At 34.8% G+C, this 137,439-nt stretch overlaps 7 protein-coding genes across 15 annotated transcripts in view; 2 read left to right on the top strand and 5 right to left on the bottom strand.

Moving 5' to 3' along the window:
* The window catches only part of LOC115875851, a 6,788-nt gene extending 590 nt beyond the window's left edge, over window positions 1-6,198 (bottom strand). Inside the window, exons 1-3 of the mRNA XM_030891388.1 lie at window positions 5,878-6,198; window positions 2,974-3,194; window positions 1,184-1,609 (exon numbers count right to left, since the gene is read on the bottom strand). Coding sequence (XP_030747248.1) covers window positions 1,184-1,609; window positions 2,974-3,194; window positions 5,878-6,187 — 957 coding nt within the window. The 5' untranslated portion in view covers window positions 6,188-6,198. The remainder of the gene's footprint in view (window positions 1-1,183; window positions 1,610-2,973; window positions 3,195-5,877) is intronic.
* A 9,681-nt stretch (window positions 6,199-15,879) lies between these two features.
* Window positions 15,880-59,811, bottom strand: LOC115876110 (zinc finger protein 761-like). 2 transcript variants are annotated; one of them, XM_030891806.1, is made up of 8 exons: window positions 59,294-59,811; window positions 43,987-44,091; window positions 34,470-34,670; window positions 33,986-34,195; window positions 27,450-27,539; window positions 16,323-16,434; window positions 16,152-16,255; window positions 15,880-16,093 (listed from the first exon to the last, which is right to left on the bottom strand). In XM_030891806.1, exons 2-6 carry the CDS (start codon window positions 44,052-44,054, stop codon window positions 16,329-16,331), a joined length of 675 nt encoding a protein of 224 aa, XP_030747666.1. In that variant the 5' UTR covers window positions 44,055-44,091; window positions 59,294-59,811; the 3' UTR covers window positions 15,880-16,093; window positions 16,152-16,255; window positions 16,323-16,328. The 2 variants fall into 2 exon arrangements, with proteins under 2 accessions (XP_030747666.1, XP_030747670.1); XM_030891810.1 differs by lacking the exon at window positions 34,470-34,670 and having other exon boundaries at window positions 59,294-59,737.
* LOC115875843 lies at window positions 51,028-52,518 on the bottom strand. Its single transcript, XM_030891375.1, has one exon. The coding sequence runs from the start codon at window positions 52,516-52,518 to the stop codon at window positions 51,028-51,030; it is 1,491 nt and encodes a 496-aa protein (XP_030747235.1).
* LOC115875834 lies at window positions 53,764-55,617 on the bottom strand. Its single transcript, XM_030891363.1, has 2 exons — window positions 55,582-55,617; window positions 53,764-54,693 (listed from the first exon to the last, which is right to left on the bottom strand). Exons 1-2 carry the CDS (start codon window positions 55,615-55,617, stop codon window positions 53,764-53,766), a joined length of 966 nt encoding a protein of 321 aa, XP_030747223.1.
* A 428-nt stretch (window positions 59,812-60,239) lies between the features above and the next one.
* On the top strand, window positions 60,240-95,746 carry LOC115876068 (zinc finger protein ZFAT-like). Of its 7 annotated transcripts, none has more exons than XM_030891754.1 (14): window positions 60,240-60,551; window positions 70,284-70,490; window positions 70,658-70,867; window positions 75,814-75,924; window positions 76,852-77,040; window positions 82,563-82,772; window positions 87,454-87,663; window positions 91,585-91,680; window positions 92,721-92,831; window positions 92,903-92,995; window positions 93,054-93,164; window positions 93,243-93,335; window positions 95,216-95,386; window positions 95,463-95,746. In XM_030891754.1, exons 1-13 carry the CDS (start codon window positions 60,487-60,489, stop codon window positions 95,292-95,294), a joined length of 1,785 nt encoding a protein of 594 aa, XP_030747614.1. In that variant the 5' UTR covers window positions 60,240-60,486; the 3' UTR covers window positions 95,295-95,386; window positions 95,463-95,746. The 7 variants fall into 7 exon arrangements, with proteins under 7 accessions (XP_030747614.1, XP_030747631.1, XP_030747622.1 ...); XM_030891780.1 differs by lacking the exon at window positions 60,240-60,551 and adding an exon at window positions 69,880-70,084; XM_030891796.1 differs by lacking the exon at window positions 60,240-60,551 and adding an exon at window positions 70,491-70,588 and having other exon boundaries at window positions 70,292-70,313.
* LOC115876055 lies at window positions 78,813-82,017 on the top strand. Of its 2 annotated transcripts, XM_030891743.1 has the most exons (3): window positions 78,813-79,221; window positions 79,278-79,451; window positions 79,515-82,017. In XM_030891743.1, the coding sequence occupies exons 2-3, from the start codon at window positions 79,280-79,282 to the stop codon at window positions 81,869-81,871; spliced, it is 2,529 nt and encodes an 842-aa protein (XP_030747603.1). In that variant the 5' UTR covers window positions 78,813-79,221; window positions 79,278-79,279; the 3' UTR covers window positions 81,872-82,017. The 2 variants fall into 2 exon arrangements, with proteins under 2 accessions (XP_030747603.1, XP_030747594.1); XM_030891734.1 differs by having other exon boundaries at window positions 78,813-79,451.
* Window positions 95,747-99,336: 3,590 nt separating the features above from the next.
* The window catches only part of LOC115875825 (histone-lysine N-methyltransferase 2D-like), a 141,200-nt gene continuing 103,097 nt past the window's right edge, over window positions 99,337-137,439 (bottom strand). The window contains exons 32-43 of the mRNA XM_030891351.1: window positions 129,390-129,661; window positions 128,845-129,003; window positions 124,322-124,568; window positions 114,674-120,214; window positions 114,389-114,612; window positions 112,087-112,480; window positions 108,297-108,812; window positions 106,490-106,823; window positions 105,984-106,265; window positions 103,855-103,984; window positions 103,579-103,761; window positions 99,337-100,102 (exon numbers count right to left, since the gene is read on the bottom strand). Of these exons, the coding sequence (XP_030747211.1) occupies window positions 100,010-100,102; window positions 103,579-103,761; window positions 103,855-103,984; window positions 105,984-106,265; window positions 106,490-106,823; window positions 108,297-108,812; window positions 112,087-112,480; window positions 114,389-114,612; window positions 114,674-120,214; window positions 124,322-124,568; window positions 128,845-129,003; window positions 129,390-129,661 (8,375 nt within the window). The 3' untranslated portion in view covers window positions 99,337-100,009. The remainder of the gene's footprint in view (window positions 100,103-103,578; window positions 103,762-103,854; window positions 103,985-105,983; window positions 106,266-106,489; window positions 106,824-108,296; window positions 108,813-112,086; window positions 112,481-114,388; window positions 114,613-114,673; window positions 120,215-124,321; window positions 124,569-128,844; window positions 129,004-129,389; window positions 129,662-137,439) is intronic.

Below are 137,439 nucleotides of genomic sequence, written 5' to 3'. Positions count from 1 at the left end.
TAAAACTCAAATCCGTTTAGCAGAAGCAATACAGAGATGATTATTAATTGACGTGGAATAAAAGAATGTCTCATAATTTGAGACATAAGTATCAAAGTTAGGTATCATATTTAAGACTGGTAAAAAAATAATCTGTAAAAAATATCTCTAGTATACAGGATGTCTCACAAATAAAATAAAGCATTTTCGAGAATGATCCTTCAGATTATTTTGATTGCATGGTGGGTCCGCATTGATATATTAGGAATCCATTTTGAAAATGTTAACTAACCCTGTAGGCCACAAAATTAATGTTTATAATTTTTAACAGGGCGTCAACGGTTTTTGTAGACGTATCTGTTTAAAAAAAACTAAAGTGTTCTTGAATAGGTGCATTTAGATGTTTTAAATAGTTTTTTTCTTTGTTCTTAGTGTTTTTTGCTTCAGACGATAGAATATACTTGCCGAAACGTTGAACATTTTTTTGTCTGTTAGGCAAATTTGTTTATTAGTAAACCACTGCTTGATTGATGTTTCATATTTTAATAACGTTTATATTTTATTAACAATTGGCTAATATTCTTAGTTGAAAAAAGTCATTATAATTTTAAGTACTGCATGGAAATCTACAAAATTGTTTTATGTAAGGAAAATTTATCTCTTTCCGTCGTCGCGTCGGAAGCAAAAATAATATAAAGAATAGAAAAAAAACTATTTAAAATATTTAAATGCAACTATTCCAGAACACTTTAGTTTTTTTAAAACAGATACGTCTACAAAAACCGTTGACGTTCTGTTAAAAATAAAATTAATTTGTATTTTTTTGCTTCCGACGACGGAAAGAGATATACTTTACAAAACATTAAGCATTTTTTTGTCCGTTAGGCAAATTTGTTCATTTTAAGCTACTGCTGACAATTAGTCTCCGTTCGATTAATACAGCAGTGTTTACAAAAAATAACTATTTTAAATCGTAGATTTTATTACAGTGAGGAAATACCCATAGGACTTTTTTGGAGAGATGAATCCGCCAGAGGTATATACATTTTTCATTCAACTTTTTAGTAAAATTATCTGAAAGAAGACTTCCTAAAATATACTTTACTTAAGAAACAACCTGTATATGCCAAACCTGTACCTGTAGTCACGAAATAACAACCTTTTATGATGTCTACATAAAATGAATAAAATGGGTGCAACTTACGTATTTGGACATTTTGGATCCTACCTGCTGCAGCATCTGTTGATGGATCTGTTGCGCTGTAAAGGACAAATGAGATTGTTGAGGAGTCGGTTGTTGGACGCTAGGGGAAGAAGGGGCGGTTGGGGTTTGGCTATAGGTGGCGCCTGTTGAGCCGCAGGCATGTGTGGCACTGGAGTGATGTTGTGGCGCTGGAGGATGTTGTTGTGCTGAGGATGTTGACACTGAGGATGTTGTGGCACTGGAGGATGTTGTGGTACTGAGGATGTTGTGGGCAAATGCTTTCAGGCTGATTCGACGCAGCTGCTCAGCAGGTACCGCCTCTCTTAGGGGTGCGTTAATTGGCATGGATTCCGCAGGCTTTGGTGTTTCAGTGGGAGTTGAAGTAGTGGTGGTGGTTGTTGTAGTTGTTTCAGTGGCTGTTGACGCCTAAAAATAGCATTTCAATTTAAAGTTAGATACCTTGTTTTTTGACATGAGAAATTCCGGACATTTCTGACATCAATATATCTGCGGTGGGCGTGTCACCTACATATTTTAACGGGTGTGAATAGTAATAACTTTTCGTCTGTACCTGTATAAAAGTACTGATAAAACATATCCGCAGTCTTTTACTTAAAAAAGGTCCAGATATTTGAAATCTAATTAATCAATACATGTCATTATTGACACAAATTAAACATGTTGACTTGGCAGTAACTAAAGTGAAATAATAAATTTGGGAATTTTAAGCAAAGGTTCAAGAAAACTGTTTCATCATAATTCTTTTTAAAAAAATGATGATTAATTAAAAAAGTCCCCGATTTACCATTTAAGTCAAATAATTATCTTATAATCTCACACACACACACACACACACACACACATTGGACAACACATGTTTATTTTCTTATCAATAATGACATGTCGTTATAAAATTTTCCAAATTTTTATTACAGTTAACCATCAAAATCATGAAAACGCTGCTAGGTAGAGAGAAATTCAAAGCGACAACATAAAGCAAACATGCAAGGGTGGATAGCATTAATGAGTGGGCTGAAGGGAAGCGACGTTAAATGAAATGGAACATATAAGCCGAATGGATTTGAGGAAGAATAGAAAAGGCCAGCCTGAGACAAAACACCACTGGGAAGAAGTACGGTGCCAAGAAGATGGCGTATCAATATCTATTGAAACCCAGCATGATGTGGGGAAAGAAACTTAAACAGCAAATTGCCTAATATAGAGTAGAAAGAAGAAAAAGAAGACTTTGTTTCTGTTTCTCATAATTGTTCAAATAACTTTCCGCATGATAGTTTATGATCCTAAAAGTCATTTAGTTAATGAAATTTCTTTTACCTTTACCTTTTTACCTCCATTGCTTTTTTTGGGTGTATAAATATAAAATAATAACACAAATTTTATAAATTAAATGAGAATTTCACTCAATCTTCCAATTTTTGCTTTATTTCTGCCACATAAATGACAGTGATTGACAAACAAAACCAGAAAAACCAGCCCTCCCGCACTGGTTAGTATGGTGAGACATTTTTCAGGAACCGTGTTCCGTAATAATAAAACTTTCAGGCAACCGATAAAAACGGACAATAAAACCATAGCCAAGGTAAGCAACGGAATACAGCCTTACTTCAGTATAGCCTATTACAAAAACCGTCATTCTGGCATTTTCAAAAATCCTCTTTAAATATGAAAACATAGCGTTTGGTAACACTAGTATAATTAACGAACTCTTGGTTATACTTTATCAAAATAAACATAACCTGATATCTTTCTCTAGTAGCTAGTAGACACACCTGCTTTCTTAGAGCTGCCTCCTTCTTCCTTTCCTGCCGTAAGTGATCTTCCTCTAAATCTAAATCAAGAATATTTGTCTTTTCACCGGCCAGTGCTTCTAGTTCAGGATCGGCATATTCCAGAATATTGAAATCTGCGCCCATTTCAGCAAGAAGTTCGTCGTCATCATCGCCCAACCCTCCAAGTATTTCACTGACACCTTGAAGCTCCGCCATTGTTCCTAATAAATATAGTTTTATTGAAGTAACTTACTATTAAAAGAATAGTATTAAACAATTATTATATAAATCTATATTATACATTTAATATTCTTGAACCAATTAAACTTTTAGTTACGTAATCGACGGCGCCATTTTTAAATTCATTGTTGCCAATCATGGACATATTCGGTGCCGGGCTGACTAACTGGAATTTAAATTTCCCGACGGAAACTGAGGTGGTAGCTCTGCTCTAAAAAACGTCAAGTTGCCACATTTATTTATTTATTTCCTGACATTGTCATTCGTTTTGACACTTAAGCTTAACATTTTTTACTAGCAGACCTTGCAGAGGAATACTGTTCTTTTTAGAACTTCTTTTAGTGTGAAGTGTACAGGGTGGACCATTTTGGTTGTTTCTATAGGGTATCTAGGAAATCGTGAGAAATATTCAAATTTTGATCGGTCGGTTGACAGTCTCGGGTTCTTTTTTTGAAAAAATTACAATGGCGCAAACGGATCTTGATAGGTTTCGAAGCTACAGGGGGATTCTCAAATTTTGTACTTTTTGAAGATGTTCGATAGTTTGTTTATTTCAGCTCCAACCACGGAAAAATGAATTATACATTATAAAGGCACATTCCTGTGTAGAATGCAGTGGCGTAGTCAGACTTTTTTCGAAAAAAAATATTTTTTTGGATATTAACTATACTTAAGTTTTTTTAAATAGAATCCCTTGTATATTTTTAAATTTTCTATTTCAGCTTGGCGTGGGCTTCTCGAAAATATATAACACTCTATATTTATTTTCACTATTAACCTCAACATTTCAAATTTTTCTTAAAATATCCACTTAGTAGATAGTGGGCCGCGCCGAGTAACAAAGTAATCGGTTGTCATGGTGATCGGGACATACCTTTGATGGATGCGTGACATTTCATTTCAACAGATTGAAGTGTGTGTATTTTAAATAATAAAAAAATGAGTAAATTTGAAAATTTTGAGAAATATAATATGTTAGAATGTTATATTGAGTCTAACAAACATAAGCAAATGGCAGCTGATTTATATTTTGAGCGGTATCCAGAGCGCGAGCAACCAAACCCAGCCATTTTTAAAAGGTTAGAAAATAGTTTAATCAATTTTGGATCTTTTCAAAAACCAGGTCCGAAAAATTATCAGAAAGAAAATGAAGAAAATCAATATATTAATGTCCTCCGAGCCGAATACATGAATTAGCAATTAAATAAAATCGAACAATACGAAGCAATTAAAAAATAAGTGTGACAGAAACAAAAGAACATATTTTAATATAAACTCAAGAGGTTACTTCAATCGGGCTTCTCAGTTAATATAAAAAAAGTAAAAACACAAAGACTACATTAAATGTTCAGACTGCTGCCCATTATTATCTACAGATAGAGTTGGTACCGTCTCCGCACGCCGCCGCTAACAGTATTTCAATAGCTCTACTTGATGTTGTTGGATCTAGTGTTACGGCTCCGAGGACATTAATATATCGATTTTCTTCATCTCCTTTCTGATAATTTTTCGGGCACGGTTTTTGAAAAGATCCAAAATTGATTAAACTATTTTCCAACCTTTTAAAAATGGCTGGGTTTGGTTGCTCGCGCTCTGGATACCGCTCAAAATATAAATCAGTTGCCATTTGCTTATGTTTGTTAGACTCAATATAACATTCTAACATAGTATATTTCTCAAAAGTTTCAAATTTACTCATTTTTTTTATTATTTAAAATACACACACTTCAATCTATTGAAATGAAATGTCCCGCATCCATCAAAGGTATGTTCCGATCACCATGACAACCGTTTACTTTGTTACTCGGCGCGGCCTACTATCTATTAAGTGGATATTTTAAGAAAAATTTGAAATGTTGAGGTTAATAGTGAAAATAAATATAGAATGTTATATATTTTCGAGAAGCCCATGCCAAGCTGAATAAAAAAAATTAAAAATATACACGAGGTTCTATTTAAAAAAACATAAGTATAGTTAATATCTCAAAAAATATTTCTTTCGAAAAAAGTCTGACTACGCCACTGCATTCTACACAGAAAAGTGCGTTTAGAATGTATAATTCATTTTTCCGTGGTTGCTGAAATAAACAAACTGTCGAACATCTTCAAAAATTACAAAATTTGAGAATCCCCCTGTAGCTTCGAAACCGATCAAGATAAAGCCACAATCCATTTGCGCCATCGTAATTTTTTCAAAAAAAGAACCCGAGACTGCAGTATCAAAATTTTAATATTTCTCACGGTTTCCTAGATACCCTATAGAAACAACCAAATGGTCCACCCTGTACAAGATAGCTTAATAGCTGTAAAAAACCCATCGCAAATTTATTAGAATATTTTGAACGGGAAAGCGGTAGTAATTGTTCTTTATGTCCTTTAAGTGCTATTAAGAAGGTGAGTTTTGCTGATGTAAATAATAACTGTTTATATATTAATAACTATTAATTTATTTTTGTTTCCTAAAATATTTTAATTAAAAGAAAATATGTAAAAGTGGGCAACGCTGTACAGATCAAGCTTAATCACGTGACTAAAAGTTTATTTGATACAAACTATATGTCTTAAATTCTTCAAAACCTACATTTTTTTCTTATACATGCAAAACAACATGAGCAAGAAATGCAAAAAAAATTAGTTGAATTAATTCTTAGTAACAATAAATACCTGTTTCTTGTTCTAGCTTTTCTAATTCGGCAGTGACATTATCGGGTATTTCTTGTTCGCCCGAGGGATCGCCTGAAGCTGCCGCCCCGCCACCCATGACAGACGATTGTGACACAGCTAACGAAGGTCTCTGAATGACCCCTGATGGCCTCTGAGCTAAAGGATGCCTTGGATTTGTTTGGTCGAAAGGTCCTCTACTATTCTGTAGGTTTTGTCTCTGTTGAATAAGTTGTTCGTATTGTTCGATGGTAGTGGGTCTATTTCCTCCTAAACTAGCGTATCGATTGGCGCCGGCAAGCTGCTGCGGCATGGGGTTAGATAATCGCTAAAAATGTAATGCATATTTAATTACAAGTAATTATAATCGAATAATAGTTCTTAAAAGTGTTGTCGGAGTAATTATATTTCTTCTTCTTACAGTGCCATACTCTAATAGAGCGTCGCACGGTGGGGTATTAGCATGAAAAAGGTGATCAAAATTCGAAAAAGCAAATGTGTTTAAGATTTTCCAAAAAAAGATAAATGATAAGTTAAATCATGTCTGCCATGAATGGCGTTGCTATGGGTGTGTTTAGTTGCATTCATTTGTTTCATTCAAAGTGGTTACTTCTCACAGATAAGAGGTAAATGGCTAAATTTTATGTTTAAAATTATAAATTGTTGTTGTTCTTGTGCTCTTTTTACGTTTATATTATTGTTTTGATTGAAAATGGCTCAGCAAGCTGCAGGTATGTATTCTACATAAACGTATTATTTATTTTGATATTCTCTATACTAACGATTTTTTTTGCAATTAAAAGATAGGCGTTCAGAAAATTTGATTAAATTTGTGACATTTTTATTATACTTAGAGGTTTAGTTGCGCATTTCGAAGAATTCAGCATATTGTCTATATACGTTTTACTTAGTAAACATTGGGCTTTCATACAGTAAAAATAAAATACTGCGACTTTTTGCGACTTTGCTGATAAAATGAGAAAACATTCTGGTTTCCCTCTAATTTGCCAATTAGTGATATACTAATGCGAGGTGTAAACCGCGATGGCATTGTTGTGTACAAAGCGATCGCATTAGGTGCCATTAGCAGTATAGCACAATTTGGCATTAGTAGCGACTTTAGTGGTATGGGCATTGCTCGCGGATCAGTCGTAGCATTAGTAGTATTAAAAATGTCTATACCTATGTGGCGGATTCATCTATCCAAAAAAACCTTATGGGTTTTTCGCCACTGCACTGCAAAAAAAATCTACAAAAATAAAATAGTTATTTTTTGTAAACACTTGCGTTAAACCTAAACGGACGCTGCTTGTCAGAAGTTCTGCTTTTACAGTAATAAAATTTGCCTAACAAAGAAAAAAATGCTTAACGTTTCGGAAAGTTTTCTTTCCGTCGTCGGAAGCAAAAAATATAAAGAATCAAGGAAAAAAAACTATTTAAAATATTTAAAAATTGAACTATTCGAGAACACTATTTTTTAAAATGCAGATGTCTACAAGAAATCGTTGACGTTCTGTTAAATGACATTATATTAAGTTAAACTTCAAAATTAACAATTACTACCTGATAATTACTTAATAAGGTAAAACCAAAAGCCCAAACTTTCTGTGTATGATTATTTTTAAATTTTACGTATGTTATGTTTATTTATGTAATGTTCTTTAAAATCAAAGAAGCGATCACATACATTACTAACATCTACAGATGCATGAGCAATACATTTATTTTTATTAGATTGGAATTAAAAAGCCTTTTTATTTTTCTTTTTTAGAGGCTATCGCTTCTCATTATAATTTTGGCGTTATTAAAATTTATTCTGTGTCTCTGTGTCCCATGAATGCTGACAAATCTTAGATTTGTGAAAATCTCCCCTTCTTAAATAATCTTTATGTTCTTTAATTCTAACATTTAGGGTCTAGATGTTTCACCAATGTAAAATTTATCGCATTCACAGGGTATTTGGTATATTACATTTTTTGTTTGTTGTTCTGTATTCATTGGTTTAGTATGTGATAAAATTGATCTAAGTGTATTTTTTGTGTTTTGAAGAATGTTTGTATGTTATATTGCTTTCCTATCCTTCTTATTTTTCCGAAACGCCTCGTATGTATGGAATTGTAAAGTTGTATATATTGTGTATTGTTATCTTTGTGTCTATGATTTGGGGTTTGTATTTCTTGTTTAATGTTTTGTCAATAAAATATGGTGGATAGTCGTTTTTATTAATGTATTTTTTATGTGGTTTATATCTTTGTTTAGTGAAATGTCATCTGTACATATTATTTTTAAAGATTATTTAAGAAAGGGAGCTTTTCACAAATCTGGGATTTGTCAGCATTCATGGGACACAGGGCACAGAATACATTTTAATAACGCCCTAAAAGAAAATAAAAGAGCTTTTTTTAATTCAATCTAATAAAATAAATGTATTGCTCATGCATCTGTAGATGTTAGTAATGTATGGCAATCGCTTCTTTGATTTTAAAGAACATTACATAAATAAACATAACATACGTAAAATTTAAAATAATCATACAGAAAGTTTGGGCTTTTGGTTTTACCTTATTAAGTAATTATCAGGTAGTAATTGTTAATTTTGAAGTTTAACTTCTAATATAATGTCGGTTTTAACAGAACGTCAACGATTTCTTGTAGACGTATCTGTTTTAAAAAGTAAAAGTGTTCTCGAATATTTTAAGTTTTTTTTTCTTGATTCTTTATATTTTTGAGCCTGACGACGGAAAGAGAAACTTTCCGAAACGTTAAGCATTTTTCTTGTTAGGCAAATTTTTACTACTGTAAACACACAACTTCTGATAAGCAGCGTCCGTTTAGGTTTAACGCAGAAGTGTTTACAAAAAATAACTATTTTATTTTGTAGATTTTTCTTGCAGTGCAGTGGCGAAAAACCCATAAGGATTTTTTTAGATATTAGTAGTATTAGTTGCGATATTACTACTGGCATTAGTGGCATTGACCGTGGAAACACTGGAACAGTGATTTTTCTTTCTTTTTTTAGAATCGACGAATTATCCTTTATTTTGTTCATATTATTTCCTCTTTAATTGAAAATAGCAATAATTTATATAAGGTCTACATAAAAAAATTTAGATCAACTATCTGTGTCAAATACCCCACTGTGCGTCGGCTACCTCTTGCATGTACTTGTGATGTGTGTCATCAGTGTTTCACAAGTACACGGGACCTACAGTTTATTGCCGAATCCGAACGGCTGAGAGGCTCTACAAGGCAAATATACTCAAGGTGGTTTGCCATTGCTTTCCTTGAGGTGGCGGCTCGTTGGTCGCTCTATTTAGATAAATATTTTTATTCAAATAAATAAAGCGACCATACTGGCTGGGGATCGAATCCAATACCTTCCGCTCCGCAGATCGACACATAACGCTGGAGCTACGGCCGGTCACATTATATTTAATAAATATAATTACTAAAAAAACATTATTTAAATAATTCTTAGTATTAATAAATACCTGTTTCTTGTTCTAACTTTTCTAATTCAGCAGTAACATTATCGGGTATTTCTTGTTTATTTTATTTAAAATTTGCGATAAATTTTACATTGGTAAAACATCTAAACCCTTAAATGTTCGAATTAAAGAACATAAAGATTATTTAAGAAAGAGAGATTTTCACAAATCTAAGATTTGTCAGCATTCATGGGACACAGGGCACAGAATAAATTTTAACAACGCCAAAATTATAATGAAAGAAGCGATAGCCTCTAAAAGAAAAATAAAAGAGGCTTTTTAATACAATCTAACAAAAATAAATGTATTGCTCATGCATCTGTAGATGTTAGTAATGTATGGCAATCGCTTCTTTGATTTTAAAGAACATAACATAAATAAACATAACATACGTAAAAATTAAAAACAAATTAAAAATAATCATACAGAAAGTTTGGGGCTTTTTGGTTTTACCTTATTAAGTAATTGTTATCAGGTAGTAATTGTTAATTTTGAAGTTTAACTTGATATAATGTCATTTCAGTCAACGGTTTTTGTAGACGTATCTGTTTTAAAAAAAAACTAAAGTGTTCTAGAATAGTTGCATTTAAATATTTTAAATAGTTTTTTATCTTCATTCTTTGTATATTTTTTTTTGCTTCCGACGACGGAAAAAGATAAACTTTCCGAAACGTTAGGCATTTTTTTGTTCGTTAGGCAAATTTGTTTATCTGTAAACCTAACTGCTAACAAGTAGTTTCCGTTGGATTAACGCAGCAGTGTTCACACAAAAAATAACAATTTTATTTTGTATATTTTCTTGCAGTGGCGAAATACCCATGTAGGATTTTTTGGGGTAATTATATTTAGCCGTTTTAAATATAGAAAAGTCAATAAAAGTTAGCGTGCATGTCATCAAAGACGTCAAAACTGTTACCAAATTCGCGCACTTTTTCTTTTTCTTGTAACATTTATATTTTGGTTAAAAAAGACATTGACCGATAGAGGCTTTTTGTTGGTAGTCATGGCAAAAGCTGGTTATAATGAGCTTTTTCTTTGCAGATTTGATATTTGTTATTGTCGATTTTATTAATTTGTACTAATCTGACATTTCTCAATTTCAATTTTATTCTGAATTTTCTTTGACAAATGAAGAGCACAAGGGAAAGATAAACGATGAGTGTCCAAAAACGGCTCCATGTTCAGGAAAGCGTTTTTTAATTCAAATTACGCTATACTTTTATCGTTTTTCCCATGTTTAAATGCCTGTTTCTATGTAACCGTTATCGATTAGATATGAGCAAAACTGCGATTGCGATTTTTAAATCGCAGCGACTGTAACCTGCGATTGCGATTTTAATATTTACCAAACCAAATTATTAGTAAAAAATGCTTTTCCTAAATATTCAGCCACCCTCGTTCCATTTGAAAAAATTGAGATATGATTAAAAATACGATTAGGGCATCTTGATTAAAAATTAGTGTTTTTAACATAGCCATGACATTCTAGATTGGAATGTAAAATGCGCCAATTATATACGTCATATAATAACAATTGAATACGTCAATCAATCCTAATTTAGTCATTTCCGGTGAAACAGGAAGTGAACGAATTCAATGCGTCAATTAATCCTAATTTATGTTATATGCTAACGTACCAAATCTCGATTTTTTATCAGAAAAAATAAAACAGTTATAGGGGCGAACGACTCTTGATACCCCATGGTCTTGACACTAAAAAATACCTTCTCTGTAACTAAATAAAATCAGAGAAAACATTCAATCGCAGTTTACTATAAAATGCTTCAACGGACCACAAAATTACATTTGCAACAAAATCGCAACTCCTAAAACTTCAGACTCGCAGATAGGAGGTTATCACCTGTAGGTTATCACGGTACTAGTTTAGAAAATCACAATCGCAGCAAAATCGCAAATCGCAACTATAGTAATATTGGTAGCCTAAATTGAAACTTGCAAATAGAAGAAATCGGAGTCGCTAAGAGAGCCAATCGCAGGTTGCGATTGCGATTGCAGTTTACAATTTGTTGGTCATCTCCACTTACTACATAGTTCTGCCTGAAAGTCTCAATTTTGAAGAAAATACCCAATTTTGACGAAAATTGACACAGACTAGTTCTAATCTAAGGACGATATGCGCGTTTGTGAATATCAAAATATATGTACTCAGAACGACCGGGTACTCAAAATAGCGGGACCGATTGCTTAAAAATCCCTTGCGTGTATTAGACGGACAGCTGGCTACCTTAATCATCGTTACAGGGCTTATCATCGTTACATGGCTAATTTTTCTTGTGAAGTATCCTTTTGTGTGGCCATTATAAAATAGTGGCGCGATAAAATAAACAGCGCGATCCGGGGCTTAAAGGGGGGGGGTGGCCAATCGAAATGGTGAAATTTTGACAACAAAAATATTATAAGGTACACGAGTTATAATTGTCAAATAGCTTTTATTTATTATTAAGAAACGTGGAAAATTGTTGGCAGACATTTTTCTTGTGGCTAAAATGCCAACGCGACAACGCGAAAGGCACGAAATTTTGACAAAAAAATCATCGCATACATGCATGCCGATGGGTGGAATGTCATGTTTATTTATTTAAAAAGCCGCATGCAAAAGGGCAGCCAAAAAATCGTGGCTAAATCAGCGGTAGACGGTTATTAAAAGCGCGATATTACTCTATAGGAGTCTTGAATAAATGCAAATATTTTCAGAGCCGGTAGATTTCGATAAAAGAAACATATTTTCTCTTTACCGTTTTCCAAACAAGTCCAGAATAACCGATTTGTTCCAGTTTGAAAATTTAAAAAGATTGAATTGATTTATTTTTAAATAATTTTGTGAGCCACCTGTTTTTTTTCTTCTGTATTTGCATCCGTTCTTTTAGTGTCGTAACCATAGAGTAAAGCCGTAAGCATTGTAGGTTAAGAAATAATTATACCGTGGATAAATGTGCGGTGAGCAGACAGTTCTTCAATGCACGATTTTTAACATCTTTTTTTGCGAAAAAAATCTCATAGACGTGTTCCTGGGGTCGAAATATATGACCTCTAAAAGTATTTGCACTTATTTAAGACTCTCCCTGTATGAGCGTTTTCAGGAAACGCTCGCGGCGTTATCAGTTGAAACATAATACATGTAAGTAACAAAAATTTTGCTGTGCAGATATCGACTCAGAGTGAAGACTCGTTTGCGAAAGCAAGGATCTGCAGTACGATGTACGATGAGTCAGATAGAAATAGTGAGACTTCATGCCTCTTTCGCGTTGTCTGCCGGCATTTTAGCGACGAGAAAAATGCCTGCCAACAATTTTCCACGTTTTTTAATAATAAATAAAAGCTATTTTCGCAATTATAACTCATGTACAGTGTGGGTCAAATTCGACGCTTTTAAATGGAAACACCCTTTTCTATAGGAGATAGACGAAAACTAATATCGGTGTGTGGAGCTCAGTTTTTATCAAAAATATGATGGTGAAAACCGCACATCAATATCTGTTACCTTTTCGGAGTTACGGGGTGTTTTTCAAAAATGTGTAGTTTTAACAAATCGCTGTAACTTTTTTGCTATGGAAAATTTTGTATTTCTATGAAAACATTTCCAAAGCACCTTTTTACGTAGAATTTAATGGTTTAAGTATAATTTTTTTAAAATTAATAATTTAAGAGTTATCAACAGGAAAATTGATTGTTTATTTGGGACACCCTCTATGTTTTTAAATAACTGAAAAGAATTTAAAATTACCTTTCCAAAAATATAGCACACTTGATATTTTGTTATAATCCCCTTCGAAATACAGAATATTTAAAAGTTCGCCACTTTTAGGTAGTAGGCTTTGGACCCCTTATTGATGATATGCCTAATGGAACTCGAAAACATATTTTTCCAGCAAGACGACGCACCGCCTCAGAACGCTGAAGTATCAGCAAATTTTTGTAGTCAATTTCAAGAATAATTGAATAGCTAACCAAGATCCCAGCCGTTGGCCGTCGAGGCCGCCTGACTTAGTGCCCATGGATCTAATCCTATGGATATATTTGCGGAAGAATAAGGATGCGGAAGAATAAATGTTCCTTATTCTTCCATATAATACAGGATTCAATACAAATCAATTGAATACGTATATAAATCCTGATTTATATCATATACTAACGTACCAAATCTCGTTTCTTTATCTGAAAAATAAAATAAAAAAATTATAGAGGTGAGCCACCTTAAAAAAATAGTTCTTTAAGATCTTTTAAGAATTGGATAAAGAATTAGATAACTGAGAACCGTAGAAAGAGTAGGTATTGATATGTGTAGTTGCAGCAGTTACAGCTTATAAAGTTTTAATACATATACTACGTTTTGCAGATGTTAAAAAAAATCTTAAAAACTAAACAACTGATTTTTATTGACTTCTTTTAACTGTTTAGCTATAGGTATATACACAGACAATTATATACCTAGTACAATATTTAAATATTAAAATCGCAGTCGCAGGTTACAGTCGCAGCGATTTAAAAATCGCAATCGCAGTTTCAATTGCGATTGGAGAATCGCACTTTTGCTCGTCTCTAGTAGTACAGTACGTCTGTCCGTTCTGTGGCTACGGGGTATCCGTGAGAGGGGAAACGATATTCTCTCGATATTTTTTAAGTAGCCAATAAGATGTTCTCGAAGTAGCCAATAAAATGAGTGGGCGGAGCGATTTGCGGTGACGTACTCGTCAAGTCGACGTACAAAATATATTGCTGTTTATTTAAATGTCTTTTGTCCGCATTCCTTTCATAGACACAGATCCAGCAGACGAACTGTAAAGCTTCGTGGATTGAATGCAAACTAATCTAGCCCATTGACATACAGTTCGTCGGCAATCCAGAACTGTCGATTTGTATATCGTCAGTTAAAATTTCTGCCGCTATTGCTGGACAAGTGAAAATGGCAGTGCTGCCAAAGCATTTCCCAGAGGTTACTCTGACCACCGACCAGCAAACGTCTCTAGAAGAAGCTTATACTGGACGAAATAGTGACGATCGGATCCCAACACGACGATCTACAAAATGTGGGTCAGCTGCGTTTTGCGGGGATACACTTTCGGGTGGGCATGATCCTCATAGATTGTGTATCTCAAGAATCGGCGAATTGGTTGGTGGAAATCGCACCTAAGCTTAAAAATGGACAAGGGCCGGAACTGGTTGCAGTGAAAGGAGAAAACATCCCTAAAGAGGCGGCTATCACGGTCTTTCTGCTGAGAAACAAGGGGAAAGACACCACCTACCTGCTGAGCTTTAACCAGGGTCAGAACTTCAATATAAGTACATCGAGTTGGCGAGTCATCAACTCGAGGGAGGAGGGCCATGGTCAGGTCCTCACAATAGGAATTGACCTCATATCCAAGGAGGCAATAGAGAAAGAGGGACATATCCTCTATTATAGATACGGGACAACACCGATATCAGGTCTAAGGAAAGACCAAGTTAAAGAGGTGGAGAAAATGGAGACAGATCCTCCAGCCACCACCTCACGGGTTCCTCAGCCGGAGGCAAGTTCCTCGACTGTGAAAGGCGGCACGGGGGGCCAAACTCCAACCGTGGAAGGGTGTGTACCCTCGAAGGAAGAACTGTTGTCAAAGGAGGATGGGAAATACCCTATCCCCTCTACAACAGGGGTATGATGGGTTATAGACTGTGTGATAACTCAAGGAAGGGGGGCACAATAGATCTTTAAGGTCGCAGTGATTAACCCCCCCCCCTCTTACTCATTCTACATTCTCCAAAGACCGCGACAGAACAAATCTTTTAAAAATCCTTTACGTGTATGGGCGGCTATTGGCCATTTCAAATCTGCTTCCTATTGTCTGTGCAATCAATCAAAATAAAACTAAAACTTTAACTTATTTCCGTGGTCTGTGCTTTAATGCTTACGACAGAGATAAATATATATGCCACCAGTTGACAGACAGAGACAAAATAAAAAGCGGCATACAGTGTTGCCGGTTCGTACCAAAAATAAAATAATAAACGAAGATAATATATGAGGCCTCAAGTTTTAAAACCCGCCTTATCCAACAAACGTTGTTTTGAGATAATAAGCAAAAACTGTTTTAGCAAATGTTTGAAGCATTAATTTACAAAAAACGTGTCCATTGAGTAGAATCATTGTTTTGTATCTCGTTTTTCTAGAAATCAAAATTAATATTTAATTTTTAAAGAGAAAAAAAAACACAAAAATAATTCGGATAAGGCAGGTTTTGTTGCAGTATGATGCATATTGCGGATTTTTATATAATATGATCAAGAAAAACGGCGTCAGCGATGACTACGAAATGAAGAATGCTGTCATTTTATATGTAAATTTATATAGACAACTGGACGTCGTTTTTTTCGATCATACGGTATTTGCATCCTAACTTGATTTATTAAATATCCTACTTTATTAAAATTAAGTAAGGATTTGAAAAATCGTCAGTAGTGACATCATTAGTGATACTTGTGTAAAAAGCTTATGAAAAAATGCGGGATTTGTAACAAATTTCGTAACAATTTATTTTGTAGATTTTCATCTAGTGGCGAAAAATCCAGAAGTATTTTTTCAAGAAATGTACCCGACACAAAAGTATACATTTACAATTCAGTTATTCTTTAAACACTACTGAAATTATAGGTATTACAAAGATTCAGTTTGTAACAATTCTGCAATATCTTCAAATTTGACTTTTTCAGGTGTGTATACAACATCCAAATAGCTAAAATAAAGTATTATTTATTAGTAAAACTATGAAAACATATTAATAAAAATCATACGTAGAAGTATGGCGCATGTGATTGTGTTCATTCAAAATCACCATCAAGAAGAATCATCGTGCATGTGATCGTGCATCGCTTTCCTAATTAGAATAGCAGAAATTCTGGAAACAAAAAGAAGTCGTCAAAAACATAACTATTATTCATTAAAAAAATTAAAAAAAATCATACCTAGGGTCAAGTGGCATGTCTTGATCCAAAAAGGGGGGCATCAAAATTAATTCGTATTGTTACCGAATCTTCTGATAAGTCTTCTGCAGCAAGAGATATAGAATCAGCATTTCTGGAAACAATAAAAAATAAATAACAGCGAAATATGTGTGAATTATAGTTTTTTTTTGGTAAGCACGATTATTTTGATTAGTTTGAACACTGTCTATACCGGGTGCATCTCAAAAGTGGCTCACTCCTATAACTTTTTTAAATCAGTATCTGACATGAATTACGATTGATTGACGTATTCAATTGTTTTCGGTTATTTCCTGTTTCACCGGAAATTACTAAAACTTTCGATTTTTAAATTGCACCTTCGGTGTTTCGTAACTTTATTCAATAGAAAATGACACTCTGAATAGAATGACATATCATACGTCAATTTCGACATTTTCGAATATGGTTTATTAGAAATTACAACATGCGATTCATAACGACAATTTGACTCGAAATACCAAGTGTGTGGTACCAAATTATTCGTTAGAAAATGCTTTTGTGAATGAATATATATTCAATTTATAACTTTAATTGATAATAGTGATGGGCAAAACTTATTTTTAGATAACAATTGAAACTGTTATAGTTATTTATAAAAAACAGCTTAAAATAACAGCTTAAAAATAACAGGTTTCTTCATTTTATTGCTAAATATCTGAAAGAGTATGAGGCGGTCACCGCCAGGCGTATTAACGCAGTTGCAAGTTGCAACAATGACGTGCTCGGTGGTAATATTTCCAGGGCAAATACGTTTAAAACAAAGTATACGGAGGGTACCGCTTAAATTCCTGTCCCGATATTGAAGGATGGCTATAGAATTTCAATGCATTTCCTACATAAGTCTATCCTTGGTTTGTAGGAGGTTTGACTAAACAAGGATGAACCTATGTCTTGAAACCATTCGACTCGATTTTCTGTCCTCCTTCAATACTGGGACGTAAATCCTCTCATTGCTCTTATGGGGAGGCCGACGTATATTTTATTTAAACGTATTTGTTCCAGGGTGTCATAACATTTCTAAATATCGATTGTTCTAAAATATCGGTGATCTAAAATACCTCTCTAAAAACGGTGGTTGTTTACAAATAAGCGCTGTTTACAAATTGCGATATAAAAAAGCCAAAATGCCGCCACTCGTCTATACCTATACATTCCGATCTACCTACGCCCTGACCCTCGATCCGCGTAGATCATGAATGCGTAGCAGTGTACAGGGTGCATCTCACTCGACGGGCGAGAAGCTCTTAGTTATGATTTTCCCATTTGCGGTCAAAAATAGCAATATAAGAAAATGTAGTATATTCTTCATAAGTAAACCAACTACACACTTTTCGAATTAATTTTACACTTAAACTAGCGTGTACCCGCGACTTCGTTTGCGTCGAATTATTAATTTGTAATGATGATGATAAAGCAAAGCAAGAATTTCCATTAACATACAAACTGGATAAAATTTTCTCACATTTGCCGAAAATAAGCTTTAAACGTCGAGCAGATTAAGCAGAATCGTGGTTAATCAATTACTCAACTTTTTGGAACACCCTGTATGATTTTTTAAAAAAATTCAAAATATGTAAAAAAACAAAATAAATTATGCGTATCCAAGCGTTTTCCCGAAAGACTAACCGTTTTTTAAATAACAAATATTGTAATATTTGAGGGGCGTTTTCACCCTCTTGGAATTTGAGATTCGAGAAACCCCTCATTATCGAACCTCTACACCCCACAGTCAATCTTTTTACCAAAAATCAGCTTTAAACGTCAAGCAGTTTAAGCAGAATCATGATTACTCAATGGTCATATTTTATGAAACACCCTGTATATATTTTTTTTTAAATCTTAAAATATATAAAACAACAAAATAAAATATACGTGTTTAAGAGTTTTTTCGAAAAACTCACCAGTTTTTAAATAAAATATATTCTAATATTTGAATGTGGTTTCACCCCCTTAGAATTTGAGTTTCGAAAAATCTCTTCTTATCACCCTAAAGTCAATCCGTTTTCCAAAAATCAGCTTTCTACGTCAAGGACTTTAAGCAGGATCGTGATTAATCAATGACCAGATTTTTCAAAACACCCTGTATACATTTTTAAAAAATCTTAAAATATTATTCCGAAAATTTTTCAGAATAAATAAATACCTAAATATTGAAACTTAATAACCAAGTACTGAAACATACAGCGCCAGACCTCCGCCCGTTATGCTCGTAACAGGTTGAAAAACAATGTATCTAAAACAACTGATGCATTATTCTCCAACCTGTTTCGAACCTCCATTGACAATCGACCGATGCAGCAGCGTTACTTTCCCACTCCGATTATCCCTCGACCGCCGCTCTGTTATGCTCGTAACAGTTTAAAAACAACGTAGCTAAAACAACTGATGCGTTATTCTCCAACCCGTTGCGAGCCTCCATCGACAATCAACCGATGCAGCAGCGTTCCTTTCCCACTCCTGTTATCTCGACCGCAAGGCGTTATGCCCGCAACTGTTTCAAAAAGCTGCTTCTTTTATATCCTATTATTTTTAAGCTGTTGTAAGCCCAACACGCCGCGCCGCGCCGTAGCGCATACCCCACTCCGTTGTCCGTTGTATATCGCCGCCTGTATCGATGGTTGTCGAAATAACATGTTTTCCATCCATACTAGTTGTTTTTTGGAATTGCTTCGAGCAGCATCGAATTTCGTGCGGTGCAGAACGCCAACTTCTTTTCACGAACAGTCGATCTCTGCGTGTTGTTATTTTATATCTGTTATTTTTTAAAAGTAGTAACGGTTGCGTTATGTTATTTCTAAATAATTGTTATAAAACAACAGATAGTTAAATAACAACCCATCACTAATTGATAATTTATTTACGATCATGTATATAATGGTGGCTAAAATAAAAATTGGCGAAACGTTAACTTAATGGTATAATTTCAAATTAATCCAACAATACCTAGAGCCAAAATCCCAATAATACAAAAAATATAATTATATTCAGATTGTCATTTTCTATGGTATAAAATAAAAAAAACACCGAGGATGCGTACTTTACAAATAAAAAAGTTGTAGTCATTTCCAGTGAAACAGGAAGTAGCCGAAAAAAATTGAATACGTCAATCAATTCTAATTTATGTCATACTAATGTATCAAATCTTATCAGAAAAAAATGGCGCCGGGAGGCACGTATAGCCGCCCATACTAAAATATGTTAATAAAAGTTATTTTAGGCAGTTCTTTTTAGTTTCAAAGTAAAAGAATTTTCCCATTTTGGTCCGCGGTTAGGTTAGTTATTTCCCCTATCCGCCACCTGGGGTCGCGTCCGATGGGAGTTTGTACTTCTCCACACGGATTTTCTCAAAAACGGACTACGGAAACACAGAATATCTCAAAAACTGCGACTTTGACTGATTTTGATGTTATTACAAATTTTGTTGCAAATATTATTCCTAATCTTAAATTGAAAACCGCGTTTCGCTAGCTACTGTAATTTTGGAGTTACGATTTTTAACCCCCTCTCATACCCCCTTACCAACCCCCCACCCCCACCAAAAACTAATGGCCAGATTCTCGAGGGCCACAGTATTTTTGTGCCAAATTTGGTTAAAATCGGTTTAGCGGTTTTTGAGTTACCGTGTTACAGACGGACAGACAGACACCATGAAAATATTTTGTATTTAGGTCATATATGACCCAAATAACTCATTTTGAGTGAAATTAACAAAAAAATTTTTTGCCGATCTTAATCGCCTACCATACCTGTTGGTCTGCTAATAAAAAAGTTATAGGGGTGAGTCACTTTTGAGACGCACCCGGTATATTAAAAAGTCGTACAATGTATTGTGAACTGCCGCATAAAATGACTACTGAATAAAATGAAAATAAATTTTTGCAGAATTGTTTTTCAATATTGAAGATTATTTTATACCTATTAATTAAATAGATCTGTATTTCAAACATAAAAAATAAGAATTATTTAATTATACGCATTTAAAATAGTTTTTGTATATCTAAAGATTTTTTCTACATATTTCAATAAGTGTAATTAATAAAAAAAATATACCGGGTGTGTCTGAAAAGTGCCTCACCTTTATAACTTTTTTATTTTTTCAGATAAAAAACGAGATTTGGTATGTTAGTATACCGGGTGCGTCTCAAAAGTGGCTCATCCCTATAACTTTTTTATTTTTTTTTCAGGTAAAACAACGAGATTTGGTATGTTAGTAAATGACATATTTTGGGATTGATTGACATATTCAATTGTTTTCGGTCACTTCCGGTTTCACCGGAAATGACTATAACTTTTGATTTTTAAATGACACTCTGAATAGAATGACATATCGCATGTCAACTTTTGACATTTTCTTTATATAGACTTTTTGAGACGCCCACTTTTTGACTTTTTGAGACGGCCACTTTTGAGACGCACCCGGTATAACATAAATTGGGATTGATTTAAGTATTCAATTCTTTTTGGCCACTTCCTGTTTCACCGGAAATGACTACAACTTTTGATTTTTAAATGGCACCCTCGGTATTTTTTACTTTATTCAACAGAAACTAACATTCTGAATAGAATGACATATCATATGTCAACTTTTGACATTTTCGTTTAAAACAAAATTGCATTTTAAATAACAATCTAAAATACGATAGCTGTGTTAAAAACACTAATTTTTGATTCCCAAAGATTCCCAAATCGTATTTTTAATCATATCTCAATTTTTTCAAATAAAACGAGGGTGGCTCATTAGCATATTTGGACAAAGCATTTTTTTAGGAATAATTTGGTACCATACATTTAGTATTTCGAGTCATATTGTCGTTATGAATCGCATGTTGCAATTTCAAATAAACCTTATGCGAAAATGTCAGAAGTTGACATATGATATGCCAATCTATTCAGAGTGTCATTTTCTATCGATTAAAGTAGCAAAATACCGAGGGTGCCATTTAAAAATAACAACCGAAAACATTTGAATACGTCAAACAATCCTAATTTATGTCATATACTAAATCTCGTTTTTTATCTGAAAAAAATAAAAAAGTTATAGGGGTGACTTTTGAGACGCACCCGGTATAACATTTCTAGCCGAAACATATGTAAGAATAAAGTTTACTCTCATTAAATTTGATACATCTAAAAGCGTGTTTTATTAAAATGCTAATAAAAAGTAAAGTTTTTATAAAATAAAAACGGAAATACAATTTTTCTGAGATTTGTCTTCAGAATATCAACAGGTATTAAATGTACAACTATTAGGCATTAAATCACAACCATTTAAGCCACTTTCTGTATTACCTCAGCTATTATTCCGTGGACATAGAACTTGTGAGACTCCCCCGTTTTAGAGAAAAGGTCACTGACGTCGAGTTGCCTTGGTTCGGTTCCTCGGGCGCCATCCCAATGTTTAAAGTGTTTGAGAGAACACTAGTGCCGCTACGGGTAGCTTTTATACAGTGGAGATACCAGGGAGTGATGAGATGAAAAGAAAATAAAACACACAATTAACTATAACGTAACACTAGGCTTTTATTTAACTAATTAATTATGTACAAAAATAATCCAGGAAGGTTCACGTCCTCGAATCGTAACAACAGTGAAATAAAATGTATATTTAAAGACCCGTAAAGTAAACTTTACAATAATAAAAATAAAATAAATATTTGGTACCTCGCAAAACCAAATTTACACTAACAACCGTGTACCTCTAGAGTTTTGATCGATTATTCCCGAGATGCAACTCTCTGATTGATTCTATCACGCGAATTCAAAACGCGTTCCCGAAATGACGTCCTATTAAATAAGATGACGCGAGTTCCTGATCGACGTTGAATTTAGCGGCGTCCTAATGAACACGGACACGTAAGTACCGGAGCAACACACTCTACTATGACGCGACTCTCTAAACGGCAGCGAGGTCGTTTCAGGCGTCCCGATGGTCGCAGCTAAACATTTCTTGGAAGGGCGTCCGTTTTGACAACGTAACACGAACCTCGGATCGGCGTCGACGTTAAAAGCGTCCCGTGATACCCAAACGCGAGTCCTGGATAGATCGCAAAAATAATCGGCGTCCTGTGAGATAGTCACAAACGCGAGCCCTGGATAGATCGCGAAATTAACAGCGGCCCGAGGGATATACAAACGCGAGTCCTGGATAGATCGCAAAAAATAATCGGCGTCCTGTGTGATAATCACACACGCGAGCCCTGGATAGATCGCGAAACTAGCAGCGTCCTGTGGGACATACACACACGCGAGCCCTGGATCGATCATGAAATTAGCGACGTCTCGGCGAGTTGTACGTCGTTTGGAGAAGCGCAGGCCGCACACACACCGCCCGGTCAGGACAACCTCGGGATTTCGGCGAGATCCCGTTCAGCGTCACTGATGCAGGGTGTCGTCCGGACAACACACCTAGAAAAATACGGGAGCTACAGAACCAGCCTCGGGATTATTGCGAAGTCCTGTGTTAGCTCCGTGAACCTTCGCGACCCGTGCGTTTACTGAACTGCCCGGACTGTCCCTTAGAAAGTTGAATTAATTGTTAGCCCCTAATTAGCTTTCCCCGAGAGGTACACTGAGCCGGAGCAGATGTCAGACAACCTTTTCAGGACATCATTCCTGGCGACCTGCCCGTAGCACAGCGTAGTCCCTTTTTGCCTGCTCGGCAATCCTGGACCGTCCCTTAAAAAGATGAATTACTTATTAGCCCGTAATTAGCTTTCCCCGAGAGGTACACTGAGCCGGAGCAGATGTCAGACAACCTTTTCAGGACATCATTCCTCGCGACCTGCCCGTAGCACAGCGTAGTCCCTTTTTGCCTGATCGGCAATCCTGGCAATTTTAATATGAAAGAAGAAAACTACGAACTCTCGTCTCATCAACCGAAGGACACGTCAGACCGGAGCAGATGTCAGACAACCTTTTCAGGACATCATTCCTGGCGACCTGCCCGTAGCACAACGTAGCCCCTCTTTGCCTGGTCGGCAATGGTTGTTCTCCCGCGCTTTTCATATCCTAACAATCCCGTCAACTAACTCCCTTATCCCTATAACGCATCCAGGTAGTCGAGTAGACGCTTAATAACAATAAAATAATACGACCTACCCTCGATCACTTTGGCGGTGGGTGCTTACCTTATACAGTGCGGCGGCAGGCGGCTGGCAGCAGGACACTTGGCAGGGCACTCCGGACTCGAACCTCACTGGTTCACGTGCGAGCCACAAAACACATACACAAGGAGAAGTGCGAGCGCCTTGCTAAATATTGGAAAGTGAAATTGACGTTTAAATTTGACACTGTTGACAAGTCTACTGCTACTAGCGCCCCCAATATCGCTTGTAGGAACTACGGACTAGATTGTCACGCATGGCGGGAAGTTTAAAAAAATAAAAAATTTAATTCTTCATTTATTTTTAATATGACATAGATAAAAACACAAAAAATACACCATTTTTTAAAAATATGTTTAATATCAATATCAAATATACAACAGAAATTAATTTCACCACAATAAATTAATAAAATTAAAAAATAATGTTACAAGTAGATCAAGAGACAAAATTAATTATAACAAAACTGAAAAAAATGGCGTCATAGATGGCTTAGAAATGACGATATATATCATAATTTTGAAAGTAAAATTATATAGGAAATGTCATCGATCATCATTTTGAAGCCAACTGGACGATTATTTCAAACATACAAGCTGAGTTCGTTCATAGTGCTCTGAGAAATCTAGATAAACAAAGAATAATAAATTAAAAGTATTCCAGGGAAAAAGAGAGGAAAAACCTGTATCGTCTCTGATATCTGTCAGGGTTTTGTTGAAAGTGTCATCTTTTTGCTCGAAGTTTTCAGGTCGATTAAAAAGATGACATTTACAACAATACTTTGCCGTAACTTTCACAAATATCAGAGAGAGAGTACAGGTATTGCCTCTCTTTTCCTCTGGGATGCTTTATATCTGTTCTTCTTTGTTTACCTATATTTCTAAGAGCATAATGCCAAACACGACTACAGTATATAATAATTTCAATATCCTAAGTGGAAAGAAAAAAGATCACCTTTCTGTTTTGTACTATGGTCCCTTTCTTCCGATGGCTCATCTCGTTGATATTTAGGAAGGTATCCATAAAATATATATTTTATTATCGGTCCTGGGATGAAAAAATATAAAATTCAATTTCATTTGATGATCCTTTTCTGTCACCTAAATCAGGAGAATGACAATGAGCATGTTAAGATGAAAAAAAACTTATTTATCAACACTTACCTACACGTTAGTCCAAGGAGTTTTATCAAAAACCTATATTTGCCTAAATAATTTATGTATTCAATTTACAAAGCAAACTGCAGCGTGTAAACAAAAGAAATAAAATGGCGACAAGTCAACGTCAACGACCCGACAAGGAGAAAAGTGGTGTTCGAATAACAATTTATGGGTTGCAAAAAATTGTTTTTGTCTCCTTTCAACGCACACTTTAGAAAGAAAAAGAGATGAACAGTTATACTGAAAGAATGTCAAGGTTTTATCTGTCACTCTTGTCAATAATTTATCGGTAAGGAAGATTCCTAGAAAATCGCTTGTAGTCAAGTTTTCAACCATTTCCAGTTCTCCCATAAGAAGTGTCATCCACCTGGTGCGAGCACTAACTACCTCTCTAGTGCTGGTGCGGCCGAGGTACTCGACTGACGCTCCCCTCCACTCAACCTGCACTGGTAGGGAGAGCGGCGCAAACGTCTCGGTTTCTCGCACCGAACTACAGCGACCAAAACCGATCAAAACTCTCTTACAAAATGGCAATTAAATATTTAATTTATTTAATTCAACACTAATGAAGTTCATTAAAGAAAATAAAGTCCCTACTATTCTAGTACAACATCAACACAATATACAGGGTGTCCTAGAAATTTTTATGAACTTCATTACAAACTACTGCGTATTTTTAGAATCAAAATAAGTTCATCGGGCACAATTTACTACACTATACAAAAGTGCTTCGTTTCTCCGTTAGAGGGCATCAAACTTTAAAAAAATAAACACATTTTATCAGATATTTTAAGAACCGTTATTCCGATTTGAATGAGATTTTGGGTGTCTATGTTTTGCTAAGTGCTTTAACATTTGACTTTCACAAAAATCAAGAGAAAGTACGGAAAGGGTTAAAACTACTAATTTTAGTATAATTATTTTCTCCACCGACGACAGATTTTCTTTTCGTAAAATGGTCCCTCTACTATCGCATGATCGAAAATAATGGCGTCCAGCGGGCTGGGAAATTACGATCGATGACATTTCCCATATAAATTTACATATAAATTGACAGCGATCTTCATTTCATAGCTATCGCTGACGCCGTTTTTTCTTGATCATATGGTATTTACTACATGTTTTGTCTCTTGTAAAAAAATGCCATAGTTTTTGAGAAAAAATGTATTTGAAAAATTTATTTCACCAAAGCAAAATAAAAAATGAACCGAAAAGTTATTAAAATTTATTAATTTTTTAAGCTATTTATGAAGTTTATTGTTAAATATAATTTGTGATACCACAGATTAGGTATACTATATGTATACAGATAAAAAGCTTATCCCTAATTCGTGGTACGAAAATTGTTTTTTATGACGATGTGCAAACGAGTAAAATTTTCTGTGCGCAAAAATAAACTCGCGTAAAATACAGCGTAAACAGCGTAATAGAGAGATATCGCTAAACCGAATAGCGTGCATGGACGTTAATAAGGCCAGGTGTTATTTCCTTTACGTGAGGTGGTATTAACTCTCTTCATTCATAGTTATCGGATCGGAAAAAATTCTATTCGCGTCGCGTCCGCTATTTAAACTTAACCTAACTTTGAATTTAAAACTTTGAAATTGTTTTGTTTTTACTAGGAATTTTAAAACTAAAGGGCTAAAGTGCTTTTTTGTTCATTTCCAGTGCTTCATTGTTCAACGTCTGCCAGTAGGTTTAGGGCAACAAGCAGCAAATTCTCTTAGAAGGGCTAAGCCGTCATCTGCTGTAAACCTAAGCGTCTTTATAGGTTCTTTAATATTGGAAAAGGTGGAATCCATATTTTGGGCCATATTTATTTAATTAAAACTAATCCCAGCTACTTAAATATCAAATTATCCAATAAAACTAAAGTAATAATTCAAAACAATTCAAACATAACCTAAAGTAAAAGATCTCGCCGCTCGCCGGCCGGCCCCGGTTGTCAAATGTACCCGCACATGCCCATTTAAGCAATTTTTAAACGTTATTTAGAAATAGCGCTTGGTGTAATTGATCCGCAAATTCCGTCAGGCGGTAACGTTATTAGCGGGTGTTGCGTTAAAAATTGACTCGCGCATATCGTAACAATGATAAGGTACGCGTAAATACTGCATGACGCTATTCTGTTTTCCGATATCTCTCTAATAATTGTGCCGGTTCAGGCGCTGTGCACAATTTTAGAGGCCATAAGTGGGCGTGCTATGTGCGCAAACTAGTAACCTAACTAGTGCCCGATTCCGAAAATTGGAACCACGAAAAACTATAAAAAAAACAAAGTTTATAATCTGTGGTGATACTAACATGAAATTCCATATTTTCCGCTCACTAGATTATTAGAGCACAATAGATTTTATGCGCCTCCGTAGCTTGATATGACAAAAAACATTTTTTCGAAGTCAGCTTCGGAAAAATATTTTTTTTCTCAAAAAGTATGCGCGGTAAAATAAGCGTAAATTTAAAGAAACCGTTTTTATAGCAAGCAATAATAGCATTTTTAGCAATCCTAGTACCGGAATGTCTACGATATGGCAACCACTGATAAAACGATTCTATGCAGGCATTCTATGTGGACAACCTCACGGTTGACTGCACCCGACTTTTTCACGGGTGAAAGTATGACCGCAGTATAAAAGCTCGGTAGTTTTAGGAATTAGTTTAGTTTACACATGATAACGATCAGTGATCCTTCTGACCGAAACGTTGTGTTAATCAACATAAATAAAGACAATGGAAGTCCGAAATTCTTTAATCTTCAAAGATGAGACTGTTTAAAAAGGAGAACTTAAAAAAAACTTAAACTTATTTTGTTTACGAATACTTACTCGTTGTATTTGTCCATGTACTGTTGTAGTTTCTTTTGGACTAAGATGATCTCGTTGTCTTCTTCAGTTTTCTTTTCATTTCCACTGGTTCTATTTGAAAAAACAAAATATTAATTTCTTAAATTATCTTCTTTGGAAGTAGAAGGCATTACTTATACACACTTTGGAAATAAAATATATTCTTGGACTGACATTTATATTAAATCATTGACAAAGTTGCCTTTGCTCGTGGTACCAAATACGAGCATTAACCCGGTCTAGGGAGCCTAGAGACTTCTTCTCTGAACCCAACTAGATAATACCCAGCAGGCGCGTCCAAGTCGCGGGAGTGGGCTCGATCCGAGGATCGTTCTGTTGGGGACCCAGTATTGCGGGGTATAACGCTTTACTCGTACCCAGGGATACGGGCGAAGAGCACACCGGCAGTGAAGGCGGAAAAAAGTAACTTCGGTACGGCGGATCTGACTAAGTGGCAACCTTTCCTTTTGGGGTTAATACAAAGGAAATATAGCATAGGGCAGCAATTACGTCATTACTAGGTCAAGGCTGGGAAGAAACCTCTGGAAAACTTTCTCAGGCTTAATTCCAGATAGTCACAAGCGGCAATCACTTATTGATTTAACCGGCTGTGATTCTGCGGTGCAGAAAGCAAAAGGTAAACTACTGCACTATATTTCCCAAGGCAAACTCCATGATGTGAGAAACCACGGCCCCGAGAGTCCCCAGCGTCCCTTGAATGGGACAGGGCACAGTGTTTCGTGTATAACAAGCTAGGTGGACAAACTGTTTTACGGTTTGTTGCGGTAGTATTGCAAAACTAAAAAACAAGTCAATTTATATTTACTGGGAGACTTTTTTAAAGGTCTCTTCATTTTTAATCTTTTGACACCTTATTTATTAAAATCGGATTGTTTTTTACAAAGTTATATAATTTTAAACTTTAAAATTAAAAGAATTATAATTTACATTGTATGTATTTATGCCTCGTACTTAGTGATGATGAATCTGATGTCCCTGATGAGCAAAATATGTCCCTTCGTAAATATAAATTGATGTGTTTTTTTTTGTTAAATTGAATTTAAGGTATTTTAAAAGTCATTCTGGGTGGCTAGTTCTAGACTTAGAATCGACAAGATAAGCCAACGCTTCCTCACCATTTAATTGTCTAGATGGTTCTAGAAAACTGGATTTTTTAAAAATGCTAACTTTTTCTGAACAGTTACCAATTTCCCTAAGCACATTCGCAACGTTCCTTTGGCCTGTTGTAGCCGTTATCAGTTTACTAACACTTCGCGACTGAACGAGGTCTTCTAAGCGACATTTCTTAGTCTTAAAAGATGATTCATTGAGGCTTTTCCGATGTCTTCCTTAAGAATTAGCTTCTTGTGTTAAGGTATTCAGCAGTGGTTTATTAGTAGATACTCGGAACTGTATGGTATCGGTATCCAACCAGCATCTATTTTTTGTCAGGAAGCGTTCTTTTGACCTTCCTGCAGCCGTTCATCTATCTGATACTTTAGCGGAATAATTGGCTATCTTAAGCTTAATTTCTCTTAAGGACTCATCGGAGATCTCACTTAAATTAAACTTAGTTTTCAGAAACTCAAATAAATGAGAGTTTCGCTCATCTTTTGAGTGTTTTATCCATTCTTCAAAAAACTCACATTTGGAGAGAGAAAGAAGTTGTTCTGAAAAAAAAATAGAGTGTGCAAGTTGTAAAATACATAGTTTTATCGGTAACTATTTTAGCTAAGACATATATAAAATTTAGCCTGGGTACACACGGATGCAGGTTTTTCCTGGACTTTTAATGTGATTGAATTGGTAGGAAACAAGCAGTAAACTATTAACTATATTTAAGTATTAACTATATTTCAATAATTTCTTTCATAATATTTAAAATACCTGGGATGTAAATTATTAGGCGAAATTATAGTACTTACCCTCAAAAATGATGTCCATTTTTAAAAATTGCAAAATATCACTGGGTATCGTAGGGCCGTATTATCAAAATTAACAATAAAATGCCACTATTTAATTTATCAGTTGCAGGTATCACTTCACCCGGCTTGTCAACCCCACCACTCATCGCGATTTATTATCAGGCTTAAACCGGTTTTGAAACCGATATACTGAATCATTTGTTTACGTATTGCAATTATTATTTATTAAATATTTGAATATGAATTTTGTCCACCTAGCTTGGCCAAATTAAACACCGTGAGGGGTGCGAAGAATCCCCGGGTGGAAATCAAATAATAAATCATTAATAAAAAGTATTGCTACATGGAATGCGAAAACCTTATACCAGCTTGGCAAACTAAAAAACGTACAACTAGAAATGAGCCTCCTACGTCTGCAGAAGAAGTATCACCAGGAGTAACCGGAGAATTTGGGCACGGAGAAAGGAATGAAAGGGGTAACAGACTAATAGAGTTCTGCCAAGAGGAAAACTTAGTTATTACCAACACCCTGTTCAAACAGCCAAAAAGACGCCTCTATACTTGGACATCGCCCCGTGACGGTCATAGATATACAATAAGAAACCAGATAGACTATATCATCATAAATGAATGATTTCGAAACTCGTATAAATGTACAAAAACCTACCTAGTATTGCTTCAAAAATACACCTGAAACTAAAACGAATAAAAATATCACTCATCAATTAATGTCCAACAGCTAAAATGCGTTGAAACTAAAAACAAATTCACACAAATCATGAACTACAACGTACGAGAGAACATCACTCAAACATCTAATGTTTTAACCATAGAAGAACGATGGGACAACATAAAGAATGGCATCACTAATACAGCAACACAAACTCTAATTCACAGCAACAACAAAAAACAACAATGGATGACGGATGAAATAACTGAGCTAATGAAAGAGAGAAGAAACAATTTATTACACATTTTCCATAAAAAATTAATTTATATTGTAATATACTTTCTCTAATAAAAAAAATTTCAACTTATTTCTAAAAACATTTATATTCTTACTTAATTTAAATTTAGTTGGTAAGCAATTAAACAATCTTAATCCTAAACACTGCGGTGAATTTAACATTACATTAGTACGACATGGTATTTGATAAAATTTATGTATATAATATATACATCAAGCCAAAAACAATAAAGCAAGTGGACTAGATCAAATATATAGTGAATGGCTAAATTTGTTAAACAATGAAAACATAAATGAACTTACTGTGTTGTTTAATCAGGTATACGAAACTGGTCATATTCCAGCAGACTGGCTAAAAAATGTTCAGAATGTAGACTTATCAGTCTAATGAGTCATGTCCTCAAGCTACTTCTACACATTCTCAAAAAACAATTAGCAACAAGTGCGAGGAAGCTCTGAGTTCAGAGCAATTTAGTTTCAGAAGATGCATGAGAACCAGGGAAGCATTATTTACGATGCAAAAAGGTGTTGGGAAGTAAGAAGACCAGTATACCTATGCTTTATTGATTTTGAAAAAGTCTTCGATCGTGTCCAGCACAATAAGCTAATATCAAGTCTGCAGAACATCCAGCTAGATGACAAAGATATTAGGCTGATTTCGCATTTGTATTGGAACCAAACAGCTACTATTGCCCTAGGCCTATTAATATTAAACGGGGCGTGAGACCAGGGACTCCCTCCCACCCTCTTCAACTTTTTTTCAGAAAACATATTTAGAGAATCCCTAAGTGGCCAAAAGGAATTGTAATAGGATAAATAGTCAATAATATCAGATATGCCGACGATACCGTAATTATAGCAGAACATCTCGTAGATCTACAAGAATTAGTAAACCGAGTCAATGAAGCTTGTAAGAATTGGGGGCTATCTATTAATATAAATAAAACTAAATATATGGTTGTGAGTAAAGTAGATGTCGGCGGGACCTCTTTATTTTTTAATGAAGAAACGTTGGAGAGAGTGGCGAAGTTTAAATACCTAGGCTGTTGGATTAATCAAGATATCGATCCTTCATACGAAATCAGATGTCGCATAGAACAAGCAAGAAATGCATTTCAGAACTTTAAGTCGCTGCTGTTAAATAGTTCACTAAACATCAAAATACGGGAGAAGTTTACAAAGTGTTATGTGTGGTCGATTCTTTTGTATGGATGTGAGACGTGGACACTTAATAAAGAAACGATAAATAAAATCGAAGCATTTGAAATGTGGACATACAGAAGAATGCTTATAATATCTTGGGACGACCAGAATCAGAAATGAAGAAGTTCTTCAAGCACGACAGACTACTTAACGTAAGAGGCTTTCGTGGTTGAGGAACTTGCGGCAATGGACAGGCTTGGGCGCGGATGAATTACTCCATGTAGCGCAAGATCGAGAGCGATACAGAGATATTGTTAACATGGCAGTCGTCAACGTTCACTAGGAACATGACACTTGAAGAAGAAGATTGACAAAGAAGAGCATAATCACAATTCTATATAACAGAACAAAAAAAATATAGTACACGGTGTCTCATATAAGTAACATGAAGTAAATGAGAGATTTACTTCATGTCATCTGTCCCAGAGAGATCTTCCCCTCGGAGATGCAAGACCTTGTCGTTGGTGGTAAAGCTCCTGGTCAGGTGCTGGGGAAAATCCCCCCTAGAGCTTGGCTTGGTCTAACAAGCATCTCACTCATCGTCTTGTCCCTGGCTGTAGTGTCGTGGCCAGGAAATTGCACCAAGACATATAACGATGCCGGACGGGGCTACCCCTGTCCGTCATACCAGGCACCTCTACTGACTGTGGTCATGTCTCGCGGGTAGAGGGTGTGGGGGTCTTGGCTTAACCGCCTGCACCAAGAGGAGACAACCTCACCAAAAACCTAAATCCTACGATAGCGGGACCAGGTCAAAGGGATGCGTGGCTAGATGGAGGACTAGCCATTACTGGCCTCAACCTTGGGGCATCAGGGGGCACCTCATTGTATTTACCCCTTACTTCTACATGCGGGGCTCTGTAGAAGTGGACCGACTATCCCTAGCGACTCGTGGGAATACTATGAGATCTAGTATTAAAAACAACACCGATGAAGCTGCGGGGAAGCCCCCTCGCGACGCTGGGAACATTACAAATGAAAGTTCCAAGGGTCGAAATCCAAAGGAAACTACTAGAGGGGCGGCTGACACTTGCTTGGATCATCCTCCACAAGCGACACACAAGCTAACACCTTCTCCAGCAATGGTCGGGAGCCTACCTCTAGACCCAATAAGCGACACAAGCTACCGTTTCGTCTACACGGCCTGTGTCAACCAGGCGGGCTAGAGAGTAGGTCTTAGTGGAGCAGAAGCACGGAGACACGACGGACTTGCTCCAGAGAAAGCAAAAGCGAAAACACCCCTCCGGAAAGGAGAGACTAAAGAAACCAAAAAACAATCTGACTCATCTCCTCCAAAGAGCAAGAGAGGGAGCGAGAACCTCTCACCTCTTCTCCGGCAGGGAGAGAAAAAAGCCAGGATGGAAAGCCGTCCAACACCGGGAGGCAAGCAGGGACGTATCACCAGCTTTGTCGCTATTGCTGGACAAGTGATGCCAAAGGATTTCCCAGAGGTTGCTCTGACCACCGACCAGCAAACGTCTCTAGAAGAGGCTATACTGGACGAAGCAGTGGCGATAGGATCGCAACACAACGATCTACAAAATGTGGGTCAGCTGCGTTTTGCGGGGATACACTTTCGGGTGGGCTGATCCTCACAGATTGTGTATCTCAAGAATCGGCGAATTGGTTGGTGGAAATAGCACCTAAGCTTAAAAATTGGCAAGAGCCGGAACTGGTTGCAGTGAAGGGAGAAAACATCCCTAAAGGGGCGGCCATCGCGGTCTTTCTGCCGAGGAGCAAGGGGAAAGGCTGCTGAACCTTATCCAGGGTTCGAACTTTAATGTAAGGACATTGAGTTGGCAAGTCATCAACTCGAGGAAGGAGGGTCATGGTCAGGCCCTCACAATAGCAAATGACCTCAAATCCAAGGAGGCAATAGAGAAAGAGGGACATATCCTCTATTATAGATATGGGACAACACCGGTATCAGGTCTAAGGAGAGACCAAGTTAAAGAAGTGGAAAAAATAGAGACAGATCCTCCAGCCTCCACCTCACGGGTTCCTCAGCCGGAGGCAAGCTCCTCGACTGTGAAGGGCGGCACGGAGGGCCAAACTCCAACCGTGGAAAGGTGTGTACCCTCGGAGGAAAAACTGTTGGCTGAGGAGGATGGGAAATACCCTGTCCCCTCTACAACAGGGGTTTGATGGGTTATATACCATGTGATGACTCAAGGAAGGGGGGCACAATAGAGCTTTAAGGTGATTAACCCCCCCCCTCTTACTCATTCTACATTGTACAAATGAGATATGGACGTTGCCACGGCGACGGGACAGCGACGTTACGGTGTGAATTTTTTAGTGTGAATATGTTTATTGTTGGCCATTTAAGAATATTTACCGTGGTGGCAGGCAACTAGCCGGCGCGCGGCGGCTCGACGTAACGGTGGCGGGACGTTATAATGAAAATCGCCCCTTATACGTACCCTTTATGAACTGTAATCCTGTGCACATTCAGACTATTCTGAACAACAAATTTGGCGCAGCATGTGGGGCATTCGTGGCGCTTCTTATATGCCACTTTGGAATTTAATAGGACGTGGTTTAGACAATGTTCGCTAAAGCTGTCCTTATTATCTGTAGTGTAGTTACATTTCACGCATCCATAGTTAATTACGTTGATTGGTTGACCTCGCCTAGTTAAATAAAATTATTAGTTTGACAGGTTAGGATCAGTCTTATACAGGGTTGGCATGATTTAAATCAAATAATTTTTTTATTTTAATCATGTGATTTAAATCGAAAAAATCAACTTTTTTAAAGCTTTATAATAAATCGAAAAATAACTGTAGAAGTTGTAAAAATGTGTCCTAGAAAACTATAAAAAATCCCAGACAGATATACCCTATATCACCTACGACCGTACAATATATAATCCAGGTCAAATTTTTATACTAATAATAATTTTACCTGGAATAACCATGTTTTCTCCTAAGGTGACGACTTAAGTATATTTTTGAAAGATATATATTGCCACAGTGCAAACAACGAGCGGTCGGTCGATCTTCCCATGGCAAGTGAATGTTCTCGTGTTGGCTTATATAGGCCTTATATCGTGTTTGGAAACTACATGTAGAACATCTATAGATCTTTGTTTGCGATTCCTTCGGCCTAAATAACGAAAATAATACTTTAAATATAGTCTTGTATGTATACAGGGCGTCTTCGATATGCCTTCGTTAGCCGAAAAAGAAATGAATGTTTTATGCAATGGCTGCAGAACGAGTTAAGGCTCCATCGTACAGCACTTAAAACGTAAGGGGAAATCAAATCAGCCTTTTTATGAATTTGCCCATTAAGCTGCGAATCTTCCCAGTTCTTTCAATCAACGCTAGTATTCAAAAAGTAGTATTAGTTTATTTTGTACTTAATACAGGGTGGTCCGATTTGTATTTGGAAATTTCAACAGCATGTTCTGCAGAAAAAAAATCATTAAAAAATTTGTATAAATGTATGTCCTAAAGTGCTGAGTTTCGGCGATACAGGGCGTAGAAGTTTCACTTTTATTTCGATTTTTTCAAATAATTTCTGAAGTAACGTCGATATTTGGATGAAAATTTGTGTCTGGGTGTTTTTTGACATGAGAAATTTGATTTAGATGTCAGGATGACTCCTACTTGTAGAAGGCGCTACCTACATATTTTTACCTGGTTTGAAGACTAATAACTTTTCGTCTCTACCTGTATAAAACTACTGAGTAAAAAAATATACATTTACATATACTCTCATCATTGACATCAGTTAAATATGTTGACTTATTAGTTATTAGACTGAAATCATAAATTTGAAATGTTTTTGTGTCAAAAAGTCAAAAGAAACTGTTTTATCATCATTTTTTCGAAGAAAAATAGTTATAAGTAAAAAATAAAAGTTCCCAAATTTATCATTTAAGTCAAATAAAAGCAAAACTCAACATGTTTATTTTTGTCAATGATGACATGTATTGAATATTTGCATTCTAAATATCTCGAGAACGGTTGTACTTAGCGATTTTACCAAGAGACCTTTTTTAAAAAGTAAAAAAAAAAACGTCGTAAATGTACTCAGTAGTTTTATACAGATATGGACGAAAAGTTATTACTGTTCAAACGAGTTAAAAATATGTAGGTGACTCCCTCTACCAGTAGGAGTCTGTCAGTATGACTCCTACTGGTAGAGGGTCAAATCAAAATCAAATTTCTCATGTCAAAAACTCCCAGATATCAATTTTCATCCAAATATTGACGTTACATCAGAAATTATTTGAAAAAAATCAAAATAAAAATAAAACTTCTACACCCTGTATCTCCGAAACTAAGCACTTTAGGACATATATTTATACGAACTTTTTTACTTATGTTTATCTGCAGAATATGGTGCCGAAGTTTCCGGAATACAGTTCGGACCACCCTGTAAAACAGAGTTCTTCAAACATAACCCTATGTACCCCTATTATAATTTAAGGTAGGTTTCGCTAACGCGTTTAAACGATTCGACTGGCGACTACGATCTTTCGCAGTCGCTATACAGGGTGGTCCGAACTATATTCCGGAAACTTCGGCAACATATTCTGCAGATAAAAATTAGTAAAACAGTACGTATAAATGTATATCTTAAAATGCTTAGTTTCGGAGATACAGGGTGTAAAAGTTTAATTTGTATTTCGTTTTTTTTCTAAATAATTTCCTAAGTAACGTCAATATTTGGATAAAAATTGGTGTCTGGGAGTTTTTTGACATGAGAAATTTGATTTTGATGTCAATATGACTCCTATTTGTAGGGGGCACCACCTAGATGTGTTTTAACTGCTTTGAAGAATAATAACTTTTCGTCCGTGCCTGTATAAAACGATTGTGTCAAAAAAAACATACATTTTCGTAACTTTTTACGTAAAAAATGTCTCTTGGTAAAAATCGCTACGAGCAACCGTTCTCAGATATTTCGAATAGAAATAGTCAATACATGTCATTATTGACAAAAAAATAAACACTTTGAGTAGATAATTATTTGACTGAAATAATAAATTTGAAAAATTTTTATTTTTTTAAATTAATCATAAATTTTTCTGCGGAAAAATGGCGATAAAACAGTTTCTGTTAAACTTTTGGCACAAAAATATTTCAGATTTATGATTTCAGCCTAATAACTATTTAGTCAACATGTTTAATTTATGTCAATAATGACAGGTATTGATAAGTTCGATTCCAAATATTTCGAAACCCATTACTCACAGCAATTTTTGCTAAGAGACCTCTTTTACGTAAAAAATGTCGTAAATGTATATTTTTTTATTCAATAGTTTTATACAGGTACGGACGAAAAATTATTACTCTTCAAAACAGTTAAAACACATGTAGGTGGCGCCTCCTACAAATAGGAGTCATATTGACCTCAAAACCAAATTTCTCATATCAAAAAACTCCCAGACACTCCACATCCATGTATTGACGTTACTTCAGAAATTATTTGGAAAAAATCGAAATAAAAATGAAATTTCTACACCCTGTATATCCGAAACTAAGCATTTTAGGACATACGTTTTTTATATTCACTTTCTTACTTATTTTTATCTGCAGAATATGCTGCCGAAGTTTCCGGAATACAGTTTGGAACACCCTGTATAAGATGTGGTTTCGCTGCCCGCGTCTCGATCTGCGAACTCTTCCCAATCTACTCCAACTGACTTCAGAAAAACTATACATATTTATTTTTCTTTGCCGGAAGTAATTGCCGAGTTTCCAACCAACACTCAACGACGAATAACCCCCCATCAAGACAATACATAATAACTATAATTAATATATTTCACTGTTTGATTCTATCTCTTTAAATTGATTAAAATTGTTATTGTGCCGAAATTAAGAGTAACTTCGGCACTTTCTTTGGCGGCGCCTTTATCGGAGTCGGTTGTACAAAGGTCTTAAGAGTCTCACTACTTCCAACTGACTTCGGAAATCCTATACCAATCAGCATTTGATACTGCAAAGGAATTGTTGCTACATGGCTTGCTCTTGAGACACAATGTCACCACCATCTTTTTGGAAACACTTCGAGAACGGATAACTTTCATCGGTTTTGGTTCATCTCGGAACACCCAATGCTTTGTTACAAACACACAAGATTGACCAATGACTAAAGAATATAAAAACATGTAACGCCCGCGCCCCTATACGGGCTGCAGCAGAATTTGTGACCTTAAGCGGCCCATACATTATCAAACAAATTGCGCAACAAAGCGATGCGCAACGTTGCGTTGCACAACTGATTCAGCGGTCCATACATTATCAAACAAGTTGCGCAACAAAGCGATGCGCAACGTTCCGTTGCACAACTACATCACCCATGCACTTAGTAAAATTTTGATCAAACTTTTTATTAAAAGTTGTGCATTGTTTGAGAAACAATCATGTCCTCAATTGCCATTGCATCAATTATTATCGTATATACCCTAGATAATGTCAATGATACCAAAAAACGAAAAAGATAACAAAAAATAGGCTACTTGCACATACTTTAATTTTCACCTGAAAACTACTTAAAGACCTTTATAAATACAACACGCAGCACCCCCACGATATTATTTCCAAAAAGAATTGCAAATTATTTCATAATTTCGATTATAAACTTCACCGGGGACCTTTAAATTTGACGTCACACGAAAACGTTACACCATTGGTTGTGACGTAACGAGGTACGATTCCGGCAGTTTACCACAAGCGGATAAAGTCTGCCGTTCTACTGAAATATTCGGAAATTTTAGCAACAAAAAACCAAAGAACCACTTATCAAAACTCACGCGTGTAACTAAGTATACTCAAAATCACGAAAAAAAAGGTTCAAATAAAAAAAAATAACCTGAACAGCCCAGTTTGGTCTAAGCAACTGAGTAGACAGCAGTCTTTATTAGCTAAATAATTTTACTGCCATTTTACCAAAGCCTATACATTTTACGTTGTTCATAGGTACTATTAGTAATATTACACAAATTTTAATGTCTTTATTGCTTTCAAGTTATCCTTATATATAAGTAATTAGACATATTGTTCGATATACATATATAAAATTTGATTAATACATAATAAAACGAATAAAACCATATAATTTACTTAAAAAATTTATAGCCAGTAAAAAGTGGGAGTAAAAATAAAATGGTAACACTATACACTATGTAAATATTTTGAGAAAATATAAACATTTATTATTAATATAATTAAAAAAACTGTTTTTTGTCAACTTATTAGGGCGTTGTGTATTCACTAAACCACAGGGAATAGTTATAGTATAGTCTAATTGAAAAATCAAATTAATGTGGATGTAAGCGTAATATTTTAACACTTCAAACTCTTAAACGCCTTATAACTCTTTCGATATGAATTCATAGACTTTTGATATAGCTTCTACGACGCCTATCCTATAAAGGATTTCTTCTAGGATTTCTTGTTTTATGGATAAATCAGATTTTGAAGTACTGGCTTCACACAAAACATCTTTAATACTTTGACTTGCCCTCTTTATAGCACCCATTCGTACAGTTTGAGGATAACTTTGTTTAGTATTTTGGTGAAAAGCAAAAATTTATGGGGAACTACATCTTTTTCATTCGTTTTTGAGCATACACCATTTTCGATTCCATATAATTTGTCATATTTTGCTCCAACTAGAAAAAAAGTGCTATTTATAAACTCCATAAAAATAAAAGTGAGGTTAGTTCAACACTTATTCCTTATTTTCCTATTGTTTTATATTTGTATTTCTCAACTAACTTAAAAAATAAATTTGTAATTTAACTATGATTTTCAAATTTAAATAAATACTTACATTAAATTGTTTTCAAAGGTAGATATATGGATTTTTGAAGAACTTAAGGCTGGCGTCTTATTTTCTAGAGCCAGATTTTTCGCTGTTTCTCTTCGATATGCTAATGTTAAATGTTTTTCCAGGAGTGGAAAGTGTCGTACTTTTGCAACCTGGTACCATACAGTATCGATAAATCATTTTACATTCGAAAATTAGTAAAAAACCTCGTCGTCTGAATCGTAACTGAATAGAATTTCAAAACAAAATACTACCTCGTGACGTCACTATCGTAAGGCGAACCGTACCGTTGCACAACCCATGGACTTAGTAAAATTTAGATCAAACTTTTTATTAAAAGTTGTGCATTGTTTGAGAAACAATCATTTCCTCAATTGCCATTGCGTCAATTATTATCGTATATACCCAAGATGATGTCGATGATACCAAAAAATGAAAATGAGAACAAAGAATTTGGATGAGAGAACTAAAATATTGTACAACGTAGCGCAACACACACATACACTACACAACGCGTTGCGCAAACAGTCCTGTTGCACAAAAGAATTCAAACATTCTTGAAACTCATCAAACAATTGCGCAACGCATCAAACACTACCATACATTGGCAACTCGTTGCGCAACAGCCTGTGTTGCGCAATTTGTCTGATAGTGTATGGGCCGCTTTAGAGGCTATTCTTTCGATGGTAAACAATGAGTCATCATTTGGTCACCAGCGACAATTTAAGCGATTTTTAATAGTTTGTGTGTAGTAAACTTTGTATAAACTTTATTACAATGGTGATTAGTTGTTCAGCTTTCAAGTGTAAAAGCAGCAGCGATAAGAAAGAGCCAGGAGTTACGTTTCATAGGTAAATAAACAGTCTACTCCAACTTTTTAGCGTTTTCTTATTGAATTCCCGATAATTATTTTTCAATTTCAATTAACATCTATACGTACTTGATATGTGCTATACGTCGATACTAGTTTTGTTAACACTTTAATACGTTTTTTTCGTAATTAATTAGTATGATACACCATAGGCGATAGGCGTAGTCAAAACAATTATCAAAAAATATAAATATTGCTTCAAACAGCTAGGTTAAGGAAAATATGTGCCACGGCACTGTTTGGTGACATCGGCATCGGCACAATTTGCTCTCGGGTGTTATTTGTCCTTGGATTCTTTAGTCATCGAGATTGACGTATATTTTCCATATTTTCGGGTTCATAAATATACAAACAGGGAAATAACCTCATAACCACCAGCCGTCCATGGAAATAACTTGATAAATCCATTTAATCGCCCCGTCATACTTAGGCATAAAATTTTTTAATAAGATTATTTCTAAACTTGTGCCAACTTTGGATCAGGACAAGGGTGCATAAAAAAAAGGGTAATGGGGGTTAATTACCCCTCCCTTCTTCTTCTTCTTCGGGTTCCATCTCCTAATGGAGGTTGGAAATCATCATGGCAATTCTAACTTTGTTAACGGCTGCTCTGAATAACTGGTTTGAAGTCAATCCAAACCATTCTCTCAAATTCTTGAGCCATGATGTTCTTCTTCTTCCTTGGCTCCTTCTGCCCTTTATCTTTCCTTTTATTATGTTCTGCAGCAGAGCATATTTAGGTCCTCTCATTATGTGTCCAAAGTACTCAAGTTTCCTCTTTTTAAGGGTGTTAATCACCTCTTCGTCCTTCTGAATTCTGCGTCGCAGTTCTACATATGTAACCTTGTCAGTCCATGCAATCCTCAGCATAAGCCGATAACACAATCTTTCCAATGCCTCAAGCTTATCCATTTCGGCCTTTTTAAGTGTCCAAGCCTCTGAACCATAGAGTAGAGTTGCAAATATGTAACCCCTTAGCATTCTTAATCTAAGCTTTAAGGTGATGTCTCCACTGCACAGACATTTTTTGGGTTTTACAAAGGATGCTCTGGCTATTTCTATTCGAGCTTTTATTTCTGCTACCTCTCCCATGTTGTATAAATAAACTTGCCATAAAAGAAATTAATAAAGCCAATCAAAATACCGTATGATCGAAAAAAAACGGCGTCCAGTTGGCTGGGAAATGACAATCGCTGACATTTCCCATATAATTTTACATATAAAATGACAGCGATCTTCATTTCATAGCCATCGCTGACGCCGTTTTTATTCGACCATACGGTATAAATTTCAGACCAATCCAAGTTTATCTTTTTCCGCAGTCACAATATCTTTCGGCAAAAATTTAATGTAAATCTAGTACTCTATTTAAATATTACCACTACCCCTTGCAGACTCAATCTCTAGATGCGCCACTGGATCAGGATAATTATAAAAACAAATTGCAAAGATTCTTATTAGATAATGTATTTTAATTAGTAAATGAACCTGAATGTCCTGACTAGTCTTATGAGTTGTATAAGTGTATATTTTTATATCTGTTTGTATAGTCCAAGAATGAATAAAGATTATGATTACTAATTGCGAATTTTTTTTGTTAATTTGTGGAGTAATTCTTTTTTGTTTCTAGTTCCCGAGAGAGTCTGGTCTGAAGCACAGCCAGTATTTTAATTAATGCTTCACAGCGTGGTTGTCATTATATCAAACAGTGGATTTTCTGGAGACTCTGGTAATATAACTGTAGGTTCCCTAAAGTACCCACATGTCATACTGCCTCATATCTGAGTGTATTTTGAAAACATTTTATTAAATTTTTCTGGTAATTAGTAAAACATAATCATTACAAGTATAGTAGTCGTCACATCATTAAGTTCCAAAGCGTTTTCTCGCTCTCTAAAAAATTAGTGAAATTTTCTCCTGTAAAAAAATTCCCCTCCGCCCTTCATATTTATGTAAGTTATAAAAAAAAATTTATTTGATTAATCTGACTACACTTTTACGTGAACATAATGATATACACAAAAAAACACTTTATAGAAATATACTTACACTTCTAACTTATGGGCAGATGCTACTACCCTGTTTTGGACATGTTTATTATTGTCTTCTGTTTTGGTAAGGTCAACAATAGATTTGATCATATAATGTTTTTAGTGTCTTGTACTGGCCGGTTAAATGATGCCCAAATCGTATGTTAAAAATACCATTTGGGCAAAAAGATTTAATTGTCTATTGTTTTTCATGTGTTGTTCTGGCCAATTAAAAGATGCCCAAATTGTATTTTTAATCATATCTCAATTTTTACAAATGGAACGAGGGTGGTTCATTAGCAATTTGGAAAAAGCATTTTTCTGCGAATAATTTGGTACCACACACTTCGTATTTCGAGTCAAATTGTCGTTATGAATCGCATGTTGCAATTTCAAATAAACCATATTCGAAAATGTCAAAATTGACATATGATATGTCATTCTATTCAGAGTGTCATTTTCTATCGCATAAAGTAACAAAATACTGAGGGTGCCATTTAAAAATCAAAAGTTGTAGTCATTTCCGGTGAAACAGGAAGTTACCGAAAACTATTGAATACGCCAATTAATCCTAATTTATGTCATATACTAACATACCAAATCTCGACTTTTTATCTGAAAAAATAAATAATTACAGGGGCGAGACGCACCCTGTATATCAAGCATTATATACCGGATACTTCTCAAAAGTGGCTCGCTCACCACCTATAACTTTTTTATTTTTTCAGATAAATAAACGAGATTTGGTACTTTGGTATATGACATAAATCGGGATTGAATTGACGTATTCAATTGTTTTCGGTCACTTCCTGTTTCACCGGAGATGACTACAACTTCTGATTTTTAAATAGCATCCTCGGTATTTTTTACTTTATTCAGTAGAAAATGGCACTCTGAATAGAATGACATATCTTGACATTTTTGACATTTTCAATTAAAAAAATAGCATTTTAAATTTGAATTTATATAATTTATTATATGATTTCACAAATCAAGGTACCAACAGGGTATGTTCAAAACGTTGGTAGTCGACCCGTATTTTTCCTTAAATGTTTTGTTACGCGTAGTGTGGTCTATCGACAGATGTTGAGTCCCAAATATTTGTATGTATAATATCTGTTTGACTGAGTGGTTTGATTTTTCGTCTTGCCACTTTCTTTTATTAATATACAGGGTGAGTCTTGCAAGTGCGAATATTTTCAGGGTTGGTAGATCTCGATAAAAAAAACATATTTTCTCTTCACCAATCAGAGCGCCGTCGAACCATCGTATCAACCGATAACGCATGAAAATCAAGCTTTACTTTCTTAAAAATATTTATAAGTAAAACTCAAAAGAGGACTTTTTCAATACGTTAGAGAACAGCATGATCAAAAAGAGGACTGTTCTCTGGACTGCTTGAATTGGATTTTGTAAAAGTGTGAATTCTGTACCAAAACAGACTTTTGTCAGCGATCTATTTAGGTATACCTAAATAAAATATACTGACAAATGGTGGGTGAATACTGTGAAATAACTAACTAAATAATAGTTGGTTTCATTAGTAATGTTTTATTCAAGTTTATTTTGTGTGTAAAAACTCCTGAAGGGGGTGAAGTCTCACTAAGTGAAGCATCTAGTACATGTTATTAAACCAAACAATTTTTTTTTATTTGCGTGGCATGTGAAGCATGCCACATAAGTTAATATTTACTAATTATACAAAATACAACATTTAGAAAAATATACTTACTTAGGATCTGATGATACTGCATTTATATTCTCTTCTGAAATATTATTTTCTTGTTTAACATGTTCCATACTTATTGATTCAATATTAAAAGCAGTATTTTTCGATCTGTAACATTAAATTTCACAGTATATTCACCACATGTGTAAAACTACAGCTGGTTTTAATTAGGATAAAAAAAACTTTTTAGATACTTTCAAATTGACTCTAAATAATACAGGGTGGCTCACCTCATTTGCCTCGGTTAATTATACGAAAACGGAAAGATGTAAAAGCCAAATATTTTATGTGGGAAGGCAATGTGCATAATTTAAAATTATTTTCAAATGTACAGGGTGTGTCAGAACCAAGATCCATACCAAAGTTCTATTTTTTCTAATGGAACACCCTGTATTTTATTTCTTTTTTGGATTCTTCGGCCTGAAATAAGGCATTTATTATGAGGGTTTACTATGTTTAAAACCTTTGGTTTTTGAGATATTTATAGATATTTAAATATGCATGGTATTGTAACGTTTTTAGTTCGTTACATGTCTTTCATATATAATATATGATGTCTGGCGTATCATCACCGGATTCCGTATCGCTGAGGCCTGATAATTTACTTGACGCGCCTGGCGTAATTTTTACGTTCTCTAGTCAGCAACCCTGTTATCGTTTCACTGCTTCTGTGGAGGGCTGTCAAGATCGTTTCAGGGTGCAGCCACACTATCCTAAAAACAGCGTATCGGCGTAACGGCGTAATGACCTTGAATAGATTTCCAGTAATTCTATTGGCTGAAACATTCATCTGTCAGAAATTTTATCTGTCAAATTCATCTGTCAAAAATTTCAGCCAATAGAATTACTGGAAATCGATTCAAGGTCGTTACGCCGTTACGCCGATACGCCGTTTTTAGGATAGTGTGGCTGCACCCTCAAGGCGCCTCTCTGCGCTTTAACCTCACTTTTGGTCACCCTGCTTTTAGAAATGGTAATTTAAATCTTGCTGCAAAATCTGAATCAGCTGCCATTTCGAAGCTACAGGTAAAGATGAGATATTATCTTTATTAGATTCGTTATTATTATTGAATATTTTTAGGGTAGAGTTTTGGATTGACCCACCTTAACACGTATTTGTATTTTGCTGGCACATTGGTGTTCTTTTGCATTTGTCCTCCAGAATGTTACATGGAAGAAAGGACAGTTTCTTTGTTTATTATTGAGCCCTCGGAAGTAATTCGAGGTAGGTTTATTTTGCTTATTAGACCATGTTTGGTTTTAAACAAGAGTTTCGTATTTTTAGGGTCCAAGGTATGGGCAGGTGTCCCATATATATGTAATGATTCCAAGGTTATGGTTCAAGTTACGGACTGTATCTTATGGTTGGATGTCCAAGGTACGGGCATTATCCAAGGTCCTAGTAGTATCTAAGGTACGGGTAGTGTTCCCATGTATAGTCTTCCTATGGACAGGTGTCTGATGGACGAGTGTCTACTGTACGGATAGTTTATCCTATGTACAGAGTGCCCCAGCGTGGACGTGGCATAGGCCCCATGCTGCTTTATTCCTGTTTTTAAGCCTAGTCGATAGTTACGGCTGTATTGGTTCATGGTGTCCTCATCCTAGCCCCTTTTGTTGCATTGGCCGAGAGACAGTACAGAGATACGAGTCCCACCTCACACTGTTACTATTTGAAGCAGGATTGCCTCAAGAACAATCAGCTAAGTTTAGATTTAAGTTCTGGTTTTTATGTGTTACATTTTCAGTCTTAAAAAAATAACATACATCTTATCGTACAGACTTTACGTCTTGTTATAGTATTACATATCTTGTTATAGTATTACTTTTATATATATATATATATATATATATATATATATATATATATATATATATATATATATATATATATATATATATATATATATATATATATATATATATATATATATATATATATATATATATATATCGATTGCGTGATTTTAAAGATGAATAACCGAACAGATTCTAGAATCTACGCTTGAAACATCTCAGGTTTAATATCGTATAAAATATAACAAATTAATTAAAGTAATGCTATCTTTCATATATTTTCTATAACTTTACATGTATTGTATTTTATTATAGTCGTTTTCATAGAACATATTTCGTACTATTTTTTTAACATAACTTTCTTTGACATAACCACTATAGTTGTTAGAATTTCACAATGTCAATTGTGAAATTCTAAAAAAAAGTCCAAAGACCATCATGAATAAATATAGTCATTAGTTTTAAGTAATATACAACTGTGTTTTCTTTCTCTGTACATGCCTGGTGCCCAATATCTATTTTTTTTTGTTTATTGTTATTAATTAGTTTTCCTTCCACTGAAATATTTTATCCACGACTGCTCTCCGATGAAAAGCTGCCGTTCGCAGTGGTAGTGGTTGAAAAAACGCTATAGTATTATAAAAAAGTTTGTCAACACCTTGTACATTACTTTTCAGAATTAATTCTTGTGCTAAGTTTCAAGCCAGAGAAATAAACTTTAATAAAAAATTTGATTGTTTCCTTAAATGTATACAGGGGTATCAAAAATTACCTATTGGTCTATTATAAATATTTATTTTACATAAAAACTTCGTTATTTCAAATACAACAACACTATGTATTTTTTTCAATAAGTCGAAGCAGATTTAAATGCTCTTTCAAACTATATTAGGGTTTCCTATACCCAAATACGTTTTAATTAAAATATAGTGCGGCCTCCCCACAAGAGCAATGAGAGAATTTATGTCCCAGTATTGAAGGACAGAAGATCGAGTTTGACATAAGTCCATCCTTGTTCAGTAGATGGATGTAATGCACATGCGCCGAAATGCTACTTTTCTATTGGCCGAATGGTGTCGAGATGGGTTATCGATTTATTTTTGGACGCGTCGTCGGCGTTTTGTTTTCAGTTTGGACTTGGGCAGTCGCCATTAGTGTTTTCTCTAACTTTCTGTGTTTTCCACGTGTACTGTGTTTTCGTTTGTATTTTAATCTTTGTGCGTTTATTGACAATTTTGTGATTTAGTTTTAAAGACTTTTGCTGTAGTTTAATTAATAGAACAATGCGAATGGGCTACTGCTTTTTGTGTGGTAGAAGCCAACTAACCAAATTAATAATAGAAATTTTTCTCGATGTTCGTTTGTTTCATGAAAGCAAAATCAGAAATGAAAGGGATGTTAATATAAGACAAAAATATACGAAACTAATTTTATTCAAAAATCAATAATTGTTAAAAGCATTATATTTAGTCTTACTATTTTAAAATAAAAATGACATTATAATGTAAAGACTAAAAATAGAGACTACATAAGGCTAATTATAATGCTTACACAGTTCACACAAACTGTCTTATTGTAAATTATTATTGTTTTTTTTTCATAATATAAAAGAGTATTTACAATGCAACAATGTAAATAATTATATTTTTTGTATCTAGCTTGATTTATGTATAAACTTAATATGTACATACTTTTAGTTATATTTGTTTAATAAAAAATATGTTAATAATAAAGAATTACTTTTGTTTCATTTTAAACCAGGACTGATGTTGATATTGATCATAAATACATGGGCAGTAAAAGAAACAATAGACAGTAAAAAATGTACTGTTATACTTTGTTTTGCTGCAATTTTTAAGTCGAGTGAAATAGATATGCAATTTGTAATACTAAGTTCTTAAGACAGTTCCTTAATTGAGGTTTTACTAAATTATTTTTTGAATTTTAAAAAAAGTGAAATAGATATGCAATTTGTACTACGAAGTTTTTAAGACAATTTCTTAATAATTGTGGTTTTACTAAATTATTTTTTGAATTTAAAAAAAAAATATCGTACCTGTCACTTTTTTTCATTCGTTTTATTTAATAATAATTGTCTAACACAACAAAGTCTACTTAGAACGATATGATATAAATATAAATGAGTTCATTAAAAAATGGTCTGATTAAAATTAGTACCTAAATAAGCAAAAATTATCCCCTCATAAAACAAGAAATTAAGGAGTTCAGTAAAAGGATTGCAACTATATATTTTATTCAGTAAATTTTCATAATAGTAAGTATAAAAGCACAATCTCTAAAACGACAATATGAATAATGTATATTAAGATTTAACTCGAGTTTCAGTGAAAAAACTATATTGATATTAAAATATTTTAATACCTTCAGAATACTAATTACATACCATAAAATAGGAGTTTTTACGATGCGGGAAGCCTATCTAGAAAAAGAATTTTAGAAATCAGCAATGGGATTCTGTAAGCTCTGTAGCAAGAAATTTCCTATCGAGCCTATGCTATTTGTATACGATTGATGAGTCACTAGACAGGGAAATGTTTACAGAATCGCACTGCAGATACCTATTACGCTACTAGGAGCCCCCCATTGTGAGACAGATATAAAATAATTTTTATATACCTATTCCATAGCCTATTTTTTTAAATGTCTGTAATATTTATAATAAACTTATTTTAACGAGTAGAAGTATTGCACCAGCATCAAAATTAACACTACTTGTAAAAAACTGTTGCTCCTTGAGTTTGTAATAGATATAAACAAAATAAACATTCGAAAATAACTAAATCGAAGATATCTGAAAACTTTTGGTTGAAAAAGTGTTTTGCCATAACATGTTGGATACGATTAAAATATCTCAATTGATAAATATGCGCATAATGTTACATTATCAAATTATTTGATTTCAGAATATTTAACAAAAACTTCCAATTTTTCGAAAGATTTAATTCAATTATTAGAACGTCTTTAACCTCAACTTAAAATAAATAAAACCAAAACAAAACATATCATATGATTTGGAACTGTCCAATCAAAGTGCTTACAGATCGAGCAAGCGCAGAAAACCTCCTCCCGAACAAGGATAGACTTATGTGGGAAATGCATTGACATTCTATAGCCATCCTTCAACATCGGGACAGGAATTTAAGCGGTACTCTCCGTATATTTTATTAAAACGTATTTGCCTATACCTATCTGGCTCAGATTTTGAATAAAAAACAATTTTTCAATAAAATTATAATCAAGATGGCTGGTGTCGCCATGGCAATTTTCTAGTGACACTTAGTAGCTATTTTCAAAATCGACATTAGTTTATGGACTTTATTTAAATTTATAACAGTTTATTTTTATTTAATTTACCTACAATAAGATTAATAAGTAAGTATTTATTATTTTATTAAGAAAAATGAAGCAGTATCTGCTGGCGGAAGGAATGAATATGTTACGAGTAATTTTATTTTGTGAGGACACACAAACATTTTGTGAGGATACACATTTTGTGTGGCCTGAAGGGTTTATGCTCAAAGATATCCAAATAGAAATTTTCTTGACAAGCGTTCCTTTGAAAAAAATATTTTTTTTCTATTTCGCAGAGCTGATAGTGTGGTATATGAAAAACCTATTAGGCAGAAACCTGTCGTTGGAAGTGAAGAAAATTAATTTGCCTTAGTTGGTCCTTTTATAGAAAATCCAATAATCTACAAGTCAGAACTACTTCTTAATTTTTCTTGATAAAATAATAAATACTTACTTACTAAAGTATTGTAGGTAAATTAAATGAAAGTAAATTTTTGTTATAAATTGTTATAGATTTAAATAAACTCCATAAACTAATGTCGATTTTGAAAATAGCTACTAAATGTCACTAGCAAATTTCCATGGTGACACCAGCCACCTTGAATGCCATTTTATTGAAAAATCGCTTTTTATTCAAAATCTGAGCCAGATAGGTATAGGAAACTCTAATATAGTTTGAAAGAATATTTAAATCTGCTTCGACTTATTTTAAAATATACACAGTGTTGTATTTGAAATAACAAAGTTTTTATGTAAAATAAATATTTAAAATAGACCAGCAATTTTTGATACCCCTGTATACATTTAAGGAAGCAATAATTTTTTTTAGTAAAGTTTATTTCTCTGTCTTCAAAGTTAACACAAGAATTAACTCTGAAAAGTAATGTACAAGGTGTTGACAAACTTTTTTTATTAGAGCATGCATATTTAAATATCTTTAAATATCTCAAAAACAAAAGCATTTAAACATATTAAACCCTTATAATAAAATGCCTTATTTCATGCCGAAGAATCCAAAAATGAAATCAAATACCATAAGTTGTGTACCATAAGTGTTCCATAATAAAAAATATAACTTTGGTATGGACACACCCACACTTGGTTCTGACACACCCTGTACATTTGAAAATAATTTTAAATTATGCACATTCTACATACCTCTCTACATCTACCCATAAAAAATTTTGTTTCTACATCTTTCCGTTATAATCAACCGAGGCGAATGAGGTGCGCCTAAAAAGTGGCTGACCCCTATAACTTTTTTTTATTTTTCAGATACAAAATTAAGCTTTGGTAGATATGTTAGTATGTGACATAAATTAGGACTGATGGACGTATGTTATATGTTTGTTTATAAACACCATATAATGATTATATGTTTGTTTATAAACACCAGCATAAATATAAACTAATTTCTGAAGTCCATAATTTCAATACAAGAACTAATCATAAATTTTATCAAATACCATGTCGTACTAATGTAATGTTAAATCACCGCAGTGTTTAGGATTAAGAATGTTTAATTGCTTACCAACTGAATTTAAAATAAGTAAGAATATAAATGTTTTTAGAAATAAGTTGAAAAATTTTTTATTAGAAAAAGTATATTACAACATAAATGAATTTTTTATGGAAAATGTATAATAAATTGTTAAAATCAAACGAAGAAAAAAGAAAGATATTATTTGTATCAGTATTTTTTCGTTTTCACATAGATGCATAGGTAAAAGGTTTATTATTGTATTTGTTTTGACTATTCTATCACAATTTTATATTGTAATTTAGAAATAAAGTTTATTATTATTATGTAATTCTTTTTCTCGGAACAGGTCCGGTGCGGTTTAGCTGACTAACTGAAAAAGCTTTTGGCTCCTCCCAGCTAGTTCAAGAATTTTCGGACGATGTGACAAGTCTGCAACAATACAGCTCGTTGTCCTACTTTTGCAATTGAGCATGGTAAATTAATCTTTTTAGATTTTTTTGGAATTCTGTGCTGATAATTCCCTCCACCGAAATTACGAACGGTAAGATCTTTATGGTCTTAAGATTCCACACGTTTTTTAAATCATATGATAAATTTTCGTATTTTGTTATTTTATCTGTTTCCGTCTGTTTTATCCTGCAGGATAATGGTACTGCTATGTCAATTATAATGCCCGTTTTATTGATCTTATCGATAAAAATGTCGGGTCTATTGTGGTCCACTGTTCGATCGGTTATAATTGCTCTGTCCCAATATAAAACAGCATCCCTAGATTCCAGGACGGGTTGCGGGGAGTACTTGTAGTAGGGAGGTGATGTTTTGCTCAAGAGTTCTGATTTTATGGCAAGTTGTTGATGAATAATTTTGGCAAGTTGATTATGACGTCCAAGATACGCATTATCTGCTAAGGTAGAGCAACCAGACGTGATATGTTCTATTGTCTCCCCTCTCATAGAGCATTTTCTACATACATCAACTACGTCTTGTTTTAAAATGTTCTTTTCATAGTTTCTGGTCCTCATAACTCCGTCCTGGATGGCCATCATGAAACCCTCGGTCTCAGGAAACAATTTTCCGTCTTTAAGCCAGGCCAATGACGAATGAAGGTCGATCCCCTCAGACTGAAGCGACTTTGGATATCTGCCATGCAGAGCGCCCTTTTTCCATCCTGCAACACGCTCCTCTATCGAGATGGGTTTGTCAATCCGGTTACGGCAACTTAAATTGAGAGGAGTGTAACCTTTATCCTGAGCCACGATTAGCATCATTATTGCACAGTTGGAGGACATAAATCGCTGCCTCATGCCATTTTCCTGTTTTAGGCATAGATCTTTTATGTTTAGCAGGCCTCTCCCACCCATCCTACGAGGAACATACAGCCTATATACAGATGAGTTTGTATGCAGATTTCTAAATTTTGTTAATTGTCTACGGGTAAGGCGATCGAGATCTTCAAGGTCGGTATTTGACCCCTTGACCACTCCAAAGGAATAAGTTAACACCAGTATTGCCCAAGCGTTTATAGCTTTGATCAGGTTATGTCCAGATAATTTTGTATTTAAGAGCTTCATTAGCCTGGTGTTATATTTCTCACGAATCTCCCTTTTAATTGTTGTGTGATCAATTGTTGAATTTTGGGCTAGTCCCAGGTATCGGTAAGTATCTTTTGGCGCAAGCTGCTTAATGTTACATATGACTTGTTGCCGATCTTCAATTTTACCCCTTTTGATGTTGACAGTAGCACATTTGTCAAAGCCAAAGGACATATGTATGTCCCTGCTGAAGACTTGAACAGTTTCTATTAAATCGTTGAGTTTACTCGGTGTTTCCCCATACAGCTTCAGGTCGTCCATGTACAATAGATGGTTCAGTCTCTTTCCGTTTCCTTGGTCGATCTTGTAACGGGCGGTTGTGTGGTTAAGCAGTGTTGACATAGGGTTCATTGCCAGACAAAACCAGAGTGGTGAAAGTGAATCCCCCTGGAAAATGCCCCTTTTGATTCGTACTGTACCGATATGTCGGCTTGGCAGCTTAAGGTCAGTTCGCCACTGTCGCATTAGGTGTCCGAGCGTATTTATAATTCGGGGGCACACTTTATAGATGTCCAGAACTCTAAGTAACCAGTCATGAGGGACCGAGTCAAAGGCCTTGCTGTAGTCAATATATGAGATGTTAAGGTTCTTTTGCTTTTTTTGCAGTTGTTTTAGTATAACAGAATCTATAGTCAATCTTCAGCCCAAGGCTGCTCTGATACACCCTTTTTGTTCTGCTTCAAATATTTAGTGTGTTTGGCAATGTTGATAAAGTCGCTCGTTTATTACAGCCGTAAATAATTTATAAATTACAGACAGACGTGTGATAGGTCTGTAATTTTTTGGGTCCTTGGGATCGCCCTTCTTGAATAACAAGACGGTGTTTCCATTGGACAGAAATTCTGGGAAAATATGCGGATCATCAAGCGCCTGCGTGAAACATCGGGCCAAAGCACCGTGGATAGCTGGGAATCGTTTGAGCCAGAAGTTCTAAATAAATAAATAAATAAATAAATGCCTTTATTGTCAAAAAATTTTTCAATTTGTGGACAAAGGTAAACTAACAAACAAAGTAAAAAATAACAAGGTACACAAACAAACAAACAAAAGATAATACAAAACATTATACAAATAATATTGTCAGTCTTATTGTTAAAATAAACATATATAAATGTTTACAATGTCAAAGAACAAAAAAAATTAAAATAATATTCAAAAATATTTAGCCAGTTTATAGCAAAATATCAATGACCTCTAAATAAATTAATTTCTGTATCCTGTTCTGTATCCTGTCCGGTCCCGGTGTCTTCCAATTTTGGGTTTTCTTAATGGCTGCAGTGATGTCTTCCTTCAAAAATGTATTGACTACCATTCTAGGCACATTCAGAACTTTGTCTTCGATGGTACTTATCCAATCAGCATCATGGTTAAATCTCTCCGACTCGGCTCATACTCCTGCCCAGTAATTGCCAAAAGCTTTGACGTCCACCTCAGCAGTATCTTGTTCTACTGCAGACTCATTCTCTAGCTTTCTAAAAAATTGTTTCTGGCTTTTTAGGAACTCGTTATTCTGTTTCTTTCTTTTATCTGTTGCATTGAATCTTGATAGCCTTGCTCCTTTAGCTTTATACTTTTGGCGGTATGTATCTTGTAGTTCTATAAGCTTTTGTAGATAGTTAGGTTGGTTTTCATATATTTTGGTTGTGATTGTCTGCAATTGACTTTTTGGTGGACTTTTTTGGAGGGTTTGTCTTTTAAAAACTCAGCAATTAGATCGGCCCTGCCTCGTAGTTTATCGATGGTCTTCTCAAGTCCTCTTCTCCAGGCTGGTATCTGGTCAAGCCTATTATAGGATATTGCTCGGGGATAATAAGTCGACTGCCCATTGTGCTGCACAACCGTTACAGCTGCACAGTAGAGGGCCAAGTGAACGTATTCTAATGATTTATCCGGTGTAGTGTAGGCTTCCAGTAGAGCATTAACCCTCTCTATTATGCCTTGGGCTTTTCGAACGTTCTGAAGAACAGGTATGGCAGGCCTCTCTAAGGGACAGGTATTAATGTACATTGCCAGTAAACTTTCAAAAGTTTCAGCCCACTTTTCTTTAGCAACTTCATTTTCATTATCTTGAGGTACCTGGTTCTCTGCCTCTTGTTGTGTTCTGTCCACCTGCTCCTCAGGAATACCTTCGTCTCGGTGAAATATGTTTCTTTCATTATCTCCATATTCTTGTTCTTGTTGAAGGATGTTACCAACTTCCCTTTTGATATTTTGAAGTTCATCAACGGTCAGATACTGTTTACTCAATATAACGCGTTTCCTATCGACGACGTTCTGTTCCGACACTTGCAAATCTGGGTGTCTTCTGGTAAAATCTGCGTGGAGGGAGCTTCTCCATCCAGGAAGTGGTTGATATTGACATTGGTTAACGTAGTAGAAAGATGGCATAATATCAATATTTAATTCTCGCGTCCATTTCATACGTTTTCCATTTTCTCTCCTGCGGGCAGCCCTACTAATAGCGGGCGAGCCATCAGGTAGAGTGGCATCGTCTTGGTAGTTACCAACTAAAGCGTCCACTTCACGCTGGTTTAATTGGGCTGTAGCTGATTGTACGACAGGGGCCCGCCTCTACAACACCCTGCCGCCGACGTCCCGCATGCTGTCGTGTCCAGCGCCGGCTCCAGACACGCCCTGGCGATCCCCAGGCAGCGGCTCTATCGTATCGGCCAGGCATAAATTCAGCCGCTTCTAACATGAAGAACAGACGCTGTTGGAGTACCGTTCCTGACATGGAAACCCGTCGTGTCCTGTTGTGCTGGTTTTTGTCCACCCTGAGTATTTTATTTCCCCGGTACCCGCCATATCTGGCGAGCGTTTCCCAATTCGCACAGGGAGGCGTCCGATAGGAGATCCAGCAACACCCACGGATTACAATTATTATTATTATTATTGGTAACAGTTTACAAAACGGTTTTCCGCTATTTTAATAATATAAGAAATTTTATGCATACAGACACTTTCAAATGATTGTAGAGATTACGAAGCTACCTGCGGAGCTTCAAAAAACGGTGTTTTTTCTTAATTTTTCAGTTTAGAAGCTTACGGGACCTGGGAGCGAATAGGGGTGCTGGGTGGGGTAAAACCACTGTGAGAATGATAATAGCTCCCATAGTGTAACCATAAAAAGGCGGATAAACCACTTTTATCAACGAAAAATGCAAAAAGAGAAGTATTTATTCACTGTTTCGATGTTTTAATATGAAATCCGTCGAGCGCTTCGCCTTCGCCTATGAATCAGCTGCTGCTGTTTGCGTTCCGAATGTTCCGATCGAATGCAACGTTGCCACCTCCACATAAAAATCGTAAATCCGCAGAATCAATTGCATACAATACACACTATTTTACCTTGAGCGACTTTTTTATATATAAGTTATAGACTCTTAAAACCATGCGTATAAAGCAAAAACTTACCTGCGGAAACAAGAAAATCTCCTTCGTTTTGTCCATTTTCGACAAAAAATTTTACAGGTTCTGGGAATGACTAGGGGTAGTGGGTGGATAGAAAGGGAATTGAAAAACAGAGTATTCCTCATAATAGTAGTCACTGTAGCACATAAATGGAAAAAGAACACATCTGTCACTTTTTAACACAGTAAATCGTTCGTAGAATGGTTATTGCGTTGGCAAATGAATGTAGAAGAAATAAAATTGCATTTAAAGAAGAAAAACGAAAGGAATTATTAGAATAATAGGAAAATATAATTAAACTTGGGGTGGATACAATTTAGCGATTTGAAGAAAGATTTGATGTATATCACAATTATCTTGATTGGCATTTTTGAATAAGAATTCAGCTAAATATCCAATAAAGTGGTGTTGCTTTCGACCATATCTGGGAATTGCACCGCGGACGTTCCTCCAAATTCTTTCAATATTCTGTGTATGAATATTAGAATCATTAGGATCGACAAAATGCAAAGAATGATTGACGGCCAAATGATTAAACCCTTCACGTTCCAAATTATCGTACGCTCTCCAACAGTCTGAAATAATGGTCGTTCCAGGCAAAATCCACTGTTTAATTACATTTAATAATGTTTGTGCAGTCCTGTCAGGAACAGGCACAAAAAACACTTTTCTTGATTCTCTGTCAATTCCACCAAACACCCATTGCCCTTCGATACTACGTCCTCTATTATATTTCCTCCTGCCGAATTTTGCTTCATCAATTTCTACGATTTTCCCTATTCCCCCAATTTTGTCCGAATGTTCAACCACCCACTGAACACATAATTCGCGGCAAAAAGAACTCCAATCTACAACTGTTTTCGAACTACAATGTAACTCCCTCATAATAAAGTTCTGTCTTGGAAATGGTAGTCTTAGCCACAACACCACAAAATAAACAATATCTTCCAAGGAAAGATGTGCCTTAGAAAACCAAGTGCCTTTCTTAGCACTTTTTTTGGTTTTACATTTACGGATCCGATTTTGGCGGCGATATGTCTTGGAACAAGTGTAAAACAAAGAATTAATATTAAGTTCAATAATATTGTCGCACGTAACACACGTCGAAAATCGACAAAGAACACCATGGTCCACTAAAAAGTCGATAAGTTGTCTTCGGTTCGAAGAAAGGTGCAAAAACTCTCGCACTGTAAAAGTACATGTCACACAAGGCATTTCCGAAAATTATTACTAAACGATTGACAAATAGAATATTATGCGTGAAACAGCATTCAACGTAAAAAAAACTCAACTGAACACATAGTCACAAAACATAGTAGTAAAAACCACAGATCCTCTTCTCGACCTTTGACACAGATCAATGAATAATATCTATTCTTATCAACTTAATATCACTATCGCTACCACATCCTAAATTCCTAAACAGCATTTTTTATTTCATTTAACTTAGGTAGGAATCTTAAAGTTATCTTACAAAGAAAGAAAACGCAGAAAAAAAATTTCAGAAAGAATGAAAACTTGGCAACAAAGCATAGAAATGTCAACACGTTAATCGTTATAAATACTGAGGGTATGACAAAAAAAGAAATATTTTATCCAATTCGTATTATGTATGTTTTTTTGAAATATTTAACATTATTTCCGTTGGAAAGTGGATAATTTCTGTGAAAAATGAATTATGAACTTGTATTGTATAGTAAAATTATAGGTATAAGTGTATGAGTCAATAAATATAAATAGAAGCGAAAACACGGCTCAGGGAAAATGCCGTTTTTAATAAAAATATGGATTTTTTCGTGTCTCCGCAGGTGGGTTCATATTCTTCATAATGAGTACAAAACAACTATATAATCAACGTCGACCACATTACAAAAATAGTGAAAAACCGTTTTGTAAACTATCACAGGAAGGTAATTATTTAGAAAACGGTTTTCGATTAAGTGCCCAATATTTACGAAAAAAAAAAATTATCGTTTCTCCGCAGCTAGATTCATGTTCCCTACACACAATAGAACGTGTCTATGCAAAAAAAATCACGATTAGTGCTAAATTAGCAAAAAACCGTTTTATAAATAATTACCTTATTATTATTCAATTGTTTTCGGTCACATCTTGTTTCACCGGAAATAACGACAACTTTTAATTTTTAAATGGCACCCTCGATATTTTGTTACTTTATTTGAATGTGATGAATAGAAAATGACACTCTGAATAGAATGACATATCATTGTCAATTTTTGACTTTTGACATTCTCAAATATGATTTATTTGAAATTGCAACATGCGATTCATAACGACAATTGACTCGAAATACTAAGTGTGTGGTACCAAATTATTTGTAAAAAATGCTTTTTCCAAATATGCTAATAAGCCACCCTCGTTCCATTTGAAAAAAATGAGATATGATTAAAAATACGATTTGGGCATCTTATAACCGGCCAGGACAAGATACTAAAAATAGTAGACAATCAAATCTATTTTCCAAGGCACCTTGATTAAAAATTAGTGTTTTTAACACAGCCATGGCACTCTACATTGAGGTTTAAAATACAATTTTGTTTTAAGCAAAAATGTCAAAAGTTGACATATGATATGTCATTCTATTCAGAGTGTCTTTTTCTATCGAATAAAGTAAAAAAAATGCAGAGGACGCCACTGAAAAATCAAATGTTGTAGTCATATCCGGTGAAACAGGAAGTGGCCGAACAGAATTGAATAGGTCAATCAATCATAATTTATGTCTTATACTAACATACCAAATCTCAGTTCTTTATGTGAAAAAATAAAAAAGTTATAGAGGTGAGCCACTATTGAGATGCACCCGGTATAGTTTTCTCGTTGACAGCAGCAAATAGACTGGATATTGGTTAAATTGTGATACCGAATCTGAAAAAGCCACTACAAGGAGCAAATTTTGTGAAATATCTTGGTATAATAATACACAAACATTTGAAATTATTAAAAAATTATTAAAAACGATGCTAGTTGCATACATGATACAAAGAAATGTCTCCTTTATAATATCATGGCTGCGTTCAGGTATTGCGAACGACAGTCTGTTTGGAAACAACCTGGAGTTGTTTGTTCTTGTTCCACTACATTAAAATTATATTAGGATTTCTCTCTCTATAAGAATATCCTTTATTTTAGAACGTCGAAGAACGTAAATTTTATGTCCGGCGTGCATCTACCCTCAATATCTGAACGCAGCCCATGAGTTGCATATGTATACCTATCTCGCGAAACATAACTTACTATTTGCATATTTCAAATAATTGTTGTATTATTAATAAAATGAGTATCAATAAAATATATGAGTAAAAATTTATTTAAATCTATAATTTTAAAGATTTAATTGATGGCTCATGGTATGTTAAGATGAGTTTACATATATGCTACTAATAAATTTAATAATAAAGGTGATTCATCATTTTGCAAGGTATTTTCCCTGGACTTTTTGTATAATATAATTATTAATTTAAACTAATTTGGAAATGATAAATTCAAAACTTATTTTAAGCTGTTAAAGTAGTTTTTACTGTATTCAAAAAATAGTTATCAGTTATCATGCAAATATTTTCCATGCCAATATTATTAGCCCCTGTATAACCTAAACGTTGAAAATATGACCCTCCACTGTTAAAAGAGAAAAATAAACCAAACCCAACATAAATAAAGCATCACTCCCAGCTAGATTTTATAAAATATTACCTACTTTTTATAGACTCACAAAAACTCAGAGTTGGGTTAATTACTTGTCTAAAAGGACCTCTTCAACTAATTCTGACTGATTTATTTTTGTTAACTGCTCTTATTGCTGATTTGCCTTATGATTTAGACGTGCTTGGCAAATTCAGCAATGGTATTGCATTGGTCTTTAAAATTCATTTTTATTCAAAAACCACAAAGTTCATATTTTAAATTCCTCTCGTATCTATCTTCTGCAATCGTCCGATTTGCACAAAAATTGGTGTACACCCTATTTTGAGGTCGTAGATTACGAATCTGGGTAAATCTGAACCTTTTTTCTAATGGTCTTTTACCGTTTTTCAGAAAAACGAAAAATTATTTCAACACTGAATTTTTCTTAATTTCTCATATTTTTAAGGTTTTCTAGCACATATTTTGTTAGATATTAATAAACAATCAGATTTTTGCTATTTTCTGTTACATTTTTAACCAATTCTAGGCATACTGGAGAAAAAAATGCTAAAATAAATTTGTAAACAATCTGAAAATGTTGGGTTATGTGTTTCTGACGTTTCTGACACTTAAAGCAACGTTGCCAATGCTAAACCAAAAATTTAGGGCTTTTTTTTGCTCCATCTGATTACAAAGGCGGTTGCCAGTGGAACATGAGTGGAACAGCTCCTACCTTTGGCTCCTACTAGAGAATAGGTCGGAATCCAAATAGGTACATGCTCCTACCCAAAGAACAAAGAATATTTATTGGCAACGTTGCTTTAAATGTCAAAAACACAACTATGCACATAACCCAACATTTTCAGATTGTTTACAATTGTTGTTGTGTACTTGCTGTTTACCTATTTGTTTACAAATTTATTTTAGCAAATTTTTCTCCAGTATGCATAGAATTGGTTAAAAAAGTAACAGAAAATAGCAAAAACCTGAATACCTACCAAAATATGTGCTAGAAAACCTTAAAATATGAGAAATTAAGAAAAAATCAGTATTTAAATAATTTTTCTTACTGTTTTTCTGAAAAACAGTAAGAGACTGCCAGGAAAAAGTTTATATTCGTAATCTACGACCTCAAAATAGAGTGTATACAGAGATATAGACTTATCTCTGGGTATATACCAATTTTTGTGCAAATCAGATGATTTTCAGTTTTCCAATAATTTTACTGTAGTGGTCTTTGGTAGTGGTAGATTTTAACTATTCATAATGGTTCGCCAGTGCGTAGTTTGCAAAAAGGTGGACTATTGTAATCCTGGATTGATATTTCGGCGGTAAGTGATATTACGTTTTGGACATGTTTTAGCCTCTGGCTTTAGCTAATCTTTTTATTCAAAGGCTTTAGCAGTGTCATATCTAGTTTTACTTATGGTTATTAGTAAATTATTACAAAAAAGACGTATATATTGTTATTTGATAGAGTTTGATTGTGAAACTAGAATTGCACTCATTTAGACCTCGGGTAAAAATAGTTTTAATAAAAAATTTATTTATTTATGTAGTAGTAGTTTATTCGCGTGCGCACGTATTTTTGTACGGTATAATATGTAAGAAACGGCGGTGATGCAAGTTTCTAACACTCTATTGGTTTGTTAAAGATTGAGGTGTCGTCTTACTATTGCTGCTGTTTGAAGAACGACAGCCTTCTGGAGTTGTATATAGAGTAACGGTGGAAGATCTAACTTTTTTAAACTATGGTGGAGAGCCTTTGGTATTACGCCCGTTGATGAAATTATAATGGAGTAGATATTCACTTCGTTTTGCTTCCATAAACTTTTAACTTGTTCAGCTAGTGCGGTATATTTACTTAACTTCTCACTCCATGTAGACTGCAGATTATGGGTGTTAGGAATCCCGACATCTATAAGGTAAGTTAATGCCCTCTCTTTTATGGTGAATGTTAGATCTGGTCGGTTATGCGGAGTTGTTTTGTCAGTAAGTATACTTCTGTTCCAGTAGAGTTTAAAGTGGGCATTTTCTAACACATTTTCAGGTTCATATCTGTAATAAGGTGTAATATCTTCTTTTAAATGACAAAGGGTTGCTAACTTTTGATGAATGATTTTCGCTACTTGGTCGTGTCTTTGGAGGTAGGAGGTTGGCGCTAGCACTCGACATCCAGCTGTCACGTGCTGGATAGTTTCACCAGGTTCATGACATCTTCGGCATTGATCTACTACATTCGGCTCTTTTAGGATGAATTTTCTGTAGTTCCTCGTAGCTATGACCTGGTCCTGGATTGATAACATAAAACCTTCGGTTTCGAGGAACAAATCCGCCTGAGATAACCATTTGTTCGACGCATCTTGATCTACATAAGTTTGGTTAAGCTCATGCGGAAATCTCCCATGCAGTACTTTTCGAGTCCACTCCTCGACTTTCTCTCGTTCGTAGATTACATCCGATGGGAGCCTGATGTCAACGGCATGTTGAAGATCTAAAGGGGTGTGTTTGTTATCTGCTCTCACTACTGCTCGGTGAAGACCTGATGCCTGGTGCAGGAAGTATTGTTGAAGACCATAGATTTGTTTGGCGTGTAGAAACCTTAAATCAATTAGACCTCTCCCACCTTTATTGCGTGGGAGGGTTAATCTCTCAACTGCTGCCTTAGGATGATGCGCCCTAAATTTTGTTAGTGTAGTTCGCGTTTTGATCTGGATATTTTCAAGTTCTGTTTTCGTCCATTTTATAGTCCCAAAAGTATATGAGATTATCGGAATTGCGTAGCTGTTGATAGCCGTAAATGTGTTTTTTCCATTTAATTTAGACTTAAGTATATTCGTCAGTCTACTAATATATATAGAGGTGATTTTCTCTTTAATATCTTTGTGCTGTAAGCGTTTACCTTGAGCTAGTCCAAGATATTTATAGGTCTCATGTTCTTCCAAGGATTCGATGATATCTCCATCACCTAAGTCGAATCCACTAGATATTATTCTACCTTGCTTTATATTAAGTAGCTTACATTTGTCCAACCCAAAGGACATTTGGATATCTTTAGAGAAAGTCTTTGTAATTTCAAGAAGGTGTTGAAGTTGTTTTTCATTCCCTGCAAACAATTTAATGTCGTCCATGTACATCAAGTGACTGATAACATGATGTTGAGTCTTGTCATACTTTATATGGAATCCGTAGCCGGTCTTATTCAGAATCGAAGACAGGGGGTTTAGTGCCAGACAAAACCATAAAGGGCTTAAGCTGTCACCCTGGAAAATACCCCTTTGGACACTAATCGGTTGTGATATGACTATTCCTTGGTTTTGATTAATTTCTAGAACTGTATTCCACGTAGACATTAAATGTTGAAGCATATTTATAATTTTATGGTCAATCTTATATATCTGTAGTACTTTCAGGAGCCAGGAGTGCGGTACCGAATCAAAGGCTTTTTTATAATCGATAAATGCCGTGTAGATATTTCGTCGTTTGTTAGCTGCTTGCTCAAGTATTACTGAGTCTATTATGAGCTGTTCCTTGCATCCTTGAGATTTTTTGACACAACCCTTCTGCTCTTCAGAAAGTAATTTATTATCTTCAACATGTTTGTAGATACTTTTTGCAATACATGCCGTTAAGATCTTGTATAGTGTGCATAAACAGGTAATGGGTCGGTATTTTGTTGGATTATTTAATCGCTCGGATTTGGGGAGTAAGTATGTATTACCTCTGCCAAGAAATTCGGGGATAGTTTCTGGACTTTCAATAAATGTTGTGAAGTACTTAGCAATGTAAGTGTGTGTACTTTTCAGTCGCTTAACCCAAAAATTGTGGATTCCATCCGGGCCCGCTGCTTTCCAGTTTTGTGTAAGTCTAATTACTTCAGCAACCAAATCTGATGTTATTGTGATAGGTTCCATTGTTGGCAGATGAAACAATTCGGCTTCTATATCTCTAATCCAAGTGGAATCTGTGTTGTGGTTAACTGGTTGAGACCATATTGATGACCAGTAGTTTTCGATCTCCTCTTCGGTAGGTAAAGGACCAACAGGCTGATTTGAATTTATTTTCAAATTCCGATAATAAGCTCTTTGGCTGGTGTTGAATTTCATGTTTTGTATTTTTTTGTAGTTTATTATTATTATTATTATTATTATTTACACAATAGAAAGCGGTATAAAAATACCGATGAGTCTACTGTCTTTTTATGTTGCGCGTAATTTTTTCGAGTTTACTGGCTGTAATGCAAATGTACAGAACTCAAGGTATTCATTTCTTGATCAATTTTGTTTTTAAATGAGTTGAGAGTTGGTACTGAAACACTTTCTTCTGACAGCGAGTTCCACGGGTACACTATGCGGTTAGTCAAAAAATTTTTTCGCTGGAGTTTGGACGATCTTTCCTTTTCCAGGCGTCTGCTGTGGCCTCTAAGTTGTGGAGTTTGGCAAGGATGGTATATATTTAATGGGCAAGTGTAGAAACAATTTAGAATTTTGTAAGTCTCTATCAAGTCCCCCCGCAAACGCCTCTGTTTTAATGTGGTGAGATTTAACATCGCAAGACGATCTTCATACTCTAGATCCTTAAGTTCATGGGGCATTTTTGTCACCTTGCGTTGAATTTTCTCGATGAGATCAATATCCTTCTGAAAATAGGGACTCCATATTATTTGACCATATTCTATTTTGGGTCTAATGTAGGACTTGTATATCTTTAAAATAAGATCAATAGAGCGGTCTTGAAATGCTCTTTGAATGAAATAAAGAAGAGAATTTGCTTTTTTAGTAATCTTTGATATATGCACATACCATTTTAGGTTTCCAGTAACTGTAATCCCTAGATCTTCCTGTTGTTCTACATGTCTTAGACTTAATTCATTTAGGGTGTAGGTTTTGTGCGTACAATTCATTCCAATGCTAAGAACAGTGCATTTGTCCTCATTCAGTTTCATTCTCCATTGTTTGGCCCAGGATTCCACCAACCTTAGATCATGCTGAAGATTGACGTAGCTCGTTTCGGGATTTGCATATAACTTTGTATCATCCGCAAAAAATATGATATTCGTTTTTATGCCTCTTGCCAGATCGCTGATATACAGGAGGAACAACAGTGGGCCCAACACAGAGCCTTGAGGAACACCGCTGGTCACTTTGTGTTTAGTTGAAAGAGATCCGTTTATTCTGACTTGGAAGTAGCGTCGGGTTAGGAAGTTTGATACAAGTTTGAATAAATTCCCTCTTATGCCGTAGTGGTTTAGTTTATAAAGAAGCATCTGGTGGGGTACTTTATCAAATGCCTTTTCAAAGTCAAGATAGATGACGTCTGTTTGTTGGTTTCTATCAAAGGCTGCTGTCCAATCGCTAAGACAAGATGTCATGTTCGTTATTGTGGATCGACCAGGAAGAAATCCATGCTGTGTGCTGGGTAAGACATCTTTTTCCATTAGGTATGGAGTAAGTGTGCGGATGATTACCTTTTCCATGCATTTACAGATGCAGCTAGTTAGACTAATTGGTCGGTAATTACCAGCTAACTGTCTGTCTCCCTTTTTGTGAAGCGGTGTAACGAAAGAAAGAGACCAAGTATCTGGAAATTTGCCAGATATTAGTAAATCATTAAATAGACATGCTAAAGGTTGTGCGAGGGCATGACAACATTTCTGAAGAAAAACAGTCGGTACACTATCTGGACCCGGGCTGCTGTCAGTTTTTAATGATTTTATGGCTTCGCTAACGTTGAGCTCTGTAAATTCTATGTTAGTAATCTCTTGCAGAAGCCTAGAACTCTGTGAAAGCGTTGGAATGTAAGAGTCATTGGTTGTCGTAAAGACTGATGCAAACCGGTGTGCAAATTCCTCAGCAATGTCACAGTCGTCCATGATAGGTAATCCATTGTTGGGGTTTTTAAGAGTGAAACTGGATACTTTTGTAGACAGAGTCCTATTAATATATTTAAAAAATTGTTTTGGTGAGCTGGAAGAGGCGATAGATTTTTCGTAGTTTTGTCTAGCACTTGCGATTATGTTTTTTAGAGTGTTGTTTTCCGTCCTGTATGCAGTATAGTTTTCGGGTGTTGGCGATTTAATATATTTATCCCATAATTTTCGTTTGTTAGTAATTTTTTTAAAAATATTCTGACTTATCCATGGTTTTTTAGAATTTATTGTTTTAGTTGTAAATGGGACAAATTTTGTAATAGCTTCGTCAATAATTTTGGTGATTTTTTCATATCTGTTTTCTTCCAAATGTGAAGGGTCAAAATTCAAGTTTTCTGCAAGAAATACATTTATTTGTTCATAGTTGGCTTTCCAAAAGTTTTGTTTTCGTATTTTATTGGTAGATCTAGTTGGATATTCGAGTTGCGTTTTTCCAGTAATAACCAAATGGTTTGGTTTGGTTTTGTTAGTAATTTTTTTAAAAATATTCTGACTTATCCATGGTTTTTTAGAATTTATTGTTTTAGTTGTAAATGGGACAAATTTTGTAATAGCTTCGTCAATAATTTTGGTGATTTTTTCATATCTGTTTTCTTCCAAATGTGAAGGGTCAAAATTCAAGTTTTCTGCAAGAAATACATTTATTTGTTCATAGTTGGCTTTCCAAAAGTTTTGTTTTCGTATTTTATTGGTAGATCTAGTTGGATATTCGAGTTGCGTTTTTCCAGTAATAACCAAATGGTCACTGCGGCCCAATGGTGAATCACTTTCTATGTTGTAAATCAGTTTCTTATTATTTACTAGAAACAAATCCAGAAGCGCATCCTGATCACCCCTGAAACGTGTGGAAAAATCTATTATTTGATAAATATTCGTTTCATTAAAGCTGTCCAAAAACAGTTGATTTAGTTTCTCAGTTCTATATAGTGTTTTATTGTTCCAGTTGATTTCAGCATAATTGAAGTCTCCAGTGATGTAGACTGGTACGTCCTCTGCACACACCTCAGCTAATACATTTATCATATTCCTGTCTGATTCTTCGTTCGAGTGTGGTGGCCTATATATACATGCCACAATAAACCTTAAACCAGCAATTTTGATGTTCAGCCATACTGATTCAATAGGACTTATGGTTCTATATTTTTTGGATACACTAGAGTATATTTTCTGTCCATTCACTTGTTCCTTTACAAAAACACACACTCCACCGCCTCTTTGTTGATTGCGGTCTTCCCTAAAAATATTATAACCATTGATATCTATCAGACTGTTTCTAATGTCAGCATTCAACCAGGTTTCAGTTATTAATATGCATAGAGGATCGTGTTTTTTAATTGAGATAAAGAATTCGTCGACCTTATTTACTATGGAACATACATTGCTATACCAGAACGACGCCTCTAGAATTTGTTTATTTAGTTTTTTGGAGTTGTACTCTGATTAACTTTTACAAGCTTTGGTGTAAAATCAAAACCTTGATATCTAATTTTATAATTGTTTCTTCCTTCCTTGGTATGTTGTTCCAATTCGTGCAGGAGTTTTTTGAGATGGTTTCTTTGCATTGGTGTTTGGTCTCTCTTTATATATATTCCATCATTGTTCTGAAGTTTGCTTTTTTGCTTCAAAATCGCCAAAACCGTCTCCTTGTCTTCAAACTGGACTTTTATTGGTCTTTTTTTATTGTGATCAATTTTTCCCAAACGATACATTTTAATGTTTTCTTTCGAAATATTTAGCTTAATGGGCTTAAGTATTTCAACTACTGCTTCCGCGTCTGGATTCTGATTTTCAGTATCGGTCCCAGGTTCAGAAATACCAAATATAACAAGATTGTTTAGACGCTTTTCTCTCTCGTGTATTTCCTCTAGTTTACATTTATATTGAACAGAATATAATTAATTCTATAGGAAAACAGAAAATAAGTCCCTCTATTACTGAACTAATTCCTGAAATCACTCACTAAATGATAGGTACCTATATTAAATGGAAACTTCTACTTTAGTGCACGATGGTACTTAAAGTACTGTGTGTGCAGTGTATAAAGTTTGTTTCCTCCTATAGTATTCCTAGATAAAGAGGGTTCTAGTACGCTTTGATGTAGCATCATTTTTTGTAATATTTTCACTACCTAATCAATACGTTTTTTGATATATTATTTACATTCTTACTGCTACGATATATTATTTACATTCTTACTACATAGTATGCAAAAACTCCCCGTTGACACAAATGTCAAATTAAATGCTTAGGCCAGGGGTGGGAAAGTGAAATAGCAAAAGCGGTTCCACCGTTTCCACGGAAATCTCAAATAAAATAGTTCCAGCCCTAGCCACTAGGTGGTAGTGCAATTAATTTTTAGGTTAAGAAGTTGCTACTAGTTATTGCCAGATGGCGTTAAATCAGAATTTTTTTGTAGTTTCCATAGTTTCCAACGGCCATTGTCATATTATTGTCAAATTCTCAAAAAAATATTGTCGTTGTCATAGCGCCAATCATAATATTATCAAATAAATGATTATCAAAATATTTTTCAAACTATACTACAATTTGTTATATGTGTTTTAATTAGACAATTCCTTTTGTTTGTGGCCCTAAAAATATAATGTAAGTCTTTTATTTTTGCCATCATTTAAGTACCTATTTATATTTACTCCATTTACAAAACTTTGGGCGTATTACGTTGGTCTTGTTTTATTATAATAAACGATGTTTAAATATTTGACTTATAAATAAAAACCATAGATAAAAGACTTATAATACATTTCAATAGGCAACTTATAATACATTTCAATTTTATTATACAAGGGCGCCTCTGGTAGATGGAGGAAGAAATACTAATGGAAGAGAGGGGTGCGGGGAAGGGGGGTTGTTTTAGTTAATTTAAAATAAATTTAGACATACATGTAAGAACACTTTGTGTGCTTTTAATTAGGTCGAACATATTATAAACGATAAATCAACTGAATTAAAAGCATACAAAGTGTTCTTATATGTCGGATATTAATTAAAAAATATATTAAAAATACTAGAAATAGCATATATTAAGTTGTTACAGTTATAATTTAATCTTTGGCGGTTTTCAGCAAATAGCAGGCAGTTTTACATAATTTTCCTCCCTTTGAAGTGAATTGGAAACGGCTAGGTATATAATTTTGGTGTAGGCAAGATTCCCAGTTTGTTTCTGTTTGGGACCTGAAATAATAAAAACAAATTAAATCAGATGTAATCATCTGCTGATCATGCTAATATAAAACGCGCGTCCTTAATTCCTTACATGCACCGTAAAAAAATTTAAATAACTGCTCTGCAAGTAGCATTTATTAGCAGTACTAATTTAAAAAATCTATAACTGTAAGTAGATATGTTTAATTTACTTACCATTGTATCCTTCGGAAACCAGGTGTACAACAATTAAACTCCATGATAAAAAATAATTAAGAGTTATTACAAAACACAAATTGTCCCACCATTTTTAAAAAACATTGTCTAAAACAGAATACTGGCAAAAAATCTGAAGGAATTTAATTTTACAATAATTCGACAAATCAAAACGAAATCAAAACGAAATCAAACCGTAAAATCACAACAAAAGCGTCTCTGAGTGACAGTTAAAAATCAAATTTTATTATTGTCAGATATTGACATTTGCATTGTTAATATTGACAGTTTTAATATTTTGCGCCTCTGCATCTTGGAGGAAAAACTATTTTTAATGAACCGTCATTTCCATTTCAGTTTCTCAGCCATGAATAAAAACTTTATAATGAATAATATTTCACATGTTTGGCTTTAATTTTATTTAATAATTGTATAAATTATACTGTTAAATCTTATTTTTTACACGTCACAACGATACTTGTTATTAGTATTGTTGAATTTGTGTAAAAAATAAGATTTAATAATCAAATTTAATTATTTTAGTTGTGAACTACGCTCATTTAAAAAGCCCGCGCTTCGATCCATTTAAAACAAGCCCTACTCAATAGATGGCGCCACTTCTGTAGGACCATTTTTCAGTATGACAGAGTCCATTCTTTTTCTAGCTAGAGTGAGCTAGGTATATTCTTTGGCTTAGGCCATGGGCCATGGCCTCATCATGGCCTATAGTTTAGGCCTTTTTTGGCATCACAAAAAGTTTTTAAGATATATTTTTAATGCAAATTGATTTAGATGTTGAAGAAAAAATCATTTTTAGATGCTCCCTCAAATCGCACCTGAACAATAAACAATAATCATATAATTAATTACTTTTTTGAATGAGTGAAGAAGGAATTATTTTTTTTATTTAAATCTACCTCTGAATTTACCTAAAAAAAAAAGAGGAAAAAGCTTAAATAACAGTAAAGTTGGACAGCAAGTTTAGTAACGAATTTTTTCTCTGAGAGGAATGGCTTGATAAGCTCCAATCACTTACCAAAGAAACTTGGAGAATAAAACGAACATTTCCACTTGCTTCCAAAGCCCCAAGAAATATTTATAAGCGTATTTACCGTTGCCATTTCAACGTTAGAGAAAGAGCTACAACTAATAAGTTAAAACAAAAGTCATCTAAAAATATGTTAAGCCTAAAGCCATAATATGTTACAATGTTTCTATATGGTGTACTCGGTGTATCAAAGGAAGTGCTCTCCCTAGTATAACTTACATACCGCCGAATCGCAGCAGACCCGACTAATCCCGAATGGACAATCTGTGTGCAACATACAAATATGCGTCCTGGAATTGGAACTACTGACTGCACCTTTCCTTTTTAACACTAAAATGCAATCAATTTTGAAAATATGAGCCTTCAGAAAACTCTTGCATGTTTTTGCACCCGACTCTCCAGCTATTTTTTGAGCTGTTGAATTTTTATATCGGAGTTCTCTAATAAGGCTACTGTAGCAGCGTCTCGAAGTTTTTGTCCAGATTCGATGTTAAGTTTTCATTTAATTCGTTAAGTTATTTAGTTTTGTAACCCTGTACACTTCCACTTGTACTTACCTATACACCCACGCACACAATTCACAGACTTGAGTACATATCTGGAATTTTAAATAGAAGAAAATAACGTTTTCTTGCCTTTTACCATACCTTTTTACATATTTTATTAAATATGTTTGTGTTGCATATGTAAACAATAATATTTTTATAGCTTTCCTGTAAATCCTGAGCGCAGGCAAAGGTGGGTGTCACTCTTGAATTTGGAAAATCAGCATGTATTCAAGTATGCCACAATTTGTTCTAATCATTTTGATAAGAGCGATATTATGGTCACCGAATTAACTGGTCGAAGGCAAATAAGACCAAATGCTGAGCCCCAAATAGATACCTCTATTTTTGATGAGGCTTTACCTTACAGGTAAAAAAAACAGTGAAATACATTTTAACAGTTAATTTTAATATGTAATACTAGCATTGACGTTCGATAAGTGAAACATCCCCAAAAAAATATTTTAGGTAAATGTAAATCTTGATTGTGATATAATAAAGTTTGAAAATTATCAAAATCTTTTAATTAATTTTTAGAACTTCAGCTGCAAGCATGTTTCAAGATCCCAAATGTCATGATCCGTCCCAAGAAGTCACCTGTGCAGAACAAAGTAATCTAGGCTCGCAGACTACCTTGGCTAGTCCCTCAGCTTGTCCTTTAGCTAGTCCCTTGGCTGGCCGTAAAAATTACAGGATGTTGCCTAAAACCACAGAAACAGCATCGAAAACACAAGTTGGAATTAACTGGTATGTGCTCTTTTCAAAGATATTTGACTGACAAGGCTTAACTATTCAAGGCTCTCGTTTAACAGGTTGGGAATATACAGCTTTATTCATAAAAAAGTAGTACAAAACTTCACATCAGTGACAATTATTGTCACAAGAATATACAGGATGCTACAAATTCGAGGTACGAGCATTGGTATCTTGGAAACCGTAATAGATACGAAGATGGTTAAATTTGGGCAAAGTTGCGCCTAGGGCTGTTCACCAAGATGCCATCAAAAAAGTTTTAAAAATTCCAAGGATTGCTGAGTTTTTTGGAAAAAACGGATTTTTTTGAAAACTAATTTTATTTTTTCTTGTCGTTACTTTTTAGAAAATCAAAAAACTAATTGCACATTCTCAGAGCTACTTTATTAGGGCTATCTAATAGTATTTTTAGATTTTCATATTGGCTGATAATTTGTAAGATACAGAGGCCAACTTAATTTTTTTAAATACGGATCTGCATTTTTTATTTCAGATTTTGAAAGAACTCAGTCTCCTGAGTACGATGATATGCCACACTTTATAGTTTTTTTGTTTTGGGTACCTTAACAGCAAAAAAACTATTTAATTATTATTTTAAAAAAATCAAGTCCGACTCTGTTTTTTAAATTATTTAATCTAATTGTATTCATCGTAACAATATTGATCAGTCAGTCAATTAGTCAATCAATAATTAACATTGAATAAGGAAAATTGAGCCAATTGAAAGATTCAAATAAATAATATCCAGATTAGCAATTTAAAGATATTATTTTTAACTTTTCTTATTGTGAATTTGAAATTCTCAGTGTACGATCTAATAATTTGCATAAATTAATCGTAGTTATTATGAATAAATTAACTTCTACAAACTAGTTTCTAATGCTCTACATAGTCTACATGTTCGAAAGGGTTACCACCCTCCCTATTGAACAAATTTATTTTTCGTTCAATTTTATTTATAGCTTTTGAATAGATCTTCTTCTTATACTTTCGAATGCATTTTGTACTCTTTATTGTAACTGCCGAGATGTATTGATTTCACTTTTTTGTAAAACTTGAACCTGTCGAATTAGTTGACGTCATCAGACGGTCCAGGAACCTCGCTGGCCATTATATTGCTCTACCATTTCCAATCCATCTTCCGGAGAAATATTTGATTGTTTATGTTACATTTTACTTATATTATTTTTTACTATTTTATTGCATTTGATTTTCCGTATTCAACCCATGTCACTGTTAAGTTTGAAAGATTATCAATATTGTAACAATGAATATATTAAATATTAAAAAAACAGAGCCGGACTTGAAATTAGTTTAAATAAATTGTGTCCAAATTTCCAAAACAAAAAAATTATTAAGTGTGGCACACCGTTGTACTCAGGAGAGCGAAATCTGAAATAAAAAATGCAGGTACGTATTTAAAAAAATTAAGTTAGCCTCTGTATCTCACAAATTATCGGCTGATTTGAAAATAGCCTCAGATAGCCCTAATAAAGTGGCTATGAGAATGTTCAATTAGTTTCTTGATTTTCTAAAAATAACGACACGAAAAAATAAAATTGATTTTCAAAAATATCCGTTTTTTCCAAAAAACTCAGCAATTCTTGAAATTTTTAAAACTTTTTTGATGGCATCTTGGTAAACACCCCAAAGGGCGCAACTTTTGCCCCAATTTAACCATGTTCGTATCTATTACGGTTACCGAGTTACCAATGCTCGTGCCTCGAATTTGTAACACCCTGTATAATATATTTTAAATGAAAGACTCTCATGAGAACTATTCTTAATTTCAAGTATATACAGGGTATCCTAACATTCCGTGGACATCAAACTACTACGTATTTCTGGAATATTATTTGGGGAGGAAGTGAGAGGAATGAACAAGACTCTTCAGTTCTTCACTCTCTCTCTCTTCACTGAAGAGATTTTTGGAATCAAAATAAGTTAGTTGGGCACAATTTACCTCTGTACAAAAGTGTCGTTTGTCCGCTAGAAGGCATCAAACTTTAAAAAAATAAACACATTTTTTCCAGATACTTTAAGAACCGTTATTCCGATTTGAATGAAATTTTGGATGTCTTAAAACATAGACACTTTCTTTCATGTATCCCTAAGTGCTTTCACATTTGTCTCTCTGTGATTTTGTGAGTGCTCGGCTCTAGTATATATGCTCAGCAGTTTTAGGTTTTAGTTTAGTTCACACTTGATAATCAGTGATACAACTTCTGATCGAAACGTGGTGTAAGCAAAAATAAATAACGACAGTGGAAGTCCGAAATCCTTTGTTTTAATACTGATTCATTGTCTACCACATTCAAAGCAATATTTCTTTCTATTATCTCTTTTTAGTTATTTATTCAATAATGATAGTGTAATTTTAACGTAAAATAAATAAATTATAACTATCAAATTGATATTTGATTGGATACTATACCGGGTGCGTCTCAAAAGTGGTTCATCCCTTGTTTTGTTTTTTCAGATAAAAAAAACGAGATTTGGTATGTTATTATATGACATAAATTAGGATTGATTGACGTATTCAATTCTTCTCGGCCACTTCTTGTTTCACCGGAAATATCCACAACTTTTGATTTTTAAATGGCACCTTCAGTATTTTTTTACTTTATTCGATAGAAAATGACACTCTGAATAGAATGACATATCATATCTCAACTTTTGACATTTTCGCTTAGAAAAAAATCGTATTTTAAATTTCAATCTAGAGTACCATAGTTGTTGTGTGTTAATAGTTGTTGTGCTGTGTTAAAAACACTAATTTTTAATCAAAGAGCCTTGGAAAAATAAATTTGATCGTCTGACGTTTTTAGTGTCTTATCGTGGCCGGTTAGAAGTTTCTCAAATCATATTTTTAATCATAACTTAATTTTTTCAATTGGAATTTATAGGTGGCTGGTTTATAATTTGGTACCACACGCTTAGTATTTTGAGTCAAATTGACGTTATGAATCGCATGTTTTTCAATTTCTAGTAAACCATATTCGAAAATGTCAATATTGACGTATGATATGTCATTCTATTCAGAGTGTCATTTTCTATTGAATAAAGTAACAAAATACCGAAGGTGCCATTTAAAAATCAAAAGGTTTGGTTTGGCAATCAAACAATTGAATACGTCATCAGTCCTAATTTATGTCATATACCAACATGTAGAATGAGTATGAGGGGGGGGGGGTTCATCACTGCAACCTTAAAGATCTATTGTGCTCCCCTTCCTTGAGTCATCACACGGTCTATAACTCATCATACCCCTGTTGTAGAGGGGACAGGGTATTTCCCATCCTCCTCTGACAACATTTTTTCCTCCGAGGGTACATACCCTTCCACGGTTGGAGTTTGGCCCTCCGTGCCGCCCTTCACAGTCGGGGAGCTTGCCTCCGGCTGAGGAACCCGTGAGGTGGAGGCTGGAGGATCTGTCTCCATTTTCTCCACCTCTTTAACTTGGTCTCTCCTTAGACCTGATACCGGTGTTGTCCCATATCTATAATAGAGGATATGTCCCTCTTTCTCTATTGCTTCCTTGGATTTGAGGGCAATTCCTATTGTGAGGACCTGACCATGACCCTCCTCCCTCGAGTTGATGACTCGCCAACTCGATGTCCTTACATTGAAGTTCTGACCCTGGATAAGGCTCAGCAGGTAGGTGGTGTCTTTCCCCTTGCTCTTCGGCAGAAAGACCCTATATATAAAAGGCATAGATCCCTAAAGGGGTTTAGGGATGTTTCTCCCTTCACTGCAACCAGTTCCGGCCCTTGCCAATTTTTAAGCTTAGGTGCGATTTCCACCAACCAATTTGCCGATTCTTGAGATACATAATCTATGAGGATCATGCCCACCCGAAAGTGTATACCCGCAAAACGCAGCTGACCCACATTTAGTAGATCGTTGTGTTGCGATCCGATTGCCACTACTTCGTCCAGTATAACCTCTTCTAGAGACGTTTGCTGGTCGGTGGTCAGAGCAAGCTCTGGGAAATCCTTTGACAGCACCGCCATTTTCACTTGTCCAGCAATAGCGGCAAAGCTGGTGATACGTCCCTGCTTGCCTCCCGGTGTTGGTCGGCTTTCCATCCTGGCTTTTTTCTCTCCCTGCCGAAGAAGAGGTGAGGGGTTCTCGCTCCCTCTCTTGCCCTTTGATGGAGATGAGTCAGGTTGTTTCTTGGTTTCTTTACTTATGCTTTGCTTCCTCTGGAGCAAGTTCTTCGTGGAGCAGTCGGAGGTATCTCCGTGCTTCTGGTCCACTAGGACCTACTCTCAGAGGATCGTCTAGCCCGCCTGGTTGACCCAGTTCGAAGCCACTTGTGGAGGATGATCCCAAGCAAGTGTCAGCCGTCCCTTTTGTAGTTTCCTTTGGATTTGGTCCCTTGGAACTTTCATTTGTAATGATCTCAGTGTCGCTAGGGATAGTCGGTCCACTTCGACAGAGCTCCGCATGTAGAAGTAAAGGGTAAATACAATGGGGTAACCCTGATGCCCCAAGGTTAAGCCCTTTGACCTGGTCCCGCCATCGTAGGATTTATATTTTTGGTGAGGTTGTCTCCTCTTGGACCAGACGGTTAAGCCAAGATGACCCCCCCCCACACCCTCTACTCGCGAGACATGACCACAGTCAGTAGAGGGTGCCTGGTATGACGGACAGGGGTAGCCCCGTCCGGCATCGTTATATGTCTTGGTGCAATTCCCTGGCCACGACACTACAGCCAGGGACAAGACGGAGTGAGATGCTTGTTAGACCAAGCCAAGCGCTAGGGGGGATTCCCCCCAGCACCTGACCAGGAGATTCCCCACCAACGACAAGGTCTCGCATCTCCTAGGGGAAGCATATACCAACATACCAAATCTCGTTTTTTTATTTGAAAAAAAGTTATAGGGGTGAGCCACTTTTGAGACGCATCCTGTATACTATGAAATTTAATGTTACAGCCCAACAGATACTGCTGTAAATAAAGAATCAAGAGGTGTGGAACATGTTACACAAGAAAATATTTCAGTAGAAAATATAAATGGATTATCACCAGATAATAAGTTAGAACTGTAAGTGTATTTTTGTAAATATTTGTATTTTGATTAATTACCGATTGAATATGGTATGCTTTACAATTCCAAATAAAGAGAAGTGGTTGTTAAAGTCTCGTCCATAATTGTTTAAGCCTCGTCCTCGTCTTTCGCTTACCTCTTTGAAAGCCTAACGTTTTTATGTCGAAGTTCCAGAATTCGGGCCCTGGAGCGTACGTGATCGTTTTCCACCGTGTTATACAGGGTGGCGCACCTCATTCGCCTCGGTAGATGTTACGAAAATGGAAAGATGTAGTTACAAAATATTTTATGGATATATGTGGGAAGGCAATATGCATAATTTAAAATTGTTTTGCAATCTACATCAAGTTATATTTTTTCTAATGAAACATCCGGTATTTTATGTCATATTTGGATCCTTGCAATCAAATTTTTCAGTAAAGTTTATTTCTTTGGCTTAAAAGTCAGCACAAAAATTAATTGTTCTGAAAAGCAATGTACAGGGTGTTTAAAATATTTTTTTATTATAGCATGCATATTTAAATATCTTTAAATATCTCAAAAACCAAAGGTTGTAAACATATTTAACACTTATAACAGATGCCTTATTTTGCGTCCAAGGATCTAAATATGACATAAAATAGCGGATGTTCCATAACAAAAAATATAACTTTGGTGTGGATCTTAGTTCTGACATACCCTGTACATTTCAAAATAATTTTAAATTATGAACATTGCCTTCCCACATATGCCCATAAAATATTTTGTTTCTACATCTTTCCGTTTTCGTATAATCAACCGAGGTGAATGAGGTGCGCCACCCTGTATATGTAACAGTTGTCAGTGAATTATAATTCAGGTTTGCTTATATGCGAGGTTATATGTTTGAAAAAACCCTGTTTTACAGAGTTACCAGACTGTAATATTTAAGAGTTGTTCTATTAGGGCAAAGCAATTGAAGGAATCGCAGAAAGAAGTCTATAGATGTTCCACATGTAGTTTCCAAACGCCATATAAGTGCAGTCTTTATAACCACAAGAAAGTTCACTTGTTTGCTTGTGCGCACTGTGGCAACAACTGTAGGTCAAGTGCCAGCTTAGAAGTCCACCTTGCGATCAATCATATTGATTCCAGGTAAATTTATTTTTGTTTAAGAATTATAGGTACATAGATCATATTAGTGATGTGTAGGTATTTGCGTAACGCGATTTTGGAGCAGTATTTTTTTGTAAAGTCGCGTCGTGTCGCGCTCCTCAACGAATCACGAACCTATTACTGAAGAACGACGATCACAATAACGTCGAAATTATTAATTATTTATAATTTGCAAATAAATTATTTATAATCGCTCTTAGAGTTGTCTCGAACCGCAGTAACCGCATAGCGATGTGTTTCGCTCCAGCCGAACCGTCGCGCTCATAGGATCGCGATTTCGTCAGTCGCGAATAGTAGTAACCAGTAACTATATAGCGACACGCGACCTGTTTTGCTCCAGCCCTCGCGCTCCTAAAGTCGCGATTTCGTCTGCCGCGGACAGATGTAACTGGTAACAACCGCGACGCGACGCGGTTCGTTCCAGTTGTCGCGCGACTGGTGGAGCGCTCCTAGAGTCGAGTTTTCGTCTATCGCGCTTTGGTCGGTCATTATTGCTATCGTTACAGTCTTTACGTTACTTTCGAGATTGCGATTTTCGGTAGGACTACGTACTAGGCATTTTTGATTGATAATAAATATACCGCGCGCGTCTCAAATGTTGCTCACCCTTATAACTTTCTGGCTCACCCCTATAACATTTGTTTTCTGTCACTTCCTGTTTCGCCGGAAATGACTACAACTTTTGATTTTTAAATGTCGCCCCGGTATTTTTTTACTTTATTCGATAGAAAATTACATTCTGAATAGAATGACGTATCATATGTCAACTTTTGACATTTTTGTTTAAAACAAAATTGAATTTTAAATTTCAATCTAGAGTACCATGGCTGTGTTAAAAACACTAATTTTTAATCAAGGAGCCTTGGAAAAATAGATTTGATCGTCTAATGTTATTCGTGTCTTGTCCTGGCTGGTTGAAAGATGCCCAAATCATATTTTTAATCACATCTCAATTTTTTCAAATGGAACGAGGGTGGCCCATTAGCATATTTGGAAAAAGCATTTTTTTACGAATAATTTGATACCACACACTTGGTATTTCGAGTCAAATTATCGTTATGAACCGCATGGTATCATTTCAAATAAACCATATGCGAAAATGTCAAAGTTGACATATGATATGTCATTCTATTCAGAGTATCATTTTCTATCGAATAAAGCAACAAAAAACCGAGGGTACCATTTAAAAATCAAAAGTTGTAGTCATTTCCGGCGAAACAGGAAGTGACAGAAAACAATTGAATACGTCAATCAATCCTAATTTATGTCATATATTAACATACCAAATCTCAATTTTTTATCTGAAAAAATAAAAAAGTTACAGGGGGAGCCACTTTTGAGACGCACCCGGTATATTAAGTGCATTAGATAGTTGTAACTAAATATTTTTACAAAAATAAGAAAAATTACCAAGTGTGTGGTACCAAATTACTCGTAAAAAAATGCTTTTTCCAAATTTGCTAATGAGCCACCCTCGTTCCATTTGAAAAAAATGAGATGCGATTAAAAATACGATTTGGGTATATTTTAACCGGCCAGGGCAAGACACTAAAAACATTAGACGATCAACAATTTTTTCTTTACCCATGGTACCGATTTTAGGCAAATTTGAACATTTTTGCGCACCGCAAACTAAACATTTTCTAATAAATTTCAAAATATCTGATCTCATATTTGGCCAATAATACGTTTCTTGTACTCGATACAAAGTTTTACGGAAACCAAAATGTGCACTAGTTGGAGGTATATCGATACTTAAAAGCACAAATGTGCTATGTCCACATTACACAAAATTAAGATTTTTGCACCATTAGAATTCTTGCCAAAAGCAGAGTCTATGGCACAACAGTTCTAAGTCCTTTTTATAAATAGGACGTGTGTAAATATGGTAAAACTAAAAAGGCTATGTCCCTGCAATTCGGTTTATCTGGTGCGCATAAGTACTATGTCCGGCACTGTATGAACTCGCGAGCTCAAACGTGCTATGTCCAGGCATAAGCCTGTTGATTTTTGATTGACGAAGTGTTTAGAATGAATGAGACTTATTTATTAAATTAATTCATTTTTAACGATACTAATTGCTTGATTTTGACGATAATAAGTGATCACTAGTGACGCGTTAAAAATAGTGTTGTCTGTGGTTCCCAGCAAAAAAAATCGGTAAAGTTGCATTATTATTACTGTTAGAAGTGTGTTTATTTTTATGTTTTTTTTAGATATGAGTCGTAACCCAGAAGACTGGCTAAGGTGGTATAATGAGTTGGAAAATACGGAGAATGATTATTTGCCGACAGGAAATAATAATAATATTATCTATGACTGTGAAATTGGCGAGGATGGAACAGTAACCAGTATAGCGCTTGCTCAGTCCAATAATGAAGATGGTTATTGTAAGTAACTGCAATCTCCCTTTTGGAAGAATAACGATCTAATTATAACTGTTATTCTGATAGGTAACATAAATACACCATCTACTTCAGCAACAGCACCAAATATTGATATAGGGGAATTGGAAACCTTTGACGCTGACCTCGCTGGTAACAGCAAAGCCAAAGATTATTATCCTGCTCATGATAGTGACTCAAGCGAATCAGATCACACAGGCTCAGAACACCTAAAGAGTGCCGTAATTGTTCCTGCAATTTTATCACAAGCTGATCCTGGTCTTTCTGAAGATAAATCAGCAAGACATCAGCGAAACCGGAAAGGACCATCTGCTTCAGTAACAACACAAAATATTGATGCAAGGGACTTGGAAAACTTTGACGCTGACCTCGTTGATAACAGCAAAGACAAAGATTATTATCCTCCTACTGATAGCGACTCAAGCGAATCAGATTACACAGGCTTAGAACACCCAAGCAATGTCAATATAGCCCCCCCAATGTTATCACAAGCTGATCATGGTTCTTCTGAAAACCATCACACAGCCTCAGAACACCCAAACAGTGTCGTAATTAATCCCGCAATTTCATCACAAGCTGATCTTAGTGCTTCTGAAAACCAACCGGCAAGACGTCAGCGGAAACGGAGAGGATTTGCTGAACCAAACCTTTGGAAGAAAAATGATCGAAAATTAAAACAAGCAGCTGGGCAATCGTATGTTGATAGGAAGGGCATTGTGCGACCAAGAAAACAATTGAAAATCATACATTGTTGGTGCCGATTCTCCTGCAAAAACATTACTATTACACAGCAAGAAGCCTTACTCGAGGAATATTGGAGTTATGCTGATATTGCCAGACAAAAGGATCACATTTGTTCATTGGTTAAAGAAATGCCAGTAGTCAGAAAGAGAAAAAGGAAGGAAGATTCAGAGGTGGACAAGAAAGTCAGCAGAGCATATTTTTTACCAGATGGAAAAGGAGAAGTGGTTCGTGTTTGCCTCCCATTTTTTTGTACCACTTTTGCAATTTCTAAAAAAATCGTCAATGATGCATTATTTTTTAAAAGTGTAAATGGGTCCTATCTTGGAAAAGATAAAAGGAAAGGAAAACCAGCCCACAATGCAACGTCAAAAGCAAAAGTGCAGGCTGTACGTCGTTTTCTTGCCGATTTCCCTAAAGTACCTTCCCATTACTGTAGACAACGGAGTTCGCGCCTATACCTGGCTCCTGATCTTACTATAAGTAAATTATATCAACTGTACACTGAAAGAGAGGGTCCTGCATCAGTTAAAGAGCCTGTTTTTCGCAGAATTTTCAATGAGTTTGAGCCACCGCTTGCGATATTTCAACCAAAAAAAGACCAGTGCTCCATATGTAACGAAGCAGAACGTAAGAAAACAACTGAGACCGACCAGACCTATAAACAACATAGGCAGAGAAAGGAGAACATCGCATTAATGAAGACCAAAGATAAGAAAGATGCCGAGAATTCCGAAACAATGATTTACGCTACTTTTGATTTACAGGCTGTGCTAACACTGCCGTTTGCTGGCGATGCTCAAATTTATTTTTCTAGAAAACTTTCCCTTATGAACTTCACAATTTATGATTCGATGCAGAATGGCGTGTGTTTCCTATGGGACGAAACCGGAGGAAAAAAAGGAAGTTCAGAAATTGGTACGTGTCTATTGAAGTATATTCAAAACCTTCCTAGGGAAGTTAAGCACGTTGTGCTTTATGCGGATACATGCGGTGGCCAAAACCGCAATATAAATGTATTTGCTGCTTTGATTTATGCAGTAAATACCCTTGGTACTTTAAATATAATTGACTTAAAGTTCATGGAAAACGGCCATAGCTACCTCGAAGCCGACAGTATCCATGCAACTATTGAAAAAAACAGAAAACACAAGAAATTGTATTTGCCAAGAGATTACAAACTCTTAATTGAAATGAGTAGAAAAAAGCCATTTCCTTACGTGGTACACGAAAATCGATTTGATGATGTCTACAATCTTCAAGATTTGAGCTCTAAACTTATCAGCAACAGAAAAAAAACCACAATGGGAAAGGATGTCAAGTGGCTTCAAATTAAGTGGTTCAGATTTTTGCGAGACGCGAAAACAGTTGGCTTCAAATACGATGTTACAGCAAATGAATTTGAACACATCAGCTTCAATAGCACGGACATTCAATGGAATTCAGTTGGATTAACCAAAAAATATACAAACGAGCTTCCATTATCTTTGACCAAAAAACGAGACCTATTAAATCTCATCCGAAAGGGTATAATTCCTCAAGATTACTATTCTTTCTTTAATAATTTACCCTCAGCTCGAGGAGTCAGAGACCAAGCAGTATGGAATCTCGATAACCAAGAAGAAAACGCCGATGACACCTCTTTGGTCAGTAATAATGACTAAGGCATAGTTTCTTTCTTAACAGTGGTAACTTTTTGTATTTACATAAACTGTATATTTTTTTGCACTTAGGTGTATTTTGTATGATTTTTGTTTTATTCTTGATGATTATAGCATCAACAAAAATATGTTTTGTTCCAAATAAATTTAAAACGATTTTCTACTGTATTTTTATTTCAAAAATAGTATTACTAATTAAATTTGTAAATAACTAGTAAAGATGTGTGTCCACTTTAAGTATTAAATCATTTCTGCACATACGTTCTATGTCCAACAATTTTGTAAAAAAAAACATCTTTTTAGTTTACGTTATTCTATGTACTCCCAGCTTTTATAAAATTACGCCTAACATATTAGAGTACAACTAGTGATCCAAAAACAAATGAATATCGTCTTGGTGTTGTAGTTATGCAAGATACAAAATTTCTTTTGAGATTCACCACAAATTGGAAAAGTTGGACTTAGTACATTTGCGCTTTTAAGTATCGATATGTCATTATATGTATACATAGTGTCATTTTCTATCGAATAAAGTAAAAAAATACCGAGGATGCTATTTAAAAATCAAAAGTTGTAGTAATTTCCGGTGAAACAGGAAGTGGCCGAAAATAATTGAATACGCCAATGGAGAATGTTTGAAAAAATCCGTTTTATAGAGTTACAAGACTGTAATTTTTAAAAATTGTTCTGCTAGGGCAAATGAATTGAAGGAAACGCAGAATGAGGTCTATAGATGTGCCACATGTAGCTACCAAACGCCATATAAGTGCGGTCTTAACACCCACAAGAAAGTTCACTTGGCATCTGAAGAACGGCAATTGTTTGCTTGTCTCCACTGTGACAACAAATATAGGACAAAACAAAGCTTAGAGTACCACTTTGAATTTAATCATACTGATTCCAGGTAAATTTGTAATCGCAAAACATTTTCCGATGCACGCCATCAATCATATCGACATTGATAGTACGTTGATATTAGCATATTTAGAAAAAAAATTATAGTTTTGATATGTTGAGATTATATGTACTAAAAGGAGACTTTAAAATCAAAAGAGTTCCTAACTGTAAATTGTGAGCTTCACCCCCAACACGCACTGCGGTGGTTTTTCTCGTTTTTTAAAACCATTAGTCGCACAGAAAATTTTATTCTTGTCAAAAATATTCCTTATAAATTTGCTACAAAAAAGGTTCTTATACTTATTTTGTTTTTTTGAATAAATTTCGAGCAGCAAGCGATTGAAGTTAGAGGTAGTTTTCAGCGTAGATGATTTTTGACCTGACCTTATCAAATTATTTAATGTCAATGAATAAAACATTTTAAGATGTTAAGATAATGTTCAATTGTTGCAAAGGTAACAAAATTAGTATATTTTTTGAGTAATTTAAGTGATATTTTGTTGTAAAATTTGCCATCTTTAATTTTCAACAGATATAAAAATTTATTTGCGATTGCAATTTATTGGCGATTGCTGAAGCATTCGAGTCGTGACATTGTTTTTGATAGCAATACCTTATTGGTCGAACAGAAAAACAAATTCCTAAGCAATATTAAAAATAAAAAACGACTAATTTCGCAGCTTGCAATACACCTAAACAGCGAGAATAATAGCACATCATTTGCAATAGATGATGCTGATGTTCAAATTATTTGTACTGCCATCAAAATATCAGAAAAATGAACAAATTCTAGTCGATGGACAAGATGTCGATCTTGTTGTTTTATTAGCAGCACTTTCTCCCGATGAAAAATACATTCTTTTTCTGAAAGAAGCCATAGGTAATGTGAAACAACGAATGTATAGTTCGAGAGACTTGCAATCATCCAGTATTATACGTAATTTAAAAAATCAATTTTATTTATTCACGCTATTAGCGGGTGTGATACAACATCAGGATTTTTTGGAAAAGGAAAACAACAACACCGACAAATATTTAATAAAGGAAAAGACCTTGATAGTATCGTCGATATTTTTAACAACGCAAAGTCAACACCTGAAGAAATTGAAAACGCTGGAGAGACGTTTATACTGAAACTATACAAATTTCAGTCATCTGAAGGGAGCCTTAGTGAGCAAAGATACGCTTGTTTCAATCATAAAATAATAAACTAGAAAGAAGCGTCAACTCTGTGTTAAATCGTGGAAACACGATACGCCACCGAAAGCCTTCGTTGTCGTCTGGAGAACTAACTTTCCAATTGACAGGTTGACATGATAAGGACATGATGGCTTAATTTTCATTTCCGTTTCCGGTTATTCAATGGCGGGCCCTCTTTCAGTTCAAATGTATTTTGTATTTTTACTTTTCATAAATAAAACCAAAAAATAATTTATTCACATATATTTATTTGAAATATGGAACAACGTGACTAAATAAATATAAAAATATAGAGGATTGTATTGTTTCAATACCAATTAGTTAATTATATGCACTTTTAACGTAAATTAGTTAAGGTATAAGCATGACTTACAGTAATTTGTAAATAAACACACGCATTCGCAAACTTCAAGGACAGAAAACGGTCACAGGAACATGAAAACGGGAGCCTTATACAAAAACCTGAAAACAGAAAAACAATTTTTTATACTAAAATTAACAATGTAAAAATATCAATAGGTATAAAATATAAATATACTGTTTAAAAAAAGCGTCCATTATTCCCAAAGAACCTGGCTTATAAATCAAAAAGATGCAAAAAGAGACTTTTAGTCAGATAACATAATCAGATTATCAGTCCGATTTATTGCATTATTGACAATAAATCGCACATATTGGAGATAACTAATGTTAGCTATAGTTAAAAATGATCTTACCTTGCTGTAAATTGTTTCCATTTTCAAAAAAATCGCCGATCAAAGAGATTATAACACCATTTTCTTGCATCTAAAAAATGTAAAAACAGTGTTTATTTACTACTTATTTTTCATATACATGGGACTACCGACATACCTACTACTGCAGAAACGTCATTTTCTCCAGGATTCTTCATGTAATATATATTTTATATACTTTATTACCTTTATATTTATAAATTTCAGCCGAAATATTAAATTGAACTTCCAAAACGAAACTAAACGGATGAATTAAAATGGCGTCGAATATTTTCGAATTTGTTCTAGAACAAATCTGAAGTTGTCTCTGAAACTGAAATCTGTCAATTCTAAACTGTGAAGTTAGATAATAGTTAGACAAAAACAATGCTGTCCTTGTCTAGGCGGCCATACTTGTCGTGAGGAGAATGACAGGAATGACACTAATGACTGTTTCCAATTTTCCTATTTCACTGTCACCCCCCTGGTTTCAATAAGTTAGTTGGTCAAGCAAACAGCACGGTACTTTTATCAAAATTGCCTCCCACATCTGCTGCAGCTAGGCAACATTCCCGGAGAACATATCTTTAAGTACAAATATGGCAAGAACAACCTATAAAAACCGACCAGTGGGACTGGAAGAAAATCAACAACACCCTGTCACCTTTATATACAACAGAATCGCCCGATTGAGTAAAAAAAAAGATTGTGTAAAAAGATGCAGTTGCATTAAAGCCGGCATGAAATTTACAACTATGTGCGGAACCTGTCGTGGGCAAAGTTGTTCGAATACTGAGCACATTCTAGAAACGAAAAGTTTAGTGGAATAGGCAATGTTTTTGTTTACATTATACAGTATTATATCTGTTGCGTGTTGCGTGTATATTTAGCACGTTAAAATACCTTGGGAGACTATAATTTGAAAGGCGACCTGTATTTTTTGTACTCTGTACTCTGTACTTTTCAGTACATTTTTCAAACGGTTATTGCTCGAAATGCATTGGATAAATATAAATAATGAATAGAGCCTTTTTTGTAGCAAATTTTATAGGGAATATTTTCGGTAAGTATAAATTTTTTTTGTGGGAGCAACAGGTTCTGAGAAAAAAAGCGAAAAACCATCGAAGGGCGTATTAGGGGTGGTTTTTTGGGGTGAAGCTCACACTTTAAAGTTAAGAACTTTTTGATTTTGAAAAGTCTTCTTTTGGTGCGTCTAATCACAACATATCAAAACTTTATAGTTTTTTCTTCTATTCGGCTATTTTAAGTCTAATATAAATGACACAAGTCTATAAACCTGACTAAATGAAATTTTGGCGAAAATGTTTAAATTTGTTGTATAATTTAAGATACCGAGCAGCTCTTCATTTGACTTTTTAGACCAAATGATTGTAACAAATATTTTATTTAGATTAAAGCTGCAAAAATTAGTTTAAGCCGAATTTTATTATCGCTATGTTGGCCACATTGCGCCGTTTTCAGCGAGGTTGTCGTTTATTATTTGACAATTATCCTAATCTCAGTCATTATTTTGTATAATATCGTGTTGTTGCTGAATCTTTGTGAGTAATTATTTTTTTTGCCTATTTTCATAGTCTTTTTAAAAAAAATGTACTTTTAAGCACAAACAGTTCTTTTAAGAACTAAATTTTCGAGTTTTTGTATTGCATTTCTTGAAATTGTGTTGAAAATATGCCGAAGCATTTAAAGAGTCGAAGCAAAGAGCTTGTAGCTTCCCTGATAAACTATTTTCAACGAGAACGTGACAATAAAGATCCTTTATTACCCTTGACTGCAGCCAGAGAAGTAAGTTTGATTGATAAGCACATTACACCACTTTCAAAGTTATTTCTACGTTAGTTTTATTTAAATTCTGTGATTATTAGTTTGTGCATTAATAGCACCCTCTTACTTGTTATTAAAACTTATGGCGTTGGAAGATGTACATCAATAAACAAATCACCCATAATAAAGCTTAGAATAATCTTCATAATGGACTAGTTTTAGCCAATATGTAATAAATAAAATAAGTTATAAAACAAATAAATCTATTAATGAAAGCTCTTGACTAAAATATTGGTTAATAAATTAAAAATAAAACATATAAAACTCTTTAAAAATTGATATGATAAATATATTGTTTGTCAACTTTAAATTAAGATTCATCTCATAAATGTATGATAATCTGGCAGCGCTGGCGCCATTGCTTGTCACTCAAAGTTGATCATGTGTATCGGAAATTGTTTTGCGATTACCATATATACAGGGTGAGTCTTAAATAAGTGCAAATATTTTCCGGGGTGGTATATTTCGATCCCAGGAACACGTCTATGAGGTTTTTTTCGCTAAAAAAAGATGTTGAAAATCGTGCATTTTCTTTTAAATTTCCCTGTATATTTTTCGAAAACTTTTTAGAACTGCCTGTTAATCGCAAATTTTCCCACGGTATAATCCTTAATCTCAGATATTAACATAGTTACGGCTATACTCTATGGTTACGGCAATAAAAGGGATGCAAATACAGAAAAAATCCGGTGGCTCTCAAAATTTTTTCAAAAAAAAATATTTTTTTTTAAATTTTCAAACTTAAATAACTCGGTTCTTTTGGACGTATCTGAAAAATGGTAAAGAGAAAATATGTTTCTTTTATCGAGATTTTCCAGCCCTGAAAATATTTGCACTTATATAAGACTCACCCTGTATAAGTCAAATATTAGAAGAATCCGATTTTATTGAGTTACAAGACTGTGTAATATTTAAAAATTATTTGATTAGGGTGAAGAAATTAACCGTATCGCAGGACAAGGTCTATAGATGTTCTAAATGTAGCTTCCGAACGGCATATAAGGCAAGTCTTAACAAGCACAAGAAAATTCACTTGGCACCCGAAAAACGGAAGTTGTTTGCTTGTGCGCACTGCGACAAGAAATATAAGTCAAGACAGGGCTTAAATGATCACCTAGGATATAATCATATTAGTTCCAGGTAAATTTATTGTTGTTTATAAATATATTTATTCCTTTTATGGAGTGTAGAGATGGGAAATATCTCTTATGTGACTTTATTTGAAAAATTGATCACAAAAATGGGAAGAATCAGGGTTCACCAAACGACCACAGTGGCGCTAATGACGCAGAAATCTAAAAAATCAAAAGTAACCATAGATTAGAGAATAAAAGTAACATAACCAAACATTACCCAAAAAAGCTTTGTTTTTATTTTTTAGAATATAAAACAATTATTTTTATACAGGGTCGTCCGAACTGTATTCCGGAAACTTTAGCAGCATATTCTGCAGATAAAAATAATTAAAAAAGTGTAGAAGTTTCATTTTTATTTCTATTTTTTTCAAATAATTTCTGAAGTAACGTCAATATTTGGATGAAAATTGGTTTCTGGGAGTTTTTTGACATAAAAAATTTGATTTTGATGTCAATATGACTCCTACTTGTAGAGAACGTCACCTACATATTTTTTCACTGGTTTGAAGAGTAATAACTTTTCATCCGTACCTGTATAAAACTACTGAGTGAAAAAATATACATTTCCGTGATTCTTTACGTAAAAAATGGCTCTTAGTAAAAATCGCTACGAGCAACCGTTCTGAAGATATTTAGAATGGAAATAATCAATACATGTCATTATTGACAAAAACATGTTGAGTAGATAGTTATTTGACTGAAATGATAAATTTGGGAGCTTTTTATTTGTTTTAAATTAATCATATGATAAAACAATTTCTGTTGTACTTTTGGGACAAAAACATTTCAAATGTATGATTTCAGTTTAATAACTATTTAGTCAACATGTTTAATTTATGTCAATGATGACAGCTATTAGAATTAGCAATGCAATAATAATTATGGCATGTTAATAATTAAAGGGGGTTGCATTTAAAAAAAGTAAATTTTGACGTGCCACGACTTTATAACCGACCCTGTATACTAAAATTTATTACTCGCTAAAAGACATATTTAAAAACCCTATAACTTTTATATTAAACTTTTTGCGGTACTTCTTATATTTTACCTAATAATCGACCGTTCCCATACATATCAGCGACCCTGTATATCCATGCATTAGAGGCAGAATCGACAACATGGCCCCCCCATGTTTAACAGTTTTATTTACGAACGTTTCATTTGACCTATTTAAATTTGGGTTCACCAAAAAAATAAAAAGTCCACTTTGGGGGTCTGGCAATTTTATTAATAAATAATATCTGGCACATCCCAAGTGGAGGAAAATCAGTCTGGCTGAAAATTTGAAGATGCAAAAATTTTACAGATTTTTGAAATCCATAACCCTTATTTGCCCATGCTTGAAATTTAACGTATCATTTGCAGTGGCGGCTCGTGACTCGTGCGACTGGGTAGGCGACTTTTAGTTGCGTCTATTTGCCCCCCCCCCCCAAGATTCTTTTTAATAATACCCTCCCAGTTTGTAAATATATGTTATCTCTGGGTTAAAAACATAGCTCAAAAATATTTAGGACAAAACTAAAGAAAAAATAACAGCATTCAACGTAATGACATAATGTACTAAGTATAGTTTTTATTAATCTATTTTATCTATTACTATGGAGTCACTATGGAGTACATCATAGAATTTTATTTTTATTTATTTACGCAAACTTAAAAATTGGTAGTATTGAGAGAAATAATAATTATGTTTTATATATTAAATTGATGAGTCGGGCTCTCAATAAAGAGACGTTATTTATTATTATATCAGTAAAATCATCAGATTATTGAAGAGCTGTGAAAAGATCTTTTTAGATTGAAAGTAAGGCAAGTGGCGATAAACGTTTATTTTTCATGGAATCTCTACTATAAATTTTGAATGCATTTCAAACATGAAAAATCTCTCAACCCAAGTACTTGTAAATGGTGTAGTAACAAACAATTTGAAAGAAAGAAATATATTTCCAGGATTATTCTCCTTAAATTATTTTATGCTCGAAATTATCATATCTATTATTAATACCTACAATTTATTCATTAATTAATAATGAAATTAAAAGTTTTAAATGCTACGTATAATGAATCATATGAAATATCCACTTAACGAAATGTGATATATCTCCTTATGAAATATCCGGAATATCCCCTTAGTATCTAAACCTACCGAGCCTCCACGACTTCATGCGAAGGTGACCGGAGATTTCGCCTAAGCCCCGCCTTAATATGATACAACTCCGACTTACGTCGGCTCGCTACCGCACGATGAATTAGACAGAGATGGAAGACTGCCGTACGTCGTGCATCGACTCTGATAGTAGGCGATGTAGAAATGGCCGAACAAAGGCACTCCAACGGTCAAAATTATTTTGTTTTCTAACGCAGCGGCACAGTCAGCGGTCAGCGTACGCCAGCGGTAGTGAATATGTTTGAATATGTTAATATACAACACCACAAATATTAAAATAATATTGATTATTAAAACACACTTCCGTGTATTAACAGTATTTTTATGTATTGGCAACATTAATAGTAAATAATGTAATGCAATAAATCGCTTAAATTCTCCAAAATCTTAGGGTAGGCGCCGCCTACCCTGACGAGCCGCCACTGATCATTTGATACGATCATAAACTATAATCAAAAGCAAGTCTGGCTGATTTACGAAACTTGCAAATGCATCTGGCAGCCATCTTAAAATTTACAAAATTTTTGCTCTTATTTTCCCAGATTTGATTTTTATTTACGACTTATTAATAATTAAGATACGTCAGTGTGGCTTACGTGTTTCAGTAGCGTATCTGGTAATTGTGTTAGTAAATAACTATTATATTTATCTATTTTTATTACATATATATTTTCAACAATTTTAATAACCAATAACATTTATTGACAACATAAAACAAAACCAACATATTAGTTTGCTCTACACTTTGAATAAGAAGACTAAGGAAGGAGCATAATGCTATCCATGTATTCACGCATGGTGGGCGGAAAAAGCACTCTAGGGAGGGGATCCTTGACAGTTCTGTTTGACGATTCATTTGACACATTTGAATTTGATTTGAAATTTTGTGGATTTGTCAGTCTTTACGGAGCTTATTTTATGTTATTTATTATTTATTCTACTACTGATACTTGTATAAAGGTAGTAAATCTAGATGGAAATTGTGGCAGAACTTAAATTAACAGTGACACTATCGCGATTTATCGAAAAAGACTCTAAAATAGTTGCTTGTGTAGCGTGCGGTAGATCTCGGCAAAAATTGAGTGAAATAATGGAACAACTTTTCGCTAAAAAGTGACTATATAATATACATACGTGTAGTACACCGATCATTTATGAAATTCACTTAAATTAACTAAATTATATATCTTTCTTGCATTTTAGCTTTTATTTATTACATGTCAAAGATTAGATGTCAAAGAATTTAGATACGTTAATTTGACTTACCTGCTTCAGTAGCGTATCGGATGTTTGTGTTAATAAATACTTATTATAACTTATCTATTTTTATTAGAATTATATATTTTTATAACAATTTTAATAACTACCAACATTTATTCACACCGTTAAATAAAACAACAAATTATTGAGTCTACCCCACGTCTACCCTACATCATAGTTTTACATTTTTTAAATAAAATTAGAACGACACTGATAAACCGGAATTTAAGTCGGCCATATTTGAGGCCTATCGCGGTGTACCTAAGATTTTTGATATGCTCCTTCCTTAGTCTTCTTATTCAAAGGCTCTACATTATCTTTTTTACAGGTTTTAAGTAAATTGGCACTGATAAACCGGAATTTAAGTCAGCCATATTGATTTTCCATCGCACCTTACTTTAAGTTTTTTAATAATAATATGCTATTTCCGTATTTTTTATGCAAGGGTTCGGACATATATTTCTTCATTTTATTTTTTTATATTATTTATTGTTCCAGAAATGCTGATTGTATATCTGCAACTGATCAAGTGATATTAGATTCTTTAAAAATAGAAATTGATGATCACGCTCCGCTCTTGGCAGTATCATTTAAGTATGTTTTTCTTTAAAATGAATTTTTGTTAATATACGGGGTGGTCCGAACTGTATTCCGGAAACTTCGGCAGCATATTTTGCATATAAAAATATGTAAGAAACTTTGTATAAATATAAATGTCCTAAAATGAATAGTTTCCGAGATACATGGTGTAGAAGTTTCAATTTTATTTCGATTTTTCCCAAATAATTTCAGAAGTAACGTCAATATTTGGATGAAAATTGGTGTCTGGGAGTTTTTTGACATGGGAAATTTGATTTTGATGTCAATATGACTCCCATTTGCACGGGACGCCACCTACATGTGTTTTAACTGTTTTGAAGAATAGTAACTTTTCATCCGTACCTGTATAAAACTGCTGAGTGAAAAAGTGAAAAGAATACATTTCCATGAGTTTTTGCGTAAAAAAAAATTTTGGTAAAAATCGCTACGAGCAATCGTTCTCAAGATATTTAGAATGGAAATAGTCAATACATGTCATTATTGACAAAAAATAAACATGTTGAGTAGTTAGTTATTTGACTGAAATGAGAAAAGAATGAGAAAAAAAAAGAAACTTTATTTTTCTAAATTAATCATAAATTTTTCTCCGAAAAAATGATGATAAAAGAGCTTCTGTTGAACTTATGGCACAAAAACATTTCAAATTTATGATTTCAGTCTAATAGCTATTTAGTCAACATGTTTAATTTATGTCATTGATAACAGGTATTGATAATTTCGATTCCAAATATCTTGAAAACCATTACTCGTTGCGATTTTTACCAAGAGACTTTTCTCACCTAAAAAATGTCGCAAATGTATATTTTCTCAGTAGTTTTATACAGGTACGAACGAAGAGTTGTTATCCTTCAAACCAGTTAAAAAATAGGTAGGTGGCGCCCTTTACAAGTAGGATTTATATTGACATCAAAATCAAATTTCTCATCTCCGAAACTAAGCATTTTAGGACATAAGTTTATACGAACTTTTTTACTTATATATGAATACAGTTCGGACCACCCTGCAATAATAATAATTCAATCTATTAATTCCAGAAATGCTGAATGTCTGTCTGGCACTAATGAAGTAAAATCAGAAGGTATTTTAAAAACAGAACCGGATGATGTCGCTTTGATTCTGAGTAAAGAGATGCACAATGACTTTAAGTATGTTTTTTTAAATGTATTTTTACTAATGGATAAATATTGTCTTTCAAATGCTGTCATATTATTTCCAGAGGTGCTGATTGTATACCTCTAACTCCACAAATGGAATTAGATTCTTCAAAAATTGAAATTGTTGATCACATTCTGCTTTTGGATGACTTCAAGTATGTTTTTAGTGTATTTTTACTAATATAATGATAATAATATAATTATTAATTCCAGAAACGCTCAATGTCTATCTGGGACTAGTGAAGTAAAATCAGAAGAATTCATAAAAATAGAACTTGATGATGTCGCTTCAACTATGAATAAAGATATGCACAATGACTTTAAGTATGTTTTTATTTAAATGTGTTTTTACTAATCGATATATTTTATATTGTCTTTCAAATACTTTCTTAATATTTCCAGAAATGCTGAATATCTGTTTGGGACTAAGGAAGTAAAATCAGAAGATTTTTTAAAAATAGAATCTGATGATGAAGACATGCACTATGACTATAAGTATGTTTTTTTTATTGTATATGCAGGGTGTCAAAAAATAGTTCATATAACTTTGATGGGTGATTCTACAGATATAAATAAAACAAAAAGTTCCTATGAATATATGCCCTAAAATGCTTCTCGAAAAAGTTACAGCTCTCGAAAGCTTAAATAAAAATAATATAATTTTGTTTATTTTTAATAACATTGGTAAACTGTTTTTCCTGAAATTTGGTACTCTTTTAGAAATTTTAATGCCAAAGCGAATGGCGATTGTGAAAAATTTCGCAACAGCCCTGAAAGGGTACTTTCCATTAGGGTAAAGACATATACATATCAAATATATACAGATTATCGCCTATCCTTGCAATGTGTTGGAGTTGAAGCCGAGTTAGAGACAACTAGATAACAGGTCCATGTATATTTCGCATAAGTTCGTCTGCTAGGCAGACACTGGCGCAACAGCGCAACTCCAAAATTCCGAATATCGATTAACCCTTACTCTGAGGATTAGCCAATTGTCGAACGGGGGCGCAAACGAAAGCCGTACGAAGTTGGGCGGAGCCGTACGAATGAACAGCCGGTGCTAGCGTCTAGTCTCGTATTAGTCTAGTTATCCGATCGATAATTCAAAATCCAGGCTTGCGCACTAAGCTTGAGCAGAGCTAACTGAGCGACTTATGGAAATTCCATATATATATTAACTAAAGAATATCGACTCCAAACTGCATTCTATGAAGCCAAGCCGGTGAAATGGTTATATAAATCTTCTGAAGGAATTTGCAAGGAAGTCGCTCAGTTAGCTGTGCTCAAGCGTAGTGCGCAAGCCTGGATTTTGAATTATCGATCAAAAACGGATAACCAGACCACTTAGATGCTAGACTCTAGCACCAGCTGTTCATTCGTACGGCTCCGTCCAACTTCGTACAGCTTTCGTTTGCGTTCCCGTTCGACAATTGGCTAATCCTCAGAGTAAGGGCTAATCGATATTCGGAATTTAGGAGTTGCGCTGTTGCGCCAGTATTTACCTAACAAACGAACTTATGTGAAATATACATGGACCGGTTATCTAGTTGTCTCTAACTCGGCTTCAACTCCAACACATTGCAGGGATAGGCGATAATCTGTATATATTTGATATGTATATGGGAAATTCCTTCACAAGATTTATAAACCCGTTTCACCGGCTTGGCTTCACAGAATGCAGTTTGGAGTCAATTTCACAAATTATATAAAAAGCTAGAATTTTTTTACGTAAAAAAGGTGCTCTTCATTTAGTTCGTAAAGGTGAACAGTTTTCAAGATATTTGCGTTTAAAGATAACGATGCATCGATTTTAGTATTGGTGAAATGATAAAATGTAAAGAAATTTTAAATAAATTAAACTCCTAATTTCGCTAATGCTAAAACGGATGCATCGGAACCTTTAAACGCAAATATCTTGAAAACCGTTAACCGTTTCGAACTATACGAAGAGCACCTTTTTGACATAAAAAAGTCCTAGCTTTAATTTTCATTTATTGAAATTACTGTATCTATAAGGATAAAAGAAGTACCACCTCTCTACCCTAATGGGTACCCTTTCCAATTTTTTGTTATAGTTATGTCTTATATTTTTTATATTTTATTTTTTAAATTGTATGTAAGAGTAAATAATTTCAAGAAAATCGGTTTACCAGTGTTCCTTATAAATAAACAAAATATATTATTTTTATTTAACATTTCGAGGGCCGTAACTTCTTCGGGAAGCATTTTAGAGCATATGTTCATAGGAACTTTGTGTTTTATTTTTATCTGTAGAACCACCCACCAAAGTTAGATAGACTATTTTTTGATACCCCGTATAAATGTATTTTTACTAATGGATACATAGTGCTTTAAATATTTTTTATTGTTTCTAGAAATACCGAAAATTTTTCAGTAACCAAGGAAGTGAAATTAGAAGATTTGATAAAAATGGAACATGACTATGTTTCTTGATGACCATAAGCCTTTTTAGTTGAAGAAGTAATAAAAATATAATCTAATGATGTCACTCCAACTATGAATAAAGACATGCACAATGACTTTAAGTATGTTTTTATTTAAATGTATTTTTACTAATAAGTACGTACTATTGTTTTTTAAATACTTTCTTATTATTTCCAGAAATGCTGAATGTCTGTTTGGGACTAATGAAGTAAAATCAGAAGATTTTTTAAAAAAATAACCTGATGATGAAGACATGCACGATGACTATAAATATAAATATGTTATTTACTCTATATATAAATGTATTTTTACTAATGAATACATAATGCTTTAAATATTGTTTTCAGAAATACCGAAAATTTATCGGTAACCAAGAAAGTGAATTTAGAATGAATGAGAGGAGGGTTAATCACCGCGACCTTAAAGATCAGTTGTCCCTCTTTCTTAAGTTATAATAATAAAAAAAGTCCTTATATCCAAATCAATAAAACAATTAAATTCTGTATAATAATAGAGGTTGACAACAGATGTTCCTCCGAGGAGTGGACATAGTAACTCCATGTCCTTCACAGTCGAGGAACGTGTCTCCGGTTGAGGTACCCATGCGGTGGAGGCTGGAGGATCGCCATTTTCGCCACCTCTTTAACTTGGTCTCTTCTTAGACCTGATACCGGTGTTGTCCCGAATCTATAATAGAGTATTTATCTCTCGTTCTCTATTGCCTCCTTAGATTTGAGGTTAATTCCTATTGCGAAGACCTGATCATAGCCTTCCTCCCTCGAGTTGATGACTTGCCAACTCGAGGTCCTTACACTGGAATTCTGAGCCTGGATAATGCTCAGCAGGTAGGTGATGGGTTTCCATTTGCTCCTCGGCAGAAATACCGTTATGGTACTCTTTAGGGATGTTTTCTCCCTTCACTACAACCAGTCCTTCCAATCCTGAAGCTTAGGTGCCGTTTCCACCAACCAATCCGCCGATTCTTGAAATTGTACAATCTATGAGAAACATACCCACCCGAAAGTATATCCCCGCAAATCGCAGCTCACATTTCGTCGATCGTTGTGTTGCAATCCGCTCGCTACTATATACTTCGTCCAATATTATCACCTCTTCTAGAGCCGTTTGCTGGGTGGCGGTCAGTGCAGCCTCTGGGTAATCCTTTGGCAGCACCGCCATTTTCATTTGTCGAGCAATAGCGGCAAAGCTGGTACGTCCCTGCTTGTATCTCAGTGTTGAACGGCTTTCCATCCTTGCTTTTTTCTCTCCTTGTTGGGGCTTAGGTGAGAAGTTCTCGCTCCCTCTCTTGCCCTTTGTGCTTGTGTTTTGAATATATGAGATAAACGCACCACAAATTGCAAATAAAATGTTGTCAAACCCATAGATAAATGAACTGTCATTTCTGTAAAAATCTGTAATAGGAGCCTGTAAAAATCAATAATCTGCTGACAAGCTCTTAATGCGCAGATCATCCCTATGATTCTGGCTTTCAGGCTGGTATCGAAATTACCGTCCTGGAATCGATTCACTAACAATTACAACTCTTCTTGTAACGGAAAAGTTATCATTCACAAAACGATTCTCTCGTGGTTAGAACGCATTTTCTCCACTGCGCATAAGCGTTACCGCACCGAGTGCGGTTCTCTGCTGTGTTGGAATGTAACTATTATCTTAAAAATTAAAAAAATACCCTTATTTGTGTAATTATCATTTGTAAACTTTTACACGAATTTTACACGACAACACGAATTTTGTATTTTTTGTAGGCGATAAATTATTAAACTATCCAAACATGGAAAATATAATGTATTACAGTATATTTTTGATAGTACGAGACTTTCACACAGTTTTTTCTTCATATTAAAAGATAATAGACTCTTTGCACAATATAACAGCTTCAAACTTAAATAACATTGTTTAGTTAAGTGGGTGACATGCTCAGTAAATTTTAAGTTTCCATCAATATAAAGTCCTAAACTTTGAACACAGGTCATAATTTCGATTCTTTCTTTCTTTACATAAAACTCCATTTTAGACCTTAAAAAATGTTTAATCCTCCTAGAACCAAATAGTATCACTTTAGACTTATCCGGATTAAGACGCAAACAGTGACTTGATGCAAACTTTTCTATACTTTTAAGATCACTATTAATGATTTTCGTGGCACATATGTATTCAGTTTGTGGAAAGTGATAGTAAAGTTGGGTGTCATCTGCAAAGAATGTAGCTTTGCAGTCAGTAATAACGGAACTTAAATCGAAATTATAGATTAAAAACAGTAATGGTCCCAAAACGGATCCTTGTGGAACACCTGACAACAAGTCGTCAGTGAATGTGAGTAATACTCACATTCACTGACGACTTGTTATTTATTATAACTTTTTGTGTGCGATTAGTTAAATAGTTCCTAATAAATAAATAAATATATAAATAAAATTGGAATTGATTTATTGGTCGAAGCTGCAACAATTTTTTTTTGTAAGTCTATGTACCCATCAGTTGTCCAAACATTTTTTGATTTGCCTAGCAACAAACATGGCCAACAAAATAAGCGCTGTTTAAAATAACTACCGCAAAGCTAGGAATGAACCAAATACCACGAACTCTGAAATGAACGCGCATATTTTCGGCCCCCCTTTTTATCATTTGTTATAACACTTATCTGGGGAGTAGGTCTGTTTCCCTGTAAGACCTCTCGCTTTTCATCTTCCTGTCTGCTGGAAAACGGGGTTTCTAGAAGGGACATCACAATGTCATGTACAGGATTCATTTTAAAGTCTGATTATTACAAAATAAATCACTAAACTCTGAATTACGGGTAGATCACACTACTTGCTACTCACAAAAGCATAAAACAAACCGACCGAACAGACGTGACGTTTAGTAATTCCCCGAAATATCTACAGTTAAATATTTTGACCAGTATTGCGTGGATGCCAAGAGTTCATATTATTCACATTTATTCTATACTCTCTTCAATATACGATATTATTTCCATAATTATTGATGGGGTATTTTTTTTATAATTTTAATTCCAAAGAGCATTATAATATTGCATTATCCAGCCATATCAAGCACGAACTATTTTTGAACTTAACAATCAAGTTTGTAAAGAATGGATTTTTTTCATGAATCTGGCAACAGCGTTGCATTTAAGCGATTTGGCTGTCGCCTCTGCAGCAGCTAATTTCACGCTTTCCCTCCGCTTCCCAGACCCACTGATTTCAATGTGTGACGTTTTAGTTCATTGATAAAAAGAGGTCGGCAGAGGCGGCAAAAATTACGCCTCAGGAACGCAGAACGAAAAGATGCATTGTAGTCCAGTTAAAACAGAAACGATATGGCGCGATCGGTTGGTTTAGACCGGTCGAAAAGTAAAAAGCTTGGTATATTTTAATAAAATTATTCAATATTAATATTGCTATAATATAAATATAAGATTAGCTGGAAATAAATTTGTGTACTACTAAAGGCTAGAATTTCGAGATGAGGCTGCCTCAGCTGCCTCACCTGACGGGCCGCCACTGTTGGCAACGTTATATTTCGTAAACAGTGAAACGTAAAAAAAGTTACATATCAATTTGGTAAGTTTTTTATGCTCTTTAATTTTAAAAACTTGTGACAGTAAAAAAATGAAACGTAAAAAAAGTTACATATCAATTTGGTAGGTTTTTTCTCTTTAATTTTAAAAAGTTTGCGACGGTAGAAAAAATGGTTTCACCCGGAAAAAATACAAAAACCTGCGTTTGAGTGACTTTGGCGACCTCTTTACATGTTTTAAAAAGTAAAAAAGTTATAGGGGTGAGCAAAAAGTACTAATTTTTGAAAGTTCAAGTTGCAATTTTTCTTTTTGAGAATTTAGGATATAGGTATTTTTGTCATCTAGCTAAATATTATATTTTTAATTTGCCACTATGACAGATGTCACATAATACGTTACAATTTTTTATAGTTGTGTGCTTTTTTTGATAATTCAATAAGTTATGAAAATTTTTGGTAGTAACTGTTTAATTACAGTTACGAAAATATCTAAGGAAGGAAATAAGTCTACTAAGTGTATAAATTTAAAAAAGTGTTTATTTTATTTTTATACATAATATATGTACACTATACTTCTACATTTTTATTAGAAACGCTTTGTCAACAAAATGCAATATGGCATTATGCTACATTGAGTGATTGTCAGGTTTCTACAAAATAAAATAGTATTTATTCAATACAGCTAAAAAATCCTCACTGTACGTATTGTCGCGAATGTTATAAACAATCGGCTGTATTTTTTAAACAACTATAAAAATATACAACAAAATAATAAACCACGTCCTACTTTCCCTCGTCGGAGCCGAGTTTGGGCATTCATATATGTGTATAAATCGATAACAAATCGCCTAGTAATTAAGCTTTAAAAATATTAAATAAATAAAAAATAGTAAAAAGAACATCGCTTACGAATGCTTCACATAAATATGTACACAAGAAATAAAGCTAAATAAAACAACTAAATCTCTGTTATCCAGAATCGGAAAATAAAAGCGAAATATTCTGGTAAATTAACAAATATTGCACTTCACTCCTTCGTTCGCGCTAGAAGAAATCAGTATAGGAAAATATTCATCATGAATTTCAGTGGAAACAAATCTTAAAAGCGGAATCTTCTTATTCTGAAAATACGGCTAAACATCATCAACATGGTATTTTATGGAATGTTCATGCTCAGGTTTTCTTTAGTTCATCCATTTTCGACAGTTGGGTGCTCCACACATACACGATATTTTATGTTGGTCGTCTTCGATATCAAACTTATAATCGTAAGCCAACTGAAAAAAAAGAAGGTTTAATATCTTCATTATAAAATAACTGCTAGCCAAGAGAACTTTTTTACATAAAAAATGACTGAAATGTATATTTTACTCAGTAGTTTTATACAGGTACGGACAATAATTTATTACTCTTCAAACCAGTTAAAAAATATATACGGTAATCGCAAAACATGTTCCGCGATGCACGTTATAAATCATATCGAAATTGACACTAAAGCCTATAAACCTGACTAAATGAAATTTTGGCAAAAAAGTTTAAATTTGTTGTATAATTTAAGATACCGAGCAGCTCTTTATTTTACTTCATAGAGTAAATAATGATTGTAACAGATATTTTATTTAGATAAAAGCTGCAAAAATTAGTTTAAAGCGATTTTTATTATCGCCATATTGGTCACATTTCGCCGCTGTCAGTAACGTTGTCGTTTATTATTTGACAATTTTATCATAATGCCAGTCATTATTTTGTATAATATCGCGTTGTTGAATTTTTGGGAGTAATTCTCAAATTACGCGCGCTGTCGCCATCGCTTGTCACACAAGTTGATCGCGTGTGCATCGGAAATTGTTTTGGTTTGGTTTGGGTTGGAATAACGGAAACGTCAGATTTTTTATCGTATAAGGTTGATCGTATACAGAGTGGTTTACTGACGAAGCAGCGCACAACAGAACGCAATAGAGAGGAGTTGTAAACTCAGTTAACAACGACTTAGATTTTTGAATGTCCGGAGTGTGAACCAGAGGGATAACACACATACGAGTACATCACGTATCGAGCTTTTCAGTCACAGAAAAGCTCATGAAAGAAAACGCCCTGCGTAACCATCTTCTGATACTGACGAGTTTTAAAGAAAGGGTTAAAAAAATAAACATTGCTACCCTTTCTTCTTAATCTCAAATATCCATCTCTTAGATATTATACCGGGTTCGTCTCAAAAGTGGCTCACCCTTACAACTTTTTTTATTTTTTCAGTTAAAAAAACGAGATTTGGTATGTTAGTATATGACAAAAATTAGGATTGATTGACGTATTCAATTGTTTTCGGTCACTTCCTGTTTCACCGGAAATGACTACAACTTTTGATTTTTAAATGGCACCCTCGGAATTTTTTTACTTTATTCGATAGAAAATAACACTCTGAATAGAATGACATATCATATGTCAACTTTTGACATTTTCGCATATGGTTTATTTGAAATTATAATTTGCGGTTCGTAACGAAAACTTGATTCGAAATACAACAACAACAAACAAACAACAACAAATTATTCGTAAAAAATGCCTTTTCAAAATATGCTAATGAGCCACCTTTGTTCCATTTGAAAAAAATGAGATATGATTAAAAATACGATTTGAGCATTTTCTAACTGGCCAGGATAAAATACTAAAAACATTAGATGATCAAATCTATTTTTCTAAGGCTCCTTGATTAAGAATTAAGTGTTTTTAACATAGCCATGGCACTCTAGATTGAATTTTAAAATACATTTTTTATAGAGCGAGAATGTCAAAAGTTGACATATGATATCATTCTATTTAGAATGTCATTTTCTATTGAATAAAGTAAAAAAATTCCGAGGGTGCCATTTAAAAATCAAAAGTTGTAGTAATTTCCGGTGAAACAGGAAGTGACCAAAAACAATTGAATACGTCAATCAATCCTAATTTATGTCAAATACTAACATACCAAATCTCGTTTTTTATCCGAAAAAATAAAAAGTTATTGGGGGTGAGCCACTTTTGAGACACACACGGTATACATACAGGGTGTCCAAGAAATAACTGTAAATATTTTAACTGGTAGTAAACTTTCGACTCCAGAAACACGCCCATAGGGTTTTTTTGTGATAAAAATGTTGAAAATTTTATATTTTTCTTGACATTCCCCGGAAAATATTCAAAAACTTTTGAGTGCCGCTTGTTCAGTTTCGGGAAATTTGTTTACAGTGCTTCGGGAGAATGCAATATTGCCAAACCTAACCTAACCTCCTACGTTATCCACATTCTGTAAGTTATAAGTTGACATTTTTAAATTTCGACAAAAAAACAATACTTAAATTAATTTTATTCATTGCAGATTTTTTAATCATTGTAGATTTTTTAATCATTGTAGATTACTATTAGGTATAGTGCAACGTCTAATATTTTAAATACCTTTTTTTCAGTTTAGTAAACTGAAATAATAATTAAAAAAATATCAGCTTTTTTGGCCATATTACAAAATATTTTCAATCGTTTCCCTCAACAGGTATAACGTAAAAATATTTTGATAGATTTTTTTCTTTCTTTACACAAACTTTACACAACTTTGAACCATATTAACTTATGATATAAATATTCCGAGATCGGCTTTCCACCAAGACGCATAGTCTCCCACCGATGCTGATGGGCCAATTTTGAATGAATTAAATATTCTTCACCTTTCTTTGGCGAATTATTCGAATCAGCGTCCTCTATTAGATAAATAAATAGTCAACGTTTGACCTACATTTAAACAGATCAGCTGATGAATTAGAGGTTATCAAATACGTTTAAATAAAATATACGACGACCTCCCCATAAGAGCAATGACAGGATTTACGTCTCAGTATTGAAGGAGAGAAAATCGAATCTGAATGGTTTCAGGACATAAGTTCATCCTTGTTTAGTCAAACCTCCTACAACACGAGGATAGACTTATGTAGGAAATGCATTGAAATTCTATAGCCATCCTTCAATATCGGGACAGGAATTTAAGCGGTACCCTCGGTATATTTTATTTAAACCTATTTGGAGGTTATCCAATTCATTTGAGATTTTACTCAAAACAGTAAACCTCTGACAAAAAAAGCAAATGTAAAGTAAGCTTGTAAAAATCCTGTTATTATTGAAATAGAAATATCAATTATTTTGGTGTTTATTCGCAAAAACAAGAGTGTGAGGTGTCAAGAAATATCGTAAATAATAATATTTTGTAGTACTGTCAAGAATCTAAGTGAAATGAAGTGTTGTTAAGTGTAGAGTTGCAGTTTTAGGCTGCAGTGCTCAAACACAACGTTGCTCTAACATATTATATTACATCGATCTGCTAACTATTGGGAGTTCGGTTTTCCAATGTTAGGTAAGTCTTTTACTTTTAATCTGAATTTTCCAATTCGTTTTTAAATATTTTTCTAGTCGATATGTCAACACTGGGCGTCGAACAAGCTGAGATCCAGGTAATTACAAGGTAATTTGCGACTGATTTATCGATTGCTGGCGGTGGCTCTCAAAATGCTGCCATTATTTTTTTCAAATTTCAAATTTAAATAACTCGGTTATTATCAATTTATTTTAAAAATGGTAAAGAAAAAATATGTTTCTTTTAACCAGATTTACCACCCCTTAAAATAGTTGCACTTATTTCTGGGACATCTTTTATAAACAATAAAATGTTTTTGCGACATTCCCATAAATGATCATAGAAGTTAACTAATAGCAGAGAGAAACTTACTTCTTCGCCTCTCTGAATTCTTCTCTTGGCGAAAATAATAATCTTCAGATCTCTGTCGATTTCGACAGTTTCTGCGACGCAATTTGGGTTACATGAGTGGTTGATGTATCTAGCCAAGCCTCCGGAAAGTGTAGCATCAACTACTCGGTCATCGTCCAGTCTAAACATGTAGATACCTCGGTTCTGTAGGTAAAAAAGCATTGTATTATTGTTAAAAAATAAACCACTCTTTTTCTGAAAATCAACATGGCGCTTAAAAAATTTACTATAACCTACCCTAGCTTCATATTGTTTTTCTCTGCATTCAGATAATTCGGTCCTGATCACCTCGCCAATGTATTCTATGACCATAGTATGTTTCTCTAAATCTCTTGCCGCATACAAACCCAGTCCCTGTATTTTCGATCTAAAAAAAAACATTTAAGTTGATTATACAACTCTATGTATATTTTTCCTATATAGAAGGATGTGATTAATAATTGATAATCATTTAAGTGATTATCGCTTGGTGACCATATCGTAATTGTCATTTTTTGAAATATTAATTAAGAAGTCAGTTCCACAAAATATCCCGTCAATTCTTATTACAAAATGGCAAAATAAGAAGGATATAATATATCCAGATTAATAAATAAAGATTATACAACGAAATAAAGTACATATTATGTACTTTATTTCGGTGTATAATCTTTTGTATACAACTCGATGTTTCGGAATTACCTAATACTTTTGCCTGACACTCAATGCGATACCGAAGTAGAAGTGTTGCCGGGTAACGCATTTCGTGTCAGGTAAAAGTATTATTCGGTAATCCCGAAACATCTTGTGGTATTATATTCGATAATACATACAAAAATAATCGTCTCTTCGATATTATTTTCAGAATTGATTGTTTTATTTCATATAAAATACCTACTTATTTTAAAACAGGACGTCAAAAACACGCAAAATAATTAATTAATATCCAATAGGCAGAAAAAAATAAGTCTTTAATGAAACGAAGCAATGTATAAACTGTTTTACTTAAATAAAATATAAAATAAAATAAAAAACAAGGTTTATTACTATTATAGGCTTGGTGCATTTCAGTTGATTTTAAAAATTCCGACCGCAGCGCTCCATCGGAGAAATCAGAAGTTTTCACAGTGTATTTCGCGCGGTTCCGATGTTGATAGTTTGATAGCATTGAAATAACATTCAAATCGTGGCTTTGTGATAATATTTAAGTATTTTAGTTTTTAATAGTGCAGTTATTGAAACTATAAAACACTCAGGTACGAATTTTGTGTGATGTAACGCTGTTTCGGGTAGTAAAAATTAAATGAATAAGAATCCGTACAAGGCGTCGGCGTCGCTTTGTGTTGTGTCAATTTCAATAAAAATTGTCGAAAAAATGTTAGCACGTAAAGGAGAGCGTAATTACGTGGTTGTTGGGCGCAATAACATTCAATAACTCAACTTTCCCGGATATTTAACTCTCCCGAAACAACATTTTATAGCTTCACAACTTCTCACACCGATTTGATCAAAAGCAAAAATGGATTCAAGGAGCACGACGAGATAAGTGAGTAAACAGAGTGCCCATTACATATACAAAAAATTAAATAGGCATATACTATGAGAGAATAAATTATAATTTTTCGGCCTTCCGTGCCGAGGAGCACATTCTCACAGTCGAGGAGCTTGCCTCCGGCTAAGGTACCCATGAGGTGTAGGCTGGAGAATCTGTCTCCGTTTTCTCCACCTCTTTAACTTGGTCTCTCTTTAGATCTGATACCAGTGTTGTCCCGTATTTATAATAGAGGATATGTCCCTCTTTCTCTATTGCCTCCTTGTACAACTTAACAAGTACAGTTAGAGACGTGAGAAATATAAAATAACACGCGACCGGTGCTATCCCCAAGTCTCTTCCTATAATTGTACAACTGTATCTGAGGATAGCCAGTTATGTCTCCGCTAGCAAAATCGGTGCGTAAAACTATGCTGTGCGTAACTAACCGTTGAACTCATCTAAAAAGTTTTATTACTTTAAATAATAAATTAAAATACAAGTTAGACTTTCTAAACATATCAAAATATTTACTTTTTATTTTTATTTTTAGAATTTTCACAAATTATACTTAATACTTTTAGAATTATGTAATAAATTTAAACCGCAATTTAAACCGGTGTATTTTTATATGCCGGTTGTTTACGATTTTCTCCGATGTCCGTCAATAAAATTATAATCATAGATAAAAGAAAATATTATAATCCGAAACCAAATGACAATGACACTTACTAAAAACAATATGCAGTAATTAAGGAAATGCCGTAATGACGTCACCCTTCTGTTTTATCTGGTTTTCAAGTGAAAGAGAGAGTTCAATATAAACAATAGTTAAGAAAAGAAAATATTAAGTTACCTTGCAAGATACACGTTATTCCTCCACTCTTGTTTCATCTTCTTATATTGGGAGCTCTTCGAATGCACAAATTGCTTGCTGTAAGGACACGCCATTTCGCCCAGGCTCGTTGGGGTGGAAGGGCCTATCGAACTGGGACCGAACACTGGTCTGGACGTGCCGGTCGTTCTTTGGGTGTGCGGACGTTTCCAGTGGGTTTGGTGCCGTAAACGAGGTTCTGTACGAGCAGCTCCGCTCGGGTTTATAGCTAGAGGTAGTTCAAGAAGTAGATTTCGGCCATACCTACAATAAGGAAAATTTCATTGAATGCGGTAGACAGAGATTCAGTATTGATACTAAAAGAATTTCGGTACTCCCATTGTCTATATAATTTAAATTACACAAATGTTTCGGTCAGATGTGTCACTGGCCTTTTTTCAAGTGTAAATTAATCTAAATCTTAAAACTAGTTTGGTTTGGTTCGGTTGTAGGTGGATTAAACACAAAACATTGTAGAAAAAACTTACTTGAATTTATAATCAGATAAGGTATCAATTCCAGGAAGACTTTCTAAAACTCTCACAACTGCAGGTTCAGTTAATCCGAACAAGTCCTCTCCCGATATGTATTTGGGAAACATCTGTAAACATTTGTTCTCTCGGCGAATAGTAGCGATTTTCTCCAGAATCGGATTCCAGACTGCTTTCGGCGACTGGTCCTTAAACTCCACATCTTCTTCCGTCGTTTCTTGTACCAATACTTTAAATTCCGGATGACCGCTACTATCGTGGATCGAACAAATATATCGACATCTTTTATTGTGATACCTCATGCTCCAGTAAAACCGAATTATTTTGTAACCTGTAAAAATAAAAAATAAATTAATTGAAGTATGAAAATAAGAACTGTAATAATGTAAAGGAATTCTAAGGCATGGTTGTTATACTCTGTTCAGGGGGAGATCAAAATTTTAATAAGCTGTTCAACGACTTAGTTCGTGCGCAACTTAGTTCAAAAATTAGGTATTTGACGATTGAAATTGAGCTAGCCCTTTTTGAGGCTTAAAGTGAGTTTCGAATCATCTTCTAATTGTCACAAAACTAGCCCAGCTCTAACGAAATGCAGGGTTCAGCCTAAGAAATCGCAACCTGCGATTGGCTCTCATCGGAAACTCCGATTGCGATTTCTTCTATTTGCGAGTTTCAATTTGCGATTTCTGCGATTTGCGATTTTGTTGCGATTTGCGATTTTGCTGCGATTGTGATTTTGTAAACTGGGACCGTGATTTCTATCTGCGGGTTTTAATTTTTAGGAGTTGCGATCTGCGATATTGTTGCAATTGTAATTTTGTGGTTTATTGAAGCATTTTATAGTAAAGTGCGATTGAATTTTCTCTCTGATATTATTTATTTATAGAGAAGGTATTATTTTCTAGAGCCACGATCAATAATATACCGGGTGTTTCTCAAGTCTGGTTCACCCCTATAACTTTTTATTTTTTTCTGATAAAGAAACGAGATTTGGTATGTTAGTATATGACATAAATTAGGATTGATTGACGTATTCAATTGTTTTTAGTCATTTCCTGTTTCACCGGAAATGACTAAACTGTTGATTTTTAAATGACACCCTCAGTATTTTTTTTACTCTATTGACACTGAATAGAATGGCCATTTTTGACTTCTTCTTCTTTCAGTGCCTATCCTCTATGGATGTTGGCAATCATGTTGGTCCACATAATCCTATTGACAGCCGCCCTGAATAGATGTACGGTCGTCATTCCCGTCCACTGTCTAATATTTTTCAGCCATGATGTTCGTCGGCGTCCCTGACCTCTTCTACTATCTATTTTGCCCTGCAGTATCAGTTGGATAAGTTGGTATTTTGACATTTTCGCTTAAAAAATCGTATTTTAAATTTCAATCTAGAATGTCATGGCTGTGTTAAGGAGCGATATCCTAGCCACGCGACGTCTGGCGCCCGCGTCTCGCCGCACACGGTTTACGAATAATTTGGTTTGGTAAATATTAAAATCGCAATTGCAGGTTACAGTCGCTGTAAATTGCAATTGGAGAATCGCAGTTTTGCTCATCTCTAGTTAACACCATACAAACAGGATAAATGTGAGACGTGTCCAATATCCATGTAAGTATATTTATATGGTAGCATCCGGTTGACTTGGTCCAAGTATACTTCGACAATGTCAGCTAGGCTTAACCAGAACTTGAATAATTTCAGTTAAAAATCAGAATAAAAAAATGCTTGTCACAAATTAACAAAATATACAATATAAAAAGTTTATAGCATTAACAAAAATATTTATGGTTTACTTACCTATAGGATAAATATAATTCGATGTGTGAAAGTTCTGTAACTGATGAGGCAACAGCTGACCCACATTGAGGAATATCAAACTGCCCACTCTCAGCAAGTGGTTTGTATCCGAATGATGCATCACGGCTGCCACTTGTCGATTTTCATCCCTGTTCACATAAACCCTCCTGCTGACCGACAGCGTTGTCAGTTCGTTGTCTTTCTCGTTCTTCGGCACGTGGACCGTACAGAAAACAGTTTTGTTCTTGAAAAATACGCAGCTGTCCCGAACCGCGCACGACAGATGGTAAACGCTACAGCAGCGCGTCTTGAAGCAACGTATGGTGGCGCCCAATTTGTTGCAGTGTACGCAGATGGAGGTGAGACTTTGCTGGATGGCGTTTTCCAGGTTCATTAAGGCACCGTTGACCGTTTCGTAGACCCCGTCCGACCACAGGGCACAATTTAAATGGACCCATTTGTCGACGTCAATATTGAGTAGTCTGGCTGGACCATCGGCTACACCGTCTCCGATAACTGTAAGTTGAAAGATGAAAAATATTTAGTGATATAAATTTTATTAGCTGTAATAAAGCTTAGTTTCCGTTATGAAAATTTCGCAATTTTTCTCATTCGCAATTTTTCAAAAAGTTAAAATGTTTTTAAGGACTACAGTGCAACAAATAATCGGAACAACTACTCCTAATGACGATTAGCGAATATACACTATGTGTATTGTTATCATATACCGGGTGCGTCTGAAAAGTGGCTCACCCTTATAATTTTTATATTTTTTCAGATAAAAAAACGAGATTTGGTAAGTTAGTATATGGTTTTTGGTTACTTCCTGTTTCACCGGAAATGACTACAACTTTTGATTTTGGCACGTCGGCATTTTTTTACTTTATTCGATAGAAAATGACACTCTGAATCGAATGACAATATCATATGTTAACTTTTGACATTTTCGCTTAAAACAAAATTGTATTTTAAATTTCAATTTAGAGGGCCATGGTTGTGTTAAAAACACTAATTTTTAATCAAGGAGCCTTGGAAAAATAGATTTGATCGTCTAATGTTTTTAGTGTCTTGTCCTGGTCGGTTCAAAGATGCCCAAATCGTATTTTTAGTCATATCTAAAAATGTTTCAAATGGAACGAGGGTGGCTCATTAGTATATTTGAAAAAAGCATTTTTTTACGAATAATTTGATACCACACACTTGGTATTTCGAGTTAAATTTCATCATTATGAACCGCATGTTATAATTTCAAATAAACCATATGCGAAAATGTCAAATGTTGACATATGATATGCCAATCTATTCAGAGTGACATTTTCTATCAAATAAAGTAAAAAAATACGGAGGATGTCATTTAAAAATCAAAAGTTGTATTCATTTCGGGTGAAACCGGAAGTGACCGAAAACAATTGAATATGTCAATCAATCCTAATATATGCCATATACTAACATTCCAAATCCCGTTTTTTATCCGAAAAAATAAAAAAGTTGTAGGGTTGAGCCACTTTTGAGACGCACCCGGTATATTTATCAAAAACATCATCAAAAATATGGATTTTAGTGTAATAAGAATACATATTATATTGATTGATATTTTTTACATAAGTTCGCACTAAAAAATAACGCTTATCTGTTCTACAAATATAAAATCTTATTATTATGTAAAAATAATAAAGTCCAAAAAAAACGGCTACAGAAAAAGAATCGTTTCGGGCTGTTAATAAGAAAATAAGTGTTTAACACTATGGCATAAAACACTTATTTTCATAATTCGTCTAGCGAAGGCATATCGAAGACGGTGTGGAACTGAAAACGACAGTGTTGCCATATTAATATCTGTGTAATATCTGTAATACGTTTGACGAAAATATCTCTGGATGAAAAATTCCCGTTTATGTATTCAAAATTTATTCGTGTTAAAAAAAACAACAAAAATAAAAATTCATGTTCTCAGAAGAATCCCTGACTAGTCAGCGCGTTTCTTATTGGTTGAAATGTGTAGAAACCAGACTAACAATCAGGTTTCTACGCATTTTAACCAATGAGAAACGTGCTGACTAGTCAGGGATTCTTCTGAGAACAGACCTAATATTTTACATATGAGATAAACAGCCACCTTCATCTCCAAGCCAACTCTGACGCCGTCCATTATTTAATCATATAATATTATATTGAATTGTTTAATAATAGAAAAACCGTATTATTAACGTACTGTACCCAAAATCCGTAAATTTACGGATTTATCAGTAGTTCTGGCAACACTGTCTCCAGCAACCACTCACTCTGGCGACTGAAAGCAGTACTACGGTACAGTATTCTGTATCCGCTGCGTTGCCGGGTTATCAGCCCGTAGTGGCGCAGGGCTAAACTAAATCTCGGACAGGCTGACGGTAACGCCAGCTACCTCGGACGAAATTGACCATAATTCATCAATCAACGATAAAAGCATTTAGAATTGCTTTAGAACATTTTTGTGTTAGTCTAAATATTTATTTATAGATGCCATTACAACAAGATGGATATTCTGAAACAGAACTGTTCATTTTTTATTTTTTTTTCAATCCATTGCAAGACAAATAAAAAAAATTTTTTTTTTATACGAGGGCGGTTCAAATATGATGAAGACAAACGCAGTAGATGGCGAGCATGTATTTTTTGAAGGTCGTGGCTTGAGTATGTGTTAGCTGGGTCCCTTACGAACAGCGTGGCATAGGTTTCGTCGGGAGCGCATGTTTTACGTGCGTGCTACGACCATGAGTGAACGTCAAGTGCCGACCGCCATTGCGAAACGTATTGTCATTCGTTTTTTAGCGCGGGAAGGCGTTAAAAACACGGAAATTTTTCTGCGTTTGCAAAATCAGTTCGGTAGTGAGTGCCTGAGTAGGGCTGCTGTGTTTAAATGGGTCAAAGCCTTCAAGGATGGCCGCGAAACCGTCGAGAATGAGCCGCATGATCGTCGACCGCGAACCAGCATGACACCAGACAAAATTAGCCGCGTAGAGCTACTCATTTTGGAGGACCGTAGGATGAATGTTCGAGATATTTCGGCTGAACTCGGCATCAGTATTGGTAGTGTAGAGTCTATCATCCACGAACACCTTAAATATCGCAAAATAACGGCGCGATGGGTTCCTAAACTGTTGAACTTCGAGCAAAAATTATACCGCGCGTCAAACGCTCGATACAATATCGAAATCGGGATGGGAGGTACTGGAATACCCCCCCTACAGTCCGGATTTATCCCCCTGCGACTATAACATGTTTGGACCACTGAAAGAAGCCCTCGGAGGTCAAAGATTCAACACCGGCGATGAGGTAGAGAAGTTCGTGCGCACATGGCTGTCCGAGTTGCCCAATGAATTCTTCGATACCGGCATCAAAAAACTTCCGGAAAGGTGGACAAAATGCGTAACTAGTGAGGGGAATTACATAGAAAAACTGTAAATTTTTGTAATTTTTTTCGGAAGTAAATAAACGTATCAGAGAATTTGTCTCGATCATATTTGAACCGACCTCGTATCATTCATACAAAAGAAAAATGAATTTTTAAATTAAAACCCAAAAATAATTTTAAAAAATATTATTTTTTAATATATCCCTGTATTATATGCCCTGTATATCCCCGATTTATATGCCACTATGACAGTTGGTATTTGACATAATAGTAGCCATAATGACTTTTTGTTAATCAATCAATACCATCTGATGAATTTTTTTTTTGGCAGAGAATGTGTTATAAACATATTTAATGCGTAGATTTTAGTATCATATAAGTAACATAATATCCTACCTTGGCAAAACATGCACCTCCGCGTATCTTCGGGTATCTTAGGCGGAGTTACTGTAATGCCCATTTGATACAACATCTCCATCATTTCCTTATCCGTTAGACGTTTACGTTTCTGATTAGGCTGCAAGCAACCCAAAACCCAGAATTTATACGAAACGTTCCTGTGAACTTTTGTAGAGTCCTGAACCTTCACCAATCCCAATTTGTTGCCCTGTTTTAACGACGACTGAAAGTATGACGTAAACGAAGGCGGATCTTCCATTTTGACATCTTTTATATCCAAGGACGCTCGGTTAGATATAACGGATTTGTGGTCATTGGGTTCTGAGAGAATTGACTTGGGTTTGGTGGAATGCTTGTCTTTCTGCGATAAATGATCGATTATTGCGGCAGCCTAATAAATAAATTTAATTAAAATAATATATCCAAAAAAATTCTATATGGGTATTTCACCACTGCAAGAAAATCTGCAAAATAAAATAGTTATTTTTTGTAAACACTGCTGCGTTAATCCTAGGAGACCAATTCTCAGCAGTTAGGTTTACTGATAAACAAATTTGCCTAACGAACAAAAAAATGCTTAACGTTTCGGAAAGTTTATCTTTTTCCATCGTCGGAAGCAAAAAAATACAAAGAATAAAGAAAAAACAATTTAAAATATTTAAATGCAACTATTCGGGAACATTTTAGTTTTTTAAACATATACCATGGCTGGGAAACTTAAATGGAAATGACGGTTCATTAAAAATAGTTTTTCCTCCAAGATGCAGAGGCGCAAAATATTAAAACTGTCAATATTAACAATGCAAATGTCAATATCTGACAATAATAAAATTTGATTTTTAACTGTCACTCAGAGACGCTTTTGTTGTGATTTTACGGTTTGATTTCGTTTTGATTTGTCGAATTATTGTAAAATTAAATTCCTTCAGAGTTTTTGCCAGTATTCTGTTTTAGACAATGTTTTTTAAAAATGGTGGGACAATTTGTGTTTTGTATAGACTCTTAATTATTTTTTATCATGGAGTTTAATTGTTGTACACCTGGTTTCCGAAGGATACAATGGTAAGTAATTTAAATATATCTACTTACAGTTATAGATTTTTTAAATTAGTATTGCTAATAAATGCTAATTGCTGAGCAGTTATTTAATTGTGTTAATTGGTGCATGTAAGGAATTAAGGATGCGCGTTGCGTTATATTAGCATGATCAGCAGATGATTAAATCTAATTTAATTTGTTTTTATTATTTCAGGTCTCAAACGGAAATAAACTGGGAATCTTGCCTACACCAAAATTATATAGCCGTTTCCAATTCACTTCAAAGGAAGGAAAATTATGTAAAACTGCCTGCTATTTGCTGAAAATCGCCAAAGATTAAATTATAACTGTAACAACTTAATATATACTATTTCTAGTCTTTTTAATATATTTTTTAATTAATATCCGACATATAAGAACACTTTGTATGCTTTTAATTAAGTTGATTTATCGTTTATAATATGTTCGACCTAATTAAAAGCAGACAAAGTGTTCTTACATGTATGTCTAAATTTATTTTAAATTGTTTTAAATTAACTAAAACAACCCCTCTTCCCCGCGCCCCTCTCTTCCATTAGTATTTCTTCCTCCGACTACCAGAGGCGCCCTTGTATAATAAAATTGAAATGTATTATAAGTTGCCTATCTATTTAATAGTATAAGTCTTTTATCTATGACATATACATACGTCTACAAAAACCGTTGACGTTCTGTTAAAATGAGATTATATCCAAGTTAAACTTTAAAATTAACAATTACTACCTGATAACAATTACTTAGGTAAAACCAAAAAGCTTCAAACTTTCTGTATGAATATTTTTAATTTGTTTTTAATTTGTACGTATGTTATGTTCTTTAAAATCAAAGAAGCGATTGCCATACATTACTAACATTTACAGATGCATGAGCAATACATTTATTTTTATTAGATTGTATTAAAAAAGCCTCTTTTATTTTTCTTCTAGAGGCTATCGTTTTATTCTTTGTATTTTTTGCTTCCGACGACGGAAAGAGATCAACTTTCCGAAACGTTAAGCATTTTTTTGTTCATTAGGCAAAATTGTTTATCCGTAAACCTAACTTCTGACAATTAGTCTCCGTTGGATTAATGCAGCAGTGTTTACAACAAATAACCATTTTATTTTATATATTTTCTTGCAGTGGCAAAATACCCTTATAGGATTTTTTTGGAGAGATGAATCCGCCACATAGGTATAGACATTTTTTAAAATAATATAATATTAATCTTAGGATTACAAACCTTGTCTTCTGATATTGATGGGGAGCGATGCATCAAAGCAAACTGCATATAACAAGTGGAACTGCAGAAATAAAGTTCGTCTCCTTCGCTCAGCAAGTCCGAGTCTTTGGCCAGGAATGGCAAGTCCGACACTTTCTTTCTTATCATATTGTTCAAAATCACTACGTCACAATGCTTGCAGAACTTAGCCGCCCCATTTAGAATACTCTGAATATCAATCGGAGCTGTAAATAAAAATATATAGGTAATAATAAAGAAAAACAAACAACAGGAGAAAATACTTACTTCCTTCTTTCCCATCCTTTCCTTTCGTCCTATACATTCCCAGTTTTTGACCAGTAGCAGAAGATGTTCGATCCACTATCTGATATGTTGTAGGCGCAGGAATTTGTAATATATTAGCCAGATCTCTTAAAACTCCCACTATATCCTCCGCGGCCGCTGAAGTTAAAGTTAACGTAACCTTAATGTTTTCGTTTTCTTTGAGAGGGGTGGAGGGCGACGAACCCGGTCTCAATTTATCTTCCCTCAATTCTTTGCAGATATTCTCTTTGTCCTCCGGATCTATCTTAAAGTCTTTCAAGAACAAGCCGGCAGGTTTTAATCGGATCGGAATAGGTTTAATGATAGCGATCTCGGGCGACATTCTACCTGATTTTATGTAAACATCTTCGTCCTCATCATCGCTGATAAGTTTCAAACCAAAATATTTATCTGAAATATCACATGGCATGTGTTCGGGAGACGAACTACTGACGACTGAGTCTGGAGTATCCTCTCGGGAAAACAAATCGAACTTTTTATCGTCCTCTGTGTCAAAGCGAATCAACGGGAATTCTTGATCGTAAAATCCCCGTTGTGTTGAAGCTGGCGGTAACTCAGGTAGGGGTTCGTCATCGCCATACGGTTTAGTGCTATAAAAATCGGCAAATCCCGGAACTAAAGCATTTCCGTAGGCTCCTGTTAAATCTCCGATCCGAGAATCGTAACACTTTGTCCCTATTTTAGACAAATCCCCGCTTCCAAATATTGGCATAACTCCATAGTTTCGAACTAAAACCGGCTCAGATACAGACATAGGAGGTAGCTGTCTAATTTGCGCCAATACACCATCGATATAAGAATCGTAATCCTCCTCTAATTTAGAATTTTTACGCGCTCGTTTATTTGGTTTATTTAAATCTTTATTCATTATTTGATTTTGTCTCCTCTTCTGATTATACATTCTCCTTTTCTGCTTCTTTAATTCTTCCTTATCCAATATCAGTTTATCTAAATTACTGTCTCCAACATCCAGTTCATCTTTAATCTGGATTTCAGACTTTCCTTGATCAGAAACTTCTGAATGTTGCGAAGTATCATCTAACAATTCCTTCTTAACATCCATTAAAATATTTTGAGATATTGGAAACTCCTTTTTGATGATTAAAGGAGGAGTCTGCAAGCTGGAATCCTGACTACATGATGATCTCGGTGTGGGAGGAGATAACAAATCGTCTCTGCTAGAGGATCTACTCGGAGGAGCGCATTTCTTAATGTCAATGTGTAATTGTTGAGTGGGAGTCGTAGAACTTGACGTGGCGATCTGAGGTTGTTGAATTACAGGACTAGAAACGAACGAGGTTTCTCTTATAGGAGGCATTCTTTGTAGCGCAGGTCTTGTTTGAGTGGTAGCGGTTGATGTTTGCGGTTCAGTTTTGATAACTGGAGGCAGAAGTGACGACAGAGTCGGTGGGTTAGATTTTTGTGACTCGATCGAAGAAGCTAAAGTAGTAATAGTACTAGTACTATTGGGCGGAGGCGACTGAGTACTGGCGCATGCTGTATTTTGTAATAATTTCTTTAACAATGCGTTTTGCGAGTCTTCCCCCCGACTAGCCAACGAAGATGAAAATTTCAAAGCGCCCAATTCTTGTTTAAACGTTCCAACTTCGCTATCTATTAATTCTGTCTTGATATCTTCCTTTAAGTCTTTTATGTCATCAAGAGACTTTGTTCTAGCTTTGGTAAGTTGGGTATGAAGCAAATTAGTTGTAGAAGTAATCACTGAACTTGTAGATATACTATTCACTGGAGAACTGCTGGTCAAAGCAGCTGCGGTTGCTGCGATAATGGCATTTGGTTGAGCCTGCGCTAGAGCTGTTGAAAATCTGGTGGGAGATAAACTGATAGGAGTAGCAAGAAGGCTGGCCGCTGTTATGGTATCAGCGGAAGGTTTTGTAGATGGGGTAGCAGCCGGTTGGTTTTGAAGCATAGCCGTTAATGTTAACGATGCTTTTTTAGTTATATCCGTGTTTGAATTTGTCGTAGTTGGTTGTTTTGAGGTAGTCGTGGGAGTGGACACAATAGCTAATAATTTTGATTGATCCGAAGTAACAGATACAGTCTTATTGGTAAGTATACTTTCATTAAGTGGTGGAACAGAACTTATTGTAGTTCGAGGGGTTTGAATAACTTTATTAGGCGAGCTGCAAGCAACTTTTGGTTTTATTGTATTTGGTACAATTACAGTACTGCTTGTAGTCAAAACAGGTGCCGGCTTTTCTATCTGTTGGATTATTCTAGATGTAACAATTGGTGACGAAATAACCGGGTTAGGATTATTTATTATTTTTTGGCTGCTTGGTTTACTTGTAGTCTCTACGTTTGAAGATTGTGAAGTGGTTGATGTTTGTAGAGAAAGAAGAGTGCGTAATTGTTGTGACGCATTTGCCATGTTAGTAGTCAGTTCTGTTGGCTGAGATAAAGGTGATAACTGAGGTACACTTTGCTTAGCTATGTTGGCCACATTTATGGCCATTGGAAGACTTACGGATTCTTTAGAATTCTCTCCATCAGCTTTTACAGATTTCTTGCTGCCAATTGAATCAGGTGTTCCGGGATTCTGCATATTTTCAAACATATCCAAAACATCTTCATAAGAATCAAATTCCCGTCTCGGATTTTCAAGTGCTTGCAATGCAATGTTATCTAACATCTGTTCTTGTGACGGAGTCGGAGAAGGTATCGAAATCACAACTGATTTATCTTCAGCAGATCCATCAAACGCGCTCATTGTTTCAGTAGCCGTAATTTGCATATGAGCTGGCGGTTCCTGTATCACTTGAGCAGTCATTTTTAATTCAGGAGTTGAATGATGAATTATAACTGGTGGAGAGGGCTTGGGTATTACAGGGCTCGACATTTTCTGAATTTTCTCTTTAGTTATTATATGCCCGACTTTGTTGTGTAGAGAATGGCCTAATCTTTCTGCAAACTCATTTTTGCCTTCCACGTTTATACTTGTTTTCGTCTGATCTTTACTTCCATCTGATTTTCCTTTAGAATCGTTATTTTTCATGAACAGCTTTACATCTCCCTGATCAGATTTTCTTTTGTCGTCGAGGGTATCTATATTTGAACTGTCCGGAGATACAGAGCCATCTTCAAAGAGTTTTTTTGGTAAACTATTGTCATGCGTAGTTAAAGATAATGATGAAGAAGGTTTATCAATTACTTTTACGTTGGGCAGTTGTCGTACTGCGCTGGCACTAATGACTGGTACGGTAAATTTAGATGGTAAGATAGAAGCTATCTGTGAAGTACTAGCGCTCACTATAGTAATAGAAGGAGAGGACGAGACGATTTTGGGCCCGACACTAATTATGTTACTTCTTACTGGATTATGAGTGAGAATGATGTGGTGAGATGACAATTTTGATGCTGCTGTGGTGTTTATTTTTGTTGTAGGTGTTAAAATTAATTGTTGGGTTTCCAAAGTTGGCTTCGAACCGTCAGATCTATTTGTAAAATTCTGTATGATCGGGGTAGTAATGAGCGAAATTTTCTGAGGCATTTTCGTATTCGGTCCAATAACATTAGCGGGTCTAATTGTGGCCTGCGCTTTAGGTGGAAAACTGAACACGTTTGTCGGTGCTGCGTATTTGTGAAAATCTGCAATTTGTTTAGGATCAGGTTTCATTAGTTTTTCTTTCCTCGAACCTTCGTCTATTAATTCTTCAAAGTCCTCTTTTGTTGATATTTGCTCCTCTGGTGACTTAACAGGTTGATCTATAACAACTACTTCAGATTCTTCAAAAGGTTGTGTCAGCTCTTCGTCTTCGGGCTCCGTAGAAGGTTCGGTAGTTGCATCTTGATCTGGCGATTCCGCAGAATCTGTGATATTAAGTATGTTGTATTTTTTTGTACGACCCTGCATAATAAATTCGTCGTCGCTTGTCGTTGGACTACGAATCACTATATCCGCATATTCTTCTTCTACTTCTTCCTTATCAGAATATTGAATGTTTCCCGATATATCGACCACCATGTTTTCGTGAAATAACATAAAATCGTCCGTAATTTGGTCTGCTTCTAAAGGGCTAGTAAGTACCTCCCCAATATCACTTTGAGATAATGTCTCTGTCATATCTAATTCGTCGTCATTTTGTTGTGCGGCAGAACTCAAAGAAATTTCAGAAGATAGCACTGTACTATTATCATCTTCATAGTCAACAATTTCCGTTACAAGATCCTGTTTGGGCATTGTTTTATGGCCCACGATTCTATTGGGCCCAGAAGGTGGAGGAGTTAATGGTGAAGTAGATGAATTTTCATCAAAATCATTAAAATCTGAGCTAATTTTTACGCCAACTCCCTTCAAATTTCCTTTTGGTAAGGATTTCTTTTTTAAAATAGACACCTTATTTAAATGCAATTCTTTTTTAGACTTTAATGATGAAGTGGATTCATTCGTACCTTTATCAGTATCATTGTTTGTTGGTGGAGTAGGAACTCGTTTTTCTCCTCTACCAAACCCACTCCACATCGGTGCTCCGCCTCTGAGACCTAATTTAAAAAATCCAAATTTTCCCCAACCTGGAGGCGGTAGCGGTATTGGATTATTAGGGTTATTTGGATTACCACCGCCCGTAAGCATATTTTCTTGAAACGAACCATCCATGCTATAAGGAGTTCTGGGTGTACTAGGATTTTCTACGCTGGTTGGTCTTTCTGGCATTGCAGGGCTGCTACTGGCACTGGGTGGTCTTCTAATCGCGTGAGGGGAGTGAATCATAGGAGAAGATGGCGGTTGATATTGATGCATCATTGGGCTACTTGGCGGCTGATTTTGATGAAAAGGACTCCTTGAAGCAGGCGAATTTGGCATGTTTCCTTGATTTGGGTTGAAGTTCAGCATCGGGCTTTTAGGAGGCATAGGTGACGCAGGCATCGAATGAGGTGACATAATTTGTTGCGTATGTAATGGACTTTTTGGTGGCAATGGAGATTGAACTGGATTCGATTGCTGTTGCTGTTGTTGCTGCTGCTGATTGAGCCGAGCTTGTAATTGCATGGCAGCCTGCTGCTGTTGTTGTTGCTTAGCCAGTTGCTGTTGAACTAGCATCTGATGTTGTTGAGGTGTTAAAGGTGGTTGACTTTGCTGCCTTGTCAAATTTCTATGTTGAATTAATTGAGCTACTCTAGCTGAATGCAATATGTTTCCATCAGTTTGATTGTTATCCTGTTGATGCAACTGTTTCTGCATTAGTTGTTGCGGTGTCATCTGAACTGGAATTATTGGTGGACTATTCAACGGTGACGGGGTACCAGGTTTTGGAGAATAACCTTGCATAGGACTAGGAGTTTGACTTCTTATGCGTTGTTGAAGAGCTGCATGGTCTACGGAAGCCCTAACAAAGCGCATTTGGGAAGTTCCGCCCCGCATGTCATTGCTGTAACCTACAGGACTTGTAACTACTCTTCTGTGCTGTGGAGATGTCATCCTTTGTACTTGAGGCAGCATGCCCATCTGTGATGGGGACTGCACAGGTCCAGGGCTTCCTTCTAGTAATAAATCAAAGTAACTTTTATTTATAGATGGTTTAATATTACCTAAATTGGAATTTAAAAAAAATATCTGATAAAAATTGAAAGCCAACAAATAACGTGTAGTCAAAACTATCCCAGATTTGGATAGCTTTCACAAAAATATCTCTATTCCCTATGGCTAACATGTAAATTTCCGAAAACATTATTGATACTCTCGGTAACGTTACATGTTGCCAAGCTGCACAATAGAACGCAATGGAGAAGAATTGTAAACTCAGTTAACAATGACAACCAAAAAGTAAAGAGGCAACATAGTAATGAGATTTTTGAATGTCCGGGGTGCGGACGAGAGATAACATCACGTATCGGGCTTTTCAGTCATAGAAAAGTTCATGAAAGAAAACGCTTTGCGTAACCCTCTTCTGATGGGTGTCAAATACTCGTCAGCGAGTAACGGCTGTAAGTAAGTGTTGCCACTGGATGTTATAATACTATTTAAAACGTTAATCTTAAATTTTGAATTTAAATATTTAATAAATATTAGAAAAGCTGATATACATAAGCAAGACATAAACAAAGGTAGAAAGTTTGAGAAATTGTCCAAAATTTTAGTTAAAGTTTGTATAGCGTCTATAATTGTAGGATAAAAAACAAAATTATGTAAATTGGGAAATATATTCTTTAGTTTTAAAAAAGATGTAAGTTAATAGGAACAGAGGCAAGTATCCAAATAAATTTGATACACACTGAACAAATCGAAATTGGGTCGTCACATCAAATTCAATATCGTTACTCATTTTACGACAACATTGTTGAACAGCTTAGATATACTATTTTCGTTTATTATTTTAATTATTGTACGAACCGGCAACACTGTATGTCGCTTTTTATTTTGTCTCTCTGCCTGTCATTTGGTCGTATATATTTATCTGTCGTATGCATTAAAATATAGAACACGGAAATAAAATGACCAGGGCTAGTACGGTAATCGCAAAACAATTTCCGATGGACGTGATCAACTTTGAGTGACAAGCGATGACGACAATGCTGCCAGATTGTGATGGATTTATGAAATGAATCTTAATTTAAAATTGACAAACAATATATTTATTATATCATTTTTTAAAGATTTTTATATTTTATTTTTAATTTAATAACTAATATTTTCTAATATTATTTATTTATTATTTGTAATTTTTGTAATTAATTGATTTATTTGTTTTATAGCTTATTTTACTTATTACATATTGGCAAAAAATAGTCCATTATGAGGATTATTTTAAGCGTTATTATGGGATATTTATTTATTGATGTACCGGGTGGCCAACTAAGAATGAACGCCGGCTGTATCTCAGAAACTACTTATCTTATAACTTTGGGAAAAAAAAATCTAATCGAAAAGTAAATCGACCAAGAGAAATCGCTAGAAATTATTGTCAAGTTCGAAAAATGCCCGCTAGGGGGCGTTTCTCTGATAGCCAATCAGAAAACAGATTTTTTTCTCAAAAATATGCAGGTGAACAGGTATTTTAAATATTACTATTGTAATTGTGAAGAAATTTGTAATTTTTTTGATATAGAGTATTTTGCTCTATCTCATAAAATAAAGTGGTGGGGGAAGGTTAAACTTGCTTTTATTAAAATAAGGATAACTCTGGTTTAGGTTAGCCAATTTAAACAAACTATGGCTCGTTTAAAAAAGCTTTTCTTTCTTAATGATCTCCAGTATACATTTTGTTTCCATAAATTTTTTCGTTGTAGCTAGAGGGCGTTGTTTGACACCATAACAGATATTGCGCTTTTGCATAAAAAAATTAAATAGGAGGCTATATTTCTGTTTGCTCAGTTAAATAGAGCACCAAACTAAATCGTTTTGATATTTTGACGTAACCAATTTACCTGTTTTTGTTTCCTAGCCTACTACTATAATTTTTAGATCATATAATCCTAAACAGCAGCCTAACATGATTTGTTTTCTTAATACCTACGGTTAGAGAGAAGATAGAAAGTTGCGGTTTGCGCTGATTTTTTGGAAATTTTGTGCTCTATTTAACTATGTAAAGAGAAATATAGCCTCCTATTTAATTTTTTTCTGCAAAAGCGCAATATCTGTTATGGTGTCAAACAACGCCCTCTAGCTACAACGAAAAAATTTATGGAAACCAAATTTATACTTTTTTAAACGAGCCCTAGTTTGTTTAAATCGACTAACCTAAATCAGAGTTATCCTTATTTTAATAAAAGCAAGTTTAACCTTCCCCCATCACTTTATTTTATGAGATAGAGCAAAATACTCTATATCAAAAAAATTACAAACTTCTTGACGATTACAATAGTAATATTTAAAATACCTGTACACCTGCATATTTTTGAGAAAAACCCTGTTTTCTGATTGGCTATCAGAGAAACGCCCCCTAGCGGACATTTTTCGAACTTGAAAATAATTTCCAGCGATTTCTCTTGGTCGATTTACTTATAAGAATTTTTTTCCCAAAATTATACGATAAGTAGTTTCTGAGATACAGCCGGCGTCCATTCTTAGTTGGCCACCCGGTACATATTACAACGCCATAAGTGGCAATAACAAGTAAGAAGGTGCTATTAATGCACATACTAATAATCACAGAATTTAATAAAAACTAACGTAGAAATAACTTTGAAAGTGGCATAATCTGCTTACTAGTCAAACTTACTTCTCTGACTGCCGTCAAGGGTAATAAAGGACCTTTATTGTCACATTCTCGTTCAAAATAGTTATCACGGAAGCTACAAGCTCTTTGCTTCGGCTGTTTAAATACTTCGGCATACCATCTATATTTCAAGAAATGCAATACAAAAATTCCGAAATTTTGTTGTCAACAGAACTGTTTGTGCTTAAAAGTACAATTTTTAAAAAAAGTCTATGAAAATAGGCACGAGAACTACTCACAAATATTCAACAAGATATTCTACAAAATAATGACTCGCATTAGGATAATTGTCAAGTAATAAACGACAACCTTGCTGAAAACCAATGCAATGTGACCAACATAACGATAATAAAATTCGGTTTAAACTAATTTTTGCAGCTTTAATCTAAATAAAATATCTGTTACAATCATTTGCTCCATAAAGTAAAATGAAGAGCTGCTCAGTATCTTAAATTATACAACTTTAAACATTTTTGCCAAAATTTCATTAAGGGTGTATTCCGTTGCTTACCTTGGTTATGGTTTTATGTTTCGTTTCTATCGGTTTTTTGAAAGTTTTTTATTACGGAACACGGTTCCTGAAAAATTCGGTTATAACTGTCACCAAACTAACCAGCGCGAGAAGGCTGGTTTTTCTGGTTTTGTTTGTCAATCAAAGTCATTTAAGTGACAGAAATCAAGCAAATATTGGAAGTTTGAGTGAAATTCTCATTTAATTTCTAAAATTTATAATAATCTTTTGTATTTACATCCAAAAGCAATGGAGGTAGGCAGTAAAGGTAAATAAATTTCATTAACTAAATAGAATTACTTTTTAGGACCATTTAAACTTATCATGCAGACATTGTTTCATAAAGTCAGGAACATTTAAAGAAAACATGAAAAACAAGACAACAAGTAATCGTGAATGTTTTGTAAGCTATAAAAATACAAATATTGATTAGATTTGTTTATTTAATATTGATCTGTTTTAATATTGGACCTACAAATCTTCACTTGAGCTGTCTAACGAGTTTAACAGTTTATTAATAAAGTACTTTTCAATATTAAACTCCATTGAAAAGAAGAAGAAAACGTAAAAGCAGAGAATAGGTACATTAAAAATGCATAAAAGATAAATTTTATAATAGAGGTATTGAAATTTAGAAAACGTCAACATTTGACGTTTCCAGTATTTTACCAAACTGTTTGGTTTGGTTAGGTTAGGTATCAAACCGATGTTTTTCAGGAACCGCTCTTTACCGTAGTTTACCGATCTGGTTGGCCTGGTTTTGCAACGGAATACAGTCTTAGGTTTATAGACTTTAGTGTCAATGCCGATATGATTGATGACGTGCATAGGAAAATGTGTTGCGATTACCGTATAATAGTTATGTAGGCTGATTTATGCAACTTTTGACTAGAAAAAAAGTCAAAAGTAGAAAATTATTACCTTGAGACAACGGCGTTCCTATCCTCGACGGCTGCATGGGCGACACGTTGCCTCCCGGACTTTGCAACAACGCGGCCACCGACCCCGGTCCGGGAGAGTGGACCACCGGCCCCGGACTGTGCATGGGCGAGCTGTGCTGCGGCGACTGGTGATGGATGGGTGAGGAGGCGGGCGGGCCCAGGGGCGACGACGCTAGGCCGACGCTCGGGGGCGCGGGCAGTTTCGGCTGCTGCTTGTTCCGGTACTCCTTCATATAGACCAGTTGGGGTAATAACACAGTTTTATTTAAAGTAGTTGATATAGACAGTGCTACTTGTACGGGATTGCCGACTACTATGGAGTGTGGTTACTAGTAAATGTTTCGGGGAAAATGACAATAACATGTTTAACGACAATAACACGTTTTAATTAGATTTACCTGTATGGATATTTCGTAAAATTGTTTTTGAATTTTATTTTCACCGAATTTAAGACGCCAGATCAAATTAAAATTTTGTACGTCTATTAAAAGCCAATGCATCCTGACCAAGACCAAGGACAAGATTTAAACCAAGTTAAAAATTTTAAAAGGGGTTTCAATGACTTATTATCGTTGAGCTTAGTTCACAAATTCGGTATTTGGTAGTTGAATGTGCCGAGTTCAGTGTTTTTCGTAGTTCACTTGAACCCGAGTTTCAGCTATGTTTGTTCAACCGGACCTTATTGGTTTTGTAAACATGTGCCATCTCTTGTGGGGATATTCCTCGCGTAAAAATACGATTTATTTTTCATATCAACATAGGTCCGATTCTGCTTTGTTTCGTAGCTAGTCAGGATGTTAAAGTCATAATAATCTTTCTATTTTTATAATTTTCTTCCAAGTACTTTTAGTGATTCGAATGAAAATTTGAGGGTAAAAGTTACTTTAAGTGCTATATATTTGAATGCTAAAAAAGTGTCGATAAATTCATCAGGGACGTGCATATGGGTTATCAATGGAATATTTTTCAAATAAAACATGTGCGCTACTGACTATTTTTCTGTTGATATCAAAATTGTGTAGGCCGTTTATATTATATATGTTACTGTAAATATCCGAAATGCGGTAAAACATAGGATTTACCAAAAGCAAGTGGTAGTAAAAACCAACCAACCCCAACAAATAACTACCTAACCTAATTAATTAATGATTTTGGTAAATCCTAGGTTTAGCGCGCTTATCCTAGGTTTTACCGCATTTCGGACATTTACAGTAACATATATATGCCAATTAAAAGTGATCTCTTGATATTTTGTCAAAGTCGGCCTCCCTGATGAGATAAACGCAATTTTATTAATCACAATTTAATAAAATTAAAATAAAACTAAAATTATTAAATTATATATTTTACCTAATGTATTATTAAGTATTAACTCCGCTATACCAGTCCCAAGCCTGGGGCCCCATCAACGAAAAGATGGGGAAGGAGAAGGGGGAGGAGTAACAACATCGAAAAAAAAACCAGGGTTCATCTGGCCCGGATGATAGCACCCTGTAAGGGCTCCTGACTAGGGTACAGGTCAAAAGGTCAACGGCGGAAGTAATAAACTAGAAGGCGGAAGAACCTCGAGGGGAAGATTGGTCTCCGAAGTCCGGAAAGACAACCATTCTAAAGGAAGAAAACCTTAATTAAAAATTACCTGGCCCTCCAGGTTGGGGGTTTAGGCGTCAGTTAGGTAGCTGAGTCAGTTGCTTAGCCATTTGCTTGGCTTTAAGCCTCGACTCGCGCCTTTTTAATTCAGTATCTGCTTTCGCGGGTAAATTACGTCCATCAAATACCATTATAGGACGTATATCGTGTTGCAGAAGCATATTAACGTACTTTAAGCAATACCTCACGTAACTAAGATAACAAAATAGTGTCAAAAATTTATTGGAAGGAATTAATTAATTTAAATTTCTTACTTATCTGTATCTTGATTGTTGGCAAGTTGGAAGGCACTGGCCGTAACTCCTTTATGTAGTAAGCAGTATGAATCAACTGCTACCGTGCCTCCCCTGAACTCGGACACGTGGCATGGTCTTGTTGCACCCTCCAGAAAAGGCAAAAGACCTGTTATGTTCATTACATAGAATGAATAGCTCAGACTACGACTAAAATTATGATATCAGAATAACTAAACGGGAAAACAAAACTTCTTGGTTAAACTGAACTTAACTCTTCCTAAAGCATTCTGTGGCGGCAAATCATGATGCAAAAAAAATGTCGTATATTGTTCTGTTACCATGGCGGAAATTGGCGGTAAAAGTTCCCTGTCACTTAGAAAAACATATACTTACCAAAAAGCCTAACATTTGTCTCGGAAACTCGGACGGAACTATTGGAAAACAACGTAAGCTACGGAAACGGACAATGAATATTGACACTTGGAATGTACAAAGTATCAGCGGAAAGATTAAAGAAATCACTAAAGAGTTAGAAGTATTAAAAATGGATATTGTAGCTTTAACTGAAACAAAAAGAAAAGGCAATGGCACAGAACTAAGTAACAATTATGTGCATATTTTTAGTGGTGTTGCAAAACAAGAAAGAGCGAAAAGAGGTGTGTCCTTTTTGATTCATAAAAAACACCAAAATAGAATCACAGACTTTGAGAGCATAGATGAGAATACAATTAGAGTTAATATGAATATAAATCAAAAATCAGTCACCATTTTTGGAGTCTATGCAATTTCTGATGACGAGCCGTATCATAAGAAGGACGATTTCTTTGGAAAACTCAATGAAGAAATAACAAAAATAGGGAATGGAAGAGAACTTATAATCCTTGGCGATTTTAACGGTAGAATTGGACGAAGGACAAACCATAAAGTAGTGGGCCCACATGGAGAAATAAATCTAAATGAAAATGGCGAAAGAATAATAGAAATATGTGAAAGTCACCTATTAAAATTCACAAATGGCTTTTATAAGCACAATGATATACATAAATACACTTGGACACAACCAACCACGAATCTAAAATCAATAATAGACTACGTCATAGTAAGACAACAAACGCCACTTCAGATAAATGATGTACAACCATATAGAGGCATTACATGTGGATCAGATCATTACTTAGTCAAAGCTAAAATAATATTCCCATTCAGACGTGACAAAAAGGAGGAAACCAATCGAAATTATGAGCATACCGAACGTATTGAATCTAAGCGATATAATCTGGATAGGCTAACAACCGAGAGTACCAGACAACTTTACCATAAAAGATTGGATGAAAAACTATATATGTATAACTCAGAACAATAGCGTTGAAGAAGTATACGCAAATATTCTAAGCAGTCTTCACAGTGCAGCGGAAGAAGCTCTTGGATCAAGAGCTCAGGTTCAAAGTAATAACATATGGTGGAATGAAGAAATAGATTGCTTAATTAAGGAAAAGAAAAACGCGTACAAAAAATGGCTAAGTAGTAAACAAGATAGAGTCGCATATCTAGAACAAGACAAAAAATAAGAACTGCAAAACGAGATGATATTAAAATTTTTTAAAGGTTGCTGTTAGACTTGTATCAAGGCAAATTAATAAAATTGCGTTTATCTCATCAAGGAGGCCTAAACTGACAAAATATCAAGAGACAATTTTTAATCGGCATTAAACTGTTTACACTATTTTGCTAACAAGATTTTCTCTCTTGTTCGTAGGCGTACATGCTTTTTTTAGAAAAATATTCCAATGATTACACATATGCACGTCCTTGGCGAATTTATCGACACTTTTTTAGCTTTAGAATATGTTGCATTTATAGTAACGTTTACCCTCAAAATTTGATGCGAAACGCTTAAAGTACTTGGAAGAAGATTATAATAAATCAAAAAAATATTAAGACTTTAACAGCCTGTAACTACGAAACAAAGCAGTATCGGACATATGTCATATGAAAAATAAATCTTATTTTTACGCGAGGAATCTCTCCACGAGAGATGGCACATGTTTTTTGAAACACCCTGTATATACAAAAAAGTATAATTAAAATGTCTAATATTTTCCCATACACAATACCCTAGAGATTTTATATACAATATATGCATATTCTATGTACCATCATTGTCTTGACAAAAATGGTTCCTTTTATATTTTGTTAAAAATAATTTATCATAAATTAAGAATATACTAACCAATCCCATAGATTTGAAAAGACGAGATCTTAAAGAAAAAGTTTCTATTTAATAAAGTTAAATTGTTGTTAAACAACATATTGCCTATTCATACATATAAAATGTTAAAGTTTGAAATACTATTTCAGTGCGCAAATAATCAGCAAAATAAAAACTTTAAAAATATACTTTGAGTGATCAAGATATATTTCTCAGATACCATATGAAAGAAAAAAGACATCAGCTTAACTTGAAAATAATAATCGCTGTTATTGATCATGTAAAATATTGCGAATACCAGCGATCCTAGAAAAATACCATAATGCGTCGAAACAGGTTAAAGTCAAATTCCCCGATTAGTTGCAGTGCTCCACATGGACAAACAGCAGTGCCTATATTGACAGATACCTGTATAAGCATCGCGTGCTGTCGACTTTGCTTCCTGCTTATCTCCAGCTGTTTCTGCAAAATCGCCTGTTCCGCCAGAATGCGTTGCAACTCGATTGCGTCGGCATCGTTTAGCTGATTGCCAGATTTCTTTAATTGCCTTTGTTTGCTGTTTAACGACTAAAAAGCAAAATCATAGTTATTACAAATAAAGTATATCCCAAAAAAAATAATTTAATACTAATATAATAATTAGTTAATTTAATATTAATTAATTAACTAATGAAATATTAATTACTTAATTTAATACCCATTTAATATTAATATTAATTAATTAATTTGATATTGATTAATTTAATATTAAATAATTAATTATTAATTATCCCGAATAACTTGAATAGTTAAGTAGTTTTTTTTTAAAATTTAAAAACGAATTAACATTAATTTAAACCTTTTCAAATAAAAACATGTTTGTAGGACATTTTCCACCACAGGCACTAATAAATAATTATGTAATAAACAACTACATTAGTTTGTAAAAACTGAATGAAAATTGAATGACTAACCTTACGACTTTTCCTCAATTTCTGAACCTCCGTCTCGTAGTATCTCAGCTGCTGTGTAAGCATATTGTTTTGATGATTCAGCCAATGTTCGTAGTTTTGTTGCGCCTGTTTATCCTGCTCAGTAATAATATTTTCGGGAGGAAGCGGTGGCGCAGGAGTTTGATGGGCATTAAACATTTGTATTTTCGTCGTAATTTCCGTGGTTGGTTGACTAGTTGGTTGGGGAGGTTGAACCCTGTTCTGCTGCCAATGTCCCAAACCAGAAGGATTACCTAAAATTAATATATTTATCCAATATCCTATTGATTCCTCAAGCTTGTTCAATGATATCGTGGTCATTAAAAGTTCATTAGACACAATTTATGTCTATACAAAAATGCTTTTGTTCCTCAGAGGGCATCAGAGTTTAAAAAATACATTTTTAAGATATTGTAAGAACCGATATTCCGATTTGATTGAGATTTTTGGATGCCTATGTTTTGCTAAGCGTTTTAACATTTGCGAAGCTTTCACAAAAAAAAAACAACAGAAAAGGTACGGGAAGGGTAAAAATGTAATTACCAGTAATTACCACCAGTAATTACCACCCCTACATAAATTCTAGTAGAAATATTTTCCAACATCAACAACAACTAATTGATGAATTTTTATAAAGTGGTCTTTCTATAATTTACTACATTTTCTGGGGGACATGGAAGGAGCCTCCACGATTGCAATAGTGTATCAAAATTAGTAAACAAAAAATACTATTGTTGGCGTCCCCTGGAAACGTCTTCTTTTAGACGGCCAATCCTTCCACCACCGGACCGAAGTGTACGAACCAACATGAGAAATAATCATCAAGGGTTCTTCTCAGAACCGACCTTGACATGGCGTCCATAAATATAGAGGGTATTACGAATAGCAAACAGGAATTATTATCCGATTTTTGCAGAATTAATAAATGCGATGTTCTGTGTATTCAGGAGACACACAGGGACCACACACAAAAACAACCTAATATCCCTGGCATGCGATTGGCCATTGAACTACCTCATAACAAACATGGGAGTGCAATCTTTGTCAAACCTGACAAAGTAATTACATCAGTTGGGTCATCAAACACAAATAACATCGAAATATTAACAGTGGAAATTGGAAATTACACTGTCACTTCCGTCTACAAGCCCCCGGCAGAAACCTTTATCTTTACACCACCATTGAATTTCGATTCTCAGAAGGTTAAATTCGTCTTGGGTGACTTTAATAGCCATAGCCCAGCCTGGGGATATACAGATTCCGACACGAACGGAAGCCTGGTCGAAGAATGGGCAGAATCATGTGATCTTACCCTTATACACGATAATAAACTTCCACATTCTTTCCACAGCAACATCTGGAAACGTGGATATAACCCCGATATATGTTTCACTAGCCTCGCATTGGAAGGGCAGTGTATTAAAAGAGTATACCATCCCGTGCCTAAAACTCAGCACAAACCAATAGGAATTGACGTATACGCAGCCGTCAGATCACCAAATATTCCATTTAGGCGTCGGTTTAATTTCAAAAAAGCCAACTGGCAGAATTTCTCTAGTGAATTGGATTCAGCTATTAGTGAACTGGAGCCCATACCAAAGAACTACGAACGATTTATTGATCTAGTGAGGCTAGTCTCAAGACATACAATACCAAGGGGTTGCAGAGAACAATATATTCCTGGTCTTTCTAACGATTCTAGAGAACTGTTAACCAGGTACAAAGAACTCTTTGAGAAGGATCCTTTTAGTGAAGACACGCTAGAATGTGGCTCAATGTTAATGCAAGAACTGAGTAATTCCAGACAGCAAAGATGGATAGACAAGATAGAGCAAATTGATATGACTCACAGTAGTAAGATCGCATGGAATTTCCTAAAAAAACTTGATGGCGACCCAATTGAAAGGAAACAAATCGGTAACATCAAACCTGACCAGATTGCCCACCAGCTGCTGAAGAATGGAAAGCCCGAAAAGAGAACTAGAATACCAAGATTAGAGAGAGATCGAGCAAACGAGATTAACATCCTGGAGAATCCCTACAGTTTAAAAGAACTCAATTACGCTTTAAACAATATGAAAAACGGAAAGGCAGCAGGCGTAGACGATTTGTGTACCGAGCAGATTAAAAACTTCGGCCCAGCAACAAAAATGTGGGTTTTGAAATTTTTTCAAGAATGTACCGACAGCCACAAAATCCCGAAATCTTGGCGAAAATCTAAAGTTGTAGCACTGCTGAAACCGGCTAAAGATCCAGGACTGGCCAGTAGCTACAGACCGATCTCCCTGTTGTGTCATTTGTACAAAGTTTACGAGCGAATGATTCTCAGACGCATGGAGAAAATCGTAGAATCGAAACTTATTCCTCAGCAAGCGGGCTTTAGGCCGGGAAAATCATGCACTGGGCAGGTCTTGGCTCTTACAGAGCATATCGAGAGGGGATACGAGGAGAAGCTGATCACTGGAGTCGCTCTTGTCGATTTAACCGCCGCATATGATACCATCATTCATAAACACCTCCTAACTAAAATATATGCTACAATTAAGGATTATAACCTGGTAAAAGTGATCGAGACAATGATGCAGAACCGACGCTTTTGTGTCACTCTGAACAATAGTAAGAGCAGATGGAGAACTCAAAGGAATGGGCTGCCCCAAGGAAGCGTCCTGGCGCCAATGCTATTTAATATATATACCAACGATCAACCTCTCCCTGCCTACTCAAAACATTTTCTTTATGCTGACGACCTGGCAATAGCTGTACAAGATACCAGCTTTCACAGCGTCGAACAAAAACTGGAAGGTGCACTTAACACAATGGCTAGTTACTACGACCGGAACTCACTTAAACCCAACCCTTCCAAGACGCAGGTTTCCGCTTTCCACCTACGCAATAGAGACGCTGCAACAAAGCTTAATATCTTGTGGAGAGGTAGTTTGCTGGAGCATACAGAAAAGCCGAAGTATCTCGGAGTGATACTAGACAGGACCTTGACATATAGGTACCACTGTCAGAAAACTCGCCAGAAAGTCAGCGCTAGAAATAACATTTTGAGAAGGCTAACTGGAAGCAAGTGGGGCGCAAATCCATCTGTCTTAAAAACAACTGCACGGGCTTTATGTTTTTCAACGGGAGAATATGCCTGTCCTGTATGGAATAGATCGAGCCATGCCAAACAAGTTGATGTTGCTTTAAATGAAACGTGCCGAATAACAACAGGGTGTATGAAAGCAACAAGCTTATTTCAACTTTACAGAGCCTCCGGATTTGCAGCTCCCTCACAGCGGCGCAAAGCGGCTGAACACACTGAAAAGTTTAAACAGATGTTCGACGAGCGCCATCCGCTTTTTGGCGAGTTCCAAGGATCAAGCAGACTCCGATCTCGGAAAAACTTTTTAAAAACTGTTCAAGAAGATCCACCGCTTGATTATCCTCTTAGAGAAGAAGATTCTGCAGGCCAACATCTTGATTGGGTCACGTGGAAGTCCCTAAACCGCATCAGAACAGGAGTAGCGCCTGTTAAAACCAACAAAGCGAAATGGGGACTTATCACGGATGAAGACACAAAATGTGAATGCGGCGAAATCCAAAATATGGAGCATCTGCTGTCATGCATAAGATGCCCTCATACATGTACCCTTGAAAATTTATGGAACGCCGATGAAAATGCTTTAGACGTCGCCCGGTACTGGGCTAAAGAATTTTAAATTATAATTGTGCATTATGTACCTATATGGTCCGGATACGAAAAAGAAAGAAAAGAAGACTACATTTTCTGTCTTTTGTAAAAAAATGCCACCACAAGAAAAAAAATTCTCCAAAGCGGACCTACAAAATACCGGGTCCGTCTCAAAAGTGGCTCACCCCTATATTTTTTTTATTTTTTCAGTCAAAAAAACGAGAGTTGGTATGTTAGTATATGACATACCTAAATTAGGATTGATTGACGTATTCAATTGTTTTCGGTCACTTCCTGTTTCACCGGAAATGACTATAACTTTTGATTTTTAAATGGTACCCTTGGAATGTTTTTACTTTATTCGATAGCACACGACACTCTGAATAAAATGACATATCATATGTCAACTTTTGACATTTTCGCACTGAGGTTTATTTGAAATTGTAATATGCGGTCTATAACGACAATTTGACTCTAAACACCAAGTGTGTGGTGTCAAAAATATCCTAAAGAGCCACCCTCGTTCCATTTGAAAAAATTGAGATATTAATAAAAATACGATTTGGGCATCTTTTAACCGGCCAGAACAAGACACTAAAAACATTAGACAAACAAATCTATTTTTCCAAGGCTCCTTGATTAAAAATTAGTGTTTTTAACACAGCCATGGCACTCTATAGCTTGAAATTTAAAATAAAATTTTTGTTCAAGCGAGAACGTCAAAATTTGACATATGATACGTCATTGTATTCAGAGTGTCATTTTCTATCAAATAAAGCAAAAAAAATACCGAGGGTGCCATTTAAAAATCAAAAATTGTAGTCATTTCCGGCGAAACAGGAAGTGATAGAAAACAATTCAATACGCCAATCAATCATAATTTATGTCATATACTAAAATACCAAATCTCGTTTTTTTATCAGAAAAAATAAAAAAAGTTATATGGGTGAGCCACTTTTGAGACGCACCCGGTATACAAGGAGTAGTGATGTAAAGAGCGATATTACGTAATGTTATCGCAAATTCGGTAACATTGGAAATATTGCTTTTTTCTGCTCTAGTCTTTCATTTGCCCAGCTCTAAAATAAGTATGTTGGCTGTAGACACTTTAAATTTACCATCGTCAACAACCGCAACCAAAAGAACCTTTAGTACTTATGGATTTGTTTGTGAAGAATGGCCAACAAATCTCTAGAATGGTGGAGAAACTCACCGGGGCTACTAATAGAGCATTAACAGGGCTAATTTATGGATTTGTTCATCGGTCAAGAAGAAACAGACTTATTGTGGAAAGGGTGGGAAAACTTACTTATATTGCCCAAAATTATAATTTACTAAATGGAGAAGGACATCCAAGAATGGCAGAAGCTGCAAAGAAAGATATGGAAGAATTATCAATCAAAATCAAAATTATCAATTAACGAAAGAAAAAGAAGAACCAGATAACGAGACTGACGATGATTTATCATTATCCACTCTATTACGTACAATAACATAGGCCACTCTGATTGACTAGTTTAAAAAAAACATTCTTGACTTTTTTGTAATGTTTTTGGTTTGCAGTATTGAAATAAAAAAAAAATTATTTAAAAAGCTGTTTTTTATAAATTACCAATTTTACGGAATTTTTGTTTGGAATCCGTAATATTACCGTAATACGGTAATATTACGGATTTATAAATTACCAGTTATTTTACATCACTAACAAAGAGTAAAAAATAAGTTAACTGCATACTATTTACCTCTATACAAAATCGCTTTGTTTGTTCGTTAGAGGGCACAAATCAAAAATAAACCCGAACTTTTGAACGAGTTAATTGAAAATATATGAAGCTTATTGTCCAAAAATCATTTGTAATAATAACATAACATTCCATATTTTAGCCAAGTGGATTTTATGCGCCTAGTTAGCTTGATGTGACGAATAATATTTTCTGTAAGTCAGCTTCGGAAAAACATATTTTTTTTCTCAAAAAGTATGCAAGATGGCGTTTTTTACAAGAGAGTAAAATTTAGTAAGTACTAGAAGGAAATCTACTAATTTTTAAACACGAAGCGTTGAAAAAAATAGGATCGTCTAATGTTTTTCGAATCCTTTTCTAGCTGGTTAAAAGATGCCCAAATCGTATTTTTAATCATAACTAATTTTTTTCAAATGGAATAAGGGTATTAGCCAAAGACATTATAAAGATAGACCGAACATCTCATTCATAAATACTCGTTGGTAGCGTATCAAACATTCCAATGTGTCAAACAAGGACAGAAGAGACAGAGAAGTCTAAAATTTCCGACCCCGGCAACTAGGCGCATTTGGGATTGTTCTAATGGCCAGTGGCGTATCGTTTTTTGGAACGAATTTAATTAGTAAAGTAAAAGTAAAGTAATTAGTAAAATTTTTACTCCATATTAATATACTACATTAACACTTTTTCGTCAGATGAGTTTTGTTATAAGGTCTAATATAATAATACAATTAATATCCCTAAATATACTTATGTTGAAACGTTAGTAGTTTTTGAAAATCACTCCAACGTCGATTTTCAATTTAAACTTTCAGTTACTTCTATATAAACTTTCAGTTACTTTTGAATATTTACAGGGTGACTCAGGCTTCCGAAACAGTTCTATATTAGGTTTGTGGTTGGTGACTTTTCTTTCAATTTTTTTTTCAGAATATGGAGGCATTTAGGCACATTTTAGACATTTTTGTAAACATAGGTGACCGGAACATATTTTCAAACCAAAGTTGTAGATTTGCCATTAAATTTCCATTCCAGAAATACCTAGGGTTGCCACTTGTCCTTTTTTGAAAAGGACAGTCCTCTTTTGGAATAACTTATCCTTTTGACTTTTTTTTACTTAAAAAGTCATTTTTATTTACGTATTTTCCCTGAGAAAATTACCTACAGCAAACAGAAATATTCTTTTCGCCCAAATTTAATTAGGAATGTTATAAAACTTAACTTATAAATAAATTTTTCTTGTTTAGAATAGGCAACATTATTTAGAACTTCCCGTTTAATCTCAAATGATAGTTTAGGTTTTAGTTTTACCTTTTTTATCTTAAAAATAACTTTTCAAAATTAGTACCTAGTAACGATTTAGTTAGTTCGCAATCGATAGCTTCCTGTGAAGTACTGTGTAATAGTTGTTTAATCTTGTATTAATAACTTCCTATACCTAAAATCAATATTTAATGAGAAAATTGTGTTTTTTTTTGAAAATATAAGACAAGATTTGACTTTCGGTCTTCTTCTTGTATTATGATGGCTCTGATACGAGGCAATTGCCTTTCAGTCTCGCAATAGAAGGCATTTATCATTAAAAGTATAAAATCTGTGTGCTACAGTATGGGATTTCTGTCGCATAATAATGAATACCTATTACGTTTATTTACAAATCCATTACTTTTAAAGGTAGCTTCATCAGATAATCAAATTTTAGTTAAATGTCCTAATCTTCATGAACTGTATTAAGCATATGTATTGCTGTTTGAATCACCCTGTATGTTAACAAAAAAGTTTTGAAAATGTGCATTACAATGGCCACCATCTTATGTAAAAATTGAAAAAAAAAAATCACAAACCAAAGACGTAATAGGTAAAAAGCTTTTTTGGAGGCCTGGGTCACTCTGTATATAGGTATGTATAAAACTAGTAGCCTAAGAATTATTTACAGTTCGTCCCATTCTAAAAAAAGTTAAACACACCGTACAAATAACTCTAGGAAGATGTATTTGTACGGTGGTAAAAAATTGTCTAAACAAGGCCGAAGGGGCAGATATAATAAAGCAATAAAATGTAAAAAAGTCGGGTAAATACCTTTGTTTATTTATTGAGCAAAATTCCTTTAGAATATCGTATATAATGACCAAAATAGGACGCAATTTTAAGAAAAAAATGTCACTTTCTGGCTTATAATAAAGTTTCAAATGTAACGTTTATATTCAATTTTTTTATGATCTACAACAGTTAGGTAGTAATTGAGACGAATTATAATTCAATTACCGGCTACTACGTTCTTGTTTTAATAGATCAAAATTCAACAAATATAATTAGAAATTATTTTAATTGTGAGAGGCTCCCTTGTGGGACGCCTATGTACGATTACGGCGCGGCGGAAACAATACCTACCTGTGAAAAGACAAATTCGGGTAATTTGAGCTTATTTGTCCACACATTTGGCACTGTCGTACCATATTGAAAATTCGCAGATTCAAAAGTACATTAAACAAAAACAAAAACTACTGAAAAACACTGAAAAGTTCACTTCGGACTTGATTCCGACTTCAAACACACCGTAAGCTAAACCTTTGGCTAAACGTAGTACGCTATAACGGACCATAGGCCGTCG

The sequence above is a fragment of the Sitophilus oryzae genome, unplaced genomic scaffold, assembly GCF_002938485.1.
Source record: "Sitophilus oryzae breed Bouriz unplaced genomic scaffold, Soryzae_2.0 scaffold_1058_pilon_pilon, whole genome shotgun sequence".
Taxonomy (NCBI): Eukaryota; Metazoa; Arthropoda; class Insecta; order Coleoptera; family Curculionidae; genus Sitophilus; species Sitophilus oryzae.
Note: the sequence above shows the minus strand (reverse complement) of the source record. Positions and strands in the feature narration are given on the sequence as shown.

What these genes read in the sequence shown, in the direction of transcription:
- LOC115875843 (XM_030891375.1), bottom strand. Translation starts at nt 52,518, where the DNA reads ATGAACCCTATGTCAACACTGCTTAACCACACAACCGCCCGTTACAAG.
- LOC115876110 (XM_030891806.1), bottom strand. Translation starts at nt 44,054, where the DNA reads ATGGAACATGTTAAACAAGAAAATAATATTTCAGAAGAGAATATAAAT. An exon ending in GCAGTATCATCAGATCCTAA is followed by an intron (nt 34,671 to 43,986) that starts GTAAGTATATTT and finishes TTCGTTATTTAG; the next exon opens with GCCGAAGGAATCGCAAACAA. An exon ending in AGAAAACATGGTTATTCCAG is followed by an intron (nt 34,196 to 34,469) that starts GTAAAATTATTA and finishes TTATTTAACTAG; the next exon opens with GCGAGGTCAACCAATCAACG.
- LOC115875834 (XM_030891363.1), bottom strand. Translation starts at nt 55,617, where the DNA reads ATGGACAAAACGAAGGAGATTTTCTTGTTTCCGCAG. An exon ending in AGATTTTCTTGTTTCCGCAG is followed by an intron (nt 54,694 to 55,581) that starts GTAAGTTTTTGC and finishes CAATTAAACCAG; the next exon opens with CGTGAAGTGGACGCTTTAGT.
- LOC115876055 (XM_030891734.1), top strand. Translation starts at nt 79,265, where the DNA reads ATGTTTTTTTTAGATATGAGTCGTAACCCAGAAGACTGGCTAAGGTGG. An exon ending in CAATAATGAAGATGGTTATT is followed by an intron (nt 79,452 to 79,514) that starts GTAAGTAACTGC and finishes TTATTCTGATAG; the next exon opens with GTAACATAAATACACCATCT.
- LOC115876068 (XM_030891754.1), top strand. Translation starts at nt 60,487, where the DNA reads ATGGTTCGCCAGTGCGTAGTTTGCAAAAAGGTGGACTATTGTAATCCT. An exon ending in ACACAAGTTGGAATTAACTG is followed by an intron (nt 70,868 to 75,813) that starts GTATGTGCTCTT and finishes TTAATGTTACAG; the next exon opens with CCCAACAGATACTGCTGTAA. An exon ending in TTTAATCATACTGATTCCAG is followed by an intron (nt 82,773 to 87,453) that starts GTAAATTTGTAA and finishes TTATTTGATTAG; the next exon opens with GGTGAAGAAATTAACCGTAT.